Raw genomic sequence first — 144,179 nt, forward strand, 5'->3', positions numbered from 1 at the left:
AGATTCATTAACGACCTGCAATATGCAGATGACACTACCTTGCTTGCCGAAAATGAAGACAACTGAAGCACTTACTGACAAAAATGACAGCCTTCGGTAGGGATTACGCCTGGATACGAAGAAAATGAAAACACTCACAACTGGACTAATAAGCAATGTCATGATAAATGGAGAAAATATCGAAGTCATCAATAATTTCATTCCACTTGAATCAACAATCAATGTCCATGGAAGTACCAGTCAAGAAATCAAATGATGTATTAATTGGACAAATCTGGTGCAAAAAAAAAAAAAAAGATCTCTTTAAAGTTCTGAAAAGCAATGAAGTCACTTTAACAAGTTAGGTGTGCCTGACCCAAACCATGGCCTTTTCAATCACCTCATATGCATGTGAAAGCTGCACAATGAGAAAAGAAGACAGAAGAAGTATTGATGCATTTGCATTGTGGTATTGGAGAAGTGGACGGTGGACTGTCAGAAGAATGAACAAATAAGTCTAAGAAGTACAACCAGAATATTCCTTAGAAGCAAGAATGGCAAGACTCTGTCTTGCTTACTTTGGGCACATCATAAGGAAAGACCAATCTGTAGAAAAGAACGTCATGTTTGGTAGAGGGTCAGCATACCCTCAAAAATGAGCTCAAACTTATCAAAGATCATGGAAATGGTGCAGGACCTGGCAATGATTCATTCTGTTATCCATAAGGTTGCCATGAGTCAGAGCCGACTGGATAACAACTAACAACAACAAAAAGGTGAAACTAAAACTCTAGGCAACAACAACAAGGTTATTGAAGAAGTAGTGCTCAATGGACTCCAAAGTAGTCGTTCTAGTTATACAGGAAAATAAATAGAAAATTTGTTAGGAAAGTTTTAAGGTGAATATGAATCTAAAAATTACAGGGTAATTGCAAAATAACAGAAACAAAATCATAGAGTGGATCAACAAAAGGAATAAATGCGGTGTAGAAATTTATAAATTTAAGATAATATAAAAAAGAGGGAAAAAAAGAAAGGAAAAGATAGTGAAAACACAAAATTACATGGTAAAAATAAGTCCAGAAATATTAGTAAACACAATAAAAGTAAATAGATATAAATAGATTGAACTCACCTAATACATGACAGGGGTCATCAGATTAGATAATAAAATAAAAGCCAGCTGTATGGATCTTACATGAATCACTTTTAAAAATAAAAGCTACATTGAAAGATCAGAGCAGAAAAACACTAGCTGAAAGAAAGCTGGCGTAGCGATATTAGTATTATTTATTTTAGGTAAAAACTGTTTTAAGGGGAAAAAGTATTAAAAAGAATGAAGGGAATACTATGTAATAACAAAAGGAACATCTCACAACGAACATAAAAATCATGAATATGTATGCATAAAAATTATAGAACAACAAATATCTATTTATGTACACCCCAAACCAAACTAAAGCCACTGCTGTGGAGTCTATTCTTACTCATAAAGACCCTACAGGACAGAGCAGAACTTCCCCACAGGAAGTTCTGGGGAGTGACTGGTGGATTCAAACTGCCAACCTTTTGATTAGCAGCTGAGCTCTTAACCACTCTGCCACCAGGGCTCCGTGTATATATATACATATATACATATATATATATAAAAGGAAATTTAAATACTTATATCAGTAATTGATAGATAAATGAGTAAGATTATAGAAAATATGAGCAACAGAAGAGAACAATTTGATTTCAAATAAATATAAATAATGTATATAAACCAAACCTGTTGATGTTGAGTCCATTTCGACTCAAAAATGACGCTGTAGGACAGAGTAGAACAGCCCCATAGTGTTAAAATTATACATATAAATATTATAAATTTGGAACTGCCGATATTTTGGTTTGGGAGACCCTGGTGGTATAGTGGTTAAGAGCTACCGCTCCTAGCCGAAAGGTCGGCAGTTTGGATGCACCAGGTGCTCCCTGGAAACCCGATGGGGCAGTTCTACTCTGTCCTATGGGGTCGCTATGAGTAGGAATCGACTTGACTGCAATGGGTTTGGTTTTTTTTTGATGTTTTGGTTAGCAGGAAAGCTCTTAATGACTTCACCTAAAGGGGTCCTATATATATATATATAAAACACAGGAAATTTAAATGTTTCTATAAGTAACTTACCGATAGATAAATTAGTAAGATTATAGAAAATGTGAGCAATACAAGAAAACAACTTGATTTTGAATGAATATTGATAAATCATATATATAAATATTTTAATTTGGGGTAAATATTTATATGAATTATGTATGTGTATATCCATCCATATATCCTGCACCTCACAAATAGAGAATATACACACTATCCAAATACCCAGGAACATTTTCAAAACTTGACAGTATTCTAGATCACAAAGGAAGTCTTATCACTTGCAATGAGTCAGAATTACACGGACCGTAATTTCTAATCACAATGCAGTTAAATTAGGAATCGTTAGTAAAAAGATGATGAAAAAATAAATACACAAGCAAACAAAAACTGTACTCCTAACTAATGAATGAATAAAAGCTGAGATTACAATGGATTTATAGCCATAAAATCAGGAGACTGCAAATTCTATGGGAAACAGCTAGAACATTAAAGGTATATTTTTGCTTCAACTTTAATAACAGGAAATTCACATAAATGAATATTGTGGTAAGCAGTGCTGTATACCATATAGTTCCAGTTCTTCTTTTGGCCATAAGTAGGAGATTTGTCTTCTTAATGGTTCCAGAGACTCAATGTCATAAGTATGTCGATTTCCTACAAATTAATACATAAATTAAATTTAATTACTTTTAAAATGCCCACAAGATTTTTCATAGAATCTTACAGTCTGATTCCAAAATTCAGATGGAAGAGTAAAGGACCTCGTGGTTGTAAATATTTTGAAAAAAGAAGACTCAGTAGGGAGGATAGGTGCTACCAGATAGCAATACTTATCATAAGACTCCAGAAATAAAAGATGCAAAATTAATTCAGGGACATAAATAAACAAATGGAAAAAAATACAGCCTAGAAACAGCCTATTGGCAAAACATTAGATGTTTTAGAAGAAAATACAGGAGAATTACATTATGACATCAGATAGGGAAAGATTTCTGAAATAAGACCTCAAAAGACCAAATACAAAACAACATGACAAGCTGAGATAGATAACTGCAAAAGAAAGGAAAAAGCATTATGGGAAACCTTCAGTGGTTCTTTTTTCCTGCTTTTGCATCATTTCAGAATAAGTTGCAGATATGCCCTTTATTGCTAAATATCTCAGCGAATATTTCTCTGAATATAGACATTCACTTAAATAACTGCACTATTAAAATCAAGAAATTTAATATCAATAAAATGCTATTAAGTTGTTGTTAGGTGCCGTCGAGTCGGTTTCGACTCATAGCAACCCTGTGTACAACAGAATGAAACACAGCTTGGTCCCGCATAATTCTCACAATCTAGCCTCCCACCCCCACAGAAACAGCTTTCTGCTGTTTCAGTTACCTTGGTCAACCAGTGGTTCCAAGATGTTAAATCAAATGCTGGCCCTTTCCTTTACTCACATAACTTTTATTACAGTATATTGTTATAATTGTTCTATTTTATTATTAGTTATTGTTGTTAATCTCTTACTGTGTCTAATTTATAAATTAAACTTTATTATAGGTATGTGTGTATAGAGCAAGTCATACTATATACAGGGTTTGGTACTATCTGCAGCTTCGGGTATCCACGGGAGGTCTTGGAACATATTCCCTGAGGCTAAAGGGGGACTACTGTATTTAACCTATGTAGTTTATTCAAATTCATCAATTCTCCCCAAACTAGCCTTTATAGAATTGTTTATTGTTCCAGGATCCAATCCTTCAAATGATCAAACCCTGTATCCACATTGTTGTTTGTCCTTCCCATTTCTTGAAACTTTCCAGCACAGACATCTGAGCGCTGAATCCCTGCCCTTCTCTGAGCCTCTTCCTGTCTGTCCACAATATGCAATAGAACAGTATCAAAGGGACAGATTGCCACCATTCATCCTATTTCCAACTTACGTTTCCACAGTTAGATTTCTACAAACTGTCTTGCTACAAGCTGAATTATTTTAGATTTTCCCTTTTAAAGCTACATTTGGTTTCTGTTGGCCTAATTACCTAATAAGCCAGATCTTTTAAAGTTAGGTCTTCAACCTTGCTACTAAACTTGTTGGTTGGTTGTTCTGTCTCCAGTTTTTTGGTAGCATCTGGGACCTTTCAGACACTGTTTTCCACTTACTAAAAAAATTGCTTACAAATACCATCAAAGTCTGAAAACAGAGGCTTAAGCTGGTTATGAAGCAGGAAAACTGCAACAGTAGTAAACGCTCTCTTATGCCACTATCGACCTCTATTCGGCCATTCTTTAATTACCAAAACCATTGATTAGTCTTCCAGCTTTTGTATTCTTCTTTGGTCAAGGCAACTGAAGCTTTAATAAAGTATTCTCTGCATATCTTCCTTTCTGAAAACAAACAAAAAAGTATTCCTATAACACTTGTTTACGCGCTTACATGTGAACAGAAAAACAAACACATATCTGTAATCTTGAGGACAAGGTCCTTCTGTGGCATGATTGTAATCATTGCCTCTGTGAAGGCTCTAGGACCAGGTGTTGCAGTCGAAGCACAGATCACCCATTTATGATATAATTATTATTATTTTCTAAAAATTACTTACGTGCCCATAATCAGACAATCACTGAAAGTTTGTCTTGAATAAACTTCCAGCAACCTTTTTATAGGCTGACTTATAACTTCTAGGAATTGACAATTTGCCAAAGAGAATGCAGCACTGTTTTCAGTGCCCTGCCCTTTTCACTGTCATTAAATTCCAGTAATCATGTCGTTGCAGCTTCACCAGTCCTCTGAAGAACTAAAGGATCATAAATTCAAAAAATAAAGCCAAACCTGTTGAGTTGAGTTGATTCTGACTCATGGCAATCCCATGTGTTACAGAGTAGATCTGCTCCACAGGGTTTTCTTGGCTGTGACCTTTCAGAAGTAAATCACCAGACTTTTCTCTTATGGAGCTGCTGGGGGAGTTCAAACCACCAACCTTTCAGTCAGCAGTCCAATGCAAACTGTTTGCCTCACTCAAGGACCTTAAAAGATCATAGAGTCTATCATAGAAGTCATCCTGTCATGTCCCACAGACTTCCAAATGATTTCTGGCTTTCATCTGTGTCATGGATTAAATTGTGTCCCCCCAAAATATCTGTCAACTTGGCTAGTCCATGATTCACTGTATTGTGTGATTATCTACCATTTTGTCATCTGATGTGATTTTCCTATGTGTTGTAAATCCTACCTCTATGATATTAATGAGGTGGGATTAGCAGCATTTATGTTAAAGAGGCAGGACTCAATCTATACGATTAGGATGTGTCTTAAGCCAATCTCTTTTGAGATATAAAAGAGCTGAATGAGCAGAGAGACATTGGGACCTTATACCATCAAGAAACAAGAGCCAAGATAATAGCCTGTCCTTTGGCCTGTGGTCCCTGTGCTGAGAAACTCCTAGACTCCAGGGGAAGATTGATGACAAGGACCTTCCCTCAGAGCCAATAGAGAGAGGAAGCTTTCCCCTGGAGCTGGCACCCTGAATTTGGACTTGTAGGCTCCTGAACTGTGAGAGAGTAATTTTCTCTTTATTAAAGCCATCCACTTGCTATGTTTCTGTTATAGCAGCACTAGATGAACAAGATAGTCTGTGACACTTTGGTGTGACACTTTGGTTTGAATGCAATTTTTTCAAGCAAGTTTCACTGAAACTCTGTAAATTATCTAAAGAAAAAACAATTCTTTCAAATTAAGGGGGAAAAAAATCTCTACCAAATTAACTTTTATGAAGAGAGAAACATTTGAAGAAATCGAGAACATAGAACATTTCAAATGCAAATTCTTTCAAACACACTCTAGGGTAGACGCTCCACGTTTTTAAAGGTAGTAAAAATTACCAATTTTTTCAAGCAATATTCAAATCATACTAGATTCATTTTTTCACCTAAAGTTAACACATTTTGAAAAAAATTAAAAATGCTTTTAAATGTGACTTTATTCTTCAAGGCTTAAGTACTTAGACATTTATTTTCAAGGAGAGCAAACCTTGTTCAAAAATGTCAATTTGTTTTGCATTTAAAAAATTCAGATTTTAAGAAAAGTTTCTGAATTTTTAAAAATTTTGTTGTAAAATTTTAGAATACTTCTGAAACCAGTGTGAAATCTGTTCAGGTTAAGTATAGGCTATGACATTGTTTCTTTTGAGTACTCCCAAGAATGGGATTAGCATTTGGAAAATCCAAATGGCTAGAAAGGCAAAACAGAGTAGCAGTGATTTATGCTGTTTTTGTCATCTGCTCAGTAATAAGCATTGAATGAATAGCCATTGTACTGTCATCAATGTTGTACCAGCACTGGCAACTTTGTTGATCTTGGAAATTTACTGTTTTCTAATCTGTGCTTGGTGACCTTTAAATTTCCTGCAATGTTTGTTGATGAATCAGGCTGTGTTCAAAGCATTCCTGGCTATTGAGCTTCCATTAACCAATAATTTTTATTGATAAACCCCTAAGGCCAGAGCAGGGTACTCTACTAGGTGCTGCATAAAGACCTGAAAAGAGATACTACTGTTTAGGAGCTTGAATTCTGAAGCCAGATTACCTACCTTTGAATTCTTGCTCTGCCCTTTATTAGCTGAGTAATTTTGGGCAAATTGTTTCACCTTTCTGTACCTCAGTTTCATCTTTATCAAATGAGAGTCCATAGAATATATAATAGTTCCATGGAGTGTATATAAAAAATCCTACTTCAAAGTGTTATTTGATGATTAAATGAGTTAACATGTGGAAAGGGTTTAGAACAGATCCTGGCATTTAATAAGCAACAGCTACTTTTAAGATAAACTGTAGAAAGTTCCTTTTTTAATGGGAGTGGTAGATATGTGGGGAAAAAAAAAGATATGTGAGCTATGTATAAAAACAAAACAAGCCGACAACTGAGGAAAAAATATTACCTAGAATTAGAGCTGGGTACTACACCCTAGTTCTGTTGTGAATTTTGCTACATCCCATATCCCTTCTGATAAAGAAGTGTCTCAGTACTTGTCCGAATACCTCCTAGCTTGATGAGGTGCACAGAATGAAATAACATATGCTTCCTACAGGAAGCCTTCCCAGAGTCTTCTGTTCAACATTAATTGCTCTTTCTTATGCATTCCTTATGCTGTTGGTTTTGTTTTCTGTTTTTTTTCAGTAACATTTTATTGTATCCATAACTGTGCCCCCATGTACGTTATTATATATATGAATATAGGTGTATACAGTCATATAGACTCATATACATACGCTAGCCCTGGTGGCACAGCAGTTAGAGTACTCAGCTGCTAACCAAAATGTTAGGGGTTCAAACCCACCAGCAGCTCCACAGGAGAGAGATGTGGCAGCCTGCTCCCATAAAGATTTACAGCCTTGGAAACCCTATAGGGCAGTTCTATAGGGTCCTATAGGGTCACGATGGGTCAGAATCAACTCGATGGCAATGGGTTTGGTTTGTTTGATTTAGAGACATCTTCGCTTACATACGTACATACATAGATATCCACACATATATTTTTTAGTTGTTTTTGCTGTTATTTCAAAATTATTTATGCCATAGTAATTACCAACAGGTCATTTTTGCTTTTTTACTTTTTAGTGACATCTTTACTTTCGTCAGACTGTGTACACTTCACCCTCATTCGGTGTTACCTTTTCCATTACCAAAAATAACGAGTGTCTACTATCTAGAGAGTGAGTCTCCCTTTCCCTCCCCCGACAATCCCTAGTAACCACTAATGAACATTAGTTTCTGTATATTTACTTGTTGGTGTCATTTCATAAAAGTGAGGACATATAATATTTTTGAGTGTGTGTGATTGACTTATTTCACTCAACATAATGTCCTCCAGGTTCATCCAGGTTCCAAGATGTTCTGGGAATTCATTTTTCTTTATTGCTGAGTAGTATTCCATTGTATGTATGTATCACATTTTACTTATCCATTCCTCCACTGATGGGCACTTAGGTTGTTTCCATCTTTTTGCTGTTGTGCATAGTGCTGTGATGAATATAGGTGTGCATATGGTTGGTTTGTATCTTTGTTATCATGCTTATCATTATAACTCTTATACTGTAGTTTTGTTTATGTACTTCTTCCTCCAACTAGATAAGGTCTTGGTGGCAGAGACATTGCCTTACTTTTTTAAAAATCATTTTGCACTGTGACTAGAGCATAATAGAGATGTTATGAGTGTTTATTAAAAAGGGCTCTGACAGGTATAGCTTGCCAAATAAACAGAAAATTATTGTCATTACTATTATTGTTATTATAACTACTACTATATATGGCTCTATAGGGTATGATTACTGTAGTTGTTGGCATGATTCCGAGTAGTAGAGTTGAGTGGGGTTAAACTGGGGTAACCACATGGGAATTGTTTGCATAAATTCCGGCTTCATGTATTTTTGTTCCCTCTCATTAAATTCAGCACATCAGATGCTGAAGTATTTTTCTAGTCTTTAATTGGATCAGACATGAGATAATCAATTATTATGGGGTCTGCAAAAAGCCTTCTAATCCTCCCATGTTGTTACTGTATGACAAATGAGGCTTATGGAAGTAACTAATTAGGCTCTTATCTAAGTTCCAGCTAGAACCTGGGAGTTTATTTATTCATTAAAAAAAAATTTTTTTTTTCAGTGTTTGTTTTTCACTGTGTGCTGGACACTGTGGTAGGCATTGTACATAGGCAGTGGAGCCCAACAGAGCTCCAAGGTCTATGTTGCTGTTGCGGGCTGTCGAGCCAATTGGACAGAATAGAAATGACCCATAGGGTGTCATCTTTATGGGAGCAGATCAGCAGGTCTTTTCTCTTGAGGAGCTGCTGGTGGGTTTGAACCACGGACTACTTGGTTAGCAGCCAAGCACTTAACCACTGCACCGCCAGGGAGCCACCAGGGCTCCTTCAAAGGCCTACTTAAAACAAACAAACAAACAAACTGGTTGTTATCAATTCGATTCCAACTCATAGTGACCCTATAGGACAGAGTAGAACTGCCCCATGGAGTTTCCAAGGAGTGCCTGGAGGATTCCAACTGCTGACTTTTAGTTAGCAGCCATAGCTCTTAACCACTATGCCACCAGAGTTTCCTCAAACATCTATAGTATATAGATAAACAGTAGTTTTCATGAAGAGGCAAAATAACTAGTCAAACTCTTTGATCTTAGTTTAACACATTAGGTAATTTTCCTCTTCTTATAACAATTGGATCTATCAACTTGAGTGAATCTATCACTTATGTTGGGGCATAGGTTGCATTTGTTGGAAATTTACATTTAAAACACTTGGGGCTTAGTTGTAAAAGGAATTTTCCTCTAAGACCAAGGAGTAAGAAGAAGAATGCTTGAACCACTAGAAACTATGGTGAGAAATGCAGTCATTTTTATGACTGACCTTGGGCAAGTGACCTAACATTAGTTAGCTCATCTATAAAACTGGGATCCAAAAACTAAACCCACTGCCGTCTATTTGATTCCAACTCACAGCAACCCACTAGGACAGAGTAGAGCTGCCCCATAGGTTACCAAGGCTGTAATCTTTTACAAAAGCAGACTGACACATCTTTCTCCTATGGAGCAGCTGGTTGGTTGGAAGCGCTGACCTTTCTGTTAGCAGCTGAGCACTTAACCATTGCACCACTAGGGTTCCTTAAAACTGGAATAGTAACAGGATATATCACCACCTGTCTGCCAGTTTATTGTACTGTGGCAGCTTTATGTGTTGCAATGATGCCACTGGTGTTTCAAATACCAGCAGGGTCACTCATGGTAGTAGGAGGACTTCAGTGAAACTTCCACAATAGAAAGAAAGGCCTGGTGATATATTTCCAAAAATCAGCCAGTGGATATCCTATGGATCACAACAGAATATTATCTAATGTGATGGAAGATGATGCTCGTACGTTGGAAGGCACCCAAAATACATAGTGGCTGCAATAATGGGCCATACCCACAATAGACAGGACGGTGTAAGACCAGACAACATATCATTGCGTTGTACATGGGGTCACCATGAGTTGCAACCAACTAAATGGAAACTAACAACAACAGTATATACTAGATATTCTTGGGGAATTAGATTTATATGTTCAAGAAACTATGCTGGTTTTGCATACTGTTGCTAAATAAATTTGATGCCTGTAGATTCTATTAGAGATACTTTATGTGAGAAATACAAATTAAAATAAGTTCATATTCCTCCTTAAAATTTACTAAAGAGTCCATAAGTTCTAAAGTGTAAGGAATCGGGAGTACTGGTGAAAGATACATTTCTTTATCTGGTTTTGAATGTGTGATCTATGAATGTTTTTCATCACAGGTCATGGTATTTCAAACGCATCTTTAAAGCATAAAGTTTTTAATGAGACATACACTTTCCTTTTTCATATCTTCATTTTAAACCTCTAAAATCGCCTTATGTATGTCTTTTAAAATGCATTAATATGTACTTTAAAATTGAGCAAATGTGCATGAGGTTTCTCTCAAAACACTAAAGCTTACAAATTTGCATCAAAATAAAAAATCAAGACTGCTTAATTATAACCCTGACACCATCAACCTCTAATTATTTGTGTTAAAGAAACTGACATCCTGGGGATACCAGCCTAAAGTCAGTGTGCTCTCTGAGGGTCTTGGTGTGTATGCACAGGTAACTCAACCGGGAAAAAAGAGGTGGTTTAAGAGAAATGAAAAAAAGATTAAAAAATTCTGTAGCCATAAATCATTTCACACTTTTAAAATAGCTAGGAAGAGGGCAAATATGTCTTATTAGAAGGCAATGCAGAATAGAAATTTAAAACAATGTTTCATCTTTTTGCTATGTCTAAATTTCAATGAATGCGTTCTTTCTAAGCAACCAAGATTTTACAATAATTGTTATTTAGAAGACACAGTGCTAAAGCTTGACTACTGGTTGCTTGGACGTATTCTATAGACCGTATTGGGAAAATGGGGGAGGAGTGGGCTGTTCATTTCTCTCAGAGTCTATAAATTTTACAGTAAAATGACCATTTTTCTGTACATCTTAATTCTTGCTGTCTTCACTACTATGTGCCTATTTCCAATTTCTTTTGCTAATGTGGAACCCAGCAGCTCTTTGTTCTCATTGTGTCTGTCCTCTCCCTTTCTTTGTGTTGCAGAGATACTGCTACCAACATCTGCCACTGAGCATGCGGGAAAAATCCTTCAATAGATTCTTTACTTAGGACCTTCAGTACTAATATTCCACTTCTCCAGGTTTTAGTAATAACCAGAATATCGAGAAGATGGACCAAAACTTGGAAAGGTGATGGGTGATACAGGTGGTTAGGTGGTGGGCTAGCAAGCTGCAATGCCAGGTAGGGAGAGTTCAGGGTAATCATCACAGGTATTTATCTGATTTATGGAAGCTCTTACCAAACAAGTTAAATGCAAAATACACACCCTGCACACAGATACTAGAGATACTGATTGACAACTAAAGAAGGCACTGTATTTTTGAGCAGGAAGACATATAGAGCCCTTTGTAACACCAACAGATACAATGTGCTAGGTGCTCCAGAGCCATGAAATACATAGACAAAAAGATTGGGTATGTAAATTCCCTGAGCAGGGAACTTTCTCATTTGGAGATGAGAACCAGTTGTGTGGACTTTTCTCATAAAATCTCAGGGTCTTTTCTGAGTGTGTTAAGAACTCAAAATGTTAAGTCAATATTAATTGAATGAAGCTTGATTCTTCTCTTTAAAAGACTATTTTTTTTAAAAGCAGTTACCCAAAAGATATAGAAATAGCACGATTGCAGGTGAGATTAGAAAGTACTGGGGCAAAGCCCTGTTTTTTTTTTTTTTTTTTTAGCAAGTCTGACCTTAATAGCTTGTAAATTATTTAACAGGTGGACTATATACAATTTTACTCATGTTGCGTGCCTGTTTTGTGCACTGCTTTTATCACCAGCTCCTAGAATGTGTCTGGCACAGAGTAGGTGCTCAAAGGCTTTTTTTGTCTAATGAATATATAAATGTGCGGTGCACAGTGTGAAAAAACATGCAGTTTTAGTTTTATTGTATGGCAAACACTGGTGATAATGGAATAGTGTCAGTTTGACTATTTTAGGGTAAACTGAAGTGAAATCTTGGTTCTTTAGCAGCTGACTACTCTCCCTCTCATTCTGTCAGACTCTGCTTTCTTCTTCCTTCTCTTCAGTTTCCTTTGTCCCACCATTTTGTTTTCGTATTACCAATTAGTGGATTATTACTACAGTCATACGTCCTTTCTGCTCCTCGCGTCTATTTTTCCGTTTTTAGGATAACGCTCCCTAGCCCTTTCGTTTTCTATAGGGTTCAATGGCTAATGGCTAGTAAATAACGTCGTTAAGAGTAACAATTTATGTGGAAGGCAGCAACCACCCGGCGCGAGGTGAACTCCTCCGGGTCAGGGACCTGTAACGGCTTCTTTCAAACCCCGCCCCCGGCTCCGAAAACCCTGAGATTCGCGCCAGGCGCCCGGCTGGAGGAAATGCCCGTGGCGGGAAAGTTCAGGCCAGATCCAATCAGGCACCTGGGATTAGGTGGCCTAGGTGGACCCCGCGGCGCAGGACCCCCGCCCACGCTGCCGGCCCCTGGCAAGCGCATCTTTCCAGGGGCGAGTCCCCTACCCCCGAACCCCGCCCACCCAACGCCCCGCCCCCGTTCCGCCTCGGGGCTCCTGCTAAAACCCGGAGCCGCCGAGGTGCCCAGGGGACCGGAGGGACGCACTGAGCATGTGCAGAGCAGCTTGGCGGCGGCTGGCTGGGTCGGAGGCTGGGGCCCGGTGCTGATGTGGACAGCCGACGCTGCCTCAGCTTCAGTGAGTCCAGTGCACGGGCCGGCGCGCCAGGGACGGAGCCGTAGCCTCCCCGCGCCCTGAGCAGCCGGCGCAGCGGCGCGCACCCCCGGCGGCGGCGGCGTTCCCGGGGCCCACGATGATGGCGGAGCAGGTGAAATGCGCCTCGGCGGCGGCCGGCACCGGAGCGGGCTCCGGGCCGGTGGTGAACGCCGAGCTGGAGGTGAAGAAGCTGCAGGAGCTGGTGCGCAAGCTGGAGAAGCAGAACGAGCAGCTGCGGAGCCGGGCGGCCACCGCGGCCGCCGCCCCGCACCTGCTGCTGCTTCCGCCGCCGCCGCCCGCCGCGCCGCCCCCCGCCGGGGCCTGCAGCCCGCTGGGTCCGCGGAGCCCCCCGGCTGCCACCGCCGCCTCCGGGGGCCTCGAGCTGGGGCTGGCGGTGGGCGCCGGGGGAGGCGGCGGCGGGAGCTGCGGCAGCGGCGGCTCCAGCCCCTCGTTCCCGGGCACCTACTGCCTGCCCAGCCCGGCGCCCTCCCTGCTCTGCAGCCTGGCGCAGCCCCCCGAGGCGCCCTTCGTCTACTTCAAGCCGGCGGCGAGCTTCTTCGGCGCGGGCGGCAGCGGGCCGGAGCCTGGGGGCGCGGGGACGCCGCCGGGAGGAGCCGCCGTGCCGCCCTCGCCGCCCCCGACGCTGCTGGACGAGGTGGAGCTGCTGGAGCTGGAGAGCTTAGCCGCCTGGCGGGACGAGGACGACTACACCTGGTATTGCCGAGCTCCGCTCCTTCCCCTAAGACCTCGCCTCGGAGGTCCCCGGGGACGGTGGGCCGGGCGACCCGGGTAGTGGGGCGACCACGTCTTTCGCCCGGGGACTCTCTGGTGGCGTAGCAGGTGCCCAGCCTGGGGACGAGCTGAGGCTGTTCACGGGGCGGAAACCTGTTTTCTCATAGCTCAGGCTGACCCGGCCGGGGATGAACTGGTCCCCTCCATCTGCCTTGTGGTCTGCTCTTTGGTGACCTCATTGGACCCCAGACTCCTCCTTAGTATTAACTGCAAAATCCATGCCATGTTGTTTTGTTGCTTATTCAGCTTTTTTCTAGTCCCTTTTTTGGGAGGAGGAGGGGGATGGGTAGGGATTGGCCTCTGTCTGCGACTGGTACTGCTCTTCCCTTCCAAACCAACACCGCGCAGGCTTTGCGTGCTGTTCCTCCTCCCGTGCGCATCCGAAACCGCTTAGTGATAGATCGCTCCTTAGAGATTTGTTCTTGCAGCTTGAGTTTTGCAGTCGTATGTTTTCATTCGCTGCATTTTCATTGATAGTTTCTCATGTCAGAGACTGATGTGCTTTTCCTTTTTTCAATATGCTGACTTCAACTGGCTTTTCTATTTTCCTATCAAGTAATGGTGTAAAAAACCAGGGTCTTTCAGAGAATGGAGTGAGCTATTTGAAGATAACTCTGTTATCTAGGAACCAAGGCGCTTTCTTTAATTTTAAAATTAAACTGGAGATAGAAGAAAGGTGAGACTAGAGAAACTTTTTAGTTGGTTATCAGGAAATTTGAGGTTGGCTGCGTTTATTCAATTGAAATCTGGTTATCTCTTTTCAGGCATGAGTCCTTTCTGGGGGAGTATCTCATTCCTTCCTCCCCCGCCCCTCACCTTGCTCATGGAATAATAGTCACTTAATGACCGACTGCTTTTGGTGGTATGCTCGTTTTCCTCAGTCAGTAGGCATGGTGGGAAACGGTCAGATAAGTAGAAGCTTCAGACAGGTTGAAAGTATTTAGGTTCATGTGGGGAAAATGAAGAATGTTCACATCTACATAGCATTGGCATGAAAAATTGCTGAACTCTCTTATCTGTTTATTTTAGGACCTTTTATTTAGGACCCTTTCTATTTTTCTAAGATGAGTTTTCCTCACCTTTTTTATATCCTTGTTGTTCATAAATGCAACAGAGAACGGGAGATGGAGAACCCTAAGAGTTTCCTGTTGGGAACCAGCGTTCCTTTTCCCTTACATTCTTTTATGGGAGAACTCCAACTGTAGAGTGCATTCACTAATTGGTTTGAGTCCAAGAATCAAAATACGTGGAGCTCCGATAAACTTTTCAGAGGCACATTTACCATCTTCCTTGGTACTTCACGTTTTGACAGCCTGAAGGAAGCTCAAGTTGTGAAACTCTGGAACTTTACGCCGTTCTTCAGAAGCTACACCTTTAGCTTGGTAAAGGCCAGGCTGTGTTGTAATCTGAAGCTCAGGCCTGAATATGTATGGAAAATACTCCCCTGCTGTTTCTTAGATGATCCCTAATAACTGTAAACCCTTATGCCACGTTCAGATTATTTTAGATTGATTTAATTCCTACTTGGACTTCACCTAAGACAACTACTTAAATTGTGGAAAGAAACTTGTTTTGATTTTTGATGAGGCAAATAGAGGACTAATCCCATGCTTTAAAAATACTAGCTTTTTTCCCCTTTATTATGATACTGTTATTACTATTTTATAAGTGTGTTAGATTGGTGATAGTACATAGCTAATATAATTTCAGTACTATTTTGAATAGACTTCTGCCATATTTAATTATCCAACTATCGCTTGTATTTTGATATCTGGGCTTTCTTTTTGTGGTTTATTTTTTGTCAACGTAACACTGAAGTGACTTTAAAGTCATTTACTTATTGGGATTAGCAAACTATTCCTTCAGATGAGTTGAAACTTTCTAAATTGTAGCAGGTTCTATTAATTTCACTCATCAGGTACGCAGGGGAGTAAATCAAATCAGTGCCTTGGTGCTTTACAAATGTTTCTATAGACAAATAACATACTATTTATAGAGTATCTTTCTCTGAGCAAACCTAGGATTAGAATTCCCGGGTGGAAAAACAGGGAGGGATCATTAGTTTTAGTGGGATACACTTAAAACATTTTTTTTAAAAAATCAATTGATTTACCAGAAGCTTTTCATCAGAACATTTTATACATTGAGATATTTCTGTATTGCAGTATTTCCCCCTTTGATGAAAAAATAATCGACAGGGTTTTACTTTTAAAGTTTAACCCACTTTGCTAATGCTTGCAAAGCATTCTGAGGTTTATTCATCCCTGTGAACTGTACATGTCCCAGTCCTGTGGTCTCACAAATAGGTGGGGTGCTTTTCATTTGAATTCCCTGCCGATGTTTGCAGGATGGCAACTTACTTTTATTTTCTGTGTTTATTAAAAAACAACTGGAGTGGATATATAGTACTTGATTATTCTTAAAATATCTAAAAATAAATGTTTTACATTTTCATTGTAAAAAAAAACACAAACATAGAAGTGGGTATAAAAGTCATAAGTGAAATTTCTGCCTTTTGTTCCCCAAATTTTTACCACTCTTTAGAGTCAGCTGTGTTAACACCGTAAATCCTTCAAGGCTGTCCTCTATACATGTAAAAACAGAATTATACTCGTCAGCATATCAAATTTTTCACACTTTTCTTTCATTGACCATATCTCAGCAGTGTCACTAGGGTTGGTGTCACCCAGTGTGGCAACTCATGGTGTCACCTCCCCTGCCTGTGCTAATTACCATATTCTAGCTAAAACAACAGAAAATTTGACCAAATCAGCGACTAAAAAAGCCCCGGCAGCAACGAAAACAACGTGCGTGCTTGTAGCACCTGCAGAGCGTGGACGAAACCTTGTGACTTGAAGCATCGTTGTAATTGGGCAATAATGACAGTTCTGACCTGAGTTCATTAGAAGATTCAGAAAGCAAACTGGCATAGCAATTTACCCTTGCAGGTATATTGAGAAATGTAAGCTGGGCTTGTGGAAAAAATTTTTGTTGTCGTAACTACCTATAGGGATATTTTTATTAAAAAAAAATACATTTCTGCTGAAGCACTGTACAGAAATTTTGTAGACTGTCATTTTGGTCACCTCTTCAGACAGTGTCAGCTGGTGTGGTTCGCACACCCCCAGTCTCCACCTAGTGACACCACTGACATATCTTGGACATCTTTGCTTGTCTGTGTTTGTAGCTCCACCTCTGCCTGTAACAATTACGTCATTGTTAAAGTAGCAATATTTAGGATTAAGTTACTGTTAAGTGTCTCACCTACAGTTTTTCATGCATTTGTACTGTGGTTTCATCCTAATGGGTTTAACAAAATTGATATTTGGTAATTTGTTTAGAATAGTACTTTCTGCTAAAATGTCATATCTTCAGGAAAGAAAGTTCACAAATATGGGTTAATCATTGAACATTTTAGAAGCTCTTTCATGTGAGTCTTTTCTAATAGAAGGTTAGAATAACTGTTTCCTTTTATTAACAACCTTGGCTCAAGAATTTCATGAACAAGGAAAATAAATAGTAGAACCAATATCTGCTTGATGATAAGAAGCAGGTCATTTGTTTATGAAAAATCAATTAATTCTCTTAGGTCTTTTTTGTTTGTTTTTTTCTGAACAATTATTTAACCTATAAACAGTATCTTCTACTTGTTGAAAAGAAAACTTTCACGTAAGCAGAATGATGTGGTCTGCCTTTTATTTTGATGAAAAGCTTTAAAGCAAAACAGTTACCTATTTCTTCAAGTATTGTACTTGAAGTTAAAGTAGAAAATTAAAGTTGATGATGGTTTCAGAACCTTAATTCCTATTAAGTCTAATTATTTTGGTCCCATAATAAAACTTCACCTCCTGCTATATTGACTCCTCAGTTATCTTACTACTAGTCTCAGTTGTCTTACTACTAGTCTGGCAGTTTTAGTTCTCCGGAAGACCACAGGCTGGAAAATAAAGGGGGAAATCTCAGTGTCAGAAGCAAACGAAAAGCTCAGAAGAATGAAATCTTGATGCACACATGGGCATGGTGTGACTGGGTAATTTGCCAGTCTGCCTGGAAGGAATGTCATAAAGATCCGAATCTCTGTCTCCGTGTCACTGGACTGAGAAGCACCAGGATACCATGAAGAAGAAATCAGATTGATATGAAGTGGCAGTGGGAGCAGTAAGGTGTTAACTGCATACTAGACCTGTCTGTCCTATTTCAGCTCCTTTATTTCATAGTTGAAGGACTGAAGCTCAGAGATGAAATGACTTAGTTACTGGCAGAGCTAAGACTAAAACTCAGATTATTTACAGGTTATTATCAGAAATATTTACATCATTGGTCCCTTCCTCCCCCCAAGCTAGATTGTGACCCATTTAAAAAAAAAGCAAAAACCTGTTGGTTGTCCAGTAGATTCTGACTCAGAGCCATCCTATAGGATAGAGTAGAACTGCCCCATAGGGTTTCCAAGGAATGGTTGGTAGATTTGAATTGCCAGCCTTTTGGTTAGCAGCCGAACTCTTAACCATGCGCCACCAGGGCTCCAAAAAAAAAAAGAAATGCCAGCTGTCACAAAAGACAGCCATATAAGGAAGCATTTATTTTGATGAAGTGGCAATTAGCAGAAAATCAAGACCATGGTGGTGTAGTGGTTAAGTGCTACAGCTGCTAACCAAGAGGTCAGCAGTTCGAATCCACCAGGTGCTCCTTGGAAACTCTATGGGGCAGTTCTACTCTGTCCTACAGGGTCGCTATGAGTCGGAATCAACTCGATGGCAGTGGGTTTTTTTTTTTTTATGGCTAGTGCAAACAGTTAAATGCTCAACTACTAGCCAAAAGATTGGTGGTTTGAACCTACTCGGAGGCACCTCAGAAGACAGGCCTGGAGATTTGCTTACAAAAGGTCACAGCCTTGGAAACCCTATGGAGCAGTTCTACTTTGCATACATGGGGTCGCTATGAGTTAGAATCAACTCGATGGCAACTAGTGGCAACAGCGTGTATAGGGGATTTGGCAGGGATTATTTTAAACATGCCCACCTGGAATGGACAGAAGAAACATTGTTAGTCATGCAAGGGAAAAATGGCAATATGTACAAATCAAGGAAAATTTGATGAACGAGGTGTTCATCTTCAGTGTGTAATACCGAGCCCTGGACAGCTGGCTAAAATCCTTGCCAACTCTCCATCAAAGCTGCTGAGCACCTTGTACTGTACATATGGCGCAGCTAAATTAGAGCACCTACACGGTTTTTGCATAATTGATTTTCAGTGAAAAGACCAGGGGGTGCTGCACTTCCTGACAATGCTAATTGAAAATGTGCAATGTGTTCTAGGAGCAAATGGAGCTGACTGAAGTTGTGCCTGTGTATTTTAATGAGTAACTTTGAAGCACTGAAATGATGCACTGAAATAGAAGTTTGGATTTCACTTGGGGGAAGGGGAAGAGAGTTTGACAGGGGCTGGGTCAGTACTAAAATCCGGACGTCACATGTCCCTTTAATAGTTTCTTGGTGGTAAGTTTGTTTTCCAGTGGATGCCTGGTTTGATCTGAACAGGTGCTGGTGAGTCAAACACTTAAACGGTAAAGAATGGTTGATGGTATTAGTTTCCCTTAAAACTTACAACTGAAATCTCTTAAACTTGCCTGAAAATTGCCACATAGATATTTTTGTGTGTACCATTTGCTTTTGTATTATCTGCAATAGAATGACTGTAGAACCAGGCTTTCACCTGAGAATAACTGAGGTTTTTTTCTCCCTAGACAATTGTAATATTTTCACTTGATGTGTTCAGGGTTGTTGATAGTAGCTTTTGTATTACTTTTGATCTCCCAGAGTTACCAGATATGTTAAGCCAGGGGCCCAGAATATGAAATGTGTGAAAAGGAGAGAGTCTATGAGGATTATAGTTTCTAGCCATGTGCTTTCTGAATTATTAAAGAAAATTAGACTGTAATACTTCAGATGATAGTTTTTATAATATTTGAAGAATTTTCAAGTTTTAAAGGCTTTCAGATACTCTTACCAGATTCCGATACACCATTAATAAACCTACGGAAATTGAAAGTGGCTTGTAAGTCCTTATGAGGTATTTGGTATTAATGATGGTAAAATAACTCCCCAAATCCCCCAAAATTCCACTGCCGTCAAGTCTGTTCTTACTCATAGCAACCCTCTAGGACAGAGTAGAACTGCCCCATAGGATTTCCAAGGCTGCAGTCTTTATGGGAGCAGACTGCCACACCTTCCTCCCTTGATGGCAGAATAGGATATTGTAAATGTTACTGATAAGGAGTAAGGTAATTTTTCTGACTTCTTAGAAGGTTATATCCAATTAGGAGAAATACAGGCATCACCTTGCCGACCATTTTTGAAGACATGCTGTTCTCAGGGAATTTGTAGCTACATGATCTTAGTAATTCATTACCCTTCCTTTTCTATTCTTTATTTTTAAATCCATCACTAGTTCCAAATCCAAAAACCAAACCTGTTGCTGTCAAGTCGATGCTAACTCATAGCAACCCTATAGCAGGTTCAAAGCTATTTTGAGCATTTTATTTAGAGACTGACCCTGAAAATCATCACTTCTGTCTTAATGCTGTATAATTGCATAGTGCTTTTAAAGTTTTATGAAAGTAATATACAGAAATAGTATGTGAATGGCTCATAAGCTCATCTGTAACAATGCTTTTTACAGAAAGCAGCAGTCTTCTCTTCCTTCCCACCTCCAAATCCTTCACACGGTCATCACTTTATACTCCTCTGGTTGTTTATTTTCAATAGTTCTAAACAGTCTATACTTTTATAATCTTAGACGTCTGTGGGCTTATTATGACAGGTGAAGATTTGTCTCTTTTCCCTCATCTCCAATCACTTTTTACCCTTTCCTTTATCTCATTATAGTTTTCATAGTTTTTTTTTTTTTTAAACAATCATTTGACATCTGAGTTATGACTATGGAGTCTCTGGTACTAATGTGCAAGGACCTGGAGTTAGAAAATTAAAAGGGAAGAACATGCTCGACATTTCTTAAGTTGAAAGAACTGAATAAAAATTTCAAGACTTGAGTTGCAATATTGAAGGATTCTATGGGCAAAATATTAAATGGCAGGAAGCATCAAATAAGATGGAAGGAATACACAGAATCACTGTAACAGAAAGAATTGCTCGATGTCCATGTATTTCAGGCAGTAGTGTTTGATCAAGAACCGATGATACTGAAGGAGGAAATCCAAGCTGCACTGAAGGCATTGGTGAAAAACAAGGCTCCAGGAACTGACGGAATACCAATTGAGATGCTTCGACAAATGATACAATGCTGGAATCGCTCGCTTATCTGTGCCAAGAAATTTGGAAGACAGCTACCTGGCCAACTGACTGGAAGAGATCCATGTATGTGCCCATTCCAAAGAAAGGTAATCCAATAGAATGTGGAAATTATTGAACAATATCAGTAGTATCACATGCAAGTAAAATTTTGCTGAAGATCATTCAAAAGCGGTTGTACCAGTACATTGACAGGTAACTGCTAGTAATTCAAGCCAGATTCAGAGGAGGATGTGAAACAAGGGATATCATTGCTGATATCAGATGGATCTTGGCTGAAAGCAGAGTACCAGAAAGATGTTTACCTGTGTTTTATTGACTGTGCAAGGCATTCTACTATGTGGATCACAACAAATTACGGATAACATTGCGAAGAATGGGAATTCCAAAACACTTAACTGTGCTTATGTGGAACCTGTGCATAGACTAAGAGGCAGTTGTTCAAACAACAGGGGGACACTGTGTGGTTTTAAAGTCAGGAAAGGTGTATGTGAAGGTTGTATTCTTTCAGTTTACTTACTCAATCTGTACGCTGAGCAAGTAATCCGAGAAGCTGGGGTATATGAAGAAGAACACAGCATCAGGATTGGAGGAGGACTGATAGCTCATTACTCATTAACCTGTGACATGTAGATGACACAACCTTGCTTGCTGAAAGCAAAGAGGACTAGAAGCAATTAGTGATGAAGATCAAAGGCCACAGCCTTCAGTAAGGATTACACCTCAACATAAAGAAAGCAGAAACCCTCCAGCTGGACCAATAAGCAACATCATGTTAAACGGAGAAGATATTGAGTTATCAAGGATTTCATTTTACTTGGACCAACAATCAACACCCATGGAAGGAGCACTCAAGAATCAAATGACATATCGGCATGGGGAAAATCTGCTGCGAAAGACCTCTTTAAAGTGTTAAAAAGCAAAGATGTCACTTTAAGGACTAATGTGTGCCTGACTCAAGCCATGGTATTTTCATTCACCTCATGTGCATGTGAAAGCTGGAAAATGAATAAGGAAGACCGAAGAAGAATTGCTGACTTTGAATTATGTTATTGGCAAAGAATATAGGATGTACCATGGACTGCCAGAAAAATAAACAAATCTGTCTTGGAAGAAGTACATCCAGAATGCTCCTTGGATGGGAGAATGGCGACACTGTCTTCTATACTTTGGATATGTTATCAGGAGGAACTAGTCCCTGGAGAAGGACATCATGCTTGGTGAAGTAGAGGGTCAGTGAAAAAGAGGAAGACCCTCAGTGAGATGGATTGACACAGTGGCTGCAATAATGGGCTCAAACATAGCAACAATTGTGAGGATGGCTTAGGACTGGGCAGGGTTTCATTCTGTTGTATATTGGGTTGCTATGAGCTGTACTGACTGGATGGGACCTAAACTAATAGTGCTATAAATTTCTCTATGATTACTGCTTTAGTGGCGTCTGGAAATTTGGTATGCTGTATTTTTCATTTCCATTCACTTCAGGATACTTACTTCCATTTTGATTTTTGATCCTGGGTTATTTAGAAGCATTAGTTTCCAAGTCTTTGGTTTTTCAGGCATCTGTCTATTGTTGATTTAGTTTAGTTCTGTTCTGCTCAGGGAACAAATGTTGTGTGACTGGAATCCTTCAAAATTTCAGAGTTGTTTGGACCAGAATACGTTCTTTTTTCATAGTTGTTATCTGTGCACTTAAGAAAAATTCTGTTGCTTTAGGTTGGAGGTCGAATTTGTTGATAGTATTCAAATCTATATGCTTCCTGATTTTCTACTTTTATCAATTATTTAGAAAAGATTATTGAAATCTCCCACTATAATTATGAATTGTCAATAATTTCTTACTCTCCTATCAGCTTTTGCTTTATGTATTTTAAAGCTCTGTTATTAGGATAACTACCTCTAATAACTTCGGGATTGTTCTGTCCTGTTGAGGGATTGGCCTCTTCATCATATGGAAATAACCTTGTTTAGTTCTGGTAAATATTTTTTTTTTGTTTAGGAATCTGCTTTGTTTGATATTAATACAGCCACTTCAGGTTTCTTTTGAACAGTTTTAGCATGTGTATCTTTTCTGTCCTTTTACCTATTTGGGTGTTTATATTTAAAGTGTGTTTCTTGTAGGCAGCATAGAATTGAATCTTTCGTGACCTTTTAAAACTCGAGGAAAAACTTGCCCACGCCTATCATAAGATTTCCTATTCCTTTTTATTGGCTAGATTCCTGGATAGCACGTATGGTTTCTCTTGACTGCTAACCAAAAGGTTGGCATTTAGAACCCCCCCACTGGTGCTATGGGAGAAAGGTCTGTCAGTCTGCTTCCATAAAGGTTATAGCCAAGAAAGCCCTGTGGAGCTCAGTTGTATTGTGCATGTAACACATGGGTTGCCATGAATCAGAACTGACTCGACCACAAGGGTTTTTTTAAACTGGGATATCCAAGGAGCCCTGGTTTCACAGCCGTTAAGTGCTTGCCTGCTAATTGAAAGGTCAGCAGTTGGCACCCACCAGCCCCTCTGAAGGAGAAAAATGTGGCAATCCATTTCCGTAAAGATTGCAGCCTTGGAAACCCTGTGAGACAGTTCTACTCTGTCTCTGTCCTATAGGGTCACTATGAGTCAGAATTGAGTCTATGGCAATGGGTTTGGTTTTGGTATAGGATTATATCCAGTGCTTGTGCCTAAAGCAGCCATTGGGCAAAGGGGTGTAATGGAATTACTATGATTGGCTAAGCCCAGTGCATCTCAAGGGATGGTCTCCAGATCAGCAACATCAGCATCACCTGAGAACTTGTTAGAAATTCTTTGGCCCCACCCTAATCCTACTGAATCCGGAACCTAGGGGATCTGGTTTCGCAATTTGTGTTTTAACAGCCTTCCAGGTGATTCTGATTCCCCAAAGCTGGAGAAAGACTGGCTTAGAATAACCTTTACTTGGGGGTCCAAGGAAATATACCTAGTTATGGAAAGTTAAGGAGCCTGTTGCAAGGGAAGGAAGAAGGGATGGATTTAGGTAGATAGGGCCTAGGAATGTGGGTTTTTAATTAATCATTATATGCCCTGTAGAGGCAGGACTGTCGAAAGACTGATATGTTAGAATTAATATGTATGCGTGTGCATATATGTCTGTGTATCTATCTATATTTGTTTATCTGTGTATCTGTCTACTTATCTATAATAACAGGAGTCAGCCATGTCAAAATCAGGCCCAACGCCTGTTTGTATGACTAGTAAGCGAAGAATGTTTTTTACATTTTTAAATGACTGGAAACAAAAGTAATACTTTATGATGTGAAATTATATTAAATTCAACTTTCAGTGTCCATAAGTAAGGTTTATTGGGACATAGCCACGCTCATGCGCTAACGTCTTGTCTGTGGCTTTCTGGCTGGAGTGGCCATGTTGAATAGGTCCGATAGAGACTGTGTGTCCCGCAGCCTGAAATATTTGCCATCTGGCTCTTACCTTACTCTGACAGGTGGAAATCCTGACTACAACAGTTAAAATATGAGTAATGAAGTACAAGTTATTTAAAGAAGATATGCTAATTAGAATTATGGTAACTTTGATTAAAGGAGTGGTACTTTAACAAGATTTGTAATTATAATAGAGCTTAGTATAACAGGGTCAATTACTAGAGCCAGTGATGGGGAAGAGGGAAAGTAGTGATTTTCTTTCTTTTTAGTTTACTGTTGGTTAATCCTCAATATAAATGTTTTTCTATAACCTTGTCACTGAAAATTTACCTTAGTTAAGCATACCAATGAGAGAAAAACCTTCATTATGACTTCAAGTGCCTCAAGGTGGTCATTTTCATACTGCCTGTTACTAATGTAATGCTCTAGAGGCTGAGAGTGAACTGTTCCTAAGATATAACTTCTAAAGTTTATTTGGTATCTTAGTTATCTAGTGCTGCTATAACAGAAATACCACAAGTGGATGGCTTTAACAAAGAGAAATTTATTCTCTCACAGTCTAGTAGGCTACAAGTCCAAATTCAGGGCATCAGCTCCAGGGGAAGGCTTTCTCTGTCAGCTCTGGAGGAAGGTCCTTGTCATCAAAAATCTTCCCTGGTTGAGGAGCTTCTCAGTGCAGGGACCCCAGATTCAAAGGATGCACTCTCCTCCCAGTGCTGCTTTCTTGGTGGTATGAAGTCCCCCCACTCATTGCTCACTTGCTCACTTCTCTTTCCTTTTATCTCTTGTAAGGTAAAAGGTGATGCAGGCCACACCCCAGGGAAACTCCCTTTATATTGGATCAGGGGTGTGACCTGAGCAAGGGTGTTACATGCCACCCTAATCCCCTTTAACATAATCTAATCTTGCCTCATTAACCACAGGCAGAGATTAGGATTTACGACGCACAGGAAAATTACATTAACCATAAAATGGAGGACAACCACACGTTACTGGTAATCATGGCCTAACCAAGTTGACACATATTTTTGGGGGACGCAATTCATGACATTCGGCTTTAATGAGAAAGAAGCACGTACCAAGCTAACTGTAGATTTGAGACAGAGGAAATATCTGATTATTTAAGTGTTCAAGAAACCAAGGTTGTACTGACTTTCACTTGTTTTTACACTTATCTTTATAAATACAGGTAAGATTTGCTTTGTTTTCCATATTATGTTTATATATATTAGCCCAAGTTCATGTAAAATTCTGTTGCTGGAGGACTAGATGAAAATGCTCATTTCTAGAAATGTACAGTGAGGTAGTAAAATCATCATGGTGCATTTCAGCGTTAGCTCCGTAACAAAATCCCTTGATCTCTGACCCCGAGACACAGTTAAGGGGGTGATTGTTAGATCTTTTCTAGAAGTCCTTCCCACCAGGCTGTAGAAGGTTTTATTGTATTTGGGGATTCCAGTTAGTACCAGTTGCCGTTGAGGCAGTCCCAACTCACAGTGACCTCCCTGCCTACCCCGATACCCATGTGTGTCCCACAGGTTTTTAGTGGCTGATTTTTCTGAAATAGATCACCAGGTCTTTCTTCTCTGACACCTCTGGGTGAACTCGAACCTCCACCCTTTTGGTTGGTAGCTGAGCGTGTTAACTGTACGACCCAGGGACTCTATTTGGGGATATTTGGTCATTAAAGATGATTTTTGGTACTTAGAAATAATCAAATGTGAGATCTATTCCTACAGAAATGATTAAGTGCGTGTTGTTTTCTCCAGAAGAGAGTTAACCTCTATACGCTATGCAATACCTATAATGTATTTTTTTTTTTTTTTAAGGTTGTATATTAGCTCCTCCAAGACATTTGCCTCATCAGAGAAATCCATGAGTCCTTTGCAGTGGTGTAGACATGTCCTGGATAATCCAACTCCCGAGATGGAGGCAGCAAGACGTTCCCTGTGCTTTAGGCTGGAGCAAGGTAATTTTGAACCTGTGTATTTACATTTCCAAGCTCTTGCCACCATCACCTGTTTTTGTTGTTGGTTTCAGAATCTACATTTGAGTTGAAGAACCTTAACCGGAGGTGCAACTATGGCATGGAATTCACTTCCCATGTGCTATACAACAGGGTTTCTCAGTATATGGCGTATTTAGCTTTATGTTTGTTTTTAGCGAGTTTTCTTTTTTTTTTTTTTTTTTTTTTGGCCTGTTTGTATTAGAAAGTAGGAGCACATTTTTTTAAATCTCTAGTTTTGCTTTCTATTTGCAAATGTACCAATAAGTAAGATAGGTCAGTCTTAACTTCTCTGGGGTTGGCAACAAGGTTACGTGGCTGAATTCTAAGGTAGAAATATATATTACACACAAACTGGGTTCCACTGGGACCTGGCTACTGACCTGACTGATCATTGAGCTTCTTAAATGTTTAGCTGGATGTGTAACTGGAGTCCTAACCTTTATAAACTGGGAAAAAATCTTCCTAATATATGTGATATTAGTTAAACCCCTGTTGGTCTCTATAACTTGAGTAAAGAAAAATTTAGAACAATTGTAGAAGGAAAAACAAAAAGAAATGAGTAGTACTCAGCTCCTTGATGTTTTGATAAAGTAGGCAATTTACAGCTGTGAGTTATTTACGCTTTTGGCTTGTCTCTTTACCTCCTGGTATCTATTTCATTATCTAGGTTTGCTCTTTCTATTGGACCACTTACATTCAAGTCACACAGTGAACATAACAGTGCATTTTTTTTCTTTTCGTGATAAAAATATATATAACATAAAAATTTTTCATTTAAACATTTTAAGTGTACAATTCAGTGGCATTAACTCTATTCACAATGTTGTACAACCAGTACCACTATTTATTTCCAAAATAAAGTGAAGATTTCTGCCCCTTCCAGATTAAAGAATAATTGGGGGTAAGGCCAAGGGAATCTGCATTAACAGGTTTACCTGGTGATTCTTATGCACACCGAAGTTCAAGAACCCTGCCAGTCGAGCTCTTCAAGGTTAATGAAGAGTTATAAAATATTTGGACATAAGACAAACACACTATGTTGTTGTTGTTAGGTGCTGTTGAGTCAGTGCCAACTCATAGTGACCCTGTGTATAACAGAACGAAATACTACCTGGTCTTGCACCATCCTCACAGTCGTTGCTGTGTTTGAGCACATTGGTGTAGCCACGGGGTCAGTCCATCTCATTGAGGGACTTCCTCTTTTTCACTGACCCTCTACTTTACCAGATGTGATGGACGGTCCCTCCTGATAACCTGTTATAAGTATGTAAGATGAAGTTCGCCATCCTTGCTGCTAAGGAGCATTCTGGCTGTACTTCTTCTGAGGCAAATTTGTTTGTTCTTCTAATAGTTCGTGGTATATTCAATGTTATTTGCTAACACCGTACTTCAGTGGCATCAATTTTCAGGTCTTTCTTATTCATTGTATGCGCATGAGATTGAAAATACCATGGCTTGGATCAGGCACACTTTAGTCCTCAAGGTGACATCTTTGCTTTTTAACACTTCCAGGAGGAGTTTTGCAGCAGATTTGCCCAGTGTAATATGTCCTTTGATTTCTTGACTGCTGCTTCCATGGCTTGATTGTGGATCCAAGTAAAATGAAATTCTTGACAATGCCAGTCTTTTCTTTGTTTAACATGATGTTGCTTATTGGTCCAGTTGTGAGATTTTTGTTTTCTAATCCATACTGAAGGCTGTGGTCTTTGATCTTCATCACTAAGTACTTTGAGTCCTTTCACTTTCAGCAAGCAAAGTTGTGTCATCTGCATAATGCGGGTTGTTAATTAGTCTTCCTCTAATCCTGATGCCCTGTTCTTCATGTAGTCCAGCTTCTTGGATTATTTGCTCAGCATACAGATTGAATAAATATACTGAGAGGATACAACCCTGACACACACCTTTCCTGACTTTAAACCACACAATATTCCCTTGTTTTGTTCAAACAACTGCCTCTTCATCCATGTACAGATTCTGCATACGCACAATTAAGTGTCCCGGAATTCACATTCTTTGCAATGTTATCCATGATTTGTTACAATCCACATAGTCAAATGTATTTGCGTAGTCAATAAAACACAGGTAAACATTTTTCTGGTATTCTCTGCTTTCAGCCAAGGTTCATCTGACATCAGCAGTGATATCCTTTGTTCCGCCTTCTTTTTTGAACCTGGCGTGGATTTCCAGAAGTTCCCTGTTGACATACTGCTGCGTCCAAACTTTTTTGAATTATCTTCAGCAACATTTTACTTGCATGTGATATTAATGATATTGTTCAGTAATTTATGCATACTGTTTTTTAGTTGGATTACTTTTCTTTAGAATGGGCACAAATATGAATCTCTTCCAGTCGGTTGGCCAGATAGCTGTCTTCCAAATTTTTTGGCATAGACGAGTGGGCGCTTCCAGCATTGCATCATTTGTTGAAACGTCTCAATTGGTGTTTAGTCAATAACTGGAGCCTTCAGTGCTCTTGGCCTTCATCCTTCAGTACCATCAGTTCTTGATTATATGCTACCTCCTGAAATGATTGAACGTCAACTAATTATTTTTGGTACAGTGGCTCCGTGTACTCCTTCCATCTTCTTTTAATGCTTCCTGCAGCTCTGTTTTGCCCACAGAATCACTTAATATTGCAACTCAAGGCTTGAATTTTTTCCTCAGTTCTTTCAGCTTGAGAAATGCCAAGCATATTCTTCCCTTTTGATTTTCTAACTCAGTTCTTTACACATTTCATTATAACACTCTGTCTTCTCAGCCACCCTTTGAAATCTTCTATTCATCTCTTTTACTTCATCATTTCTTCTTTTTGCTTTAGCTACTCTGTGTTCAAGAGCAAGTTTCAGAATCTCTTGTGGCATCTATCTTGGTCTTTTTTTTTTTAATGACCTTTTGCATTCTTCATGTATAATGTCCTTGATGTCATCCCACAACTTATCTTCGATCATGCGTGTTCAATGCATCAGATCAACTCTTGAGATGGTCTCTAAATTCAGGTGGGATATACTCAGGGTCATACTCTGGCTCTTGTGGACTTTTTTATTTTCTTTAGCTTCTACTTGAATTTGCATGTGAGTAATTGATTGCCTGTTCTGCAGTTCGTCCCTGGCCTTGTCCTGACTGATATTGAGCTTCTCAGTTGTCGCTTTCCACAGATGGTGATTTCATTCTGGTGTAGTCCATCTGGCAGGGTCCATGTGTGTAGTCACCTTGCCATTGGTGTTGTTGAGAAAAAAAGGTATTTCAAGTAAAGAAGACATTGACCTTGTAAAATTCTATCATTTGACCTCCAGCGTTGTTTCTTTCACCAAGGCCTTCTTTTCCAAGTACTGATCCTTTGTCTTTGTTTCTAACTTTCCCACTCCAATCACCAGTAATTCTCATTGAGTCTTAATTGCATATTTGTTGAATTTCATACTGCAGAAATTGGTAAAAATCTTTAATTTCTTCATCTTTAGCCTTAGTGGTTGGTGCATAAATTTGAATATTTATATTAACTGATATTCCTTGTAGGCATGTTGATACTATTCTGTCACTGACACCATTGTACTTCAGGATGGATCTTGAAATATTCTTTTTGACAGCGAATGAGATGCCATTCATTCCTCTTCAATTTGTCGTTCCTGGCAAAGTAGATCATATAATTGTCTGATTCAAAATGGCCAATACCAGTCCATTTTAGCTCACTAATGCCCAGGATATCTATCTTCAAGCATTCCATTTCATTTTTGTCAACTTCAGTTTTCCTAAATTCATACTTTGTATGTTCCACATTCCAGTTACTAATGATGTTTGTAGTTATTTCTTCTCATTTTGTGTCATGCCACATCAGCAAATGAAGGTTCCCAAAAGCTTTACTCAATCCATATCATTAATGTCAACTATACTTTGAGGAAGCAGCTCTTTCCAGTTGTATTTTGAGTGTCTTCCAACTTGAGAGGCTCATTTTCTGGCAGTATATTGGACAGCATTCCACTGCAGTTCATCAGGTTTTCACTAGCCAAATATTTCAGAAGTAGATTGCTAGGGCCTTCTTCCCAGTCTGTCTTAGTCTAGAAGCTCCACTGGAATCAGTCTACCATGGGTGACCCTGCTGGTATTTGAAATACTGGTGGCAAATCTTCCGGCATCAAAGCAACGTGCACGTCACCACAGTGCAACAAACTGACAAAGGATGGTTGGTACAATTAATGAACCAGTATTATTATAAAGTCCATAGTTTACATTAGGGTTCACTCTTTTGTGTTGTACAGTCCTTATAGGTTTTGGCAAATGCATGATGTCATGTGTCCAGCATTATAGTATCATACAGAATACCACATTTTTTTCCCAAATAATTTGTGTGTTACAGGTTTTTTGCCAATCATGCAACCACCCCATGTGTTAGTTTATAAGCATGCCATGCCAATTAAAAAAAAAAAAAACTTTTTGTTGTGCTTTAGATGAAGGTTTGCAGAACAAACTAGTTTAGCATTAAACAATTAATACACATAGCGTTTTGTGACATTGGTTGCCAACCCCACGACATGTTAACAGTCTCCCGTTTTAACGTTGGGTTCTCCGTTACCAGCTTTCCTGTCCCCCTCCTGGCTTCTCATCCTTGCCCCTGGGCTGGTGTGCCCATTTAGTCTCATTTTGTTTTATGGGCCTGTCTAATCTTTGACTGAAGGGTGAACCTCAGGAGTGACTTCATTACTGAGTTAAAAGGATGTCTGGGGCCCATACTCTCAGGGTTTCTCTAGCCTCTGTCAGGCCAGCAAGTCTGATCTTTCTTTTTGAATTAGAATTTTGTTCTGCATTTTTCCCCCAGCTCTGTCTGGGACCCTCTAGTGTGATTCCTGTCAGAGCAGTTGGTAGTGGTAGCTGAGCACCATCTAGTTGTGCTGGAGGCTGTGGTAGTCGTGGTCCATTAGTCCTTTGGATTAATCTTTCCCTTGTGTCCTTAGTTTTCTTTATTCTCCCTTGCTACAGACTGGGGGAGACCAGTGGAGTATCTTAGATGACTGCTCACAAGCTTTTAAGACCTCAGATGGTACTCACCAAAGTAGAATGTAGAAAATTTTCTTTATAAACTGTGTTATGCAAATTGAGCTAGATGTTCCCCAAGACGTGCCATTTTTTTTTTTTAACATGTTGCTGACTTCAGTTGAAACAAAGAAGACATAATTAAACTGTGAAGTAAGCATACGTAAGGTAACCTAATGGTTTCACTTAAGACGATCTGATAAGGTTTTATGCAGCTGCTGAGCTGATGCGCTGTCAGTTATCAACTTAAATCAATAGAAACAAACCCACAATTTTGATTGTTCATTTTCCAATTACTGGGAGACTACTAAACTCAGCACATGACTTGACTACGGCTTATACGTTCATTATACAATTATGATCAAAAGTAACGTTTATGGACTATTTTTATACACATAAGCAGGAGATTAAAGGAGACCAAACATTATGATTTACCTGTAATATGGGAGGATGGGTGAATGAGGCTGAAATTCATTTCTGGAAATGTCCTGAGACATGCTCAGTATATACATGGCTGCACTATGCCAGAACTATTTCACTTAATTTTGTCATTTCCACGCATGATGAGTGTGGATGTGTTATTTACATGGACATGTTATTTGCGAAAAATTAATGGTAGTTTTACTGCCCTACATATGCCTTGTGTTCCACCTATTGAACCCCCCTCCCCCCTCAACCCCAGGTGGCCACTAATCTTTTAACTGTCTCTCTAATTTTGTCTTTTTTCATAACGTCATGTATTTGGAATCATAGTACGTACCTCTTGCATAGTGGCTTGTTTTATTTAGCAGTATGCATCTAAGGCTCCTCCATGTCTTTGCCCTTTCATAGCTGTTTAGCTTATTTCTTTTTTTGTCACTGAATACTACTCCATTGTATGGATGTGCCACAGTCTGTTTATGTTTTTTCACCTGTAGAAGGACATCTTGATTGCATCCAGTTTTTGGAAATTATGACTAAAACTTCTATAAATATTCATGTTTAGGCTTTTATGTAGACATACATTTTCAACTCCTTTGGGGAATACCTAGGAGTTTGATTGGTGGGTAGTATGATAATCTTACCTTTAACTTTGTAAGAAACAGCCAGACTGGCTTCCACAGTGTCCCTACCATTTTGCATTCCCACCAGCAGTGAATGGGGGTTCCTGTTGCTCCACATCCTCACCAACATTTGGTGGTGTCAGTGTTTGGATTTTAACCATCTTAGTAGGTATTTAGTGGTGGTATTTTAAATATAATTTTATTTATTTGTCATTGTTGGTTTAAGATTTAAAGATTATATCAGGGCAATACTTTCAGGGTTTCATCCAACCTTCATACCCCAGAAAGTGTAGACTCCATGAAACTTTAAAATTTTGTTCCACAGTTTCCCCCTTTTGATCAGGATTCTTGTATAGAATCTTGATCAAAATGTTCGGTATTGGTAGCTGGGCATCATCTGGTTCTTCTGGTCTCATGGCAATGGTCGCAGTTGTTCATGGAGGCAATTATCCAAACATTCCATGTCTTCCTCCTGTTCCTGACTCTCCTTCCTCCATGTTTTAGGTGAATAGAGACCAACTGTTGTCCCTTGGATAGTTGCTTGCAAGCTTTTAAGACCCTAGGCACAACACATCGAATAGGTGATAGAACAGAAGCACTAAGCATTTTATTAAGCCAGTTAACTGAGATGTCCCATGAAACAATGACTCTAAACCTCTAAACCAAGAAACTAGATCCAGTTGGCTTGGTTGTACATAAGCAACCTCAGCAGCTCAGCAGCTCCTTTTTTTTTTTTTGTTTGTTATTGTTGTAAATATATCTGTCACACAAGTTTTGCCAGTTCAGCTTTTTACAAGTGTATGACTTATTGACAGCAATTCAATAATCAGCTTTTACAATAACTGCCCTTAATCAATGTGATATTTCCATCATCATTAACCACTCCTTTCCCTCTTCCTCCCACCCCTGATAACTGTTAATAAACTTTGATCTCTATACATTGACCTTTTCTTGTCTTTTTATATAAATGAGGTCATACAATAGTTGTCCTTTTGTGATTGACTTACTTTACTCAGCGTGTCTTTTAGCTCCATCCACATTGTAAGTTGTATATTGTTTTAATTTACAATTAATTACAAATAATGTTGTGTAACTTTCCATGTGCTTATTTGCTATTTGTATATCTTCTTTGGTGAGGTTTTTGTTCATATGTTTTACCTATTTTGTAATTGAGCTGTTTATTTTCTTATTATTGAATTTTAAGAATTCTTTGTATGCTTTGGATATAAGTCCTTCCTTATATATGTGTTTAGCAAATAGTTACAGTTTCTGACTTGTCTTTTCATTCTTAACAGTGTCCCTTGCAGAGCAGAAGTTTTTAATTTTAATGAAGTCCAACTTAATATTTTTTCTTTATGGATCATGCTTTTGGGGTTGTACCCAAAAAATCCTCACCAAACTCAAAGTCACCCAGATTTTCTGCTGTATTATCTTCTAGAAGTCATATAGTTTTGCATCTTACATTTAAGTCTATGATTCATTTTGAATTTTTGTGAAGGATATAAGTTCCATATGTAGATTCATATTCATTGTTTTTTTTTTTTTACATGTGGATATCCAGTTGCTACAGTATCATTTGTTGAAAAGTCTGTTGTTTCTCCATTGAATTGCCTTTGGTCCTTGTCAAATATCAATTGACTGTATTTGTGTGGGTCTATTTTTGAGCTCCCTATTCTGTTCCACTGAATACCATACTGTACTGATCACTGTAGAGCCTAGTGTTTATGAGAAGAAAATCACCCATAAGTTACAGATTAATTTCCTCATATAACATGAGGAGAGGATCATAATTATGAGAAGCCAGACCTGATGGGGAGAGCTGGTCTTGTATTCTCTTCTTCCTTGTTACCTCTTGTACCCTGAGTACTTAGCCTATGCTGTTTTCTTGTTTGTTAGTTGGCTGTCATTCCTTGCTTAAGTATCTCTAGGAACACATATAACTAAGAGTTTTATATGCTTGGTTTCTGTAGGTACATTGGGTGGCATTTCTCTCAAGCTCATCTCTGATTGTAATATTGCCAGTGACCTCATTTGGATTGTAACTTCTTGAAGGACCTCTGTTTTTTTTTTTTCTTGCTGCCTGTCTTCTCAGTTTGGTTGTTGTTTGAGGAACCCTACATAAAAGAGTAGAATTGCCCCATAGGGTTTTCTTGGCTGTAGTCATTATGGAAGCAGATTGCCAGATCTTCCTCCCGTGGAGCCACTGGATTGGTTTGAACAACCAACCTTTTGGTTAGCAGTTGAGTGCTTACCATTTGCATGACACAGGTCTCAATTTCATAGGGACCTCAAATACCTTTGGTGCTGTATCTGGCAATTTTGTGAATCAGCAACTAGAGAACAAAACTTGGTAAATTAAATGAGAATACATGGAAAGTATTCAAGTTTTGTAATGATGTTGTGAGAGCAGACTTATTAAAATTCTGCCCTTCTGCAGAAAGTTTGTTTTGCTGAAGGAAATGAGGGAAAGAAAGGAATGTTTAATAACAGATTTGATTTCATAGGGAGAACACTTCCACACTATAACTGTTTTAAGAAATGCTTTGTTTTCACAACTGCAATTTTAAAAATGAGTTAAATGCATTTTCGTTAAGACACAGTAAGATAATTGTTTTCGGTTTAAAATATATGTATTCTATGGATGACTGATAGGTATCTAGCAGCTAATCTGTCTGAAGCTGATCCTGAAAGTTTCATGAAAAAAACAAAACCAAACCCAGTACCGTAGGAAATATTGACTTTCTATTTTATTATAGATTCCCAAACTTATTTTCCTTTGTTCCAAACTGGTCTTTAATATCTAAGTTTTATAATTTATGAAATCTTTTCTATCAAGTAGTCAGCACAGGCAAAGTTATTTGCTTACTCAGCCTCTTCTTCATTTGTATTTATTTTGTAGCGTTGTTGTAAGGGATAAAATCAGGCTGTTTATAAAGCAGACCTAGTAAAGGCTTAAATACTCCCTTAATATATTTGAATAGTATGACTGGCTTTTTTGGATAACGTACAGAAGGTAATATTAAAAGTAAAACAGCTAATCGCTGAAAGTTAAGTCTTAGACACGTGTTAATCTACTGTCTGCTGGTACAAAATTAACTAAAAAAGCCTGGAGTAATATTTTCTTTTTTTCCCAAAACTCTGGGCACTGATTTGAATTTGTAATATTAGACAAAGTTCGCTATCTTGGTTGGCTTTTTTTTGAAAACAGTCCTAATAATGTTTGTTATTTTCCATTTGGAAGCATCCTGTTTTATGAACATCTTTTTATTTAATTTTTAGTATATATATTTTCTTTCCAACTGCATTAAGCACTTAAGGATAGGGAGCTATATCTCAATTTATTTTTGAATTACCAGTGTTTAATATGTATACTTTTTAAAACACGCTGAAGCTCTGCATATTTGGTTTCTGTAATTGACTAATTTCTGAGTACATTTAAATTCCTTAAAGGACAAAGAACTTTCATTGAACATTTGATATTATAAATGTCATCCTACTGGCCCAGTCCCCCCATTTAAAACAAATCAGATGGTAGTGCTCACTAAAATGTTAGTTCTGAGGGTATGGATTTGATTCTGTTCACTGCTGTATCCCTCCCAGTACCTAGAATACAGTAGTTCCTATCACATTGTAAGGGTTGAATGAAAATTGTTGACTAACGAATGAAAGAATATGTTGGAAAGAGTTTTGATCTAGTAGTTAAAGTTAGTGTCTCCCAGTGCCTCAGCCTTATTTAACTCAGTGATTGAGAGCTTGGCATTTGTCTCCAATTTCTTGCCTAGTGAGTGGGGACATTTAATAGGTTTTATAGGGCTATTAGAAAGATTTCCAGCAACGTTGAAAGTGACATTTCTTTAAAAATGTGAAATGCTATGTAACAATAAGGGGACATTTTTAACATGTAATTCCCCTTTATTCAGAAACCAAACCTAAAAATACAGGGAACTCTCAGTTCGCTTACTTATAGTTTATAGAAAACAACATTTTTTTCTGGGGTGGGGGGAGTCTGTTTGTTATACTTATTAATAAAGGTACTAATTATTTTAAATTGAAAAGTTTTATAAGTGTAGTTTATTCAACAATAGTAGAAAACTCAAGATAACTTCTTTAGTCTATATCTTTCCTTCTGTTTCTTCTTAGTTTATATGTATTTCAGCTCTGACATCCCTATCGTTATTCTCCCTTCCCTCACCTTCCTACCCATCTCTTTAGAATAAAAATAACAAATTCCCCATGAAACTTTCATGGGTAGAATTAACTCACATGATATCCTAAATTGTAATAAGGCCAATCTAGAGTTTTTATTAAAACTTTATCATGAGGCTGGGATGTTAAATAACCAAATAATGATCAAAAGCTAATCTGAGTAATTTGAAACATCCAATATGTGGCTCAGTTAATTTGGGGCCAGTTAATAAAAGCTTATCTTACCTTAAGATACTTGGACGTCCGTAACTATTCAATCAGGACAGGTCACATTTGAAGAACGTGGGTGTAGTTCTCACAAGTGTAGCTCTGTACAGTTACTATCTTGGGTTATGTTTCCCTGTGACCATCTCTCATCTCCTCTGGGATTCCATGCTAAGGAAATGTGAATAGATACTACCCCTTTACTTGTTGTTTTATCTTCACATGATACCAGTCCCCATTCGTGTCTTAGTTGTTATGATGGAGTGTTTCTCTCTAAATTTAGCCAGTGAAGTTAGCCAACATTCTGAAGTTAGCCTTTTCATTTGTAAAAGCCACAGAGATTGAACTGAGACGTTAAGAAGCTTATCAAGTGTCTGTATCTCTTGGAACCAGCTCAGTGTCTCCTTGGATGACCCAAGCTGCTATCTTTTTCAGCTCATGTTTCCTGTCTTGAGGTGCTCTGTCAAATTTGGAACACAAAATTAAAACTTAGTGTATGTGGTTCATTTTAGGTAAGCTTTGTAAAGGGTTCCCTTTCTCATTGGAAAAGTGATCTGGAATCCTACAGAGATTTTTGTGTAGAGGCAGGGTCTTCTGACATTTGGTGTCATTCCTACAATGAACCAAAGACATATTGTCATGGTTTGGGGGTTCCATCATATCTTTGCTTTGTTCTTATGTTTAGAATAGCCCTGATATATTTGCTTCAGTACTGGCAGTAATTAACAAACAATTACGGATTGTGCTCCTACGATATTTGCAGTTTCCATCTATCATATCCACTAACCTGGGTGTGTGTTTGCCAGGTATCTGTAGACGATGTCCTTTCTTTTGCTAGTTGTCTGTATGTTTCTATGTGGCTTTTCTTTTTCTTTGCATTTGGTATTTCTACCCTGATTAGAAAGGTGTTTATTAAAATAAGCAATTACTTATTATGTAATGGTTGTTGTAATAAATGTATAATTGACATGTTATTTTGTTTCCTTCAAATGTTTATTCTCCCAAAGTCGTTGTGTACTGTTTTCATATCTCTCTGGTGATTGATTAAATGTGGTTTTAAGGCAGTGAAATTAGGGTTTTTTTTTTTTTTTTTTTTGTAGCTGTTCATGCTCATTTCTAGGGAATTCTAAAAAATGTAAGAATCAAATTTATGCAAGAACTTCTGGAATCTCTTTCTAAAATATTCGGCCTTGAACAAAGAGAGAATTAAGTCGCTAAATCATGAAGTAAATTTATCGAGCACTTACTGTGTGGGGGCAGTGCTAGGTGCTAAGGGCATAAAACCAAAACCAAACCTCTTCCCATGACGTAGATTCCAACTCATAGGGACCCTGTAGGATGGAACAGAACTGCCCCCAGGGTTGCTAAGGGCATAGTGGCAAACAAAATAAACTCAGCACTAGGCCTTTTAGAGCCTGCAGCCTAGCGCATCTTCTTATCTTAAAACAAGCTTGGTGCTGCAAATGGGGACCTGTCCTAGTTTGAGGGGTGTGGTCACGGAATGCTTCCCTGAGGAAGTGACATGTCAGCTGAGACCTGAAGCGTCAGCAGGAGTGAAGCCGTTAACTGTAGCAGAGGGAAGACGGGGGAGTGGCTCACGTCACAGGAACAGTGTGTGGAAAGACGATGTGATGGGACAGAACGTGTGACATGTGAGGAACTGGCAGGCCATTGTGGTGGGAATGTAACGGAGGGAGATGAAGAGGGAGAAAATGGGAGCTGAATGACTGTAAGTCACCCTGGGGAGATTTGCGGAGTTTTCAGGGCAGTTCAGAATTCTGGACTTTATCTTCAGGGGGTTGGGAAACCTTTGAATGGTTTTATACAAAGGAGTGGTAAGACCCTGAGCAGGACAGCCACAGGGTATTGTGTCTGAATTGTCTTAGAAGACTGAACCTTTTTTTTTTTTTTTGAAATCTGGCAAGATGTGGAGAGTAAAATAGTTATTTTAGAAATTGTTTTAAAATGTGCTAAAGATAGGTGTTAACTGTTTTTTGAGAGGAATTCTTTAACTTAAATAGACTTGGGAATACTTTCTTCTGCTTCTCGCATTAATATCCTGAATTTCTTGTGTGACTTCATGTAAGAAGTTGTAGTCTGAAATGTGGCCAAACACTTCATGACACTTAATTTACATTGAAAACGTCAAGCTTTGATTTGTTTATATTCTCAATTATTTATAATACTGTGGGCCTTTACTCTTTTATATAATAATAAGCTTCATGCTATTTGAGTTATGGAGCTTTTGTTGATTTTTAATTGTGAGTTTAATTTTTTTCCACACAGCAGTGAGACCATATTTTAAGGGAAAGTATGTGTGTTGTGTATGTGTGTATAAAACTATCAGCCTTTTGAAATTCAGGTTTGTAGTCATCTTGTGTGTGTGTATAATACTTATGCATATGTGTATGTACTCATGCTCAGTCTGATATTTTACATTTTTATAGCATTTTTAGATGAGGAAAGTTGGATCAGTAGAAATTATATTCTGGTGGTAGAAGTTCCTAGGATGTGAGTAGCACTAAACATGATGACTGCAGTTGATGGGGATATTTATTCTTCAAGGTAAAGCCTGATACCTATTCTTAAAGAGGGTAGAGAGATGAGATCCACCTGTGGGACCCCTGCCCTTGGCTGAGAAGCAGAACTTGAGATAACTCAGATGCCCACATTAGCCTGAGCCGAGGGTGGGAGAAGAATTGGATGGAATTCTAAAGCACCATACCCCTACAATAAAGACTTCCTTTCTTTGTATTTTCAGGGTCCTTGGTGCAGAAGCCTCATTGTTGACTAACCCATCCATTTATATAATGTCTGTTGTCAGTTTTCTTATTTAAATTATGGCTTATTGGGGTAATACCTGTACAGGTGCAGAAGAAACTCATGCTAGTTACCTGTACAGATTAACATGGTCTTTATTCATAAGTAGGAACCAGCAATAAAGCCTCATGGGATTTTTGGAAAAACAAATATCATGAACAAAATAAATAAATGAACCAATTTTGTAGGAAACAAGTAATTAAGGAAATAGAGAACTTAGTGCCCTGAGATTTATGAGAGTAGTATAGTTTCAAAACAAGAATAGGCTGTGGGGAAAAGCAGCAGTCAAATCATTGATTTTTTTTTTTTTTAGTCATTTTTAATTTCTTGGAGGTACTAAAGTAGGAATGGAGAGAATTAAGAACCAAATGGCTTATCCAAAAGTTAGGCAAAGCAATCTCCCCAAAAAGATAGAGATGAAAAATATGAGAGCAGTTATGAGTTGGGGAGGATAGATCCAGGAGCTCTACCCTCTAATAGGAGTTCTAAAAGTAGGAACAGATGGTTGAGAGGAACAAAATTGATAAATAATAGAATAAACTTTATTTGTGCTCAAGAAAGACAAGTGTTCAATATGAACTAGTATAGAACTGCTTTGCCACCAGGGCTCCGTATAGAAGTATCCTTGGAAAAAAGATGTACACCCAGACATCGTGGTTAAATTTTTCCAGGATTAAAGAGGAAATCCTAAACATATTCAAAGGAAGAAATAGGCTGTCTACAATGTAATAGACCTCAGACATTTCATAAGTAATATTGCATGCCAGGAGAAAAATGAATATTGCCTTGAAACTTTTGAGGGAAAATTATTTTCAAAATATAATTTTTTACACAGGTAAAAATTAAGTGTGGGTTTCAAATGAAGAAATTTTGGTTATGCAAAGATTTCAAATGTTTTGCCACCTATGTACCCTAAAGAAGGAAGAAGATTGCATGAGTTCTAAAAAACAGTTGCCAAGAAAGAAGAAAATAAGAAATCAAGTTGACTCTCACGGTTTGTACTGTTTTCCACAAAGGACTGTGGGTAAGGATTGTTATGGTTGTCACCAAAAAAAACTAAACCCGTTACTGTCAAGTTGATTCCAATTCATAGGGACCCTATAGGGCAGAGTTGAACTGCCCCATAGGGTTTCCAAGGAGAGGCTGGTGGATTTGAACTGCCGACCTTTTGGTTAACAGCTGTAGTTCTTAACCATTATGCCTCCAGGGTTTCCATTATGCCTCCAGGGTTTCCATTATGCCTCCAGGGTTTCCACTACACCACCAGGGTTTCCTAAAAGCTGTAAAAAAAAAAACTAGAGGTGCCATCAATTGATTTATGCTCATAGAGACCCCGTGTGACAAAGTAGAACTGCCCCACAGGGTGTTGTAGGCTGTAATCTTTACGGGAGCAGATTGCCACAGTTTCTTCTGAAGAGGTGCTGGTTCAAACCGCCATTGTTCCAGTTAGCAGCCCAGCACTTAACCTTTTGGTGCCTGTCTGCTGACTTTTATCATTTAAACTTCATAAAAGATTGAAGAATAAGAAATTTGAATAAACTGGAACTATGGGGCAAGATACAAATTAACCTTCTAGTAGGTTTTTCTAGTTATAATTTGAGGATTGAGAGACTTGGGGTTTATAACTAATTTACCCCGATTAAATAGTTCTTGAGAATACCAAATAAGGAGGGACATTTACTAATTTGTTAGCTTTGCTTCTTACATGAACACACCAGAAGATTCATGGTAGTTGAATCCCCTTGGTTTTGTGTCTGTCAGAGTAAGTGGACTTATGGACATCTGTTTCAAAAGCAGTAGTAGGGCTTCCTAGATCCCATATGCTTATTTATCAGGTCATGGAGAGATGTGGAGAAATGAATGCCACTCAGGTTTACCCAACAAATAAGTAGTGGATCAGATAAGCTGCAAACCGTATGTCACTACTTGGGGTTGGGGAAGGGGGAGAGGTGTTGCTCAAGCTGAAGCAAAGGCTGCAGTGCTTACTGAATATGAACGTATGGCCTCTCCAGAAAACTTTCATCTCCGAGTTTATAAGAGTGAGTCAGTAAAATAATAACTTCAACTAGGTTCTTTAGGTGGCATCAACGGTTAAGTGTGCAACTACTAGCCTAAAAATTAGCAGTTCAGGCCCACTCAGAGATGCCTTGAAAGATAGGCTTGGCGATCTGCTTCCAAAAGGTCACAGTCTTGAAAACCCCATGGAGCAGTTCTACTTTGCACACATGGGTTGCCATGAGTCAGGACCAATGGCAACCAGCAACAACAGCAAGTTTCTTTAATCCTTTTGTTAAAATTTAGTCCAGACATTTGAGTGTATCTGTGTACCAAGCAGGAGTACCTTTGTTGTGCAGATGATTAACACCCTCGGCTGCTAACTGAAAGACTGGAGGTTTGAGTCACCCAGAGGTGCCTTGGAAGAAAGGCCTGGCAGTCTACTTCTGAAAAGTCAGCCACTAAAAACCCTGTGAAGCACAGTTCTACTCTGACACAGGTGGGGTCACCATGAGTCAGAATCAACAGCAACTGGTTTTTGTTTTTTTTATGTGCCAAGAATTTCCGTAGGCTCTAGGTCTGTAGAGAATGTGATCACCTAGTTTGTGCTTGAGAGTATGGCTTGTGGAAATGGAGATCTTTCGGTCTTGGTGGTGTGTATGTGTAGGGTGCGTTGTGGTCTGGATGAAACTTCCAGATCCCATAACAGAGAATAAAATATATTAAAAGGATTGATGTCTTCTTGTATCCCTAGACCACTTGCTCACAGGTGTTAATAAAGGACCATGTAGTTCCATGTAGCTTAGATCTCAGGCCTGTCTGCCTGTTGTATAAAGAAAGAATGAAAGCAGGGTGGAAAGTCTATTAATCTTGTCCTGCTTTCTTTTCCTTACTTTCTAGTACTCTGTGGTAATGAGCATTACTACTTAAGAGTCGAAGACATGACTTTAGGAGACTGTCATTTTGAAGAAACCATATTTCTTTAAAATGTAGCATTTGCTCCCTCTGAGGTAGTCTTTGGATAAACAATTAAGCACTGTTGACCTATCCTGATGGAATGGTTAAAGTTTCAAGGTTTAATACTTTGTCTCTGAGGTGATAACATCTGAGGAAAGCCTACATCTATGACATTGTCTAGATATCTTGTTAAAAGCATGACTATTTTTTTGAGAAGACTAGATGAGACTGACAAGAATTAGAAAAAGTGAAAGAGTGGACTTTTTCTTCAGACTCCTTCCTCCCATCTAGCACCTAGAACATTTTTTCTCAGAATTTGCAGCTGTTTTTGTACAAGTTTTGATCTAACTTTAGAATAGTATCCTTTAAAAAATGCTTTATGGTTTGTGAATGTTGTTGTTTGGGTGCTGTCAAGTCAATTCTAACTCATAGCGACCCTATATAACAGAGTAGAACTGCCCCATAGGGTTTTTTAGGCTGTAATCTTTATGAGAGCAGATTGCCAGGTCTTCTCGCATGGAGCCACTGGGTGGGTTTGAACCGGCAGCCTTTGGGATAGCAGCTGAGTGCTTAACCATGGTGTCATCAAGGCTCCTACAGATTGTGAATGCACTCTGCAAACTTTCATCTTGGACTCATCGTCGTCGTGTTCATACCTTCCCACACACATACCTTTTTTAAATGAGAACACTGAAACACCAAGATACTACATGATTTGATCCAAATCTCAGAGCTAGTATGTAGCACAATGGAGACTGGAACTCAGATGTCTGGATTCTTAGCCCAGTGTCCTTTTAGGCTTTTGCTGATTTGTATTATAATATGTTCTGGAGCATTACAGTAAAGGAGTATGCCATCAGCCATCACTGTCTCAAAACCTGTCTTGCCCTTGCAGCATAGTTCTAGCCTATACCCTTTTCAGAATGAATATTATAAAACTGGCATGTGTGTTAGCCCAGGGGTTGGTGAACTATGGCCATGCCTACCTGCTGCCTGTTTTTGTATGGCCCTGGAGTTCAAAATGATTTTCACGTTTTTCAGCCATAAGTGGTGGAGAAAAAAAAAAAAAAATCAAAATAATAATATTTTGTGGCACATGAAAATTTTATGAAATTTAACTTTCAGCATACATAAATAAAATTTTGGGGGACCCAGCCATACTCATTCACTAATCCATTTACTATATCTCCTTCCTTGCTACAATGGAAGGGTTGAGTAGTTGCAATAGAGACTGTCTGGACAGCAAATCCTAAAATATTTATTAGCTGGCCCTTTACAGAAGAGGTTTGTCGACCCCCTGTGTTGGCCTGTGGCTCTGATCTCTGACTCATTGAGTATAATCATCTAGCCCTTCTAAACCACCATCTAACTCTTCTACCTTACCCAAAAGCTCCAGACTTTCCCAGAGGCAGATCACCTTCAATGACCAGGATTTTTGTTTTTTCCCTTCTCACTTTGACATCTCCGTGAACAATATGACCACCACACTGATCTTCTACTATCTAAACCTGAACCCCTGGGACATAAGTGCTCTTTACCAAATCATAAAACAGATACTTGCTAAAGTTTTCAAACATCTTGTTTAGGTTTACATGTTGAGATTAGTATTGATACTGGATGCCATCCTCCATCCAGACTCATGTAGGCAGTCACTTTCACTTGTTCCTGGTTAGCTGTTTTTCTTGTTACTAGTAGTGGCTGTTTGAGGCCCTTACTACTTTAAGGAGGTGCTTGACCCCAGCCTCTACTTTCTTGGCGTATTTATTACCCTCTAATTTACAGATAAAAGAAGCTATAAAGCCTACCTTCATCTTCCGAATTCTCTGTACTCCATCTTTACCTCAGTGTTTCAGAGGAAGAAATGCCCCTCTTTGCCAAGGTGATTCTCTCTGCCTCACCTGCTCCTGTACCTCATCTGTCTGTTCCATTCCTTCTGGTCTGCAGGATCTACCTTCAGTGCAGGCCCATTTTCTGTAGACTCCTCTTTTCTCTACTGATGCTGTTCTCTTTCTGTAAACATGTAGGTCTCCTTTATCCTAAAAATTATCTTCCCTTGAGTCATACACTCCTCAAGCTACAACTCTTTTTCTCCTTATTTTTATAGGACAAAATAGCTCTTCTTGAAATATCCACATCTCTTCTTGAAAGAGTAATTTCTTCCTTCAAATATATTTGCTTCACCTACTGTCATTATTTTCTGTTTTAACTCCTCTATCAAATTTGATTTCATCAGTGACTTTATTGTCATAGTAAATAGCCTTTTTTTTTTTTTGTCTTCATCTTACATGACCTCTCCCACTATTAACTATACCTCCCGTGTTGAAACTCTCCTTCATTAGTCTTTTTTTTGGCTGCACTAATCCTTGAGCTGCCTGAATTCTCCTCCCTGAATGACCTTTTTCAGTCTCCTCTACTGATCCCCCCTCCACCCCCCTTAAATGTTGCTTCCCTCTTCCCTTTCTCTTTTCCTTCTGTACATCCTCCTTGGGTGATTTCACTTATGCCTACAGCTCCATCTAACACCTATTTGTTGATGTACCTTGAATTTCTTTTTTCTGAAGCCCGTTTCCTGAACTTTAGCTCTTGCCTGCACCCAGGAAAGGCATGTTCTATGACTATCTCAGATTCAACTGATTTTCTTCTTTTTTTAAAAAATGCTTATCCCATGTTCCCTGTCTTGGTGGATGATGTCGTCAGTATCTTTAGAAATGGTGTTAGCTTTGGTTCCTCCATTTTCACTACTCCCTGTATTTGTTGGGTCACCAGATATCCACACTTTAACTCAGGTATGGCTTATTCAACCTGTTCTCACCAAAAATTCTCTTAATGCTCTAGTTCTGGACCTTGTCATGTCTCACTTGGTCAGCCATGAGGGCTTCCTACTGGGTCTCCCAGTTGTCAGCCTCTGTGCCCATTTAGTGCATCTTCTATGTGGCTATTTATATCATCTTCATAAAATATATCTGACCATGTCTTTCTTCTTCTCAAAGTCAAAACACTTCAGTTGTATATTAAAGTGTATACTATATATGAGAGTCCAGAAACTGACCCTGTCACCGTTCCAGCTTTGACTCTTATCCCATATACCCTGTGCTTCATTCCTAACAACACTTGCCATTCTCTGAATATATCTGTTTTCTCATGCCTTTGCACATGTTATTTCTATCTAGAATGACCTTGCATCCCAGAAGATAAGCTCCTAAGCCTTCTAAAAAAAAAAAAACTCACCTAGGCCATATTAAACATTAGGTCTTCTGGTGCAATCTTTGGGCTCTCTCACAAAGTTAATCATTATCTTCACTTTGCTGTGAGTGTGCTTCTTTTACATCACTTACTATATCGTATTATACTCCTGTCTTACTATCTTATCTTTCACAATATCTGGTCTTCGGAATTGGAGTGGGCAGAAGGAAGAGCAATAACCATATTTTATTTATCTCAGTATCTGGTACTTTGTAGCTACTACCATAGTGGTTGCCTACTCAAATGTTTAGAGGTGAATGGAGAAATGATTAAAAAAGTATGTGGGAGCATAGAGCCCAGCAGATTTCCCAGAAAGACTGGAGCCATCTGTGTCTATGAAAGAGATTTGGGTAACAGTTGAAGACTGACCTTAATGTTTTTTGGTATCTGTTGGAAAATGTTGAGTGAAGGAATGACTCAATATAGCCTGTAAATGTCTGGATTGTTCTGGAGCACTTCACATTTTTAAGGTTCAGGGATGCACAGGGTTTTCCCTGTAAGATTTAGAAGATAGTTTCCCAGCTCCTCAAGGCAGTATCTGGACTGGGGGGAGAAGTCAGAGAATATAAATTTGGGTAGCTAAGAAGAGAGCCATGGTGGCACGGTGATTAAGAGCTACGGCTGCTAACCAAAAGGTTGGCAGTTTGTATCCACTAGCCACTCCTTGGAAACCCTATGGGGCAGTTCTGCTTTGTCCTATAGGGTCTCTATGAGTCGGAATTTACTCGATGCAATGGGTAAGAAGAGTCACGAACTAAAAGATAGAAATCCATGACTTATTTATGAAGCAGTTGAATGTGAATTTTAACAAAGCAGATCTATAATTTGTTTCTAATGAGTTCTCACCAGAATTATTAAAAACCGAGGAAAGAAAACATTTTTAGGGCTGCTTTAGGCTGGTTTGTTCACACTGCTTAGGTCATTCCACCCTTCTGGAGTGATGACAGTCTAGGTCACCTGCTTTGCAGGACAGACAGGTAATAGAATGTGGCAAATGAGAATGCCCAATAATCTCTGCAAGCTACAATTTTTTTTTTTTTAAGTCCTGTTCTTAGATGAGAAAGAGAAGGATAGGAGAAGTAGAGAGAAGATCAGGCCTTGTTTTCTCAAATAATTCCCCCCTGATTAAAATTGCACTCTTAATGTTAAAAACCACTAGAAGGAGGGAGGATACTGTCCTCCAGAATTATCTTGCTTGGCTCAAGCCAACTCAGATGCTACACTATTGACAGCGGGATTTGCAGAAAGTCCACTAAACTTAATTCCAGCTGTTAGAGTTTTGTGGACTATCTCTTTGATTCTAAGAAATGGTAGAATTTAAAGAATTTGGGGACTTCACCAGCCTGAGACCAGAAGAACTAGATGGTGCCTGGCTACCACTAAGGACTGCTCTTAGTCACAACAGAGAATCCTGGACAGAGTAGGAGAAACGTGTAGAACAGAATTCAAATTCACACACACACACAAAAAAAGACCAGACTTACTGGTCTGACAGAGACTGGAGTAACCTCCAAAACTATGGTACTACGGCTCCCGGACACCCTGCTAACTCGGAACTGAAGCCACTCCTGAAATCCATCATTCAGCCAAAGATTAGACAGGCCTATAAAACAAACAATAACATACATGAGGAACGTGCTTCTTTTTTTAGTTCAATCAAATATACAAGACCAAACGGGCAATTCCTGTCCAAAAGCAAGATGAGAAGGCAGGAAGGGACAGAAACTGAACGAATGGACTCAGGGAAACTGGGGTAGAAAGGGGAAGTGTTCTGTTACATTGTGTGACTAGCAACCGATGTCACAAAACAATATGTGTATAAATTTTTGAATGAGAAATTAACTGAAGCTGTAAACTTTCAACTAAAGCACAATAGAAAAAAAAAGAATTTGGGGAAGCTTTACTGCCTTCTTGCATGGCTTATTGCCAGTTTGTATGCTTGGCGCAGTCTTTCATTTTAACTGCAATGCAGCATTGTAGGAGCTAGCTCATGCTAGGTTGCATCTCCTGTTTTTATAGTTTAACTAATGTCAGTATGTTAATCATTCCAATCACAGGTCTTCATTAGTATTATAAAATTTGGCTGAAAATCCAAAGATTGACACACATCAGTTCAACAATTCGCAAGTTACTAGGAAGTATTAATGAAATACTCCTACAGCTGTATTTCCTCACTGAGTTTCTAGCGGGAATGAAATGTCTAATTAGACTAACATTTACTTTCAAAGATATGATATTAAATTGTAGTTGTTTGAAGTTTAAGAAATAATAATTTAATGTTAAGTTAGTAGTGGTAGGAGGAGGTAATAAAATGTGAGTCAACTTGGTAAAATTTTGACCACATTCCAGATTTATTGAGTGCATACTGTGTGCTAGAAGATGTTGTATTAGGTATGGAGATGACTAGCTCGATAATGAAAACAAAGTGGAGAAAATAATTATGTTTCCAGAATGTATTATGTTGTTAGGTGCTGTGTCGAGTCAGCTCTGGTTGATAGCAACCCTATAGAAGAGAGTAGAATTGCCCCACAGGGTTTCCAAGGAGCGGCTGGTGGATTTGAACTGCCCACCTTTTAGTTAGCAGCTAAGCTGTTAACCACTATGCCACCAGCACTTCTAAAATATATTATAGAGTTACTTTATTTTTGGGTTCTTTTAGTGCCATGCAGTGCTAACATTCTGAGGATTATCAGTAAGATTTTCATCTGATCAATTCATGTTTTAACTAGATCAGTTATTATTTTCTCTGTTATGTGAATTAAAATAGTGCCACTTTCTAAAATTTGATTTAATTATATGCAAGGATATATATTCAAAAAATTTTTGAATATTGACTATGGGTCTAGGTACTTAGTAGGCAAAGATGATCAAAGCATGGTAGGAGTGTCATTTCTAGAGATACTTTTGAGGTAAATAGAATTTTGAGGGGTGAAGAGGTATCATTTTTAATGTGGGGAATTAAAGAAATTTAAGTTCTTTTTTAAACATACTCTGTCATTTGTCCTTTGTGATTTGCTGTTTGGTATTATCATCACTGCAGCATGTTTTGGGGGTTATGTTTTGCTTAATGTATAAAAATAACTACACAGATAACTTGTAATTTTTTTTTTAAGACAGACAACTTTGAAGATGCACAAAAAATAAAATGATAGATCATTAGCCAATCTCAAATTTTTTTTGCATTAAAAAATGGTGTATCAGTTAATAACTTTATCACATTCATTTCAATAGTATATGTTTATTAGACAATTATTAGTACCTTTAAGGTCTCATATTTGATGAAAACCCACTGCAGTACTTTGATGGAAGTGAATAACACAGTTAAAATAATACACGACTAGTACAACTTTGATGGTGATGTTCAAAACAGACTTGGTGAGGACAGTGTTAGTGACTGGACGCCTGTTGAAGGACAGGTTTCAAAAATCTGGGTGAGAGGTGATGAGTGTCTTCATGAAGGAAGTTGCAGTAGGACTTTATATAGGAACCTTGGTGATGCAGTGATTAAGCGCCTGGCTTCTATTGAAAGATTGGTGGTTCAAACCCACCTAAGCAGCTCCGTGGGAGAAAGACCTGGAAATCTGCTTCTTTAAAGATCACAGCCTAGAAAATTCTATGGGGCAGTTCTGCTCTGTTATGTGGGGTCACTAGGAGATGAAAATCAACTCCATGGCACCTACCAACAATAAAATAACAGTAAGTAGGACTAGAGAGAGCACGAGGAAAGAAATGTTCTTTGAGGCAGTTTGGCTTAAGACGTTTCTGAAAGAAAACTTTTCCAAGGATAATTCATTTAATCTATGTGTTGTTGAACTGGGCCAGCACTATGAGGTTGGAATTTAATGAAAAAACACATAGTAGAGGCCACTTCCGACTTTGAGAAGCATGGCCTGATGATCTACTTCTGAAAAATTGGCCATTGAGAACCCTGTTGAGCACAGTTCTACTGTGACACACATGGGTCTGCCATGAGTGGGAGTTGACTTGATGGCAGCTGGGCTGGCTTTTTGTTTTTTTTCTTACAGAAAGTACTTTGAAGTACAGAAACATTTAATTGTTATTGGTTAGAAGTTCCTCTGTCAGCCATTTTCTCCTTTGGTAAAATTGTGTTTTACCAAAGGCTGATGATCATTGAGCCTTTCGAACAATTTAACATCCCGATTCGGGGCGGAGGGGGCGGGGAATGAAAACTGTAGCTGGTGAGGGTGTTTATGTGCAAACACCTCATAGCATGTAGTTCCTTGGCCTGGAGGTTTAGGGTCATGGTTTCATGGGGCATTCCAGTTAGTTAGCCTTGTATCATGTTTAGTGCTTCTGTTCTACTTCCCAGTTCATTGTGCAGTACCTGGGGTCTTAAAAGCTTTCTGGCAGCTGTCTAAGTGACAGTAATTGACCTCTATTTGCCTACAGCAGTAGAGGAAGGAGAGTCAGGAATAAGTGGAGGAAATAGAATGTGTGGCTAATTGCCTCCATGAACAACTGCCTCCTTTGCCATGAGACCAGAAGTAGATGGTACCTTGCTATCATTACTGAACATTTTGATCAAAGATTCTATAGAAGAATCCTGATCAAAAGGGGGAAATATAGAACAGAATTTCAAATTCTCATGGAACCCAGACTTTATAGAGCCATGGAGGCTGGATGAACCCCTAAAACTATTGCCCTGAGATAATCTTTAAACCTTAAACTAAAAATATCCCCTGAAGTCCTCTTAAAACCAAACAATAATTTAGCTTAGCTGGTAAAGAAGGTCTGCTTTGAGAATTGTGCTCTTTTAAGAACGATCTATATAGGATCAAATCGGCAATAGTAACTCAAAAGATTAGATACTCAGGAGACAGTGAGTTTATGTTAGCAGGGGAGGAACAACTCGGAAGAGGAGGGCGAAAGTGGTGTACAACTTAAGTAAAGTAATCAGTGTCACTGAATTGTTCATGTAGAAATTTTTGTATTAGTAAATGTTCTGCTGTGTATGTTCTCAACAAAAATGAGAAATTATAAAAGAATGATCAGACTGAATAAAGATGATAAAATTGCCTTTTAAGAAGGCTCTTTTCAATTTTCTAATTCTTTGTAAAAATGTCTCCTGTTAAATGTCAAAATTCTTGAAATCCTCCAGCTACCTAGTGAAGAATAGCCAGGATACGATAGCTTCCGCTGCTTTTTCCGTCCTCAGCCCCCAGGCTCCTCTCCTCCACTACAGACTTGGGCACTAATATAGCATCACTGTTTTGTTAGCTTGCCTCTAGAATAATCCTCCTCCTTTTTTTTTTTTTTTTAACTCTCAATACTAAAGGACAATGTAGAGCATTCTTTCTTGCAATAGATGCTAATTGTGTTCTTAGTTGGATCTTGCTGTCATAGCCACAATAACTGTGTCATTGTGCCTGAGTGGCCCATTCACAGTGGTTATTGTGCAGAATAATGAATGCTGTTTACTTGGGATTCGTCGTCGCCTGCATCTGTGGGCGAGAACACGCAGTCACTGTAATTTGCCTGGCGAGTGATCAAACTGCTATAAAATAACATCATCTGTTAGGCAAGTTAATGGTCACAAAAGACTATTGATAGTTCTGTTTTTATTATGGAATTTTTAATGAAACAATTTGAACAATAGAGATTTAAGATGTGAGAGCAGCCACCTAGTGTGTGCTGCATGTTAACCCCTATTTTTCAGTGTATTTTGGGTTTCAGTCTACATATCTAGAAGCGAAGGAACTTCTAGATGTGCCACCTCTAATATCTGTGCTCTGGCTCAGAGTGGGAATTGCCGCTTAACACAGTAAATTGCATACTGGATAAGTGCAGCGACTTGTATCAAGTAAGGAGCTAGGCTTCATGGCAGTGCCCCCCTTCACGAAACTTGGAGATTCCAAAGGCATGATCATTCTTTTACCTATATAAGGGAAAGACTTTTTTTTTTTTTAACATAATTGGCAGAATGTGATGGTATTTCTGCCAAGAATCCTTGCTGAAACAAAAGGAAGCATTTTACCCTTGTAAATAACCTTGGTAGTATTTTGCGAGGATCTTAAGAATCGCAGTTTTGGAGTGGATCATTTTCTTGACTGTCCGTATCTCACAGTTTCTCTTTTTCTCCATCCTACTATTTACTTTTCAGCTGTTTGACTGCTTTTTAGTATTGCTTGCTTGTTAACGGTGACCTGGGGAAAGCATTTCAAAGCGTCCTTTTTTTTATTTAGAAAAAGGTTTTTGATCAACATTTTCTAATATTAAATGGGTGGAAAATAAACTTTAGAAAAAAATAGAGGTGTGCGAAGTTAATATTAAGAACGTTTCCCAGAATTTCTTAAAGTTATGTCAAACTTCCAACAAATGTAAGCTAAGTTATTGGTTAAAATGAAGTTCAGCCTAATTTATATAAATAATTTATATGTGTGTGTGCATGTATGTATATACACACACACATATATATAAATAAGTACGTGTGTATATATTTAATCTATCCCTTAGTACATGGTAAAATGATTGCTTTTGAGAAAAGTGGATTTTGGCTCAGTGATTTCTATACTGTAAAGGAAGAGTAAATGATGTTTGGTTTTACTTAATCAAGTTTTTACTATTTAGGGCCTCTTTCATGATCCTGAGAACTTAGACATTATAAGGGGGTGGTAATTTTGAAGGGGAGAACTGTATTAACTAGGACAGATGAGGTAATGTGAGAATTAGATCATCTGCCCCATTGCATGTATAATCTTGCCTTTAAAATTTACATAAATAATGAATGCTCTATGCAGAAAATTTGGAAAATAAAGAAAAATCCAACAGATCACCCATAATCCCAGCACCCTGCCATGTAAAATAGCTATTATTAAATTTTGGTGTATGTAAAAAAACCAGAAACCCATTGCTGTTGAGTCGATGGTATATAGCCTTCTATTATTTTGTAGTCTATTTTCCCGTAAATTTTGTTGTGGACTCAAGGCCATTCAGAAATGTAGCAGTCATTTTAAGTTTTTTCTCTATTCCAAGAACAAATTTCCATAAAAAAAAATTTCAATCGACATTTTCTGATTTTAAATGGATGGAAAATAAACTTAGAAAAAATAGAGGACTGCGGATAGTTAGTGTTAAGAACATCTCCCACAATTTCTAAAGATTACAAGTTTCTTTGAATTTGTTTTGCAACTAACCTTTTATATTATTGTAGAACACTTATATCTTTGTTCTGAAATGGAAAACAGCAAACATTTCCAATGTAGAAATTCAAAATGAGATTTCATTTTCTTATAGGCGTATTGGTTTCATTAAGGTGAGACTATTTTTTCTTAATGGAATTCTAAATATGATTCTAGTTCACAAATTGTTTTTATATTTTTTCTGAAGATAGATGTTGGTTAACATAGTCTTATGAAAGTTGCTTTGCCTTTTCATTTTTTTTTAATCCTCTCTTTTTCCCTGTGACGAATCAACATCTGCTTCCATACAGCTAACTGCTGCTATTTTCTGCTTCCGTGACAGCTAGCCGATGGCGGAATCTCTTCTCTTCAACTGTCTCGCTGGCTTTCCCTTGTAGTCCTGTTGCAAGACTCAGCCCTTATAACAATGGCATTAATACTCCCAGCTTCTCTAAAACCTCAAATAAAGCAATACTAACACCTGAAAGAACAGGTAATATTTCATCTTCTTAACACTGCTTGCTTTGTAACTGTTGTCACTAAACATAGCCTGAACATTCATCTTTCCTCAAAAAGCTTGAGCGTAATCTTATCATAATGGAGAGCTTGTATGGTACACTTTGAGTACAAAAGGGACGAGCCTTAATTTGTACTCAAACACCGTTGATCTACAGCCTTCAAGAGTGAGTAGTAGGCGGTCTTCCCTCTTTAGCAAACGAATGTGTATGTAATTACTTGTTTCCAAATGCTTAATGTGCCTTTAAAATTAAACATCAAAACACAATTTAATTAGGTTTTATTATGATTCAGGATTATCTGTAAGCCTTTTATATCTATTTTTAAAAATTATTCTTCTTGAAGCTTTTTATAAAGCCAGGCCTATGTAAAAACCAAAGGTCTGTTTGTTTTTTTTTTTTATGTAAAAAAATAAAAAAAATAGTCATACTGGCTTTTTATGAGATGAAGATCTCACCATTGAACTCCATTCCCATAACTTTCTACCATTTGAGCCCTTTCTTCCTTGGTCCTCTTATTTCAAGCCATTGCTTTTTCTTGTTAATGGTTGCTTACAAGTCTCCCATGACTATTCGCTGCTCTAAATTATCAAGGTTTTATTATATGTTTCTGTGTATGAATGTGTGCCTTTTATGTGTGGGATTTTTATCTATTTATAGTGCTACTGTTTGTATCTATTACTAATAATGAATGGACCAGATTAAATTTTAATTTTAAAATATGTGGTCAATTACTGCCAAAGGCGGGTATGTCCAATTATTAATTGAAAGTGCACATGGATGGGTATTCTTATGGCATCCATTTGATAGGATGCATATTTTAGCATTCACAAATTAGTAAATTATGAAAATTGAATTTGAAAAAAAAGAAAGGTTTTGTACCCATGAATTATAAACATGTAAAGATGTGCTTATTGTTTGACCTTTAAATGGTGATGTGGTGGTCAGTTTTCTGATATTATGAAAATAGGAAAAAAGTAGTGAGTGTATGTGAACTATATATACTTATATCAATTCTGTATATGATTGTATCAGTTGTTTAGTACTTTAGCCTAAATACTAAACACATTTCCTTTGTTTTAGGTTCCACCTCCAGGGGGTCCCCTCTCAGTCCTCAGTCCTCTCTAGACAGTGAGCTGAGTGCTTCAGAACTGGAGGATGATTCCATCTCCATGGGCTATAAGCTACAAGACCTCACTGATGTTCAGATCATGGCTCGTCTGCAAGAAGAAAGTATGTTCTTTCTAACCTAGAAAAGTGGGACTCCCACTTGAAATAAAAGGGGGTGGTTCAGGCTTTTCTCCCTAGGTAATGGGCAAAAAATTAGATTCTTGATCTTGCACTGTCCTACTTTATAGGTGGAGCAGTCATCTGGTTCTGTCACACTCATGAGCATCATAAGTATTACGATTTACTCTAAGCAAGGTACATGGATGAATAGACATTGCTGGTACAGTCATTCTGGAAAACAGTTTGGCTGTTTCTGGGAAAAAATAAATAAAAATGCCACTTCTTTGCTACCTAGCAAAGTGCTGTCTTGGGCATTTATCCCAGAACAAGGGAAATTTATGTTCCCACAGAAACCTGTACACAAATGTTTAGAGCAGCTTATTATTTGCAGTAGCCAAAAAATGGAATCAGCCCAGATGCCCTTCGTAGGTGGATGGTTAAACAAAGTGTGGTGCCTCCACACCATGGGATACTACTCAGCAATAAAAAGGAACGGAATATTGATGAAGGAAACATCTTGGATGAATCTCCACGAAATTACACTGCATGAAAAAAGATGACTGAAGAGGTTGAATGCTGTATAATTCTATTTTTATAACATTTTTTAAATGATAAACTTTTAGAGAAAGAAGGGAAGTTAGTGGGGCTAGGAGGGGGGTCAATGATGTTACAAAAGGGCAACAATACAAGGAATTTTTTGGTGTTGCAACTGCTCAATGGTGGGGGAGTACATGAACCTACACATGATAAATTGTGTAGAACTTAGTGCACATATACACGCACACGAGTAGAACTGGGAAGTCTGAATAAGATAAATGGGTTGTATTCATATCAGTATCCTGGTTGTGATTTTCACAAAATGTTTCCATTGGGGGACCTGGGTAAAGTGCACAAGGGATCTCTCTGTATTATTTCTTACAACTGTATGTACAGCTATCTTAATAAAAATGTCACTTAAAAAATACATTGCTATACTTCTCAAGGTAAGTGTGGAAGAGTAGATAATCAGAAATGTCACAGTTAATCACTGGTTCTTCAATAAAGTTAGAACAAATACTCTGGGAGTGAACTACTTCAAGGGCGTCGCTTGTATCAGAAGGCACAATACGACGTAGGACACAGAGCTGGGCCGTGCTTGTTTTGAAGTTATCTTTCCAGACCAGCCTTAGGAGTAACAGCCAAGTATCAGCTAAGCATAACAGTTTCCCTCTCTCAGAATTAGTCAAGGCCACTCTGAGAAACATTGTAAAGTTTATGTAGGATTTTACAGGACACATTTTCAGGGAAAAGTGACTATTTGATGTCATTCCTAACAGTGAATTCACATCCTCTTTCTAAAAATAAATGGATGGAAATATTGGATGTCATTCCCATAAATTAAGTAGTCAGGGATAAAAAGCAAAAAGTCAGGGATAGACTACTTAAAAAAAAAAAAGTTGTGATATTGACAATGAAATGAGTAACCAGAAATTTCCAGTTTTGACTATTTTCAAATAGTGGCCATTTAGGATGACCCAAAGCATTGAAGACTGAAGTATCAGCATGCTTTGAAAGAGATAATGTTGGTAACACAAATGAACAAAAAAGAGGTGACCTCGTTAGAAAATACTTGTATCCCAGATACAACTTTGTAAGTTGGAAAAGGGGGAAGCAGAAAGGATTCCTACTTGGGCAGAGATTTGATTATTTCAGTTGTTCTAACTTATGTTGTTAGGTGCCTTCAAGTCGGTTCTGACTCATAGAGACCCTATGGTACAATAGTACGAGACACTGCTTGGTCCTGCACCATCCTCGTGGTTGTTGCTTATGTTTGAGGCCACTGTTGCAGCCACTGTGTCAATCTGTCTTGTTGAGGATCTTCTTCTACTCATACCTAACATTATAATTAGCAAGCTATTTATGATGAGGATGAATAGTCTTCTAAGCAGTTCTCCAGATTAGAGAGGGAATTATTTGGGAAAATTGATATATTTTGATATATGAGCTATAGCAGGTATATCTAATCTTCAATGGAATTGGGCCAATGTGTTTCCAAAACAGAATTGTCTAATATTAGCCATTTGGTAGCTAGATGTGTTTATTGTTTTGGGATTTAATAAGCTGAGAACTGAAATAATGGCTCTCTATTTGAATCATTTGTTTGCTACAGATTTTCCTCAAATACTTGATTAGTAAGAATTTAATTTTAGCTAGATAGAAATATCTCATACGAGAATACTATTTCTTTTTTATAGGTCTCAGGCAAGATTATGCTTCTACTTCCGCATCTGTGTCAAGACATAGTTCCAGTGTGTCACTGAGTTCTGGAAAAAAGGGGACATGTAGTGATCAAGAATATGATCGATACAGTCTGGAGGATGAGGAAGAATTTGATCACTTACCACCACCTCAACCTCGTCTTCCACGATGCTCACCTTTCCAAAGAGGAATTCCCCACTCACAGACTTTCTCGAGCATTCGGGAGTGTAGGAGGAGCCCCAGTTCTCAGTATTATCCTTCCAGTAATTACCAGCAGCAACAGTATTATTCACCTCAAGCCCAAACTCCAGATCAGCAACCAAATAGGACAAATGGAGGTGGGTTCTATGCCTTTTTAGTATTTGATACGCCTTGATCTTTTATGTGGTCAAGAAATGGTTTTAAGGTCCATATAAATAATTGACAGATGCTTCCCAGATTTGTTAAATTGCTCATCAACACGTTATTAATTTGGCCTAAATTTACACCTATAATTAAGCCTTCTGATTGTGTGTCCTGGATTTATAGATTTATAGCTTCACAGAAACCATCATGATATAATTGGCTGAGAATGAGTCCCAAGCATGGAGCGTCTTTATGTCGTTGCTAGTACAGCTGTAAGTTGTGCAAGATTGTTCACTTTGAGGAGTTGGTGGTGAAGCTCCGTGGAGTCAGAGGTTCTGTATTACATCTTTTCTCACTTTTCCTGAAACCTCCAGTCTGTTACTGAGTGTTCCTGATGGTTAATGTGAAAGATGGTGCTTGGAGTGGGTACTGCTGGTGGACATTCAGATCTACTGAAAGTTTGGGATATGTCTTTCTCTCTGATTTCCTGACATCTAGAATTAAGATCTATATGTTGTTGTTAGCTGCCATGAGTCAGCCCTGACTCTTGGTGATCCTATGCGCAATGAGATCATACTGTTGTGATGAGGGTTTTTATTGAATAATTTTTGGAAGTAGACCTCCAGGGCTTGCTTTCTAGTTAATCTTATCCTGGAAGCTCCACTGAAACCTGTTCAGCATCAAAGCAACATGCAGACCTCCACTAACAGACAAGTAGTGGCTATGCTTGAGGAACATTGCCTGGGAATCAAACCCAGGTCTTGGGTGTGGAAGATGAGAGTTCTACCACTGAACCACCAAGATCCATATAGCAGTATATGCAGCTGTTAGGTGCCATCAAGTTGGTTCTGAGTCATAGCGACCTGTGTACAACAGAACAAAACACTGCCCGATCCTGTGCCATCCTCACAATCATTACACTTGAGCCCATTGCCACAGCCACAGTGTCAGTCCATCTCCTTGAGGGTCTTCTGCTTTTTCGCTGACCCTTACTTTACCAAGGATGGTGTTCCTTTCCAGAGACTGGTCCCTCCTGAAAACATGTCCAGAGTACATGAGATGATGTCTTGCCATCCTTGCTTCTAAGGAGCGTTCTGCCTGTACTCCTTCCAAGACAGATTTATTCATTCTTCTGGCCATGCCCAGTGCCGTTGAGTCGATTCGGACTCATAGCGACCCTACAGGACAGAGTAGAACTGCACCATAGAGTTTCCAAGGAGCGCCTGGTGGATTTGAACTGCAGTCTGTGGTATATTCAGTATTCTTCACCAGCACCATAATTCAAAGGAGTCCATCCTTCTTCATTCTCCTTTACTCATTGTCCAGCTTTCACATGTATATGAGATTGAAAATACCATGGCTTGGATCAGGCACACCTTAGTCCTCAAAGTGACACCTTTGCTTTTCAAACTTTAAAGAGGTCTTTTGCATCAGATTTGCCCAATGCAGTAAGTTGTTTGATTTCTCAACTGCTGCTTCCATGTGCATTGACTGTGGATCCAGGTAAAGTGAAATCCTTGACAACTTCAGTATTTTCTCCATTTATCGTGGCGTTGCTAATTGGTCCAGTTGTGAGGATTTTTTTTTCATAGCTGTATGTAGCCATAGGAATAATGAGACTGATAACTCGCATGGTAATGGGAAGTGGATTTGTCCTAATGTATATAATCAATATATATGGTGTGTTGGAGCGTGTGGCATCCTTTTTTGTATTATTTTCTGTCTCCTTCCTCATCATTTGTCTTTCTTCCTACATCCAGATGTTAAATTCTTTGACTTCCAAGAACTATGGAAAGAACAAAATTAAATTTTGTATTATAGATCATGTCACATTCTAAGCCTGGGTGTATTTTTGGACTAATAATCAGCCAGATCCTCACACATAAATCCCATTTCATATGAAGAAACAAAACACTTAAAGATAATTCATACATACGCAGTTATATTTTTTAATTATTAGATAGTACCATTTCTTGAAACTGGGCTCAGGGTGTTCAAATAGGTAATTTTAAAATATTGCAAGGCCAAATAAAATTATATTAGTGCTTAATTATTACCATGTTTTTAGTATTTACCTTTTCATCATCTGTAGTATCATTCATGGTAATTGAGAGATCATTTGAGAATATTTAAAATTTTATATTCATTATTTCTCTGATTTTTTTAGTTCCTTCGTATTTTAAATTAGAAGAAAATGGTAGCAGCCAAAGAATGGCATAATGATTAATTTATTATCTTACAATATTAGAAGATAGTGTATTCCATGTGTTTAATGAAATTCATAGCATCATATTAAAATTGAAGGAGAGGGCACCTAGAATTAATTCTCTAAAGGCTTTTTTTAGTCAAGTGTTTTAGTATGTCATCCTCTAGTGGTCAGGCAGGTGCTAGTTTTGCATCTTGACTAGAATTGTCAGTGGGATCATTTTCTTCCACTCCATTGTTTGTTCAGGGATGTGCCTTAGAAAAGTGGTATTGACTTTCATTAAGTGCTGTCATGAAAAGGATTGAGTTACCCTGAAGCCTGTGCTATGATGATTCCTATTAGAAAAGTAGACATATACCACAGTTTAGGGTCTGATTGTAGTGGTTTTACTTTTCCTAAAAGGTCTGGCCTCCATGGACAAAGGAAAATGTAATACAAAGACAGTTTTCTGGGTTGGACTTCTGGCTTAATGGTTGAGAGCACAAGCCGTGAAGTCCATACACCCTGAGTTCCTGTCCTGTTCTACCACTTACTTATTGATATCTTACGTAGGCTTCTCAAGTCTCTAAATGTTAGTTTCTTTAGCTATAAGATATGGGTAATACCTACTTCTTAAAAAAGGAGCCCTGGTGACGCAGTGCTTAAATGCTCGGCTGCTAACTGAAAGGTCATACCCGCAGGAGAAAAGACCTGGTAATCTGCAAAGATTGATTTCTACTCATAGCAACACTATAGGATAGAGTAGAACTGCTCCACAGAGTTTCTAAGGCTCTAATCTTTACAGAGGCAAACTGCCACGTCCTTCTCCTGTGGTTCGATTCCTGACCTTTCACTTAGCAGCCAAGCTCTTACCCACTATGTCACAGGGGCTCCTCTGCAAAGATTACAGCCTAGAAAACCCTATGGAGAGTTCTGCTCCATCATACAGGGTTGCCATGAGTAGGAACTGACTCAACGGCACACGACAACAACGACCTCTTGAAAAACTTCAGTATAATTTCACACATTGAACCATCGTACACAGATGTAATGGTTGCACAACTCAGAATGGTATCGGTGTCACTGAATTGTACATGTAGAAATGGTTGAATTGGTCTGTTTTGCTGGGTATATTCTAAATATAAAATTAAAAAATGTCCTTAAGATATTTTCTGGTGTTACACAATTAAAAGGAGCATATTTGGAATAATTTATCAGACATCAAAAATCTTGCAGAATCATTATTGACACATCCTGTAATTTTTAGGGTTGATGTGTTAAATGCCCCGGGGTTATCAGTAGCAGGATGTAGTCAGTGTTAGGAGCCTGAGGCCTCCCCTTGGCCCTGTCTGGACTGGAAAGAGCGATTAACTGTTTGGTGGGTAAACAAGTTATCTCTTCTATTCCTAAAGAGTCCTCAGTCTTTGCTTGATAAAGAATCTTGGATGATGAGAAAATTCCTTTGCATCTTTTCTTTGCCTATTCATCCAGTTTCCTGCTACATCTTGGTCTTTGAAGATAAATTGCTGACTTCTGTAGAGACAGAAGTAGAGCATTTCTCTTGGTTCCTTGAACTTTAGCATATATATGGCTATTAATGTATCCATGTTGTTTGACATGAAAGTGTACTTCATTTCCAGATGGTTTCTGACACAACCTGGGGATCACAGCCTACCGCCCAGAGAAAGTCCTAGATATTTACACCTGGAATACTTTATTTTTAGTAGCATATTTCAAATTTAAAGCTTTGTGAAATTGACTTGGTGCTTGAATATGAATGGCTAAAGATTGGTTTTAAAGATCGATGCAGTACTAACTGGCTGCCTGACTAATTTCATGGCTCTGTGGCTTTGTCACTTAAGCAGCTTATGACCCAACCAAGTTACTTAAAATTTTCTGAGTTTCAGTTTCCTTATATACAAAGTGCAGATCCTGCTGTCAGGTTTAACGATTATTATTTGCTTTAGTGAAATTAATTTTAAGTTGTTTCAGTGTTAATGCTGTATATGAATGTAGGTGTTAGGAAAGTGGCTGTGTGTTGTAACAGTGAAAGCAGTTGTGAAGAGAAATATTGTATGTGTGTGTGTAACTCTGCCTTTCTGGGGAATCTGTTTTATTTCATCTTTCTGGACCCAACTCAAGTGTAGATGCAGACTCCAGATAGAAGCTACCAGTACTCCGGGCCAAAATTGTTGTCTTATGCATATACTTCTTTCATAGTCAGAAACTTTGGATTCAGGTCATTAGTAACTCAGGAGACTTTTGTCTTAGAGCTGTATTTGCATATTAAGCTAATAATGTTTTTACTTAGGTTGCATGTTAGAGATCAATAAATAAGAAAAATTTTGAAAGATGCTCTTACATTTCATATAAGATTTAAGAAAACATCAGTTGTTTATAGCAAAGGGTGTTATTGTTGTTTGGAGTGCCTTTAGACATTGCCAGTAGTACTAGTCTCAGGTTTATTATTTGATAATGAATATAATTTGGACAAGTTACTTAAACTCTCTAAATCCCAGTTCCCTTACCTGTTCAGCTAAGAAAGTAAACATTTATAGGATGTTTTTGAGTATTAAGTAAATTGTGCCTATGTGCTACATGGAAAGATTTTAATTTTTTTTCTTGTACTGATGTCAGAAGAGGAGCCTTTTTTTTTGTTTTCTATCAATAGCCATTAATATAAAGGAAAATACTTATTGGGAGTCTGATGGAATTAGGAAACAGCTTAGTGATTTTAGTCTTGAAGAAGAAATATATAGAGAATAATGGAAAAGTCTCATGGCACCTTGAGAAAACATTCAGACAAAGATAAAATGTGAGACATTGTATAAGAGATCTGTCCTGGAATCTTCAAATAGTCAATGCCATTAGAAAAGGAGAAGGTAAAAAAAAAAAAGGAGGGAAACTTCTAGGTTAAAAGAGACATAACAGTGTGAACCATGATTGGATTGTGGCTTGAGTGAAAAAGCTAATGAAAGACATTCTTGGGGTGTTTGGTAATTTTTGTGTACAGATTGGTTTGTGAAATGCTGCTGTTAATTTGCTTTAGGTGTGATGACAGTATCGTAATTCTGTAGAATTTTATTATTCTCAGGTGATACGTGTGTCTGCTAGGGCTAGAGTGTAAAATGTCTACAGTTTTCAAATGGCTTAATGGCAGTAAACCAATGTGTATATGGATATGAATTAAATATGGCACAGTAAAAACAATCTTTTGATTTAGGTGGAAAACATATAGGTGTTTATAATACTATCTGTCAACATTTCTATATGTATGAAACTTTTTATAATAGCTGGGAAATTAAATCCTTGTTTCTTAAAAATATACATGTGTATATATATATTCAAAATAATTTAGTATCTTATTGATAGAAGCTCAATTTTTCATGCCACTTAGTGTGATGTTCAAGAGGTATAGATGGAGGCTTTAATACTCTCCTTTGTTTTTTACTTTTTCACTCCTAACACACAGCCCTTCCCAAGATAAGGGCACATACTATGTGCTGAAAGTATTAAATGCCTGCTGCTTTGAATCATGAACGTTAATGGGAATTTGGTAATACGAGACCTATGGCTGTTAAAAATAAGCCTAAGAAGATAATGAGGGAAATGGTCAAGAACGTAACAGCCAGTGGCAGTAAAAACGTGTCCAGAGAGTACTTAAACACTGTTTAAATGGTAGATACCCCAGCCAGGAGGTGCATGGGAAAGCTTCTCTAAGGCGGTGATAGTTGAGCTAATTTTTAAAGAACTAGTATGTTAGCTAGGTGAATAAAATATTTTTTTTCTGATCTTTCTTTTGTAACACTGTCTAAAATTCTTATACGTGCTGAATTTTCTTTCTCTTCCTGTAGACCCCATCCTAAGGGGTGAAAATTGTTGGACAGGGCTGCAGTTAATGGACGTATGTGATGTAGAAGGAGCAATGCATGAAAGGGGAGAAAAAAAGAAATGCGTTTTACACTTTTTAAATTATCATTCAGGTATACTAAGTCCCCAGGTGACTTGAGGACAGCTGCTAGCCCGTTAATGTTATGTAAATTTGCCCTCACTTTGAAATGATTGGGTCAACCCCCTCTTCACAACAGATTCATCATAACCGCCTTCGCCGGCTGCACGTGCAGCGCAGCTTTTCAATCATTGAAGAGACTTCAAACCTTGTGTGAAATAAGAACCGTATATGACTGTTCTGACTTAACTACCCGTTCACCTTAAAGACACGCTCAGGAATGGATCTCGTTCATAAACCGGGGACTGCCTACACATCTTTTGCTTTCTGAGTTAATTTCAAGGAAAATGACCACAAGCTTAAGTGACCTGATATGTGTACTATAGTGTTTGAGGATAAAGATAAAAATACCTTGTAGCGTTGGGAGGGCAAAAAAAAAAAAGCTTAGATATTACAATGGTTTGTGATCCTCCAAAGCACAACCCTTCCTTTCAACATCTTGTTCTTTAGGATTTAATTATTCTTACTGGGGAGAAACTAAATTTAAATTCATTTAAAATTTTCTTTTTGGAAGAATGATAATCAAAAAAAATTTTTTGAGAGACACTGCTCTAGTCTATGAACTCAGTGAGCATCAGGGACTGAACCCATCTAATGCACTGTGGTATCCCCAGCATCTTATGTTTTGTCATGGTGGTTCATTGCTGTCAAGTCGATCCTATCTCATGGTGACCCCATATGTGCAGAATAGAGCTGCTCCGTATGGTTTTCAGGTGCTCTGGTGGCGCAGTGATTAAGAGCTTGGCTGCTAACCAAAAGGTCGGCAGTTCGAATCTACCAGCCACTCTTTTTGGAAACCCTATGGGGCAGTTCTCCTCTCTCCTATAGGGTCACTATGAGTTGGAATCAACTCGACAGCAGTGGGTTTGGCTTTTTGTTTTGGTATAGGGTTTTCGAGGCTCCGTGTGACATTGTGGAAACATCGCCAGGCCTGTCTTCCAAGGTCTGGGTGGGTTTGAACCTCCAACCTTTCAGCCAGTAGTTAAGTGCTTAACCACTAGTGCCACCCAGTCACCTAACATCTTACATAGTGTCTGATATTTAGTATACATTCACTGAATTTTCCCTTGTTCATTCATTATTTGCAAAAAGTAGGGAAGAACGTCCAAATGGAGGGCCCAGATGCTCATAGATACAAGAAAGTGTGGCACATTTGGGAGCTTCATTTGTCTATCAAGGTTAGAAAATGGGCTGAGTATATGGGATGGGAGGGAGCAGGAAACAAGAGTAGAGAAGTGTCATACTCAGGAACTTGGACTTTCAAATGAAGATGAAGGGGAATAATTAGAGTTGAAGGGTTTTAAGCAAAGGATGACTAGGTGTATGTTTGTGCTCTAAGAAATGGGGAACTGGCTATATGGAAGATAAATTGGAGGGGTAAGACTGGGTGCCTAGAGATCAATTAAAACGATTTTGTGAAAATGTGGGTGATAAATATTAAGTGTCTGAATGAGGTAGCAGAGGGAGATTATTAAAGAAATAATTATGAGATACAGTTGATAGGACTAAGGTAGAGAGGGGAAGGGTATAGAATTGATAGGGGTCTAAGGAAGAGAAGAGAGGTGAACCTTAGGAGACTCTCCAAGCTTCTGGATTAGGTAACTTGCTCAACAGACCAATGGATGGTGCTAAGTAATGTAGGAGCAGTGCATGGAGGCAAGGACAACTAATGAATTCAGTTTTGTACTTGAACATGTTTTGGCTTAGTATTCAAATATAACCTTTGTTTTCTGATTTAGCTTGAAAGAAAATGACCATAAACTTGAGTGACCTGATATACGTACTTTAGATTTTGGGGTTTAGTTTTTATGTGTTAATATGAGAAAAATACCTTATAGAGTTTTAGTCTTGAGGCTTATTTCAAATCTGAAGAACACTGAGATCTGCAAATGACTCTCTGCTGCCCTTTGGTGGCAGAATACGTACTAACAATATGAAAATAAGGAGAAAGAAATGAAGCATTCTCTTTGTGTTTTCCTCCAAACATCTTAGTGGCATACTCTTGACAGTTAAAACGTCCCAGAAGCTAATGCGGCCATGTTGATGTGATGAGTGAATTATCTAAGAACACTTTATAGCATCTCAAGATGAAATCTTAAGTTAATAATTTGTTCCATTTTTATAGGTTTGCACAGAGAAGGAAACGTGCTGTTGATTTTCAGGCTACTGCTAGTTTTTTTTTTTTTTAATTAGCATGTATCTTAATTTCTAGTTTTTAAAAATTAAATGGTTGTAATATTATTTTCTAACCTTGTTTTAATACAGTTTTATCTACTTATTGAATTCAAATAGCTAGTTGATTAATCCTTACCTCTTTTTATAGAACACTTACTTTCTTTTAGCAAAAGACAGTCCATTCGGTGGGCCTTGTCTGGAGTTATTGAATGTGTAATACAGGTGGTTAATTCTCTGTTAGTTTGTTTTAGTTCATAAAGCACATGATGATTTTTATTTGCTATTGAGCAAAATATGACATATTTCTTATTTATTTTTGAAGGTTAGTGTTTTAGTTGGCAGATAATTTGTGATTGTTTAACTTTGTAAAATGTTTTTCCAGATAAGCTCCGTAGGAGTATGCCTAATCTAGCCCGAATGCCAAGTACAACCGCTGTTAGTAGCAACGTTAGTTCTCCAGTCACCGTGCGAAACAGTCAGAGTTTTGACTCAAGCTTGCATGGAGCTGGAAATGGAATTTCAAGAATACAATCTTGTAGTAAGTACAACTTTTAATATTTTGTAATTTTTAATTAGTTGCAATGCTGTTAAAAAATTTTGTTATTCCATTTCTTCTTTTTACTTGCAAGAACACTAAACTTTTCATCCTGTCTTATAACTTAATTTTTGTATTTCACCATTAAAATTGAGCAGTATTTTCACCTGTGCCAGTGTTAACAATGAATAATAATAATAAATTATATGTAACCCTTTCTATTCAAGGATATAGCGTTAGAGGCAGTAAATGGTGATTTATTTATCCACTCATCATACAAAGATAATCTGCTTTTTCTTTGCAGGGCCTTCTCTTTCTAGCTGTTTCAAACACAGCCTTATCTTGATACTTTTACTCTGAACAAAACACGCTTATTTTAATGAGCTGTTAGTTTGGTCCTGGTTTTCAACAGTCCATACTCTTTTTCTTTCCCCCAAATCACTGTTACATCTTTCTCCTGCAGAGCTGCTAGTGGTTTCGAACTACAGACCTGTTGGCTATCAGTCCTCTGGGTTAGCAGCCAAGCACTTTTAGCCACTGCACCACCAGGACTCCTTCACTTTGCGTACTTGAGTAAAACTAATTTTCTGAGGGAAATATCTTCAAGAGATGTTAAACTAATAAATGCATAGACACATTTTTTGTATGTATTTCTCCCTTCCTATTTTTATTTCAAATATATATGTATATGATTAAGTTCAAAATCAGTTAAATTGATTTAGAAAATAGAATTTGCTCACTTTTAACTAAATTTCAAGTATTAGACAGCAAAACCACCACTTGCCTGGCAGTTTGTCTTATTGTGGTAGCTTGTGTGTTGGTGTAATACTGCAAGCTATGCCACCAGTATTTCAAATACTGTCAGGGCCACCCATGGTGGACAGGTTTCAGCGGAGCTTCCAGACTAAGACAGACAAGGAACAATGCCTTCCAGTGTACTTCTGAAAAAAATTGGCCAGTGAAAACCTTATGGATAGCAATGGAACATTATCTGATGTAGTGATGAAAAAATGTAAGGATGGCACAGGAGCGGGCAGTGTTTCTTTCTGTTGTACGTAGGGTTGCAGTGAGTCAGAACTGACTTGATGGCACCTACCAACAATAATAACAGCAACAAGTCATCAAAGGCTTGGATAGTTGGTAAACAATAGTGCATAAGTTTCTGTTAAATTTGTGATTAATTTTTTTCCTTGTGGAAGAGATTATAAAATTTAAAGTTATCTGCATAATAGATTGTTTTTATTTTAATTTGAAAGAATACAAAATGTTGGACCAGTATATTGATGAAGGTTTTATGGGTTCATACCTACGGAGCGGAGCCCTGGTAGCACAGTGATTCAGAGCTCAACTGCTAACAAAAAGGTCGGCAGTTCAAATCCACCAGCTGCTGTACTCTGTCCTGCAGGGTCGCTATGAGTCAGAATTGACTGGATGGCAACAGGTTTGGTTTTTTGGTTTTACCTACAGTGCTCTTCATTTTACAGGTTTTGCTGTTATAGAGATAATAGCTAACGCCGGTTGAGTGGTTACTCAGGGCCAGGTACTATTCCTAAGTGCTTTGTTTTATTAACTCCTTTAATTTTCCCAGCAAGCCCTGTGAGGGAGATAAATGTCATATGAATATTATTAAAGAAAAATGGAGTTCTGGATGGCGCAAATGGTTAAGCGCTGGACCCAACCTAAAGGTTAGCAGTTCAAATGCACCCAGAAGTGCCTCACAAGAGAGGCCTGGCGATCTGCTTCTGAAATGTCACAGCCTTGAAAACCCCGTGGAGCAGCTCTACTCTGTACAGGTGGGGTTGCCCTGAGTCAGAATCTACTCGCTGGCAACTAACAACAACCTGCAGATGTCACCCCTTTGTCTTCCCGTCTATAATTACAACTATTAAAATTTTACCTCGTTTTATTTTTTATTAAACCATCCCCAGAGCAACAATTGAGAAATCCTCATTTCTTCCAAGCAAGAAGGAAGAATTTGTCTTGTGAGAGCTCAGAGATTATCAAATTTGCTAAAGGAAAGGAAGCTGTGCTTAGAACTGATTTCTAAATATAGTTGCCTATTGCCATCGAGTCGATTCCGACTTACAGTGACCCTATAGGACAGGGTGGAGCCCTGGTGGCCAGTGGTTAAGCATTTGGCTGCTAGCCAAAAGGTTGGCAGTTTGAATCCACGAGCCACTCCTTGGAAACCCTGTGGTGCAGTTCTACTCTGTCTTAGAGGGTTGCTATGAGTCAGAATTGACTCACTGACAATGGGTTTGGTTTTAGTTTTTGATTATAGGACAGAGTAGAACTGCCCCATAGGATTCCCAAGGCTGTAATCTTTATGGAAGCAGACCGCCACATCTTTCTACTTAGAGTGGCTGTTGAGCTCAAACTGTCGACCTTTCAGTTAGTAGCCAAGTGCTTAACCACTGTCCCAACAGGGCTCCTTTCTAAATACAGTTAAGACAAAAACAGAAAAAACCCAAACCTGTTGCCATCCAATCAATTCTGACTCATAGCAACCCTCTAAGACAGAGTGGAACTGCCCCATAGGGTTTCCAAGGAGTGGCTGGTGGATTAGAACTGCCAACCTCTTGATTAGCAGCCGAGCTCTTAAACATTATGCCATCGGGGCTTCCTAAATATAGTTAGGCACTCAAAAATGTTGCTTGGTTGACAGAATAGGAGACTGTCTTGTCAAGGATGGGAATTTTCCAGTACCAGGTGCTGTCTGGAAGCTGCAATTTATCTCTCTACTTCTGTGTATATTATGGAGGGAGGTGGTGGTTCAATAGTAGAATTCTCTTCTTCCATGTGGGAGACCCAAGTTTGATTCCTGGCCAGTGCACCTCATCCTTAGCCACCACCCGACTATCGGTGGAGGTTTGGGATTGATATGATGCTGAACAGGTTTTAGCAGTGCTTCTAGGCTAAGATGGACTAGGAGGAAAGACCTGGCAATCTGCTTCTGAAAATCAGTCAGTGAAAACCCTAGTATCACAACTGTCCGATCTTGTCGTGCCGCATCGGGTCTCCATGAGTCAGGGTCTGACTCGAAGGCAGCTGACAACAACAACGTGTGTATGATTCTCTCCGATGATATAGGCTTTTCTGAGTATAATACACATTTACTAAGTAGGATAGTAGTAGAAGTGTTCCCTCACATGCCTGTCATTTTCTTCCCTAGTTCCATCACCGGGACAGCTTCAACACAGAGTCCACAGCGTGGGACATTTCCCAGTGTCTGTCCGACAGCCTCTTAAAGCCACAGCCTATGTGAGTCCAACCGTTCAAGGCAGCACCAACATGCCTTTATCCAACGGCTTACAGCTGTATTCCAACACGGGAATCCCCACACCCAACAAAACGGCGGCTTCTGGGATCATGGGCCGCAGTGCACTTCCAAGACCTTCACTGGCAATAAATGGGAGTAACCTGCCTCGAAGCAAAATTGCACAGCCTGTTAGAAGGTGAGAGTCTCTGGTTGGTTGTTTGATTACATAACTTCATTTGTAGTTTGGCATAAGAAACTGGACTTTTCTTTTGGCTCAGTTTAACCTTAGTCGCTCAGTCTACTCTTTACGTCTAACTTGTGTCTTCCTTCCTCTGGAAGACGATGGGGCAGGGGTCCGTATGTGGGCGAGTCCCCGTCTTTCTGATCTCCTCTTCTTTCCTTACTCCCTTGTCACTTCACGCCTGCTGCACTGTGTGCTTTTGCTTCAGTTTAACAGGTAAGCTCCACCCCCAGGGCTTTTGTACTTTTCAGCCCCCAAGTCTTGGCATGGCTGGTTCCCTTCCTTTTTCAAGTCTTTGTTTAGATGCCACCACTATCCAGACTTGCAACTTCTGTGAGATTTGCAACTCCTTCTCTTTATTTCCCTTCCCCTGCTTCATATACCTCTCTCTCCCGGCATTTATCACCATCTGGCAGACGATATGCCCTACTTATTTATTTTAGTAATTTATTAGTAATTTGATTATTGTTTATTGTCTGACTCTTCTGACTCGAATGTAAGCTCCACAAGCGTGGACTAGTAATTTTTTTGCTCATTGATAAATCCCCAGTGCCAACAATAGTGTCCAGCACAGGGTGGTGGTGTTAGGTGCCATCCAGTCAGTTCCAACTCATAGTGATGCCAAGTGAAGGAATAGAACTGCCCCACAGGGTTTTCTAGGCTGTAATTTTTATAGGAGCAGATTGTTATGTCTTCCTCCTGCAAAGCCTCTAAGTGGTTGGAACCAGTAACCTTTTGGATAGCAGCTGAGCTCTTAAACATTGCACCATCCAGGCTCCTTGGGTTTCAAATATTTGTTGAATCAGTTGTTTTCGATCCATGTGGAAAAATATGTTAGACACTGTGTGTATGCACACATACATCCACCTCCCACACTCGTGTCTTAAGTAGCATCTTAGTGATGTTTATCTGGGGCTTTACCAGCTTCTGTTGGAAAATTAAGTGTGGCTCAGGTGAAAAAAAAAAAAAATTCTGTATCTTCAAAATTCCAGATTACTACATTTTAGAGCAGCTTACAGTCATGATGCACCGTTCTTGGACTGGACATCCTAGAGTGTCTTAATAGTAAAAAAAAAAAAAAAAAAAAAATCCGTAAAAGTGGATTGGGGAGAGACTGGAAGATGAGAAGATGGAGACAGTAACTACAGATAACTCTTACAGAAAATTAGGATATGAAGGAGGAGAGGGAAGGGACAGTAGTAAATGCCTGAAAGGGATGTGGATATACACTTTGTTTCTCCTTATAGAATTTTTGCTTTTTATCTCCTGATTAGGTGCTCATATTAAAAAAAAAATTCAGAAACTTGAAAAACACTAAAAAGCAAATAAAGGCTAATCGGCATCATCACTACCCAGATAGAAATAATTTTAGTATATGTTTGTTCAATAAATTCTGGCTTATTCTCTCTCCCTCACTAAATGCAGAATAAATAGAATCCCATTGTTTGATGTACAGAGGTTATTGTGGCATGTCTTCAAATAGATTCATATATAACCCAACAAACAACCCAACCCATTGCCATTGAGTTGATGCCGATGCAAAGTGACCCTATAAGACAGAGTAGAACTGCCCTATAGGGTTTCCAAGGAGCAGTTGGTGAATTAGAACTGCTGACTTTTTGGTTAGCAGCCGTAGCTCTTAACTGCTATGCCACCAGGGTGCCACATTTGTATATCTGCACCGTTATTTCCTTATGATGAATTCCAGAAGAACAATTTCTAGATAAAAGAATATGCCCATTTATCCTTGAAAATATGTCTACAAACTCCCGTTTTAGAAAGGTCACTGCCAGGCCATATGAGAAGGTTTATTTTCCCAAACTTAAGCAAACACTGGGTATTATCACTTTTTTTAATTCTTTGCCAATGTGACGGGCAAATCTTTGACTGTTAGTAGTGTTGAGAAATTCATGTTATTTTGCGATGTGTGTTCAAGGAAGTAGCCATTTACGTTTTTAGGTCATTTTTCTGTAGAAGAGTTTATTTTTTTTCTTTCTGACATTAAAATATCCTTTACACATTAAAGATAGTGATCATTTGTCATTTAGGTTGTCAACTCACTTGTGTACATACAAGATGCAAAGCCCTGTGCTGTGCACTGGGGATAGTGCTCACGAGCATGTTGTTCACGCCTAGATGTGTGAGACCCAGGTACTCTTGGCCAAGTCCCGATAGCTTGTCATTACTGGAGTGAAAGGGACTATGTGGGAGAGTAAGTGATGGTTTCATGGGATTATTAATAATCCGTTCCCTTTTTTCACCCCCTTTATAGTTTCCTTCAGCCTCCAAAGCCTCTGTCTTCACTCAGCACTCTGAGGGATGGAAACTGGAGAGATGGTTGCTACTGATGCAGTTTTTATGTACCCTGGAAGAACGGGGGAGAAAGTAAAAAATGAGGGTTGTGTTACCTAGCTGGCTAGGTAACAGTGGATGTTGGGATATTCTTTCCCTTTTGCATTTTAACATATTTACTGCATTGTTTTTCAAAGGACCAATCACCAGAGACTAATTATTGCACTTAAATATTTGCCTGAGATACTGCAACATTCTCAAATCCCTGGTTGCAGTATTGTGATACTTAGATCTAGGAAGTTTTTGTAGAACTGCTGTGTACCCGAATACTTTTTGAGAGAATTAAGATGTATCGATAATGCTTTGCCATATGAGTTTTTTAAAGCAACTTGTTCAATTTACTTACGTGTTCTAAATGTCTTCTTTCCATTACATGTTGTGTATTTTAATACATTGCATATTTGCAACTAGGTTCTATAACTTAAGTTTTGAAATTTAATTTTTTTTATAGTTTACAGGAATTTTATTTTTTGCACCTATTTCTTTTTACACCTATGTGAACCACTATGGAACAACTTAAAATTTTGTGCCATAAAAATATTTTTGTGGTAAGGTACTATTTTTTTAGCTCTAGGGATATATCAGCAAAAATACACCACACAATTTGAGAGACATAATTTTATGTTGAATGAGCACAAAGTATTTGAAGCATTGGAAGGAGACAGCCAGACAGCAGAGTTCAATGGTCTTGTCGTTTTCTTCTTCATTGTTAATTTATTGTCACATGTGAGTTTCCTATTTCTAATGGCATTGCAAGCTCATTGCACTTAAAACCTGCAATGTTTGCTTCTCTGCCACAATTGGTTTTTCAATACTTTATTACAAAGGATGAAACTGTAATGTTTTATTAACATTGCTTCTGGAAATGAATGCATTTTAAAGCAAATAAATCTTTTTGATAGACCTTTTACAAAATCCATTTGCACTAATGAATGCTTTCTTATGGTATATGACTTAATATTTGTTACTGTGTACACTGCTGTTTTGGAATGTTCAGAAATAAAGACTCTATTTCAACAATATCAGGTCATGCATGAATGTACAATATAAACAGCATAAATACTATATAGATGTTTCATTGAAGTTCTGAAAATGTTTATTGTTGCTATATTCTTGGTAGGGCATTACTATCTAAAGAAGATAGACTTATGCATATGACAATATGCATATTTGTGAAAACTACTACTGATTTCTCTAAAGCAGTTCTAGTAAGCAGTTTGAGGTTTTAATTTTACGAAGTTTAGTTCCCATTTAGAAAGGCCACTAACACAAAAATAGCAATACCTAGAACACATTTAGGGATGAACACTGTCAGCTGAAATTTTCCTATTTTATTGGAGTCATTTTTTTTGTTGTTGTTTAAATATACATATATAACAAATCATTTGCCAACTCAACAATTTCAACATCGGGATTTCAGTGACACTGATTAAGTTCATCATGTTGTGTAGCCACTACCACTGTCCTTTTCCGAATTATTACACAATCAACAGAAACTCGGTGCCCCCTAAGCAGTGACTCTGTGGGGTCAAATTTGAAATATTTTCTAAATATCAATTTTTATCAGTAAAATAGAAAAGTACTCTCAGTATTCTGTATTACGTTTGGTATACGTTTATAAACTCTTCACCTGCAGGTACTGTGGAAAGTTTAGGCAAAGGATTTCATGTTGCCTTTTTAAATGGAGTTCTGCCTGAGGTCATTAGAGATCTTTATTTAAAAGAAGTGTGCCTTTGAATATAATTATACCACTGATTTTCAAATAACTTGCAGTTTAAATAAAATGTGGGCTAGAGGAGATATCAAAAGGGAAGGTCATATTTACTGAGCAGTTCTTTAGTGATAAGAATTGTGCTAAAGATTTTATATACATTGTCTAATGTAATTCTAAGAGTCACCTTCTGTCCTTACCACCGTTTTAAAGATAAAGACACTGAGTCTCCAACGGGCAAATATTTAGCTAGGAAATAGTGAAACTGAGCTTTGAATCTGGGTTTATCAAAACTCACAGTCTGTTTTTCCCCACTAGTGTGCTCTCTTCCTGTGAACACAGGTCCAGTTAGTATATTAAAAAAAAAAAAGTTGCTAATTATATTCTGCTGAGGAAATGAAAGGGTACATTTCATTTTCACTCCAAATATTTCATTTATATTCAGAAAAATCTGCTCAGCCCTTGAAGTTCATCAGTGAAAAACACAAGATCCAGGCATATGGGGTTTTACATTCTAGTTAGGAAGAGAGAGAGTAAGCCATAAGCATAATAAGTAAATCACAGTATGCTAAAAAATAAAAAAAAAATTACATATATATATATATATATATTTGCTAGGAGGTTATAAATATTGTGGGAAAAGAAAAAAGAGATCATGGAAGGGGAGTTGAGAAAATGAATGTGGGGAAGAGATCACACTATTAAATGGAGGGGGTGGCATCTGAGGACATCTTATTAAGGAGTTGGCACTTGAGCAAAGACTTGATGAAGAGGGAGCTAGTCCTGAAGATATTTGTCTTTCAGAGTTCCACAGAACACAAAGTGGTATAAGTTGACTATTTTCTCAATTCTCCCAAGAATAATACAACAATTATCATTCTAGATGCATAGGAGAGCATTTAATATGTTATATACAATGTATGGCATAGGGGAGTGGTTCTCAAAGTTTGGTCTCCAGACTTACAGCATCAGCACCTCTTAGAGACTTGTTAGAAATGCATATGCTCAAGCCACATCCCAGATCTCTTGAATGAGCCTTCCAGGTGATTTGCGGGACCCCAATTGAGAACCAAACCAGTTGCCTTTGAGTGTACTCAGTCTCGTGGCAATCCCATGTGTGTCAGAGTAGAACTGTGGCCCATGGGGATTTCAAAGGCCTATTTTTCAGAAGTAGGTCGGGAGGTCTTTTTTCCAAGATGCTTCTGGGTGGACTTGAACCTCCAACCTTTCGGTTATCAGTTGAGCGCATTAACTGTTTGCACTACCCAGAGACTCCACCATTGAGAAAGGATACTGGAAAGAAGGGAACAGCCTGTGCAAATGCTAAAAGGTAGGAGCATACTCGGTGTGTTTGAGGAAAGGCAAGGAGGCCAATGTGGTTACAAGAAGAGCAAGGAGGAAAGTAGTAAAGATGAGGTCAGGAAGTGGCAAGATCATGTAGAACATTGAAGGCCACAATAAAGACTTTGATTTTACTCTGAAATGGGAAGCTGTTTTATGGTTTTGAGCACTTAGGTTTAAAAGTACCACTCTGATATTTGGTGAAAACATAATGTAGGAGGACAGGGTAAATGAAAAGATGAATTAGAATATTTCAATAGTCCAGGCCAGAGATGATAGGAAATTGGACCAGGGTGGTAGCAGTGAGTTTCTATGGATCAGGTATCTGGACACAGCTTCACTGGGTCTTCTGACTTGAGGTCTCTTAAAAGGATGCAGTCATCTCAAGGCTCAACTGGGGAAGAATCTGCTTCAAAGATCACTCAACGGTTGTTGGCAGGATGCTGTTCCTTGTGGGCTATGGACCAGAAGCTGTCCTTCGTTTCTTACCACATGGACCTTTCCATGAGGCAGCTCACAATGTAGGAGCTTGCTTCATCACAGCAAGCAAGAGAGAAGTGCCAGAGAGAGAGAGAGCTAACAAGATGGAAATTACAGCCTTCTATAACCTGATCTTGGAAGTGACATCCCATCATTTTGTCATATTCTATTCATTAGAAGCAAGTCAGTCAAGCTAAGGAGAGAAGATTCACACAAGAGTGTGAATACAAGGAGGCAGTTTTCATTGGGAACCATTTTGGACGCTGCCTATAAAACATTGTAGTCACCTTTACTGGATAATGCCAATTTAAAAATGGCTGTACACTACGTGTTTGCCAGCAGTGCATGAGAATTCTTGTTGCTACTCATACTTGGTATTGTTAACTTTTAACTTTTTAATCTGTGGGTGTGTAGTAGTGTCTCGTTGTGGTTTTAACTTGTATTGCCTTTGTTACCAATGAAATTGAACACCTTTTCATCATACGTTTATTGAATACTCTTTTTTATGGATTTTTATTTGTCTTTGTCCATTTTTCTATTGTGGTTTTCTTACTGATTTTAGTTCTTTATATATACATTATATTCTACAAGCCTGTTGTCAGTCATATATGTTGTAAATATGTTTTCACACTATGTAGCTTGCCTTTTCATTCTGTAATTTTTTTTTTTTGATGGATATAATTTTTTTTTAAAGTTTTTAAGTTTTTCTGTATCTTGATTCAGGAATATTCTCCTACCTTCAGATCATGAATATATTCTATATTTTAGAAATGTTATTACATTGCATTTCATATATAGGTTTATAATTCATTTAGATTTTATTTTTGTGTATGGTGTGAGGATCAGTTACAATTGTATTTTCTTTTTCAGTATGGGCATCTAATTGTCCTGGTAACATTAATTGAAATATCCATCCTTTCCCTACTACTCTGCATTGCTACTTGTGCCATAAATCAAATGTCCATGTGTGTATATGTCTATTTTGAAGCTGTCTATCCTTGCACCGTTTCAAGAGGTAGTATATGATCAGGAACCAATGGTACTAGAGGAAGAAGTCCAAGCTGCACTGAAGGCATTGGTGGAAAACAAGGCTTCAGGAATTGATGGAATATCAATTGAGATGTTTCAACAAATGGGTGCAGCGCTGGAAGTGCTCATTGTTTATGCCCAGAAATTTGAAAGACAGCTACCTGGCCAACCTAGTGGAAGAGATCCATATTTATGTCTCTTTTCAAGAAAGGTGATGTAACCAAATGCGGAAATTATCGAACAATATCATTAATATCACATGTAAGCAAAATTTTGCTGAAGATCCTTCAAAAGCAGTTGCAACAGTGTATCGACAGGGAACTGCCAGAAATTCAGGCCAGATTCAGAAGAGGACATGGAACCAAAGATATCATTGCTGATGCCAGATGAATCCTGGCTGAACAACAGAAGGATGTTGATCTGTGTTTTATTGACTATGAAAAGGCATTCAACTGTGTGCATCATAACAAATTACTGATAACATTTCGGAGAATGAGAATTCCAGGACGCTTAATTGTGCTCATGAGGAACCTGTACGTAGATTAAGAGGCAGTCATTTGAACAGAACAAGGGGATACTGCGTGGCTTAAACTCAGGAAAGATGTGCATCAGAGCTGTATCCTTTCACCATACCTATTCAATCTATATGCTGAGCAAATAATCCGAGAAGCTGGACTATATGAAGAAAAGCAGAGCATCAAGATTGGAAGAAGACTCATTAACAACTTAAAATATGCAGATGATACAACCTTGCTTGCTGGAAGTGAACAGGACTTAAAGTGTTTGTTCATGAAGATCAAAGACCACAGCCTTCAGTATGGATTACACCTCAACATAAAGAAAAAAAAAATCCTCACAACTGGACCAATGAGCAACATCGTGATAAGTGGAGTAAAGATTGAAGTTGTCAAGGATTTCATTTTGCTTGAATTCACAATCAACAGCCATGGAAGCAGCAGTCAAGAAATCAAAAAATGTGTTGTATTGGGCAAATCTGCTGCAAAGGACCTCTTTGAAGTGTTGAAAAGCAAGGATGTCGCCTTAAAAACTAAGGTGCGCCCGACCCGAGCCATGGTATTTTCAATTGCATCATATGCATGCAAAAGCTGGGCAATGAATAGGAAGACCGAAGAAGAATTGACGCCTTTGAATTGTGGTGTTGGCCAAGAATATTGAATATACTCTTGACTGCCAAAAGAAGGAACAAATCTGTGTTGGAAGAAGTAAAATCAGAATGATCCTTAGAAGCAAGGATGGCGAGACTGTGTCTTACATACTTTGGACTTGTTGTTAGGAGGGATCAGTCCCTGGAGAAGGACATCATGCTTGTTAAAGTACAAGGTCAGTGGAAAAGAGGAAGACCCTCAAGGAGATGGATTGACACAGTAGCTGCAACAGTGGGCTCAAGCGTAACAATGATTGTGGGCACGGTGCAGAACCAGGCAGTGTTTCCTTCTATTGTACTTAGGGTTGCTATGAGTCGGAACCGACTCAATGGCACCTAACAACAACAACAGTGCTTTCACCAGAACTGTGCTGTTTTAATCACTGTTGCTTCTGTTTTGCTAAATAGCAAAGCAATTCTTGACACTTTGTTTTTCTTCAAGAATGCCTCGACTATTCTTATACCTTTACGTTTCCAAATACAATTTTTGGCATGAGTTGGTCGAGTTACAGAAAAACATCCTATTGGAATTTTTGTTGGGATTGCATTGACATTGTAATACAATATGGGGAAAATTAATTTTTACAGTATTGAGTCTTCCAGTCTATGAACATGGGCATTTCTTTTATTGAGATATTCTTTATTTCTCTCATTAAAAATTCTTCAGATTCTATATACAGGGCTTTACTCACCCTTTGCTAGATTAATTTTTATGCATTTGATGTATTTTTTTTTCTATTTTAAATGATGTTTTTTAAAAGGTCATTATTCAGTGCTTTTAAGTGTTTTATTCAACAACTTTTAACTTAGTTATAATAACTTATCTTTAGAATCTTTTGGATTTTCTATATACAGAGTCAAATATAAGGATGTTAGCTTTTTTCGTCTTTTCCTTATATTTTTTTCTTTCTTTTTCTTGCCTTGTGGCCTTCAGTGCAATATTAAATATAAATAATGATGGCAGATAACCTTCTCTTTTTGCTAATTTCAAAAAAAGAGCTTCATATATTTTACCATTAAATTTCAAGTTTACAAAGAGCATTTCTTTATCATAAAAGAATGTTTTAACCAACTCTCTACATCTGTTAAACTGATACATTTATTCTGCTATTATGCTGAATTTTGTGATAGATTTTTCTAAATCTGAACCAACCTTGACTTACTGAGATGAACCTAACCTAGTCTGGCAGTGTTCATTCTGTTGTACTTAGGGTTGCTGTGAGTCGGAACCAACTCGATGGCACTTGACAACAACAGTCTGGTATTCTTTTTAAAGATAGATAGACTTGACTTACTAATATTTTATTTAGGATTCTCATCCAATTTTTATGAATAGAATTGGTCATTAATTTTCCTCTCTTAAACTGTCCCTATTAGGTTTTGGAATGAAGATAATGTTAGTTTTATAAAACGAATGAGAGATTATTTTGTCTTTATCTGAAAGAATTTGTGTTGTCAACTGAGCTATTTCCTTTTTGTATACATATTTGATAACTCTCAGTGATGAAGCCATCTGGGCCTGGAGTTGAGGACAAATCATGTTTTAAAAATATTCTGATGTTGTGTCTACTTGTTCTATTTCCAAGAGTGTTATGATAAAGCCTCCCAATATGATGATGGTTGTGTCAGTTTCTCCTTATAGTTCTGTCAGATTTTGCTTTATGTCTTTTGAGGTCAGATGATTGACATATACATATTTAGATATGTTTTATCTTCCTGCCAGATTGAACCTGTTATTATTGGGATCCTTCTTCTTTATCTTTTTTTTTCCAAAGCCTTGAGGTCTGTTTTTCTGATATTAAATAGCTACATCAGATTTGTTTTAGTGTTTATATGCTAGACATATTTTTACATCTTTTATTTTTGAACATTTAGTATTTAGTTAAAAACACGTAGTTCAGTTTTTAAAATCTAGTATGTCATTCTTTGTCCTTCAACTTGCACGTTTAAGCCATTAATATATAAAGTGATAATGGATAAATTTCAATTTAAAGCTACCACCTTCCAAGCTTTCTGTTTGTTACATTTGTCCTTTTGTCCCCTTTTTTGCATTCTTTTTTAATCATTCTATTTTTCCTCTTCTGTTAGTTTGAAACCTATAGCCTAATCCTCTTTTGCTGTTTTTTTTTTTAATGGTTACCCAAGAAATTCCAATTTTCATCCTTAACCTATCAAAGAATAATGTTAATCTTTATCTTTACCATTTTCCTAAGCAGCACAGGTGCTGCTTTGATATCATCTGTGTGTGTGTCATTCAAGTTTCAATCAAGGATTGGAGGGAGAGGATATGTAGTTCTTTGGGTTCTCTGAAATTCAGAGAAAACAGCTAGCCATGTAAACAAGGCAACGACATATAATAAGAGATACTTAGAGAAAGATACACAGAGCAGTGATGGGACAATTGGATGATCACCTTTGGTAGGATCAGCAGGTTTCCCAGATGGTGAAATTGTTTTATCTTAAACCAGACCAATTATTCAACAAATATTTATCAAGAGACTAGGTACTACTTGTCAGGCTTTGTGCTAGATGCTGAAGATATAACAGTGAATAAGTCTGATATGGTCCCTACCCTCATGGGAGTTACATTCTTGATTCTAGTGAGTTAAAATATTTTCTTACTATAAAAGGACAAGCAACAGTAGGGTGTGAGGGGAGGGAGACAAAGAAGACTTACCTAAATAGAGTACTCCAGGAAGGCCTCTCTAAGGAGATGATATTAAAGCTGAGGCTGTTAAGTGAAGGAAAAGGTTATTCCAGGCAGAGATGGGGAAGAATTTGGGGTGCCTGAGGCCCTAAAAGAAAGCTGGTGAGGCTTGACCTGAGTGTGCAAGTGGCGGGACTGGATACATCATTTAGGGGCTTAGTGCGAAATAAAAATGGAAAGCCCCTTATTCAGAACGTAGTTAAGAATTTCGAGAAGACAACAGCAGAGCATTAAACCAAGCCAGGGGCTCTGAGCACGAGGCCCTGAGGATCTCTGGCTAGAGGCAAAGTGGTGAGCGAAGAATTGGAGGACAAGGCCTGCCTGGGTAAGAACTTGTAGAATCTCACAGGAATGGTAAGGAGTTTGAAATTTATTCCAAGTTCAATGGGAAACCATTTATTAATAATAATGCGAACACGTCTCTTCCTATCTGCCAAGCACTCTTCTAAATTCTTTAGAATTTTTTTCTGAATTTAATCCTCATACAATATTATACCCATTTAAAAAATGAGAAAACTGAGGTACAGAGAGGTTAAGTAAGTTTCCCTAAGGTCACAGGTTGGATTTAAACCCATGCTTTAAAACTAAAAACAGTAACTTGAGAAAATGTGTCTTTAAAACTCTATACGGAAAATGGATTAAAGAGAGACAAGGGTAGAGGCAGGCACAAGGTGGATGTAGAGGGAATAGTATATACAAGGCAATAGTATGTACAAAGAACAGAAGTTAAATTCCTCAGTGAGTCAGAGATTGTTTAACTATATTGCAGGGTGCAGGGGAGTGCTAAAAGAAATTAAGCTGAAGAGACAGGCAGGAGCCAAATTCAGGAGGGCCTTGTAGCTGATACAAGTAGAAATAGGGAGTTAGATATCTCTGAGGGAAGATTTGAAGGCAAAAATACAGCTAATACTGTACTGGCCAGAGCTCAATGCAGGTAACAAATCAGCTTTTTAAAGAATGAATTTAATAGAACAATTGGTGCCTACAAGATCGTTGGAAGACTGTTGGGCCAGGCTAAATTGGCTCTGAGATTGGGTCCTTGCACAGCATCGCAGACATGGCCTGACGGGTAATCTACCAACAATGCCAGAGACAGGAAAGTGGGGAATCTGAAGCTCCAGTAACACATCTTCCTAGCTGTGGTCCAGGGATCCGGAAGCGGCATCATGGCTGTTGACTAGATAGGCAGAGAGGCACACTGTGCCTGCCAGCTCTGCCCCCTAAAACGCGGGTGGACATCATGTCCTACCTGTCCCACCCATGAAGGTAGTGAGCAGATGGGGGCCCCTGCTAAAGCTGCCACTGAATAAAACCAATGCCTCATGGCTGTGCTTGCCAACAGAAATGCCAGATACCACAGAAATGGGGCTCTGCCTCACTTCCACTTTACAAGAACAAGGAGTGGATCCTAAATCACATCTGGAATCCTAGTGGCAAGGAAGCCTGATAGGTGCATGTGGTTTTTAGCTTTCTATCCTCTGTGGTGTAGGAAAACACACCCAAAAGGAGTACCCTATCCTCCGCAGAGATGATTGTATTTGACCTGTAGACAGGGAATAGAGTGCGAGGAAAAGATTATAAGGCAAATGTAGAAGGTAAATTAGATAGTGCTTAATGACTTCTTAGAATGTGGTTTAAAGTTAAGTGAATTTGTAATAGTGGTCTGATACAATACTCGTCCTTTTGTGATTAACTTATTTCACTCAGCATAATGCCCTCCAGATTCATCCATGTTGTGAGATGTTTCGAGGATTCATTGTTGTTCGTTAGCATTGTGTAGTATTCCATTGTGTGTATGTACCAAATTTGTTTATCCATTCATCTGTTGATGGGCACTTAGGTTGTTTCCATCTTTTTGCTATTGCGGATAATGCTGCAATGAACGTGAGTGTGCATATGTCTATTTGTGTGACGGCTTTTGGTTGTCTGGGCTTGGCAGATTCTTTTTAGCGAACGTAATGTCTGATGATTTGAGGTAAAGGAGGGTTGTGTTCTGGTCACCTACAACTTTGCGGCCCAGTGAGTTTGATGATGCGACCAAATCTCAGACTAAACTCTGATATCCATGCAGAGCTGATTGGCAAATGCCAGCTGCCCAGCATTTGAAGCCAAAGCCTAGGCTGTCTCCAAGCTTCGGCACTTAGTGGAGTGAGAAATTTACTAGTATCAGTTATTGTTGGATCTGTTTTTCCTGAGCAGAATCTTGTCAGGGAAGTTGCCTTATATGAACTGTGCTCCCTGCCTGAGGCCATATTTTTAAAAAATTAAACAATGCACATAATAAGAAAACCCAGTATTGTCTGTGTTTGTAGCAAAACAGATAAAGTCAGAGCTCCTTCTAGTCTGGCTCTTTTCGTGAAGATAGCCTCAGAGGGTCTGATGCAGCGATCTCTAACTGCAAACCCGTCAGGAGTCCTAGTGCCTCTTGTGAAATACCATTAACCAATAATTTGCTCTATTTCACTTGTTTTTCTTTTTTATTGTAAAAAATATACACATAACATGATATTTGCCAATTCAACATTTTTCAGGTGTACAATTCAGTGATATCAATTACGTTAATCATGTTGTGCAACCATCAACCATAATTGTTGCCAAATTTGCCATCACCATAAGCAGAAACTCATTGCTTCCCAATGACTCTTCCTTCCCCCGTCCCTCTTGCCCATGGTAACCACTAATAAACTTTGTTCTCTATACATTTGCCTATTCTTGTTATTTAATATAAGTGAGACCATACAATATTTGTCCTGTGAATGACTTATTTCAGTCAACATAATGTTTTCAAAGTTCATCCATGTTGTGGCATGTATCAGGACTTCTTTCTGGCTGAGTGATATTCCATTGTACATGTGTACCATGTTTTGTTTATCCATTCATCCTTTGGTGAACATTTAGGTTGTTTCTACCTTTTGGCTATTGTGAATAGTGCTGCAAAGAACGTTGGTGTACATGTGTCTATTTGTGTCACTGCTTTCAAGTCTCTTGAAAAGCAGGAGTGAAATTGCTTGAAATCTCTTGAAAAGCGGGAGTTGAAATTCCATATTTAACTTTCTTAGGAACCATCACGCTGTTTTCCATAGCAGCTCTACCATTCTGTATTCCCACCAGCAGTAGATAAGTTCCAGTTTCTCCATAGTCTCACCATCTGTCATTTTCTTTGTTGTTGTTGTTGTTCTTCGCCATCCCAGTGGAAGTGAAGTGTCATCTCACTGTGGTTTTGATTTGCATCTCTAATGGCTAATGACTTTGAGCATCCTTTCTTGTGCTTGTTGGTCATTTGAATATTCTCTTCAGTAAAATGTCTGTTCAAGACCTTTGTCCATTTTTTGCCTGGATTATTTGCCTTTTTGTCATTAAGTTGTAGAAGTTTTATATATATTTTGCGTGTTAGATCCTCATTGAATATTTGGTTCCTGAAATTTTTTTCCCAATTTGTAGTTTGTCTTCTCACTTTTTTGATAAATTCCTTTAATGAACAAAAGTATTTAATTTCTCTATTTCACTTTTGTTGAAGAGAAATCTGGGAGTTCTGGTGGTACAGTGGTTAAGAGCTCAGCTGCTAACCAAAAGGTTGGCAGTTTGAATCCACCAGCCACTCCTTGAAAACCCAATGGGACAGTTCTACTCTGTCCTACAGGGTCCCTGTGAGTCAGAATCAACTTGACAGCAATGGGCTTGGTTTGAGTATTTCACTTTTGAGGGAATATCTCTGTACAACTTCCTGCCAAATTAAAGAGAAGTTTGTATGTGTATGGATTTCTTCTGGTACATATAAAAATGTTGTTGTTAGATACCATCGAGTTGATTCCGAGTATAGCGACCCCATGTACAACAGAAAGACTTCCCTCACCATCCTCATAATGGAAATATACCAGAAGATTATCTGTAACTCTGTCCTTTGCAAGGGTGATAGCATGAGCTGGTCAATTTCTTTTATTTTGGACTGGGCATATTTGGGTATTTTGCAGGAAAATAAATTAGTGGCCTAAATTGATTAATATTCTGTGTCTCCATAACCAAGTTAATAATATGTCACATATTACTTTAAAAATTTTTAAACATTATTTGTATGTTTTAAGGAAATAATACACGCAGATAGTTTAAAAAGTCAAATAGAGTTAAAAATTTCATTAAAAAATAGTACAAACTCTCTCCTTCTCTCCCTTCTTTACTCGGTCCTCTTCCTCCTCCTAAGAGGCAACGACTTTCCAATTAGTGTTTCTGTGTGTATATGAATATGCATGTGTGTGTGTATATGTATATATATACACACACATATATAGTATATATATTTAATATATATATGATGTTCCTGGATTCCAGAATATTCTCTTTTCTTAGTTTACTCTCCTATTTTAGTGAAACATATTTACTAGTAGTTTCCTGAAACAGTGTACACAGAAGGTAATTTTTTTGACAACTTACATTCAAAATTGCTTTTATTCTAGTTCTACACGTGATTGTGATTGTTGTTGGTAGGTGCACTGGAGTCCATTCCAACACACAGTGACCTTGTGTATAACAGAATGAAACATTGCCTGGTCCTGGGCCATTCTCACAATTGTCACAATGTTTGAACCCCGTGTTGCAGCCGTTGTGTCAATCCATCTTGTTGAGGCCCTTCCTCTTTTTCGCTGACTCTCTACCAAGCATGATGTCCTCCAGGGATTGGATCCCTGTTGATAATACGTCCAAAGTAAGTGAGACAAACTCTCACCACCCTTTCTTCAAGGGAGCATCCTGGCTCTATTTCTTCCAAGACAGATTTGTTTTTTTTTCTGGTAGTCATGGTATATTCCAAGTTCTTCACCAATACCATAATTCAAATGCATCAATTCTTTGATTTTCCAAATTTTTATGATTTATAATATAAAATTCCAACTTGAAAATAATTTTCATTTAGAATTTTGAGGTCATGACTTTATTATCTTCTAGCTTCCTATATTGTTATTCAGAAGTCCTATGCAGTTGTTCTTCTCAGTCCTTTATAGGACCACTATTTTACTTTTTTGTTTTTGGCTTTTTAGTTTTTAAAATTCATTGTGCTTGGCATTCGGAGGGTCTTGAAAATTTGAAAACTCATGTCTAAAATTACATGTTGTTGATTTTAGGAAAATTCATTCTTTTATAATTTTCCCCCATCCCCCAATTTTTCCAGTCCTCCATTTCTGAAACTACTATTAATAATATTACTTCTCATTGTGATCTTCTTCTTTCTCTGAGATACCCTCAGCTACATAGTCTAAACGGTTTTGATTTTTTATTTTGGCTATCATATTTTTGATTCCCAAGCGCTCCTGTTTTGTTCCCTCTTTAGAGTATCCTACCATATTTGGAAGAAATGTGTTCTTTTCTCTCTCTGAGGAAATTAATATGGTTATTTGAAATTTCTTCCATTTCCTTTTCTTTTTTTTTCAGTTTCTTCAGAGATTTTTGTTTGTTTTGATCTTTCTCTGGCATGTTAGAGGCTGACCTTTAATATTTAGGAGTGACGCACTTAAGAAATTGGTGGAAGATTTGTACGTAAGGGTAGGGCTTGTTGATTGGTGGGTTTTGCTGAAAAAACAAGGGATTGGCCTGTGACTTTTCAGTTGGTGACCCCCAAGTGTCAGAACTATAGGAATCTTCCCTGGGGTGTTTTCTTATATCTTCTGACCTCTTGCATTGAGGATAAAAAGTCTTCTATTGAGTGACAGGAAACCATGGTGGCATAGTGGTTAAGAGCTATGGCTGCTATCCAAAAGGTCAGCAGTTCAGATCTACCAGGCACTCCTTGGAAACTGTATGGGGCAGTTTTACTCTGTCCTATGGGGTCACTCACTGTGAGTCGGAATCGATTCAATAGCACTGGGTTTGTTTATTGAGTGAGAGAAAGAGGCAGAATCTTACTTACTTCTCTGGTTTTCAGTATAGCCTCTCACCACCTCCCTCCTTTGGACCTGGTGGTCCTGAAGCTGGATATTTTCTTATTCATCTTCCCCAAAGGTAAACCTCTTACCCTTTTGTAAGGTTAAGTCAGGGTTAGTCACCTAATGCATATGGTGGAGATGAGGACCTGGGGGTCCAATTGTTTCCTTTACCAACTTTTAAGCAATCATCCCATTTTCAGACACTCCTCCCACCTCACCCCTACCGTCTGGTCTCTGGAGCCTCGAATATTAAGTTTTCTGGGATTCTGCACATCTAGTTTTCTTGCTTCATACTGGTGTCTGCTTCTGTGGACACTTCAGATAAACCCTCTTCCAATAAGCTTAGTCTTTTGCCCACTGTCCATTACGTTTCTGTTTTCAAATCTTGTGATTTAGATTTTGTGTCCTAATGTCACTGAAGATGAAATTTTTTTTTTTTTTTCTGTTCTCTCTGCTGGTTTTGGGGAATTTTCGAGAGGAGAAGGAGGTGAAAATATCTTTCTTTATTCCACCTGATAAACTGAACTTTTATTGAATTTTCTTCTGAATAAAAAAAAAAATTTCTGCAATACTAATAACTTATGTTTATACAATACATTATTTAGACCTCTGATTTTTAAGTTTTTGACCTGAAATAAGAAACATAGTTGACATCATCACTCAGTACACCACTGTGCACATACCTTAAATGAAACAAAATTTATAGTCAGTATATACAGTCAAGTAAAAACAGTTAAAAACCCGTTGCTGTTGAGCTGACTCCGACTGATAGCAACCCATGTGCGTGAGAGCAGAACTCTGTCCAGCAGGGTTTTCAGTGGCTGATTTCTCGGAAGTAGATCGCCAGGCCTTCTGAGGCACCACTGAAGGGACTCACACCCCCAAACTTTTGGTTAGCAGACAATCATATTCACCATTTGTACATATCCAGGGACTCCAAAACTTAATAGTTAATATCAAATACAATTTTATTAATATTAAAAATCAATATAGACGAATCTAGAATAAGCAAAAGAATAAAAATGAGGAAATACTTGATGTAATGGTGGAGGAGCTGACAGCCAGAAAATCCATTCGAGTTAGGACACCCATACCGAGTGTGTTTCTTTCATTATTAATCAAGTAATAATAGTACAGTCTTTTCAAATTTGGAAGTAGGAATTCTCCTTTATTTCCAGGTGTCTTTTTCATTTTGAAGTGTATAAGCTTTAAGTTTCGAAATATTCTATGAATGATACATCTACATTTACCATTTTCATTGCATAATTGTTGTTGCTGTCGCGTGCTGTTGAGTCGATTCCAAGTCATCGTGACCCTATAGGACAGGCTAGAACTGTCCCATAGGGTTTCCAAGAAGCGGCTGGTGGATTTGAACTACTGACATTTTATAAAAGCTTGCACTATTTTCTTTTTTAGAATGAGGCTCACACGAAGTCAAAGTTCGCTGATTATAGTCAGCATTTTTCTCAGTATTACAACACGTTATTTACACTTCTAGATCTAGCAGTTAAAGTTGAGCGTGATCATACGTCTGCATTCCCTACTTCACTGTTCTTTGTACCTTCTAATATAATAACAAAGTTATGAATTCAAGGGACACCTGGACTTGTACAATAAAAAAGTTACAACTGTAAAGAGTTTAGGGAAAACACCCTGAAATGAAACTGAAGTTCATAACCCAAACTTGGAGGGTAGTGTTAACATTTTTGCACACACAGGATAAAATCACGCTGCATTTTGCTTACCATTAATTATAAAATACAAAATTGAATTGTGGAACGTTAACTGTATTAGTTTTCTATTGCTGTGTAGCAGATTACCACAAATTTAGAGGCCTAAATCAACTCAGATTTATTATCTCACAGTTTCTATAGGTGAGATGTCTGGGCACAGGTGAGCTGGTTTCTCTGCTCAGTGTCTCACAAGGTTGAAATCAGAGTGTCTCATAGGCTGCTTTCTTTCCGGAGTTCCAGGTCCTCTTCCAAGTTCATTCATTTAGTTGGCAGAATTCAGTTCCTTGGGTCCTCTTCTAAGCTCACCTCTTTGCTGGCAGAATTCAGTTCCTTGAGGGTGTTGGATTGAGGCCCCTGTTCCGCTGGCTGTCAGCTGGGGGCAGCTCTCAGCTCCTAGAGGCCACCTCCAGTTCCTTGTCATGTGTCCCTTTCTGTTTTCCTTCTCATGCTTCACGTTTCTCTTTCAGGAAGGCCCAGGTTCCTTTAAGAACTTTGACCTGAATAATACCGGGCCTAAAGTGGGCTGATTGATTGGTAACCTAATCATGGAGTGATAGCCCATCATATGCTTTGGGAGAAGGAATCTTGGTGGCCATTTTAGGGTTCCGCCTACCATGTTGTTCCATCAGGATGATGGACAAACTAACCGTCACATGCCAAAAAATCAAATGAAATACTAATGAAGAGAAGATAGGCCTTTCCTAGCACATACATGTGTACACCACGTGCTTCCATCAACCTCATCTTCCATTACTTAGATTTCTCAGTGACCATGCTATTTCTTGGTGTGCATGGGTCTCGCTAGGGATCTGTGTAATCCCTTCTAATGTTTTCTACTGATTCGGTTCTGTTCTATTCTATTTTATCTCGTTTAAAAAACAAAACGGATCATGACTCATGAAATAGATTTTACAAAATGGATTTCATAACCCATGGTTTGAACAACATTGTCTTTCCCATTGCTGTCGAGTGACTTCTGACTCATAGCGACCATATAGAACAGAGTAGAACTGCCCCACAGGGTTTCCAAGGCTGTAATTTTTATGGAAGCAGACTGCTCCATCTTCCTCCCACGGAGTGGCTAGTAGATTTAAGCCACGGACCTTCTGGTTGGCAGCCGAGCACTTTAACCACCAGAGCTCCAACATTGTCTTAGTATACATATTTTAATAACCTGGAACACTTTCCCTTATAAAAATAAATATGCGACTATATACAAAATAACTTCTGAATAAATTAACATGGACAAAAATTATAGATACAGAAGAATAAAATACTAAGGAAATTAAAAAAAAATTATTACAAGACAATCAGCAATACCACTACAGTCCTCGGGAGGGCAGCATCTGCTCTAGGTATACTTTAGGCTTAATTTAAATGCGCTTAGAAATTTTCTAGTGAGTGGAAATTCTGAAAAGTGAATTGTTATTTCCCGGAAACCCTGGTGGTGTAGTGTTTAAGGGCTACGGCTGCTAACCAAAAGGTCAGCAGTTTGAATCCACCAGGTGCTCCTTGGAAACCCTACGGGGCAGTTCTATTCTGTCCTTTAGGGTCACTACCAGATGGCAGTGTGTTTGGTTTTGGGGTTTAGTATAAACAGAAAGTGACTTATGCTTGGCAATTGGGAATCCAACCTGTCAAAACCAAAAGAGCTAGGACTTATTCTTTTGTTTGATCTAAGAGAAGGAATTCTTCTTTTATTCCTTCTTTCTTCCTTTCCTATTACTGTGTTTTCTTTTTTGTCCTCCTTGCCTACGACCTATGCCCTTGCATAGGTTGTCTAGGTAAGACACAAAAGCCATGGACCCTGAGAACATGGGATTCATCATACTTAATGCTGACTCACATCCACTGCACAGTCCCTCTCTTAGTTTCCACACTAAATTTGACCTCCACCAGTCTCTTGCCACACCTGCTAACCCTAGGCTCTTGTGGTGCCGCTTTTATGAACTGATAGGATGATCTAGACTAGTGTGCAAGGGATGTCCGGCTCTGGAGATGAGTCGGTAGGTTCTCTTCACGTGCTTGGAGAGGTTTTTCCTAACCCATAAATACAAAAAAATCAAGCCTTATTATCAAACTTGTTGTTGCACGTTAATTCCTACTCATAACAACCCTATAGGACACAGTAGAACTGCCCCGTAGGCAGTGGTGTATCTAGGGCATTGCACCGGCCCTGGGTGCATGGCACCACTGAGCAGTTTCTATTAACCTGGTACGGCCCAACATCCTTCTTCAGGCATGGTAATGTGTTAATTAAAAGATTAATGAGCTTGACTTGTAATTTTAAGTTGATATTACGGTAAAGTTCTCTAAAGGAGAGGTGTCAGATGTTTGGACAAGGGCGGATTTTCAGCGCTTGCCCTAGGCGCTATTTTCTGTGGATATGCTCTGGCCATAGTGGGTTAATGAAAACCGCTCCGTAGCACCGTGTGCTCAGTGCGGGAGCTGTACCTGCCATACTCTAGCTGTGCCTCTGCTAGGGTTTCCAAGGCTGTAATCTTCAGGAACGCAGACTGCCACATCTTTCTCCCACTGAGCAGCTGGCAGGTTCGAACCATCAACCCTTCCATTAGCAGCCTAGTGCTTAACCACTGTGCCACCAGGGCGCCTTCAAACTTTATTATGTAGTCCAAAAATGGTTTTGGTGATGTTAAGCCTTTTCTGGCTTACATCTAATTACGAATATAGAAAGAAATGTATTCTGAACTCCTTCACATGTTTACTCTAGACCCACAAGGATCACATCTTAAACTCATTTTCTGAATTGACACCGATCAATCAATAGAATAAGTAGTCATCAATCAACAGGGAATAGGTAAGAGGGCCCATATATTCTAGTTAGATATGGAGCAGATTCCCTGAACTTTGTGTTGTTTAGCTCCCTATGGTCACAGATGATAGCACTGAATCCTCCCTCGAGAAGTTTGAGGTTGACTAGATCATGTTTCTACATTTTTAAAGGGCCTGTAGGACATTGAATACAGTCGTGTTGGTGGCCATTGAGTTGATTCTGACTCTTGGTGATCCCATGTGTGCCGGGTAGAACTGTTCAACAGGATTTTCAAGGCTGCACCCTTTCGGAAGCAGATCACTAGGCCCGTCTTCCAAAGCACCTCTGGATGGATTTGAACCACCAACCTTTTGGCTAGTAGTTGAATGCTTAGCTGTTTGTGCTACCAGAACTCTGAGTACAGCTACCTATGTGAATTTCATATTTTCTCTTCTCACCAATGTGCCACATGGAGAATCTGTGCAGTTGACCTGGATCCTCTCACCTTTGGTCCTCTGCATTGGTTGTTTGTTCTGCTCCAAATGCTGTTCTTTATCTTTTCACTTGTCTTCATCCCATGTTTCAAGATTCACCTGAGACACCTTCTGGAAACCTTGCCTGTGGCTGATGTGTCTTCTAGCACTGACCATATGGTCTTGTAGGTGACTATTGTCTGCCTCCCTCAGCTTACTGTCTACCCCTTCAATAGCAGGACTGGGTCTTCTTCCTGGAACCTGTCATGACCTGGCACATAGTAGGCACACAACAAAACTTTTTGTATTAGCTAAATAATAACTAATTATTAATACTGTTGTTAGGTCCTGGGTGGCACAAATGCGTAAATGTTGGACTATTAACCGAAAGTTGGTGGTTCAAAGCCACCCAGTAGGCACCTTGGAAGACAGGCTTGATAATCTGCTTCTAAAAGGTCACAGCCTTGAAGATCCTAAGGGACGGTTCTACTCTGCACACATGGAGTGGCCGTGAGTCAGAATCAACTGGACAGCAACTAACAACAACAACAATGCTGTTGTTGACCTTGAGTTTGTAGAGAAATTATAGATAAGACAAAGTTCTATTATTAGAAAGAAGCCAGCATGCAGAGGGGTTTAGATATGCTTGGGTAGAAGAAGTGTCCAACAGAAGGTGGGGTGATGTCAGGAAGCTGTGGGAAATGGAACGTTTAAGCTGGTGGTGAACACATCAAAAGTTTGGTGAAGTTTGGGGGGTGTGAGTTGCAAAGACAGCTGGATGCTTTGGTTCTGGGAGAAAGAAACACAGGAAGAAAGGCTAATATTGAAATGGGACAGACCTCCAGCTTGGTGTCATTGCTTGGGGTTGCCTGGACCACCAGAAAGGCAGAGTAGGACTGTTGGCTGCTTGAAGGAGGATAAGGGTGGAGGTAGGGAGGCTGGGGATAGAGGAGGGGCGTAGACGCAGAAGGGCAGCACTGGGAAAGTAGAGAGGACTCACTCTGCCCCATGGATGCTTGACCAGGGCCCTGAATGGAATTTGGAGAGCAAGAGCCTCTTATTCTGAGAAAATAAACACAGTGCCTGATGGAAAAAACCCAAAACTACAAGTTTGCTACAGCTCTGCCTTCGTGGTTTTCGGTTTTACTTCAAAATGCTGGCACCTTTTTCTTTCTTTTTTTTCTTCCTCCTTCCCTCCCTCCCTTCCTTCCTTCTTCCCCCCCTTTTTTTTTAACCTCATTATACGAACCCCAAATTCCTCATAAAAGAGGTGTAACTATGGAGTTGCTATGAGTCAGAATTGGGTTGATGGCAACGGGTTTGGTTGGTATTTAGCATCAGATCCCTCCCTTCACACATACTCCTAGATCCCTTCACCTTATAAGGCAATCCCAAAGACCCATCCTTCCCAACTGTTCAGAAACTGGCTTCAGGGAACAACACAGCTGGACCCAAGCGCATCTTCATCTCTTTCCCAGTGTGACCCAGGCCACTAGGGCTGCTGTGTCTGGGTGTGTGAGAGCAACCCAGTGGCAAGGCTGTCATTTTAGGACTTGAAATGAAATAGCCGTGTGTTTAGAGGAAAGCAGTTCATGAAACTCCCAGGCTAGGCAACGTAGGACTGGCATATTCAGGGATGCCAGAAACAATCATTTTCTTCTCCACCACAGTTTGAAGGTGACCTGGGAAAAGCTCTCTTGTTACTGAAAACCAGAAATGAGTCACTTTCTAAAACTTGGACAGTTTCTCTCGTGTGAATGCACGTATTCTCCCTTTGTTCATGGAGTATCAAAACCTCAGACAATAACAACCCTGAGAAAGCTAATACATGAGTTCCTTTGCTCCTCTCATAGAGAGGAGTTTGTGAAACAAAATAGTGAAGTTTTTCTTAACTCAGAACACGTGTTTGTGAAGGCACAAAAGTTTGTGCACTATCGGTATATATGCGAACATTAGGATAAGGGGTCAGGGGAACATCACTCCTTTCCAGTTTTTTAAGTTTTGTTTTCCGTAACTACACCTAGGAGCAGGGGACCAATAACACAAATACCTAAAAAGTAAGGCATATGAATGATGTTTGAAAGGATCCAAGTGTAAGAATCCTCACTGAGGTATTTTTTGTAATAGAAATTTTTTTTTTTTTATATAGAGGATAGTAGGAAATAATGTAAATGAACATCAGTAGGAATGTGGGTAAATAAAGAGTGGCACGCAGTGGAAGACTGTGGTAGTTACACTGAATGAACTCAGTTACGGGAAACAAGGTAGAAAAATCTCTAAAACATAATTTTAAACAAAGAAAGCAAGTGACAAGTAATATGTACAAAATGATAGTAGTTATGTTGTGAATGTTAAAATATTTAAGTGATATTGTACATTGTTATGGGCTTAAACATTTATAGTAGAACTATAAAATACAAGAAAGAAAAAATCCGAAGCTCAAGATATTGATTTTTCTAGGGTTAGGGAGGTGAAGGAGGTAGGGGTTTGGGGTGGTAGGTGAAACTATGATGTTATTTCTTTAAATAGTGTTCTGAATCCAATGTGGATAATTTTAACGTTTATTAAATTTTTGTGATAGACACACAATTGTTCTATTGTATTTTGCTCTTTTCTGTCATTTTGAAATATAAAAATAAAATTAAAAAGCCATGCAAATGTAAGCATTTAAAATTTAATCCTCCATAGGTGTGATGGTTAGTTTTATCTGTCCACTAGGCCACAGTACCCGGTTATTTCATCAAATCCTAATCCCGGTGTTGCTATGAAGGTATTTTGCAGATGTGGTTAATATCTACAGGGGCTGACTTTAAAAAATTACCCTTGATGATGTAGGTGGTGCATCACCCAATCAATTGAAGTCTTTATAAGTAAGAACTGAGGGTTTCTGAAAAAGAAATTCTACCTCCATACTCCAGCGTTCATTCCTGCCTGAGTTTCCAGCCTGCTGGCCTGTGCCACTGAATTCACACTTGCCAGCTCCCACGATCACACGAGCCAATAAAAATAAATCTCTTTATATGTAAATATTCACATACACATACATATATACATATGTATATGTACACACGTGTGTATGCACACAGATACGCATATGTATATATACATATTGTATATCCATATGTTATCATTGTTGTTAGTTGCCATTGAGATAATTTCGATATATGTAAAGCCTATTGGTCTGTTTCTCTAGAGAACCCTGACAGTTACAGCAGGTAAGAATGGTTGTCAAAAAACTCAGTTTATCAGTTCTTAACCTTCTTAAGCAGAAACCCCATTTCGTTCATTAAATTGAGCTTAACTACTGTTGTGACTTCGTGAAATCATTGGAAAAAAGGAGAGGTTGTATGTAAGAGGGAGAGGAAATGCAAACAAATACAAAGCTTTGGCTACCGTGAGGTTTATTCTTTCCTCCCATACGAGAGCTCTTTGAAGGAAATGATAGTCTTTGATCTTACTGCACCGATCTAGCATATCCAGCCAAGTACTATGAATACATAGGCAGCTAAAAACACCAATAACAAAACTTTCCATTGTTCTTCTGAATAGCTCAAAGCAGGTTCACACGGACTCCCTCACGTTGCCGCACTGGGGTCCTGGGAATCCGATTCAGATCACATTAAGTCTTGTCCTTTTCAATATGGAATCAGAAGGGCTTTGTTCTAGGGAAGATGACCTGGGAAATCCTGCTGAGATAGGTTACTCTGAATTGCATTTGGATCATTACTGGATTGATAAAAGTTGAGAACATGGACAGTGTGTTCCTCTGTGGGATTTTTATTGAAATGAGCTAGCATTCAATATTTCTGACTGTGACTGAGCCTTAACATAATTTCTCTTAGTACCTGCCGTAAAGATTTCTGACAATTTTCATGGTTTTGTACATAAAGCCTCATTCTGAGGATTCTTTGTGTGAAAGAGGTAGTAATAGTTGAATCAAGGGGATTCAGAAGCTAGATGAGGTTTTTCTCCCATTCTTCTAGGTCTGTGCTCATTGGATCTATATTTTTCATTTTCTCTAGGTGAGAAAAGACACGTATAGGCACACCATATTTAATACTGTTCTGTCGGAGCCGATTATTTCTATTATCCATTAGCCATTAGAGAGACGGAGAGCTCCAGGACACCATATTTGTTTGTTTTTTTACTTTGCAGAGATTTTTCTGCCTTTAATATCCTACGTTCTGATAACTGGTAAACAGATTGACTGTTTCTAAAAGACAACAAAAAAAATCCTGGATATTAGAATACAAGTTTTTCAGCTCCCCCAGGCTGTTGAGTGGTGGTCAGGTGGACGTGGTTTCCACCCTAGGCTCAGCTACTGCACCAAGAAAATGATTCTGCAGAATGCAGAGAAATTAAAGACGTCAATCAATAACACTCTGCATTGATTACAGGTACGCAATTAAGGTGTTGGGATTATCTCCATGGAGATTAGGGTGGTGGCTTTTTGTTGTTAGTTGCCATCTAGTTGGCTCTGACTTGTGGAGACCCCATGTACAGCAGAACAAAACACTGCCTGGTCCTTCTCCATCTTCATGATTATTAGTATGCTCAAGTCCATTGTTGTGGCCACTGTGTATTTTAAGCGCCTTCCAATTTAGGGGGCTCATCTTCCAGCATTATATGGAACAATATTCTGTTGTAATTCACAGGGTTTTCACTGGCTAATTTTTAGAAGTAGATTGCCAGGCTTTTCTTCCTACTTCATCTTAGTTTGGAAACTCTGCTGAATCCTGTCCTTCATGGGTGACCTTGCTAATATTTGAAACACCAGTGACATACCTTCCAGCATCATAGCAACATGTAAGCCACCACAGTATGACAAACTGGCAGATGTGTGGTAGAAGTGGTGGTTAAGGAGGCAGAAATGAAGAATGGTACCCCAGAGCCTTTGTAGGGGAAGCACCCCCCATTGGTTCTACACTAAGGGGTGGTGTCTGGCAACATGGTGGGCAGTGATTGGGAAGGAGGAAGAATGATGACTTGGAGGCAGACAATGGTCCATGGCTACAGATGTGATATTACAATTAGCCTTGACCTTGACTTTGTGGAAGGGAAGAAAGAAGAGCCTTAACAGTTTTGGAGCCATTACTATGTTCTAGGCACTGCATTGAGGATTTCCAAATAATTTTAAAATTCACTTGTCAAAAATGTAAATCATATATGATTGTGCTAATTTTCTTTAGGAGCTTAAAGGGATTCACTTCTTCAAGGTCATACATCTAGTCAATGAAGGAAGTGGAATTTAAATCTAAGTTTGCACTTGACTTCAAAGACATGTTTATTTTCTATTCAACATTTGGACAATGAGTGGATTATAATGAAAACGGTAGCTTCTGTGTGCACAAACACAACACACACATTCAGTCACACACATGCTTTCACTATATTTACTCAAGACATTTCCAGAGTGGAGTGTTTGTCCCCCAGAGGATACATAGGCTGATCACATGGTACTATGAGAAGAAAATATTATAACTTTTATTACTTTAATATAAAAATTTCTACTTTCTGTATGTGTTGCATTATATACATATTATATATGTGCAATCTATTATATATGGTAGTCAGTGATTTCATTCTTCTTGGATCAACAATCATTGCCCATGGAAGAAGCAGTCAAGAAATCAAATGATGTATTGCATTGGGTAAATGTGCTGCAAAAGATCTCTGTAAAGTGTTAAAAAGCATAGATGTCATTTTCGATGACTAAGATGTGCCTGACCCAAGCCATAGTATTTTTAATCACCTCATATACACATGAAAGCTGGACAATAAAAAAGGAAGACCAAGGAAGAATTGATGCATTCGAATTTGGTGTTGTCAAGGAATATTCAGTATACCATGGACTGCCAGAAAAACGAACAAATCTATCTTGGAGGAAGTATAGACAGAACACTCATTAGAAGCGAGAATGGCAAGACTTCATCTTGCTTACTTAGGACATGTCATCAGGGGGGACCTATCGCTGGAGAAGGACATCATGCTTGCTAAAGTAGAGTGTCACTGAAAAAGAGGGAGACACTCAATGAGATAGATTGACACAGTGGCTGCAACAATGGGGTCAAACACAGCAAGGATTGTGAGGATGATGTATGACCAGGCAATGTTTTGTTCTATTACACATGGGGTAGCTATGAGTTTGAAGTGACTTGATGACACCTAACAACAACAATAACAAATATATAATATAATGTAATAATGTATATACATATATGATTAAAAAAAAATTGGAGAGTGCTGATATATAGCAAAATTTGGCAAATTACCACCTGCAGGCCAAATGTAGCCTACCACCAATTTTGTAAATAAAATTTTATTGGAACACAGTCACACTCATTTGTTTACATGTTGTCTGTAGGTCACACATCTAGCCAATGAGAGAAGTGGAATTTAAATCTAAGTTTGTACTTTTAGAGACACCTTAGAGCCCACAAAGCCTAAAATATTTACTATTTATAGAAAACATTTGCACTCCTGATTTAGACCATAAATAGAAGTAGGCAATATAAGTCTTAAAGCAAATGCTTTGATCTTAAACATAAAATGATATTTATGCTCTGTTTTCCCTAGAAGGTAAGTAAAACGTAATAGAAATGGATAGAACAATAGACCAATCTCTCATCCCAATGATCATAAATCAACCTTTTAGTTAATACTTTGTATCTCATTACCCAAACTGCGGGTCATGGATTGAATTATGTCCCCCCCAAAATGTGTGTATCAACTTGATTAGGCCATAATTCCCAGTATTCTGTGGTCGTCCTCCATTTTGTGATTGTAATTTTATGTTAAAAGGATTAGGGTGGAATTGTAACACCATCGTTACCCAGGTCGCCTCTCTGAGCCAAGGTAAAGGGAGTTTCCCTGGGGTGTGGCCTGCACCACCTCTTATCTCTCACGATATTAAAAGGAAAGAGAAGCAAGCAGAGAGTTGGGGACCTCAGACCACCAAGAAAGAAGCACGTGGAGCAGAGCACGTCTTTTAGACCTGGCGTTACTGTGCAGAAAAGCTCCTGGTCCGGGGAAGATTGACGAGGAAAACCTCCCTCCAGAGCCGACAGAGAGAGAAAGCCTTCCCCTGGAGCTGATGCCCTGAATTTGGACTTGTAGACTGTGAGAAAATAAATTTCTCTTTGTTAAAGTGATCCCCTTGTGGTATTTATGCTATGGCAGCACTAGATGACCAAGACACTGCCCCATCTTATCTATCTGTTCTTTGTAAATAGGTCATGTAGTAAATAGGTCATATTGACTCAACAGCACTGGGTACTGGGTTATAGTAACCAACCAAAAGAATAAATACAGAAAAATTAGAGGGAAATATGCAATAATGAACAAAAAAATAGACTTTCTATAAAAGTCAGCATTAATCCAATGCCTGGGATGTGGTTCTTGGCCATATCTCCTATAGCATTACTAAACTGCAGGAACATAAAAATTGTAACTTATTTGGTTCCTAAGTCAATCCTGACTAACCTAGCCTCAACCCAGCAGGTGGTTTGTGCAGTAAGTCTAGAATTTGATCTGCCTAAGGACCAGGTTTGTTCTCTATTGCCCCTCTGGGGATAAACAACCACAATCTACGTGGCTAGGGTTGTGACCACTTTCCAACCCTTGTCATTAGCTGCCAGCTAGTAGACCCCTGAGTCATGGTGACCCCATGCACACAGTGTGAAACATGGAACAAAGTGTTTCCACATCCTGTGCTATCTTCATGATTGGTTGCAGATTGGACCATTGTGACTCATAAGGTTTTCACTGGCTAATTTTTTAAAGTAGGTCACCTGGTTTTTCTTCCTAGTCTGTCTTGGCCTAGAGGTTTTGCTGAAACCTATTCAGCATTGCAGCAACATGCAAGCCTCCACTGGCGTGAGGTGTATTGGATGGGAATTGAACCCGGGTCTCCTGGATGCAAGGTGAGAATTTTACCACTAAACCACCTGCCCTTGTACCCTCCAATATCCTGTTCCAATTTTGTGCACTTTCCTCCCTGCCTCAGCCAAAGCTCTCACTACTTGGGGATCTGAAGCAGTGGTTTACTTATCCTACCAGCTCAGATTTCTTTGCAGCTAAAGCAGCCAGGATCACAACTGCCTTTGCTACTTGCCCTTGACATTGTACTTTGTGCTGCTCGCCATCCTAGCAAGGCCCATCCAATAGCTGGGGGAGTTTCTCCATCACATTTCTCTACAGATCCAAGTTACTTCCTTTCTCTGACAGCCCATTTTTGAGGCCCCAGCTTGCCTTGCAAAGGAAGGCATAAGGGTTTTGTCTATAGTCTCCCTAAGCAGTAAAATACGGGCTTTGAATATTTGAAATAAACAAGTTATCGAAACAAGTCAGTTACTAGATAAATCAGTCACTAGATAAATAAGGGAGGCCTGGTGGTGCAGTGGTTAAGAGCTTGGCTGTTAACCAAAGGGTCGGCAGTTCAAATCCACCAACCGTTCCTTGTAAACCCTGTGGGGGCAGTTCTATTTTGTCCTATAGGGTTTCTGTGAGTCGGAATTGGCTTGACCGCAATGGGTTTTGTTTTGTCTTGTTTTTTTGTTTTCATTTTAGATAAATAAGACAATTTTCAAATGATCAAGTATCTTGACTGTGAGCACTGTTCCTCATGCGAATTCCTGTCCCCTTTAGGACAAAAGAATTTGATTGTAAGAAATCTGAACCCTTCTATCATACAGGAGTCAGAAATTAATAACTTCCTCCAGCAGTGGCTCTGTTGCTCACTGGGGACTGTGGCTTTGCACTGCCCCTCCAGGCCTCACAGGTCCTCACCAGTCCCGCTGGTCCTGCCACGGTGATGCGGAGTGCCTACTTACATCCCAAATCAGCTCAGTGAACATAATATTGAAGCTCTAGTGGCGTAGTGGTTAAGTGCTACGGCTGCTAACCAAAGGGTTGGCAGTTGGAATCCACCAGGCGCTCCTTGGAAACTCTATGGGGCAGTTCTACTCTGTCCTGTAGGGTCGCTACGGGTTGGAATCGACTCGATGGCACTGGGTTTGGTTTTTTTTTGGTTTTATAGTTAACTAACATTGTCTGACTCTAGGGCTGACACAGGGACCACTACTTAGTGGTTAAGAATCACCGCAGATTGTTGCCTTGTGTTTTGTTTGGCTAATACCAAGGGCAAACGAACCATTCCTAAACTCCACTGGGATCTAGACCTGTATAGCTTTTCTGAAGATTCACCACATTACGGGGGTTGCCTTTAAGAAGATGGCTGGTTTTGTGCCTGGTCTTACTCATTCCACTGTTGTTCCTCTATAGTTGGTACATTCTCCAAAGCCAGACCGATCTTTCCAGACATAAATCAGATTATATTTTTTCCTTGATCAAAATATCTCATGGTTTCCTATAGCAATTATGAAGGCTTGTAAGGCCCTGAATGATCTGGTCTTCACCTCCTCTCCAAGCTCTTTGCTCTCTCTAACCCCTAACCATACTGACCTTCCAAGTTTATTTCTACCTCAGGGACTTTGCAGTTGCTGATCCCTGTGCCTGAATTCTCTTCCCCAAGATCTTCGTGTGGCCAACTCAATCTTATCGGCCATGTCTTAGCACAAATGTCATTTCCTCAGAGAAGTCTTCCCTGACCATCCTAGCTAAAATAATCACTCCTAAGGTAGCGGAGTAGTGGTTAAGAGCAACAACTGCTAACTAAAAGGTCAGCAGCTTGAATCCACCAGGCACTCCTTAGAAACCCTACAGGGCAGTTCTACTCTGTCTTATAGGGTCACTATGAGTTGGAATTGACTTGACAGCAATGGGTTTGGTTTTTTTTGGAAGGCCCACTCATTCTTTACTCCATTATCTCGTTTTATTGCTTTCATAGCATTTATCACTCTTTGGATTTATGTTGTTTTTATTATTATTATATTAATTAATTTATGGTTAATGAATATTATTTATTATATGACATATAATTTTACCACTAACTTGCTTGTGAGTCAATTAATTTATTTATTCATCCATGTCCATCTCCCAGCTAGAATAAGTTCCACGGAGGCTGAACTTCATTTCTTTTTTTTCCTTTTTTTTTTTTAATTGTGCTTTAGGTGAAAGTTTACAGTTCAAGTTAATTTCTCATACAAAAATTCATACACATATTGTAATGTAACACTAGCTGCAATTCCTACAATGTGACAGTACACTCCCCCTTTCCACCGCGGGTTTCCTGTGTCTATCCAACTAGCTGCTGTCCCTTTCTGCTTCCTCATCCTGTCTCTAGACAGGAGCCCATAATTTGGTCTCATGTGTCTGCTTGAACTAAGAAGCACACTCTGCATAAATATTATTTTATGTTTCATAGTCCAGCCTACTCTTTGTCTGAAAAGTGGGCTTTGGGAATGGTTTTAGTTCTGGGTTAACAGAGCGTCCTGGGGCCATGGCTTCAGGGGTTCCTCCAGTCTCAGTCAGGCCATTACGTCTGGCCTTTTTCTGTTAATTTGAGTTCTGCACCATATTTTCTCCTGCTCTGTCAGGGACTCTCTGTTGTGTTCCCTGTCAGGGCAGTCACTGGTGGTACCTGGGCACCATCTAGTTCTTCTGATCTCAGGCTGATAGAGTTTCTGGTTTATGTGACCTTTTTGTCTCTTTGGCTAATATTTTCCTAGTGTCTTTGGTGTTCTTCATTATCCTTTGCTCCAAGTGGGTTGGGACCTTATGATGCACCTTAGACGGCTGCTTGCAAGCTTTTAAGACCCCAGATGCCACTCACCAAAGTGGGATGCAGAACATTTTCTTAATAAAGTTTATTATGCCAGTTGACCTAGATGTCCCCTAAAACCATGGTCCCCAGACCCCAGCCCCTGCTACTCTGTCCCTCGAAGTGTTTGGTTGTGTCCAGGAAACATCTTAGCTTTTGGTTTAGTCCAGTTGTGCTGACTTCTCCTGTGCTCTGTGTTGTTATTTGTCTCATTTACTAATTTATATTCAGAGAATACATGCTCTCAAGAAATATTTGTGGACAAATAATTGAATGATGTAATGACTAGTTTTCTCCAGTATTGCTTCCATCATTCATTCATCTTTCAGAAAATATTTCATTTTCCCTGAGCTCCTTAACCACATGCTCTCAACTAGGAACCACCTTTCATATTTGGCCTCCAGAAGACCGTTTAATTGACTTTGAAGTCAAGGATCTGCCATGTCTCTGTGGACAAATAGGAAATTTAACTGAAGAATTTTATTATTATAAAATCCTAACAAAATAGTTTCTTTACTTTCTATACCATGACACTTGTCCATGGTTATTAATGTGAAACCCCCAAACTTTCACTGCTAAATGCTGACATATTCTTAAAAATTTATCAAATTAAAAATGAAGGTGAGCAGGCTATGAAAAGTTAAAAATATTGTACAAATTAATATTGTATGTGCAATTCAGAGACATTCTCTTTTATTGATTTTAAGAAATATACTATCTTAAAAGCCACCTAGATTCTAAATTGTAGCCAATAATAAATTTTCAAATGCATTTAAATCATCTAATGTTTAAATGATTTCAGTATAATTGATTATGCAGATGTGTGAGTAAGGGTTTGCTCAGAGAAGTAGATCACATTGATATAAGGGATTTATTATAGAGATTTGACTTTATTATGGAAGCTTGTTAAGCAATTATGTAAGTATGTGGCCCCCGTGGCTAGTTCTGGGCCTTATGTCAGCTGGGCCAGAAATGGGGAAGGGAAGAAGAATGTGAAATGAAGGAGATCAAGGACAAACTGGATCCCATGAGGACAAACTGGAACCTGTGTGTCTTTCACCGGAATTTGTGTTGGTCTCTGACTGCTTCCCAGCTTCCTACTTTGATGATATGGGTGACTGTAAAAGAGTCGGCACACTTTTCTACAGAGAAGCTGAAGAAGGTGTCAAAGAGAAAAAATAGTAACAGAAATTTACCTTGATTTTAAGGCCTTTCTTATCCATGAAACCAAATATTAACCACAAAAAAATTCCTGACCCAAAATTAATTCTGTCAGCAGCTTTTTTTTTTTCCCACCCCAAATTGCTAACCTTTCCTTTCCTATTTAAAGTCAAACCAAAACCCGTTGCTGTCTAGTTGCGAACGTATAGGACAGAGTAGAACTGTCCCATAGGGTTTCCAAGGAGCCTGGTGGATTCAAACTGTTGACCTTTTGGTTAGCAGCATAGCTCTCAACCACTATGCCACCAGGCTTACTTTTTGGGGGCCTTGGGGGTACAGTGGTTAAGACCTTTCAAAAGCAGATTGCCAGGCCCATTATCCAAGATTCCTCTGGGTGGGTTTGAACTACCAACCTTTCAGCTAGTAGTCAAATGCTTAACCATTTGCGCCACCCAGGGCCTCCTAAAGCTACTATAAACAAAACCCAAAACCAACCTGTTGCTGTTGAGTGGATTCCTACTCATAGTGACCCTATAGGACAATGTAGAACTGCCCCATAGAGTTCCCAACGAGCAGCTAGTAGATTTGAACTGCTGACCTTTTGGTTAGCAGCTGAGCTCTTAACCATTGGCCACCACAAAGGCTCCACAAAGCTACTCTAGTAGGTAGAATATTTTACTAAGGTCTACAATCCATGTGGCCCAAAACGTTTCTACTGAGACTCATTGATTCCAGGAGTCAGTAGACCTGAGTTCTAGCCTAGACTACCTCCAACCAGCGGTTGCCTTTAGGAAGTCCTTTATACATCCAGACCTTCAAACATTTAGGCAATGTCTCTAACTATTCTTCTAAAACCAAGATGTCATGATTCTAAGATTTACCATCTTAAAAAAATTTTTTTTTTTAATTTAAAAGGAATGAGTATAGAAAACGCAACTAATAAACATAATCTTCGGTAAATACAGGTATCTATAAGCTGGTTCTAAATACTTTTTTTTAATTTTTATTGTGCTTTAAGTGGAAGTTTACAAATCAAGTAAGTCTCTCATACAAAAATTTATATACACCTTGCTGTATATATATATATAAAATTTATATACACCTTGCTATATACTCCTATGTGTATATATATATATAAAATTTATATACACCTTGCTATATACTCCTATGTGTATATATATATATAAAATTTATATACACCTTGCTATATACTCCTATGTATATACATATATATATATATATAAAATTTATATACACCTTGCTATATACTCCTATGTATATATATACAGCAAGGTGTATATAAATTTTTGTATGAGAGACTTACTTGTTTTGTAAACTTCCACTTAAAGCACAATAAAAATTAAAAAAAACTTATTTAGAACCAGCTTATAGATACCTGTATTTACCGAAGATTATGTTTATTAGTTGCGTTTTCTATATACTCCTAGTTGCTCTCCCCGTAAGGAGACAGCACACTCCTTCTCTCCACCGTGTATTTCTGTGTCCATTCAGCCAGCTTCTGTCCTCTTCCGCCTTCTCATCTTGCCTCCAGACAGGAGCTTCCCACATAGTCTCATGTGTCTACTTGATCCAAGAAGCTCACTCCTCACCTGTATCATTTACTATCTTATAGTCCAGTCCAATCCCTGTCTGAAGAGTTGGCTTTGGGAATGGTTCCTGTCTTGGGCTAACAGAAGGTCTGGGGACCATGACCTTGGGGTTCTTCTAGTCTCATTCAGACCATGAATTCTGGTCTTTTTATGAGAATTTGAGGTCTGCATCCTACTGCTCTTCTGCTCCCTCAGCGGTTCTCTGTTGTGTTCCTCATCAGGGCAGTCATCGGTTGCAGCCAGACACCATCTAGCTCTTCTGGTCTCAGGCTGATGTAGTCTCTGATTTATGTGGCCCTTTCTGTCTCTTGGGCTGGTAATTCCCTTGTGTCTTTGGTGTTCTTCATTCTCCTTTGTTCCAGGTGGGTTGAGACCAATCGATGCATCTTAGATGGCCGCTTGCTAGCGTTTAAGGCCCCAAACACCATTCTTCAAAGTGGGATGCAAAATGTTTTCGGAATTGATTTTATTATGCCAGTAGATCTGGATGTCCCCTGAAACCATGGTCCCCAAACCCCTGCGCCTGCTATGCTGACCTTCAAAGCATTCATTTTATTTAGGAAACCTCTTTGCTTTTGGTTTAGTCCAGTTGTGCTGACCTCTCCTATATTGTGTGTTGTCTTTCTCTTCCCCTAAAATAGTTCTTGCCTACTATCTAATTAGTGAATACATGTGAATCTATGTTTCAAAGTACTTACTTTTCAGAGATACTTACTGAACTGTTTGTGAGTTAAATGGTATGATATATGGGATTTGCTTCAAAATAATAAGGTGAAACAGGATTGTGAAGGAAGGAAGGAAGGGAGTAAGCAGGAAACATGATTAGCCATAAATTAAAAAGTTGCTGACATTAATAACTGAACATGGGTATTGAGTACAAAAGGAGCCCTGGTGGCACAGTGGTTAAGCACTGGGTTGCTAACTGAAAGGTAGGTGGTTAGAACCCATCAACTGCTCCAAGGGAGTAAGGTGTGATAACACACAATTACAGGGGAAGTCACCACAACTGGACAAAAGCAAAAGTAGGGAAGTTTCCTAGACACATTCACTTTGAGGGACAGGCTGTAAAAAAAAAAGTGCAATAAAGTTTAGTTTGTTACATTTTATTTTTTGTAGTTTTACTGTACTATTGACTAGAAAAATGGGATGTAACTGCTCTGTTGTAAGATACCCAGAAAGACAGAGCCCTCTGCCCACTTAAAAAAAAAATTTTTTTTTTTTTTTTTAAATGTTGGCGGCACAAATTGTTTGCACTTGGCTACCAACTGAAAGATTGATGATTCCAACGTACCTAGTAGTACCGTGGAAGAAAGTCCTGAGATACACTTCTTTAAAGACTACAGGCAAGAAAACCTTATAGAGCTCAGTCCTACTCTGTAACACACGGAGTTGCCATGAGTAAGAATTGACTTGATGGCAATGGTTTTGTTTTGGTTTATATAAATCAATTTCCTCCCACTTCTCAGGTTGCAAGCCCAGGCCTGGGAGCTTTTATTCACTCACACAGCAGTGAATTAAAACATTTAATATGCAAAATGCAATTCAACCCTGCCTGTTTTAGTAAGATGCTTCAACCTTGCTCCCAGCAGTGCGTGTTACCCTGAGTGTCTATTTGGTTCAACTAAACCTCTTGTCTTGTGTGTGTGTGCCAGAGGAAAAAACTACCCAGCTACAAGGGCTGGGGAGTGGATTTGGAAGTCTAAGAATTTCTTATAATAAAGTTTTGAATCAGTTCTTTTTTTTATCAGAAACATGTGATATCCCAGCCTGACTTTCTGTGGGGGAAACTGACTTGCAGGCAGATACAAAAATCCAAACTCACTGCCGTTGAGTCGATTCTAACTCACAGCAACTCTATAGCACAGACTAGAACTCCCCCACAGAGTTTCCAAGGAGTGGCTGGTGGATTTGAACCGTTGAACTTTTGGTTAGCAGCTGAGCTCTTAACCACTGTACCACCAGGTCTCCTGTAGGCAGATAGGATCCTGTTTGTCTCTGCTCCATTATGGCATTTGTAATATCTCCTTTGAATTTCCATTTACTAAAATGCTATTGATGTGTATTATTTCCTGTTACCTTATCTACAATTCTTTTTTTCTTGTTGTTATCCTTTTTATCCTTCATTCCAAATCTAGGAGTTTGTGTGTCGGGGGGTGGGTACTGAAAATAAATGCATTTGTTTAATCCAGTCCCTTTAGCTGGAAATCCCTGCTTGAATATGTTAACCCAGACCATTGTGTCCTTTTGTTTTCATAGAACTCAAGTTCAGGTGTCTTATGTGGATCTATGATCTTCCTGTCTTCTTCATATGTTAACTGGTCTTCTATCTGGAGCCATGCCCGCCTGGACTTGCAGCATCTTGCAGGCCCTCCTGCTGAACCAGATTTCTAGTTTGAGAATCTTTTGATCAGTCTTGTCTCTCCTGACATGTGTAATGCTTCATTGGATAGAATTATTATTCTGGCTTAACCAAATCACTCAAAGTGATCATTACCATCAAAAGCATCCAGACACACTGTGGAAGAGTGCACTTATCTCTGTTTAAAAGCGAAAGCCAGGCTAGTTCTATCTTCTGGAAGGTTACAGTGCCTAATCCTTTTTAAACAATATGGGCAGCTACAGTGATTTCAGTTGTGTTCATTTGCAGGCCCTGAAAGAAGATTGATTTTCTTTTCTTACAGGGGCCAAAAGTTTTTGGTCATTTTCCAAGTAGTATGTAAACCATCTTTGGAGTGAAAGAAAGACTTACAGAGATGATGGTGATAACTTCCTCTCGTCTACCTCCCTGAGCTTTGGTGAAAACGGAAGGCCAGAAATAGGAGGAGCCAGATCAGTAGGTACCTTGGGAAGTTTTACAGGGCCTAGAAAAATGGGCTCTGTTATGGATTGAATTGTGTCCTCCCAAAACATATGTTAGAATCCTAACACCTATACCTGTGGATGTAATCCCTTTTGGGAATAGGGTTTTCTTCATGAGGCCATATCAGGGTAGAAGACCATTGCTGTTGAGTCGACTCCAACTTATAGTGACCCCAGGACAGGGTAGAACTTCCCCATAGAGTTTCCAGGGAACGCCTGGTGGATTTGAACTGCCGACCTTTTGATTAGCAGCCATAGTGCTTAACCACTACGCCACCAGGGTTTCCCATCAGTGTAGAGTGTGCCCTAAATCGAATCACTTCTAAGTTGTAAGGAGCAGCATAGACACATAGACAAGAGAGCAGAAAGGAAAATGGATGCCACATGAAAATCACCAAGGAACCGAAGAACAGAAGCTGAAAGAGATAAGGGCCTTCCCCCAGAGACGATAGAGAGAGAGCCTTTCCTATAGCCGATGCCCTGAATTTGGACTTCTATCCTCCTAAACTCTAGGAAAATAAATTTCTGTTCTTTAAAGCCACCCACATAAGGTGTTTGTGTTATAGATGCACTAGGATGCTAAGATAGGCTCCTTTTCCTACTTCTTACTTGCCTAGGTCTGAAGTTCTGAATTCAACCCAAATTGTGTTGAGATCTGTGAGGCATTGTGATCCTGTGCCAATTTCCTAAGCTCTGCTTGAAATGCATATTTTAAAATCTCTACTTTGATTTAGAGGGCCGTCTTTACTATAGAGTGGTTGTGACTAAGGAATTAATATCGAATACTTAAATAATGAATACTCCCAAATTATCAGAGATAAGGCCTCTGATAATATTTACCATTTTCTTCACTTTCTCTCATTTCTTTCTCCTCTCCTTTTCCTCTTTAATTATTATTATGTAACATTCAATGGATTTTTGGTACTAGAAATTTAAAAAAAAAGAAATGATACTATGTAGACATAGCTCCTGTTCTCAAGTTTACAGTCAATACTATAACTTTCAACACAAGATCATTGCTCAGTTAAGAAGAAATATTTGAAAAAAAAAAGATACTTATTTTCTTCTTTATTTAAAAGTGCATTCTCTACTCTGATCCATTTTGTTTTCAGGAATGTTGTCATCATCAAGTATGAGCCTTCCAAGCTCATCACTTATTGTAACTAGCATGCCACCCACATTTGGTCAACTCCTCTTTCTTTTCCCGCAAGGATGCATCATCTTTTGTTTGAGTTGTTAGCCCTTAATTAAGGAGTCTGCCTCAAACCCACCAATCGTTTCTATGTGGAGGGTACTGCTTCTTCCCTTCCCCAGAAATACAACTGACACCAAATAAACTTCTCATCTGTTTCGTATTTCTATGTGCACAACTCGTGAAGTTTGAATTGGTTTCTTCCATTATCCTGATTGAATCCATCTGCTATGTGTAAACTTTTTTAAAGGAAATGTGAACTGAGCAAGGGTTTGGAAAGGACCTTGGGTTTGAGGCCTCATTCTTTTTTTTTTAAACTGGCAAAGTATCCCATGATACTCTGACATGATTGCCTCGGTTCCCCAATCCAAGGGATTGCCTCTAGAGTAAAAAAAAAAAATTTCTGGCTCTGTTTATTTCATAGAGATGTTCTAGATAAGAGAAGGGCTATATAAATGCACATGAAATATTGCCACTGTTGTTCAAACCACTTTTGAGATTGTAAAATATAAAAAATATGGCTCCCCATTGCCATGATACAGAGCAAGGACATGACATGTTTTATGCTTCGTACAGTCAAGTTCAAAGCCTAGTTTGAATTCATGAATCAGCTACATGCTTTTATTCTTATTCTAGAGAGGGGGAGGTTATGTTGTCCTGATGAGATAATCTTAAAGGAATCCAACTTTTGAAGATAACTTCCTTTGGCTTGTAACACCCTCTCTTGCCCTTTTTAGTTTGTGCCTTTGCTTAAGTACCAATATACTATTTTCCATCTGCTTGGGATGTAAGTACCTTAAAGAAACAAAGACAAAAAAAAAAAAAACCTAGCATAAAAGTAAAAACCAGTGAGGTTAGCTTTTTCTGCTTGTTTGAACAATAACAACAAAAATATCTAGGTCCATAAATATGCAATGAAAGATAACTCTTCTTTTTACTGAGATTTTTTTCTTTTAAATCTACTTACCTATTATCCTATCTTAAGAAGAAAATCTGTTTTGTTTTAAAAAAAAAGAAAAGAAACCCACTGCCATCGAGTGGATTCTGACTCATAATGACCCTATAGGACAGAGTAGAACTGCCCCCTAGAGTTTCCAAGGAGCGCCTGGTGGATTCAAACTGCCAACCTCTTGGTTAGCAGCTGTAGCACTTAACCACTCACTACACCAGCAGGGTTTCCTTTTTTGATAAAGCAGACAGTAATTCTACTGTGAGTGGATTGTTTCTTTTCTAAAATGAAAGCTCACCATAATGCCTTAAGAATGAATGATTTGATTTACCAGAAAATCTGATTTGCACACAGATTTTCAAGAAATTGAATGAAATCGTGCGTATCATTCATGCAAGCAGGCATGACAAAACGTTAATCAAGTGACGTCCTATCTCTCCTTCAGATCCTACCTAGGTTTCCTATTGAGTTTAAAATAGAATCCAAACCACTAAATGTGGCCCACAAAGCACTATGTAAATTGGCTCCAAATAACCATTGCAACCTACTCAATCTCCTTTTGCTCATTGTGTTCACTTACATCATGGATTCAGTTATTCACTTGATAAATATGTTTTCAGGACCAAATGTGTATTAAGCATTGTTCTATACACTGTAAACACACCACTGAGAACAAGAGCAGTGAAGTCCTTGTCCTTAAGGAGCTTACATTCTAACTAGGGACAGATAATAAACAAAAGAAATCAGATATAGCATTAATTCAGGATAAAGATAGAGGGAATTATCTTTGGTTTGTGTGATTATTTAAGGAGGTTTCTTTAAGGAGATAACATTTTAGAAAAGACCTGAGTAGAATGAGAGGATGAATCATGATATTCAGTGGAAGAACATTCCAAGCAAAAGGAATAGCAAGTACAAAGGCCTTGAGGTGGAAATGAGCTTTACACGTTTTTGAGACAGCAAGAAGGGGAGAGTTACTAGAAAGGAAGGAGGACGGGAGGAATGGGGGGGACGCAATCAAAGATCTAGGACTTTATAGACTGTGGCAAGGAGTTGGATTTTACTCTGAGTGGGTTGGGCAAAATCTCTAAAAGTATAAGACAGAGAGCTGGTGGTGGGTATGGGGTTGTTTGCAGTTATACAGGTGAAAGACAAAGGAATGTAGGGTTAGGAAAATGGCCATAGAAATTGGAGAAGTGTTTGGATCCTAGCTATATTGTTAAAGTTAGAGCCAAAAGTACTACTGTTGAATTGGATATGGTATGTATAAGGGAAAAGAAAACTTGAGTTGTCTCCTGAATTTTTAGCTGAAGCAACTGGATAGATAAAAAAAACCTGCCGCCGTTGAGTTGATTCCAACTCATAGCGAGCCTATAGGACAGAGTAGAGCTGCCCCATAGAGTTTCCAAGGAGTGCCTGGTGGATTTGAACTGCCAACCTTTTGGTTAGCAGCCGTAGCACTTAACTACTGCGCCACCAGGGTTTCCACTGGATAGATGGAAGTTCCATTTACTGAAATTGGGAAGATTGAGGGAGATCATGATTTGAGGGACGAGCAGGAGTTTTGGCCATGTGAAGTTTGAGATGCCTGTTAGATGTCCAAGGGAAGATGTCCAACCCAAACCAACCCACTGCCCTTGAGTTGATTTCAACTCATAGCAACCCTATAGGATAGAGTAGAGCTGCCTCATAGGGTTTCCAAGGCTGCAAATCTTTATAGAAGCAGATTGCCACATTTTCTTCCATGGAGCATCTGGTGGATTCGAACCGCCAACTTTTCGGTTAACAGCAGAGTACTTTAATCACTGCACCACCAAGCTTCCCTGGAAGATGTCTAGCCAGTTCAAAATGTAAATCTGGAAATTATAGGAGAGCTTGTTTCTGGGGCATATAGATGGTATTTAGAGCTGAGGGAGCAGATGAAATCAATTAGGGCGCTAGAGCGGATAGAGAAAAAGGCAGTGGCCTGAGCCTCAGGCAATACAACATTTAGAGGTTAGAAAGAGAAGAAATTGACCAACAAGGAGACTGTAGAGGATCATTATTAGCTGAGGCAGAAGGAAAAGTGGATAGTGTAGTGTTCTGGAAACCAAGTGAATAAAGACTTTCAAAATGAAGGAAATAATCAACTGTGTCAAATGCTGTCAACTATGTCAAGTGAGATGAGGACAGAGTCTTGACAACTGGATTTGGCAAGATGTGGCCACTAGTTACCTTGACAAGAGTAATTTCAGTGCAGTGGTGGGGTTGAACTGAGCAAATTGATATTATCAAGCATTTAGCAGCTGGCTAATACATTTGATGCAAAAAAAAAAAAATCTTTTTTTATATTTAGCAGTGTACTAAAGTTAAGATCAAAAGGGTTAAGATTGCCAGAGTTCAAGGTTTTTGTTAGGTTACATTAAGCTTTAGTGCATAAAATGAATGAATGCAGCAGATGGACTCTTTTTTTAAAGTTATTTTAATTTTTTTATTGTGCTTTAAGTGAAAGTTTACAAAACAAATTAGTCTCTCATATAAAAATTTATGTATACCTTGCTATGTACTCCTTGTTGCTCTCCCCCTAATGATAGAGCACACTCCTTCTCTCCACCTTGTATTTTCTGTGTCTATTCAGCCAGCTTTTGTTTCCGTCTGCCTTTTCATCTCCCCTCCAGACAGGAGCTACCCACATAGTCTCATGTGTCTACTTGAGCCAAGAAGCTCACTCCTCACCAATATCATTTACTGTCTTATAGTTCAGTCCAATCCCTGTCTGAAGAGTTGGCTTTGGGAATGGTTCCTATCTTGGGCTAACAGAAGGTCTGGGAAACATGACATCTGGGGGCCTTCTAATCTCAGTCAGACCATTAAGTCTGGTCTTTTTACAAGAATTTGAGGTCTGCATCCCACTGCTCTCCTGCTCCATCAGGGATTCTCTGTTGTGTTCCCTGTCAGGGCACTTATCAGCTGTAGCCAAGTACCATCTAGTTCTTCTGGTCTCAGGCTGATGTAGTCTCTGATTTATATGGCCCTTTCTGTCTCTTGGGCTCATAATTACCTTGTGTCTTTGGTGTTCTGCATTCTCCTTTGTTCCAGGTGGGTTGAGACCAATTGATGCATCTTAGATGGCCACTTGCTAGTGTTTAAGACCCCAGGCGCCACTCTCCAAAGGGGGATCCAGAATGTTTTCTTAATAGATTTTATTATGCCAATTGACCTAGATGTTCCCTGAAACCATGGTCCCCAGACCCCCGCCCCTGCTATTCTGGCCTTTGAAGCTTTTGGTTTATTCAGGAAACTTCTTTGCTTTTGGTTTAGTCTAGTTGTGCTGGCCTCTTCTGTATTGTGTGTTGTCTTTCCCTTCACCTAAAATAGTTCTTGTCTACTATCTAATTAGTGAATACCCCTCTCCCTCCCCACCCTTGTAACCATCGAAGAGTATTTTTTTTCTGAGTTTAAACTATTTCTTGAGTTCTTATAAGAGTGGTCTCATACAACATTTGTCCTTTTGCAACTGACTAATTTCACTCAGCGTAATGCCTTCCAGGTTCTTCCACGTTATGAAAATTTTCACAGATTCATCATTGTTCTTTATCAATGTGTAGTATTCCATTTTGTGAATATACCATAATTTATTTATCCATTCATCCGTTGATGGGCACCTTGGTTGCTTCCACATTTTTGCCATTGTAAACAGTGCTGCAATGAACATGGGTGTGCATATGCCTATTAGTGTAAAGACTCTTATTTCTCTAGGATATATTCCAAGGAGTGGGATTGCTGGATCATATGGTAGTTCTATTTCTAGTTTTTTAAAGAAGCACCAAATCAATTTCCAAAGTGGTTGTACCATTTTACATTCCCACCAGCAGTGTATAAGTTTTCCAGTCTCTCCACAACCTCTCCAACATTTATTATTTTGTGTTTTTTGGATTAATGCCAGCCTTGTTGGAGTGAGATGGAATCTCATTTTAGTTTTGATTTGCATTTCTCTAATGACTAATGATTGTGAGCATTTCCTCATGTATCTGTTAGCTGCCCAAATGTCTTCTTTGGTGAATGTTGTTTATATCCTTTGCCCATTTTTTACTTGGGTTATTTGCAAATGCAGTAAATGGACTCAAGATATGATTGCTCAGACTCACAGGCAGTGTGGGGAAGAGATTGTACCACTTTTTAGAGCCCCATGGTCTGAGTTCAAGTTTTTGCTCCTTCAGCTGTCAACTTTCACTGAATCAACCCCTTGAATTTTTGTGTCTTTGTGTTTAAAGTAGGAATAATAATGACTATATCAATAAATTGTTGCTGGTATTTATGGAAATAGCTTGTGCAAACAGACCAGTAGCAAAGTCTCTTAGCTCATTTCTCTAAACCTGTTGCCATTGAGTCGATTCCGACTCATAGCAACCCTATAGGACAGAGTAGAACTGCCCCATAAGGTTTTCAAGGACTGGCTAGTGGATTCGAACTGCCGACCTTTTGGTTAGTAGCCAAGTTCTTAACCACTGTGCAACCAGGGCTCCTCCTTCTCTAAGGTGTTATCAAAAAGTTGCATGAACACTCCAGCTATGTCACTGAACGCAGAGGAGAGGGTCTTCTATCTTCTTAAGTTTCTCTTATTGTGGAGAAATAAGAACGGTTCAATTAAAACATGTCAGTTTCAGCTTCATCCAACTGTGGGTAAAGTTAACAGTCACTGTGTCAGAACTCTTTCCCTGGAAAGAGCTATTCTATTGTTTTCTTTTATAGGGAACCACTCTAAATCTCTCTCTGTCCTCTTACCTACATACCTCTTTTCTTCTTCCTGATTTTACTTCCTTTTATTTTCTGATCTTACAAGTAATACATGTCTGTTTTAAGGGGAAGGGGGACATGTATATTCTTAAAGAGATGGTTTAAACCAATGATGTCAGGTAATTTTTCCCAGGGAGTTTCCCATCAGGTAACTGTCGACTCACCTCCAGCTGCTCCTGCTTTCACTAATTGAGAGCAGGGAGAACTCATGCTCTTTCTCATTTAGTAGCCAGGGAGCAAAAGTAATAAAAGACCTCTGTGGAAACTATTAGGAGTCCCTGGGTAGTGTAAACTGTTAATGTGTTCGGCTACTAACCAAAAGGTTTGAGTTGACCCAGAGGTGCCAGAAAAGAAAAGCTTGGCTATCTACTTCCAAAAAATCAGCCATTGGAAGCCGTCTGGAGCACAGTTCTACTGTAACACACATAGGATCACCATGAGTCTAAATCAACTCAATGGAAACTGGTTTTTTATTTTGGTGGAAACTTTTATGGATGAATCTTAACTTTTGTGATCTCTTTCAAACTCCTCCCTTTACACCACTGCTTTTTTTCTTTCTGTTTTTAGCTGGGGAATCTGAGCCCTCCACAACCTTTGGAGCTGCTGAGTTCTTACCCTTCTTGCCTGGTTTACCAGGGAAATGCTTTAGCTCTGATAGACCCTCATGTTTGGTTCTGAGGCACTTTCCAGCAGCTGACCCTGCTACATAGCACTGTTACTCCATGGTTGCTCCACACAGTTCAGGAAGTAGAAGACTTCTGTCCCCAGTGACAAACGATGAGTTTGCAGGAAGCTGATTCCTGGAGCAGTTGTGGAAATGATTACTCACCTGAGAGAGTTATGGGTCAGGCTGCACTCTTGTTTATTATTTCATGTAGCAAATGAGTCTGTAGAGACAAGATGTTCCCTGTTCAAGGTTACAACACAGTTTTTGCCTAAGTGATGTTTGTCACACTCAGCTGCCTCTCTGTGAGGAGAAAGAAGGCAGGACTGATGATCTGATTCAGTAGGAGAGGGCACCCACACACTGATGCAGCTGGACTTTTCCTGTCTCCCGAAGCCAGGAAGGTTTTCTGTGTGCATGTGTTCTCAGCAGCCTTCAAGTGCTTACAGGAACTCAACAGGCACCTGTGATTTATATTTTGAATCTTGCCCAAGTTTGTGCAGCAAACTTTTGGTTTAGTCTGTGGTGGAGATTTTGAGCTGACTATAAGAAGGCTGCTTGAATACCGTATGGTAGAAGTTGATGTGAAATTACTCTGAATTGTTTTCAAATGGAAGAAATATGAAATTCTAGAAATGTGAACTTGGAGTCAGTGTTGAAGATCTTGGCTAGGAAACAGACTGGGAAAGGAGAGAACTTGCGAATTTTCCTAAGTTAGTATTAAGTACTTGATATGAAAGGATTATTCAACATTAGAAAATCAATCAACATAATCCTCAACATAAACAAAAGGAAAGAAAAGAACCACATGATCATCTCAATTGAAGAGAACACGCATTTGACAAAGTCCAACACACGTTCCTGAGAAAAATTCTCAATAAAATAGGTATAGAAGGGAAATTCCTCAACATAATAAAGGGCATCTATACAAAACCAACGGCCAACATCATTCTTAATGGAGAGCGGCTGAAAACATTCCCCTTGAGAACAGGAACAAGACAAGAATGTCCTTTATCACCACTCTTATTTAACATTGCGCTATAAGTCCTAGCTAGAGCAATAAGGCAAGAAAAAGAAATAAAGGGCATCCAAATTGGTAATGAAGAAGTAAAACTATCCCTATTTGCAGATGATATAATAATATATATAGAAAACACAAGAGACTCCATGAGAAAACTACTGGAACTAATAGATTCAGCAGTGTAGCAGGATAAATACACAAAAATCAGTTGGATTCCTATACATCAATAAAGAGAATGATGAAAAGGAAATCAGGAAAACAATACCATTTATAATGTTGTTGTTGTTGTTGTTAGGTGCCATCGAGTAGGTTCGGACGCATAGCAACCCTATGCACAACAGAACGAAACGCTGCCCGGTCCTGCGCCATCCTTACAACCATTTACAATAGCCCCTAAAAAACAAAAACAAAAACAAAACAAAATTTAGGAATAAATCTAACAAGGAATGTAAAAGAACTATAAAAAGAAAACTACAAAACATTACTGCAAGATACCAAAAGAGATCTACATAAATGGAAAAACACATCATGTTCATGGATAGGTATACTCAACAATGTGAAAATGACAATTCTACCCAAATCAATCTACAAATACAATGCAAACTCTATCCAAATACCAACAACATTCTTTAAAGAAATGGAGAAAACAATCATCAACTTTATATGGAAAGGGAAGAGTCCCAGAATAAGTAAAGCATTATTGAAGAAGAATAAAGTAGGAGGACTTACACTACCTGACCTCAGAACCTACTCTATAGCTACTGTAGTCAAAACAGGTTGGTACTGGTACAACGACAGATACATTGACCAATGGAACAGAATCGAGAACCAGATGTAAATCCATCCTCCCACGGACACCTGATCTTTGACAAGGGCCCATAGCCCATCAAATGGGGAAAAGACAGTCTTTAACAAATAGTGCTGGCAAATTAGATGTCCATCTGCAAAAAAAGAAACAAGATCCATACATCACATCATATACAAAAACTAATTCATAAATGGATCAAAGACCTAAATATAAAACCAAAAACTATAAAGATCATAGAAGAAAAAATAGGATCAATGCTAGAGACCCTAATGCACGACATTAACAAGATACAAACCATAATTAAGAGTATACAAACACCAGAAGATAAACTAGATACCTGGGATCTTCTAAAAATTAAACACTTATGCTCATCAAAGGCTTCACCAAAAGAGAAAAAAGAGAACCTACAGACTGGGAAAAAAACTTTGGCTATTACAATCTGATGCAGGTCTAATCTCTAAAAGTTACAGAAAAACCTAACACCTATATGACAAAAAGACAAATAATCCAATTAAAAAATCAGTAAAGGAAATGAACAGACACTTCACCAAAGAAGACATTCAACTGGCTAATAGACACATGAGGAAATACTTGTGATCACTAGACATTAGAGACATGCACATCAAAACCACAATGAGATGCCATCTCATCCCAGCATTACTGACAGGAATCAAAAAAAAACTGAAGATAACAAATGTTAGAGAGGCTTCAGGAAGATTGGAACTCTTATGCACTGCTGGTGGGAATGCAAAATGGTACAACCATTTTGGAAAATGATATAGTGCTTCCTATGAAAGCTAGAAATAGAAATACCATATGATCCAGCAACCCCACTCCTACGAATATGTCCTAGATAAATAAGAGCAGTCACACGAATAGACATATGCACACCCATGTTCATTGCAGCATTGTTCACAATAGCAAAAAGATGGAAACAACCTAGATTCCCACCAACAGATGAATGGATAAACTATGGTACATACACATAACGGAATGCTATGCAATGATAAAGAACAATGATGAGTCTGTGAATCATCTCACCACATGGATGAATCTGGAGGGCATTATGCTGAGGGAAATAAGTCAATCACAAAAGGACAAATGTTATATGAGATCACTACTATAAAAACTCATGAAAAGGTTTACACACAAAAAGAAGCAAATCTTTGATGGTTATGAGGGGAGGGGAGGGTGGGGATGGAAAAACACTAAATAAATAATAGGTAAGTGGTAAGTTTGACAAAGGGTAAGACAGTGCACAATACTGGGGGAGCCAGCACAACTTGTTCAGGGTAGGTTATGGAAGCTCCACGGAAAAATCCAAACTCCCTTAGGGGCTGAGTTACTGGGCTGAGGACGCTGTGGGGACCATGGTCTCAGGGAACATCTAGCTCAACTGGTATAACATAGTGTATAAAGAAAATGTTCTGCATTCTATTTCAATGAGTAGCATCTGGGGTCTTAAAAGCCTGTGAGCAGCCATCTAAGATACTCCACTGGTCTCACCCTTTCAGGAGCAAGGGAAAATAAAGAAAACTAAAGACACAAGGGAAAGACTAGACCAAAGGACTAATAGACCACAACTACCACGGCCTCCACCAGACTGAGTCCAGTACAACTAGATGGTGTCTGGCTACCGCCACTGACTGCTCTGACAAGGATCACATTAGAGGGTCCCGGACAGAGCTGGAGAAAAATGTTGTTTAATTTTTATAAGATCCCAGTTATCTAGCTTACGTTCTGGTGTTTTCATGTTTTTAGTTATGGTTTGTATCCTGAACAAAATTCTAACTCTAAAAAAAGACCAGACTTACTGGACTGCCAAACACTGGAGGAACCCTAAGAGTATGACCCCCAGACACCCTTTTAGCTCGGTAATGAAGTCACTCCAGAGGTTCACCTCTTAGCTAAAGATTAGACAGACCCATAAGACAAACCAAGACTAAAGGGCCACACCAGACCAGGGGCAAGGACTAGAAGGTAAAACAGGACAGAAAAGCTGGTAATAGGGAACCCAGGGTTGAGAAGGGAGAGTACTGATATATCGTGGGGTTGTTAACGAATGTCATAAAACGATATGTGTACTGTTTAATGAGAAGCTAGTTCTGTAAACCTTCATCTAAAGTACAATTAAAAAAATGTGTTTTTCAAAACTGGTGATAATCGAATTGTATAATGAGAAATCTTGAAATGACAAAGCTTGCATTATCTATATATTTTAAAACAAAAAAATTTTTTTAATGAATTCAGACAACTATTAAAATCAAAGCACAATTCTATCATGATAAAACATGTTTATTTTAAATTTTAACAAATGGAGAAATTACAAACAACTTCTTAAAATAATTTTGTTTGTAATTTTCCCTAAATGACATAAATAAATTTTACAACCTAGCCATTAATCCAAAAAAAAAGTACCTGAAAAGCAGAGGCTACACGCTGATTCTCTTTTATTATCTTTTTTTGGGTAGAGGGGCTTATTTATTTATTTTTTACTGTATTATTGTGGTAAAAATATATGTAAGGAAACATTTGCCAGCTCAACATTTTTTACATGTGTAATCAGTGACATTGATTACATCCATCATGTTGTGCTACCATTTACCACTATATGTTTCCAAATTATTCTACCACCATTAACAGAAACTCAGCGTCTCCTAAGCAATGACTCTCCCTCTCCCCTACCCCCCACTGCTGGTCTCTATACAGTTGTCTAGTCTAGATATTTCATATAAGTGGGATCCACAGTACTTGTCCTTTTGTGGCTAACTGATTTCACTCAGCATAATGTTTTCAAGGTTCATCCATGTTGTAGCATGCATCAGAACTTCATTTCTCTTTAGGGCTGTTATTTTACTACTTTTTATAGACAAAGAAATGGAGCTTAGTTGACTCCTGATTGCATGCTCCATGCTCCTGAAAGAGTGGGACTGAGAATGAACCCACCTCAGGGCTACTTTTGTACCCTCATGAAGAGACTGGCTCCTCTGAACCTCAGGACGTTGTAGTGGACCCAGGAGGTGTGTCGACGACACCTCTGGGTACCTTTCCCTCAGCTCCTGTTTTGTGCGTGCATCCTCAGAAAATAGACCCTGACTGCCTTTTTAGGGAGCTAACGTGCCCTATTTTATCCATTGCCTTACTTGCTTTCTGCTTTATGTCTTGGCTTACAGCAGAACTAAAAGGGATTGTTTCCCACTCCTCTCCCCAAGAATGGCAGAAACAACTTTAAGAAATCTCTGTTTTCCAGTCTTTGCTTAAAAACAGTACAATACAGTAATTGACATATACCCTATACGATAATTTACCGTCTGTCAGGAGTCCCTGGGTGGTGCAAAAAGTTGACAAGCTTGGCAGTTCAAGTCCAACCAGAGGCATTTCAGAAGAAAGGCCTGGCAATCTACTGAAAAATCAGCCATTGAAAACCCCACCGAGCACAGTTCTACTCTGACACACATGGAGTCACCATGACTTGGGGCCAACTCAACAGCAATTTTTTTTTTCCATATACGTCAAGCACAGAGCAAGCACCATGTATTTCCTTCTCCACGTCTCTGTCCTCACTCACCATGTTCAGCCTTGGGGACCTTCTTTCTGTTTTTTGATGGTAACAAGCATGGTGGTAACAACAAAGTCTTTGAACTTGTTGATGCCTTTGCCTGATTCGCTTTGAAATATTCTTCCCTCTGCTTTGTACAACTGAAGTTACCCATTATTCGGGTCTCAGCTAAATGTCACCTTTTCGAGGAGACTGCTACAACCAACTTTTCCATCACAGAATTCATAACATTTACTACTAAGTGAAATTATCTTATTTATTGTTTATTTAATTTCTTTTCTTTTTTTAGTGTGTTTTTGGTGAGAGCTTATACAGCAAATTAGGTCCTCATTCAGTAATTTCTATACATATTGTTCAATGACATTAGTTACATTTTCTAAATTGTGTCAAAATTCTCATTAGTTCAGTTCTGGTTGTTCTGTTTCCATTAATCTAACTTCCCTACCCTTACCCCCCTGACCTTTTCTTTACTTACTTTAGGTTAAATGTTAACTATATATATATATATATATATTTTTTTTTTTTTTTTTTAAGGAGCATATTGATCACCAAAAAAAAAAAAAAAACCCAAAACCCAAACCCCTTGCTATCAAGTTGATGCCAACTCACAGCAACCCTATAGGACAGAGTAGAACAGCCCTATAGGGTTTCTAAGGAGCAGCTGACCTTTTGGTTAGCAGACATAACACTTAACAACTTAAGCACTATGCCACCAGGGCACCACCCATTACTCATGGGTGATATTATTTATTTTATGAGCCAATCTGTTATTTAGCTGGAAGGTGCCCTCTGGGAGTGGTTTCAGTTCAGTTTAAAGAGTATCTCAGAGGAATAGTCTTGGAGGTTTCTTTAGTCTCTACCGGTCCAGTAAGTCTGGTCTCTTGTTTTGTTTTAAGAATTTGAGTTTGTTCTACATATTCTCCCATTCTATCCGGGAGCATTTATTTTGTCCCTGGGTAGAACGGTCAGTAGTGGCAGCTGGGTATTATCTAGTTATCTAGTTTTCTGGTCTCAGGATAGATGAGGCCTTGGTTGGTGTGTGTAATCAGTTATGTAGACTAGTTTCTTTTTTGAGTCTTTAGTTGCCTTCTTTCCCTTTTGCTCCTGACTTATTATTTTCTGTCACCTTCCAAGAGAAAGTCCACTCTTAAGGAATAAGGTCTTTGCCTTTCTTCTTTTCCACCGTGCTTCCAGCACACAGAACTGTTTCTTGTGCATAGCAGCTACCCTAGCTACTGTGAATGAATTATTTCAACAAATGAATGAATTATTTCATCTAATATTCACAACTGAATGAAGTATTTTCTTTCCCACTTAAAAATAAAAAAGGAATTAAGTAACGTCCTTGCTATTAAAAAGTCAGCAAATGGAGGACTGAAGTCTTCATGATCATCAATAGCTGTATCTTCATTCTCATCCTCATGCTTGTCATGCCATCACAGAAGTCATCTTGAAGTGTGAACAACTGATATGTTTAAACCTACGGCATTTATTCACTTAGTCACTTATATCCTGACATGCTCTAGAGAGATTTCAGGTGGCTCAGTAATGCACATTTGGAAACAAGACACTCTTCATGGTCAAATAATTGTAAAAGGGAAAGGAGTCAAAAAATAGATTGAGATTAAAAATGTAGAATGAAGCCAGGACTGAAGTCAGTACACAAAATATCCATTAGAAAGTCAGTTACATTTTCTGGGAATGAGCTTCAGCTTCAATTCTATGTTGTCTAGAAGAGGAAGAACATTTACAGTCTTCATAGTGTCCATAGAATAAAATCTAAGCAGTGATTTAGTAGCAGAACAATTCTGACACCCCAGAAAATTATCCTTGGTTTTTCCCCAGAAAGAATACACTGCGATGTGATGTGCAATATTCTCTATGTGCATGTAGCCATTATATCCCTGTTTTTCCTTATAATAGACAAGCATATCAAAGCTCCAAAAAGCAATTCTATGAGGACCCCAAAATGATGCTGCCTAGCTCTCGAGCTCGGTGCTGGGCCGGCTTAACTCAAAGAATACATTTCAAACCATTTTGGAAGGATAGCACTTATATCAGGCCACAAATACGGTTCTCTCTAATCAGCATTTGTTGCAAGGAGGAGGTGGGACCCACACTCATACACACACACATACACATACATTTATAACCTCTGGAACTACTGGGAGTAGAGCCTGACACTGGTTAGGTGTGGAATCATAAGCTCTGATAATGAAGCTCAAAATAGACTAATGGACCTGGCACAGATCACTGGGTCTGGAATAGGAAATTTTAGGGGGTTTTACATAAATTTCAAGAATGGAGTATCAATGTTAATGTATTATGACCTTGTGTAAGAGATCCCTGGGTGGTGCAAAAGTTTAAGCACTTGACTACTAATCAAAAGGTTGTGGGTTCAAACCCATCCAGAGTTACCTCAGAAGAAAAATCTAGCAATCCATTTCCAAAAGGTCATAGCTTTGAAAACGCTGTAATGAACAGTTTACTGAGCAACACCTGGCGTCACTGTGAGTCAGGCAAATTTCTGTGTGATATTCTTTTCTACCCCCTCCTGGCAGGCCAGAGGCCATCCACTTGGCACTCCATTTATGAATAGTTGCTTATTCCTGTGGTAGGTCACAGAAAGTGCAACATTTAATTGTGGGCCTAGACTGCCACTTCATCCAATCTTATATGAGTGGTGATTTAATTTTATCTAGATTTATTCAATCACCTGGACCATTCAAAGTATTAAATAGCTCTAATTATATTTCCCAACACAAGGAAGTCATTTTCAATAGTGGATTAACTCTACAAGATGGAAAATCTTTGGCATGTCAGGCGTATGTACAGTTGCTGGGAAATAAGTCAACGAAACACTAATCAGTTCATTTAGGAACCAATAACATCAGCCCCAGGGCTACAGAGCTGTTCAGACCCGGCTTCTTCCGTGAGGAGCACATGGTCTCTCTGTACTGGTAGTAGAGTGGATTTCATCAGATAAGCCATCAAATGCTTCATAGAACATGCCTTGGAGAATTAAGCTTCCACTGTTCATACAATTTTATCAGACAGGAGCAAAGGAGATTTTCCAGTAAAACAGGAAATTGCCCTAAGGCCATGCTTTTGAACATTTATTCAAGATGTACTTTAAATGCTGTTTCAGCTGTCATTCTTTGCTATCGGCAGAAATGTCTTTGCTTTTGTTGCAGATGAACAGTTCTCTTTAATCACCAAAATCAACTCAACTGCGGGAAAAACAGGAGCTGTAAAATTAGAGTGTGCACAAGAGGATGAGGGTAGGTAGATTTTGACGCAAAAGAAATGCGAGTTTGGAACCATGATTCAAGTCCTGAAGTGAAAACAAAGAAATTTATATTTTTTAAGAACTAAGGTAAATAATCAACTCTAAACCGAAAACCTACTGCCATCGAGTGAATTCTGACTCATTGTGACCCTCTATAAAAAAATACTATCTTATATATATGAAGGCAAAATAGCATAGTGGTTAAAAGTGTAGCCTGGAGCCAGACTGTCCAGTTTCAAATCCCAGTTCCAACATTTCCTAGTTTCATGACTTGTGCAAGATACTTCAACGTTTTGTGCCTCAGCTTCCTCATCTGTAAAACAGGAATAATTACCTAATACATAAACCCAGTGCCCAGTGCCATCCAGTCGATTCCGACTCATAGCGACCCTACAAGACAGAGTAGAACTGCCCCTTAGAGTTTCCAAGGAGCGCCTGGCGGACTTGAACTGCCGACTCTTTGGTTAGCAGCCGTAGCACTTAACCACTACGCCATCAGGGTTTCCACCTAATACATAGGGCTATTGAAAAGATTAAGTAAAGCAGTCAGTAAACACAGAGTTATTTACTATTTTTACTATAGGTGAATATAAAATCAGCAAGGGGTCATATGAAAAATAGAATAACAACATATTGACTCCATATAGTTATTTGAAGTATCAAAAATAATAACTTCTAAAGTACAGGCCAGTATAAGATGTTAAGAAAAATATATTATTTCCAGTTTTGTTTTTGTATCTCAGAAATGTGGAATGAATATACAGAAAATGAAACACTTAATTTTCACACCTTTCAGTAGGAAATAAGCTTCTTGTTGTTAGGTGCCATCAAGTCAGTTCCAACTCATAGCAAACTTGTGCACAACAGAATGAAACACTGCCCAGTCCTGCGCCATTCTCACAATCGTTGCTATGTTTGAGCCCATTGTTGCAGCTACTATGTCAATACACCTGGTTGAGGGTCTTCCTCTTTTTTGCTGATCCTCTACCAAGCATGATGTCTTTCTGCAGGAACTGGTCCTTTCAGATAACATGTCCAAAGTACATGAAACAAAGTCTCTCCACCCTCGCTTCAAAGGAGCATTCTGGCTGTACTTCCAAGACAGATTTGTTAGTTCTTCTGGCAGTCCATGATATATTCAATATTCTTTGCTAACACCATAATTCAAACCGTCAATTCTTTTTCAGTCTTCCTTATTTTTTGTCCAGCTTTTACATGCATATGAGGCCATTGAAAATACCATGACTTGGCTCCAGGGCCCCTGAGTCTTCAAAGTGACATCTTTGCTTTTGAATACTTTTAAAGAGGTCTTTTGCAGCAGATTTTCCCAATGCAATGCATTGTTTGATTTCTTGGCTGCTGCTCCCATGGGCATTGAATATGGTTACGAGGAAGGGGAGGGGTGGGAGTGGAAAAACACTAAATACACAACAGATAAGTGGTAACTTTGGTGAAGGGTAAGACAGTGCACGATACTGGGTAAGTCAGCACAACTTGTGCAAGGCAAGGTCATGGAAGCTCCATAGACACATCCAAACTCCCTGAGGGATGTGGGGAGCATGGTCTTGGGAAACATCTAGCTCAATTAGCATAACAGTTTATAAAGAAAATGTTCTACATTTTACTTTGGTGGGTAGTGTCTGGGGTCTTAAAAGCCTGTGAGCAGCCATCTAGGATACTCCACTGGTCTCATTCCGTTGGGAGCAAGGAAGAATGAAGAAAACTAAAGATACAAGGGAAAGATTAGTCCAAAGTACTGATGAACCATGTCTACCATGGCCTCCGCCAGACTGAGTCCAGTACAACTAGATGGTGCCTGGCTACCACCACTTACTACCTTCACAGGAATCACAATAAAGGGCCCTGGACAGCACTGGAGAAAAATGTAGAACAAAATTCTAACTCAAAAGGAAAGGCCAGACTTGCTGGCCTGACCGAGACTGGAGAAACCCTGAGAGTACGGCCCCAGGACACACTTTCAGCTCAGTAATGAAGTCATTCCTGAGGTTCACCCTTCAGCCAAAGATTGGACAGAACCATAAAACAAAACGAGACTAAAGTGGCACACCAGCCGAGGGGCAAGGACCAGAAGGCAGCAGGGGACAGGAAAGTTGGTAATAGGGAACCCAAGGTTGAGAAGGGAGAGTGTTGACATGTTGTGGTGTTGTTAAGCAATTTCATAAAACAATATGTGTACTAACCGTTTAACGAGAAACTAGTTTGTTCTGTGAACCTTCATCTAAAGTATAATAAAAAATTAAAAAAAAAATTTACATTGAAAACAGAGACTCTTTCTAAAGAAATTATTTGAGGTGTCAATATCTCATAAAATTCTTTCTGTTTTCTTTCCAGTTGCCATTTAGTCCATTTCAACTCATAGTGACCCCATGTGTTGTAGAGTAAAACTGTTCCATAGAATTTTCAAGGCTGTGACCTTTCAGAAGCAGATTGCTAGGCCTTTCTTCTTAGCTGCCTCAAAGAAGTTTGAACTGCCAACCTTCCGGTTAGTAAGTCAAGTGCTTAACCATTTGTGCCAACCTGCGACTCCTTCTGTCATTAATACTTATATTGAAGGTAATCATTCATGCAATTAAAACTAAACTTAAAAATAATATTTTCTTACCTTATGAAGGTATTACAATAGTTCCAGTAATTATTACCAAGCACTATAAAATTATATCAGAGGAATAAGGAAGGAACCAATGAATAACTGATTTTTATTAAGCTTGGGTTTTTGGTCATCTTAGTATCAGTAGCCCAGTGATGAACTCCGTAAACTATTCCTTACAAAACAAGGATTCAGGAACTGATTCTGTGAATTCTGCAATGTACAGGGAAAATTAAAGCTCTTCAGAGGCCTGAACTAAAAATATGTGCCATAAATGGGTAGATGTTCACCAATCTCCTTTTCTCTTCCTGGTCCTTCAGGAAGGCCACATTTCTCAGCCTCTGTTGTAATTAGGTTGGGATCATGTGACTGCGTTATGGCCCTCAAAACATGGTGCCCCTGGGCCATTTCATAAATCTCCCTACACAATCCTCCACATTCTCATTTCTTCTTCTTGTGGTGACTGTGGAGATGATGTGTTAAAAATTTAGGATCCTCAAGTCATTGCGAGAGCTGCCCAGGAAAGCTACCTGCATTGGCTCTATATTAAGAAATTTAGATTCCAGAGGTTGTTACTTCAGCATAACTTAGTTTATCCTGAATGACATGCCGGGGTGGCTTGATAGATATCCAAAGCAAATATTTTCATAGAGACAGTGTACAGGACTGGGATCATCCTACAGGCTGTGAAAAAATTCCTAAGGGAGATGAAAAAATGATTCTGGTGCTTGCATAGACTTTTTTTTTTTTTAATTATTTTACAAAGCACTGGGCTGTAACTCCTCAGATAAGTTTGTATGGTAACGAGTTATGATATTCATTTTAGAATCATAGGATATTTTGTTGGCAGAATTTCATAGGTTTTCAGGTCAGTCAATATTTCAACCTAGTAGATGAATCTCACCAGGGGTGTTCATCCTCTGATAAATGTCTCCATAATTTGGATTATTGTTTTTCATAAGCCAGCCCATTCAATTTTCACACTAATTTAAAAAAAGCTCATACATATATTGAGTACCATTCTGCTTCCATGTAACCATTTATCTTAGTTCTGCTTTCTGAAGTTTTACAGGATAAAATGAAACTCTTTTTCTGCTTTCACACATTTGAAAATGATGCCTTTGAATTAGTGTTAGTGAAGAATATTCACTATACTATGGACTGCCAGAAGAACAAACTAACCTGTCTTGGAAGAAGAACAGGCAGAATGTTCCTTAGAATCAAGGATGATGAGACTTCATCTCACACACTTTGGACGTATTATCAGGAGGGACCAGTCCCTGGGGAGGGACCTCATGCTTGGTAGCATAGAGGGTCAGAGAAAAACAGGAAGGCCTTTGACGAGATAGATTGACACAGTGGCTGCAACAATGGGCTCAAGCATAACAAGGATTGTGAGGATGGTGCAGGACTGAGCAGTGTTTTGTTCTGTTGTATATAGGGTATGAGTAGGAACTGACTGACGGCACCTAACAACAACAACATTATATCCACCGTGAGTTGCTCTCAAACTGTATTTGCTTTTTCCAATATTTGTGTTATTAATTTTGAGTTTGGTATTTAAAGATATTTGCATGAGACCAATTCATAAAGTACACAACGGACAAAATCAAGAAAAAAAATGAAGTTAATATATTCTAATTGACTAGACTCACACTGCTTTCTGTAAGGATCTTATCTCTCAACAATGTTTGATATTTCATGTCAATGAAACGTGGAACAGCTACTCTGTGCTAGGCTCAGTGCTAAGTATAACCTAGTTTGGGGAAAATGAAAACATAAATAGACAATTAAAATATAGTTTGATCACTGGATTAGTGGGAAAATCTGAATCCTAAGGGTATGCCTCAACAGAAATGTTACTCCTCTCTTCAGCTGAAGTGAACTCTGATGATGAATATTCACCTAAACCTTAGAAAAGAGAGCAAAGCCTGTATCCTTCACTGGAAGATGCATATAACTATCCCTGAGGTTTCCCCATCTTTTGCATATGCTCTAATGTTTGTTAGGTAAAAGTAGGTAGAACTCAATATTTAAACCCTCAAAATTTTAACTCAGAGAGGCAAATAAGGAAGGCGATCAACTGTCCAAGTTTATTCTGTATTGAGAGGTTCCCTGAAATGTGGAACGTTCAGTTCTAAGATTGGGACAGGCCTTGGCAAACTGGGACAGTTGGCCACCTTACAAATAGGCCCCAGATAGGCCTTAGATAAGAGTAGAAGGGAGTATATTATCTATAGTATATCAAATCTTTCATGTTGAGCATTTTTGTTGTTAGTTGCTGTCAAGGCAGCTCCAACTCATGGTGACCTTATAGATCACAGAATGAAATGTGGCCTGGTCCTGCACCATCTTCATGATCTTTGATATGTTTGAGCCCATTGTTGTGACTATTGTGTCAGGCTATCTCATTGAGGCTTTCCCTTGATTTATTGACCCTCTACCAAACATAATGTCCTTTTCTTAGAATTGGTCTTTTCTGATGACATGTCTAAAGCAAGCAAGATGAAGTTTAGCCATTCTCATTTTTAAGAAGTATTCCAGTTTTATTCCTTCTGAGACTAATTTGGAAACCCTGGTGGTGTAGTGGTTAAGAGCTATGGCTGCTAACCAAAAGGTTGGCAGTTCGAATCCACCAGGTGCTCCTTGGAAACCCTATGGGCACAGTTCTACTCTGTCCTATAGGGTCGCTATGAGTCAGGATTGACTCAGTGGTAACAGATTTGGTAACAGAAGACTAATTTGTTCATTCTTCTGGTAGTCCACTGCATATTTGATATTCTTCACCAACACCACAAACCAAATGCATCAATCCTACTTCTGTCTTCTTTTTTTGTTGTCCAGCTAGCTCATGTACATGAGGTGATCGAAAGGCCATGGCTCGGGTCAGGCATCCCTTAGTCATCAAGTGACATCTTTGCTTTTTAGATATTTAAGGATTTCTTTTACAGTAGATTTACCCAATGCAATACATTGCTTGATTTCTTGACTGCTGTTGCCATGGGCATTGATTGTCGATCCAAGTAGAATGAAATCCTTGACAACTTCAATTTTTTTCTCTATTTATCATGATGTTGCTTATTGATCCAGTTGTAAGAATTTTTGTTTTCTTTATGTTCAAGTGTAATCCATACTGAAGGCTGTAGTCTTTGATCTTCATCAATAAGTACTTCAAGTCCTCTTCGTTTTTGGCATGCAATGTTGTGCCACCTGCATAATCACAGGTTGTCAATGAATCTTCCACCAGTTCTGATCCCAGGTTCATCTTCATGTAGTCTACTTTTCAGATTATTTGTTCAGTGTACAGATTTAATACCTATAGGGAAAAGATACAATCTTGCAATACAGTTTTTACAGTTTGGTGTATCCCCACAAATTAGGCTTTTAAGGATTAATAATAATTTGTGTTTATAAAAAGAGATTCTATTGTAAGTGCTTTATGTGAATTAACTCATTTAATTTTCTTTATAGAAATATTAAAAAACAAATATTTATACCCTCACTTTATAGTTAGGGAAAGAAGGAACTGAGACACAGAGAGATTAAGCAAATTGTCCAAGGTCACAAAGCCAGTGGAGATGAGATTCAGGACCATGTAATATGGCTGGAGAGGACTTACTCTTAACTACTTCAATATGCAAACAGACATTCACCAACATGTAATATCAATAAGACAAATACCTAAGGGTTCTTTTGAAAAACCTATCTGATGAGGAAATCTAGCTGTGAGACGAATCATAGTAAATTTACCCTGGGAGGATAACATTGTAAAAAGAGTACCATTGAGTCCTTTTAAATACAGAATCAACACAACCAGGAATCTGAAGGAACTCTGGTTACAGAAGAGAATATAGATGTTTAAAAACTTAACAATGTACAATTCATTTTACAGTGCAAGTATAACCCTGACATTCAAACCAAAGACACCACAAGAAAAGAAAACTACAGGCTAATATCTCTTATGAATATAGATGCAAAGATTTTCAGCAAAATAATAGGGAACAGAATCCAACAGTATAGTAAAAGAGTCATACACCATGACAAAGTGGGATTTATTCCAGCAATGCAGGGATGGTTCGACATTGGAAAATCAATCAGAGTAATAGACCACATCAATAGAACAAAGGAAAAGAACCACATGATCATCTCTATAGATGCAGAAAAAGCATTGGTTAAAATCTAACATCCTTTCTTGATGAAAAGCATAAAGAAGATTGGAATAGAAAAGAAATTCCTCAGTTATGATTCAGGGTATATATGAAAAGCCAATAGCCGACATTATACTTAATGGAGAAGGACTGAGCTTCCCCTTGAATTCAGGAACAAGATAAGAGTGCCTGCTCTCACCACTTCTATTCAATATTAAATTAAGTTCTAGCCAGAGCAATAAGACAAGAAAAAGAAAGAAAAGGTGTCCAGATAGGAAAGGAAGAAATAAGATTATCTCTATTTGCAAATGATATGATCCTATATATATAAAGTCCCAAAAAGTCCACAAGAAAACTTCTAGAGCTAATAGAGGAATTTAGCAAAGTTGCAGGGCACAAGGTCAACAACAACAACAAAAATCAGTTCAGTTTCTATACACTAGCAAGGAGAAATTTGAAAGGGAAATTAGGGAAACAATTCCATTTACGATAGGATCTAGGAGGATAAAATACCTAGGAATAGATCAAACCAGGGATGTGAAAGACTTATACAATGAAAATTATAAAACGTTGCTGAAAGACATTAAAGAAGACTTAAATAAATGGATTAGAAGACAATATTGTTAAGATGCCAATAATACCCAAAGCAACCTATAGATTCAACACAATCCGGATCAAAATTCCAGCAGCTTTCTTTATAGAAATAGAAAACCCAATCCTCAACTTTATATGGAATGGCAAGAGGTCCTGAATAGGTAAAGTAATGTTGAAAGAGAAGAATAAAGTAGAAAGACTCACACTATCTGATTTAGAGCCACAGTAATCGAAACAGCCTCGTAGGAATACAACAATAGACACATAGACCAATGAAATAGGATTAAGAGTCCAGAAATAAACCCACACAACTATGGTCAATTGATTTTTGATAAGGGTACTGTCTGAGGGTGGGTTTTCTAGAGAAGCAAAAGCAGTAAAACATATAAATACATATATAGAGAGAGATTTATATCAAAAAATGGCTCAGGCAATTGTAAAGGCTGGAATGTCCCAAGTCTGTGGATCAAAATAGAGGCTTATTCTGAATCATGTAGCCAGAGAGACTGGTGAACCCAGATCGGAAAGTTGGAGAATAGGGCTCTTGCTCACAGGCTGTGAAGATGGATGAATCCCAAGACTGGCAGGCAAGACTGCAAGGCTTCTCCTGATTCACATAACTGCAGGAGCTGGTGAACCCAAAATTGGCAGGTTGAAGAGCAGGATCCAGCTGCAGGATCCAGAGAAGGCAAAAGCCAGAATGCCCACTTATATCTGAATGCAGGCCACACATCCAAGGAAACTCCCTTTTGACTGATTGGCTACGCACAGCAGATACCATCATGGGGGTAATCCCATATAAACACTGAGAATTGTGGTCCAACCAAGTTGACACACAATCTTAACCATCACAGGTGCTAAGTCCATTTTACAAGGAAAGAAAAGTCTCTTAAATAAATGGTGCTGGGAAAACTGAATTTCCACATGCAGAAAAATGAAACAGGATCCATGCCTCACACAATACAAAAAAATAAATTAAAAAATGGATTAAGGACCTAAATGTGCAACCTAAAATCATAAAATCTTTAGAAGAAAAAGCAGAGGCAACTCTGTCAGGCCTAGCTTTTAACAATGGATTATCTAATATAATAACAAAAGCACAAACAGAAAAAGACAAAATAAATAAAATGGACCTCACGAAAATTAAAAAATTTTGTTCATAAAAGATTTTACCAAAATGCTGAAAAGATAAGTTACTGACTGAGAGAATATCTTTGGAAACTATATGTCCAACAAGAATCTAATAACCAAAATATATATAAAAATTTGACAACTTATCAAAAAGACAAAGAATCCAATCGTAAAATGAGCAAAGAGCTTGAATAGGTATTTCACCAAAGAGGGCATTTGAATGGCCACCAAACACATGAAAAGATGCTCAGCATCATTAGCCATTAGAGATGTGAATAAAACCACAATAAGATACCATTTCATTCCCACTAGGATGATTAAGTTTAAAAACAAACAAGCAAACAAACAAAGAAAAAACTGAAAATAACAAATGTTGGTGAGGATGTGGGGAAATTAAAACCCTTACCCACTGCTGATAGGAATGCAAAATGTTAAAGAGGTTGTTGAAAACAGTGTGGTGGTTCCTCCAAAAACTAAAAATAGAGCTACAATATGACACAACAATTCCACTCCTGGGTATATATCCAAAAGACTTGACAGCAGAGACTCAAACAGCAACTTGCACAACAATGTCAATTGGAGCACCATTCACAATAGCCGAAAGTGGAAACAGCTTACGTGTCCATCAACAGATAAATGGATAAACAATATGTGGTACATACATAAAATGGAATACTACTCAACCAAGAAAAAATGAAGTCTTAATACATGCTACGATGTGGATAGAGCTGAAAGACATTGTGCTGAATGAAATAAGTCAATTACAAAAACACAAATATTGTATGATCTCATATAAAAAGACAAGAAAAGGCAAATGTATACAAACAAAATTTATTAGTGGTTACCCAGGAGAGGAGGTGGGGTGGAGGGACGGGGGTTAACAGTGAGAAATATTGCACTGATTAAGAGTAAGGTTGCATAGCTGATTATTGTAATTGCTGTCAATAAGTTGTACACCTGTAAAAAGTTGAATTTGCAGAAGTTGTGTGATGGATATATTTACAAAAGTGACCAAAAAAAGAATAGCTGCTGAGGCTGCTTATGTACAACCAAAAATCTCACGGAATTTGGTGTCTTGGTTTGAGGGTTTAGGACCATGGTTACATGGGACATCCCAGTTAATTGACCTAAACATGTTTAGTGCTTCTGTTCTACCTCCTAGTTCATTGTATAGTGCCTGGGGGTCTTAAAACTTTGCACGGTCTGTCCAAGGCACAACATTGGTCTCTATTCACCTGGAGCAACAGAGGAAGAAGGAGCATCAGGAATACAAGGAAGATACGAATATGTTTGTAATTCCTTCCATGAACGACTGCTTTCTTTGCCATGAGACCAGAAGAACTTGATGGTGCCTGGCTACCATTACTGAATTTTTAAATCAAAGATTCTGTAGAAGAATCCTGATGAAAAGGGGGAAAATGCAGAACAGAATTTAAAATTCTTATGGACTCCAGACTTCCTGAAGCCATGAAGGTTGTATGAAGCCCTGAAACTATTGCCCTGACAGAATCTTTAAACCTTAAACCAAAAATATCCCTTAAAGTCTTTTTAAAAACAAAAAATAGTTTAGCTTAACTAGTAAAAAATGTCTGCCTTGAGCATTATGCTCTTTTAAGAACTATCTATACAGGATCAAATTGACAACACCAACTTGAAAGATTAGATAGGAACCTGAGGGGGCAGTGAATTTCTGTTAATGGGGGAGGAACAACTCAGAAAAGGAGGATGAGAGTGGTTGCACAACTTAAAGAATGCAATCCGTCTCACAAAATGGTACATGTAGGAACTGTTGAGTTGGTGTATTATTTGCTGTGTGTATTCTCAACACAACAAAATAAATTTAAAAAACTTACTAATGTAAAAATATACTTAAAATGAGATAGACGTATAAGAATGCTCATTTTCTCTGCTTAATAGCAGTGAAAACTGTCTAAATGTATATGTATTAAAAAGTAATAATTTCTACCCCTTCATGTCTTTGAAAATCTCCTTTTATAATGTTATAGGAACTTTTTAGGAAATAGTATCTCTAGTGGTTAAAACGAAAAATCCACCATCTACGCTTTAGCAATTCCTTCAGGTTTATAGAAAATTTTATTTTCTCCCATTAAATTCAAGTGAAATTAAATTGAATACTTTTTGTTGAATTAGTTTGATGCTATTTTTACAAAATTATTTCTGCATGTCAATGCCTTCTTTTTATGTAGACAGAGAAGAAATTATTAATAACAATGGTGTACACTTAGGTTAACTATAATAATTTCTAAGTGGTAAATTTGGGTGATTTTGTAATTTTTTCTCTGTTACTTTCTATCATCTGAAGAAAAACATGTATCATAGCCCCCAAAATTAAAAAGCAATGCCATAAGAGCCGTGATAAATGTACATACCCCGTAGCTCTGCCTGGGATCCTGAAATGGGTGTGGTGGCATGCATTTTAGGGAAAGTTTTCTGGAGAAGATAAGCCTTATATGAAACTTTGAAAGATCAGAAGGAGAAATCTTGATAAAGGAGGCAGAGAAGAACTTTCCAGGCCAAAAAGTGAGCATGGATGAAAGCATGGCGAATTTAGAGACCTTTAAGATGTTCAGTCTGGTTGAATCATTGGGCATTGGATGCTCTGAGTGGGTGACAGAAAGGGGAACCACAGAGGGACTACACGAAGAAACTTTTTATTTATACTGTACAGGAAGAGAAAGGGATGGATTTAAGCTGTCAGGGTGATACATCTTGAGAGACTGATTAAATATGTAGATCAGTGAGGGGGTCATGTGAAGTGATTTCTAGATTTTGGTTTGGAGATTGGATGAGTGGTTGTAACAGTCATGTAGATAGGAAGTTAAGAAGCAATATCAGATTTGTGTGCATTTGTTGTATGTATTAGTGGGCAAGTACACATGTGCACACACAGGAGGAAGATGGATTGAGTTGGGGACATGAAGACTTTGAGGCTCTTGTGAAAGATCCAGGGGAAGACACGCAGAATGCAGTTACATATAAAGATATGGAATTTAGGAGGGAGATTCAAGGTAAAAATATAGATATGGATATGAGAGTCATCAGATTGGCTTGATGAAATCTCCCGATTAAAGCAAGAGGGCATGAAGGTGAAGATCAAAGTCTAGGGGACGACACACCTATTTAAGGAAGGGGAGATGAAGAGAAGACCATGAAGAATTCTCAAAGTGGCCACAGAGCTAGGAAGAAAAACAGTTAAGAACGATGCCACAAAAAGGAGGCTTTCGAGAAGAGAGTAGTCAATAATTTAACATGCTGTAGATAGGTTGAACTAAAGAACTAAAATTGGCATTAGAAATGGAGAGTTCCTTGGTGAATGTGACAAGGCACTTTCAATGGAGTGGTAGGAATGGATTATAAGGGAATAAGAACCAAACGAGAAATATACAACACTTGTTAAGATGCTAGATTATGATGGGAGAGTAAAGTATAACGATAGCTAGAGGAAGATTTAGGGTCAAAGAGAATATGGAGGGAATCATACCTGTATACAAAAGAAAAAACATGATTGGAAAGAGAGGCTGAAGATAAAAGAATATAGAGGATGATTAATGGGTGGGGATTCCTGACAAATCAGGAAAGAATGAGATCTGAAACATAGAGTGGGAGAAGATGTAATGCATACCCTAAGTTAAAAGAGAAAGAAGAAATTCTGATATAGAGACAGATAGGCTCTTTATTGGGAGAGGGGGAGTTGGTAGGAAATTTGTTAGAAGCTGGCTAATAAGAATAGTGGATAACATTTAGAGTCCAGTTGAGGTTAAGACATTAATTTATTGAGTATGAATCTGCCATGTGGTATGTTTTTTTCTCCAGAAGGTAGAATAAAATTGGCCTTACCTAGGGTTGGAGTTTTGTTGAGCTAATGTAACACATGAAGGAGACAAAGGAATTGAACCAATTAACGATGTCGGATCTGTTTCGAATAAGTTAGGAAGACTCAAGCAAGGGGAATGTTGAAGAACGAGAAAAATAAGGTATTAATGAGGCTGGTGGGAGTCTGAGAGACCTTAAAGAGTGGAAGATGGTCAGAAAGTAGGCTACTAGAGCTTATTATTGCAGAAGTGGTACAGTTCTTGGTTTAGGAACCTAGTGTGGGAATTCAGTTGAATTTCATTGAAATCGAGGCAGTTAGGGCTCTGAGGCTATGGTGCAGAGTGGATGTCCACTTGCTTTTGAAGTTTCCTAGGAGAATGGAAAAATTGAGAGCACAGAGGAATGTTTTAGGCTAAGCACCAAAGCTTTGAATTAAATGTGGAATTCGTGTCAGGAGGGTCAGTGGAAGACAGGAATGAGGAGGGAAAGAGACTGGTATTACCAGGTTTCATTAGCGTCATAGAAGCAAAGGTGTTTACATGACATAGAAGGCATAGAGGTTTAGAACCTAGTGGCAGGTAGAGATGCCTCTGACCTCCAGGTCCTTTTGTATTGGAAACAAAAAAAAGAACCCCCACCCCCCAAAACAAACAAACCCATTACAGCCAAGTTGATTTAGACTCATAGTGACCCCCATTAGGACAGAATAGGACTGTCCCATAGGGTTTCCAAGGAGCAGCTGGTGGATTCCAACTGCCAGCCTTTTGATTAGCAGTCAGAACTCTTAGCTGTGATTGGAAAGAGGGAGAAAAAAAAATCAGTCTCATCACCACACAGTGATGAGTCAGTTTCAGCTTAGAAAAGCAGATGGAGAGTCGAAGTCTTACCTAATGGACAATTCAGTTCATCTGTTTGTTCGTTTCCCAGCTATGGATGTTTTCAATATTAAATTTTATACATTTCATCGAGTCATCTTTTTGTATCTGTGCTTTGGGACAGCTTTTTTTATCTCAGTTTTTCTGTGAAGCCACGTAATTTTTAATGGCCTTTTAAAAGTAGTTTTAAAAGCAGTGGAAACGCAAGATAAAATAAGCTGTTAAAAAAACGCACTGCCAGCAACATGCCATGCCACTTTCTCTTCCTTCTGTTTGTTCTGTTAAGACCATAGGAGTGAGTTGGGGATTATTTTGCATGAAGAGCTGGCTCTTGCTGAACATGAACAAGTTAATTAGAAGTGATTTGCCTTTAACAACACATCACTGGATCTTTACACTTTATATAGAAACTTTGACTTTCACACAACTACTCAGTTTATTACAGACATTTCAAAACATATTTGTTGACAAGGCTCGGTCTTTGATATGCAAAGACTATAACTTTGTTATGAAGTTTGGAAAAGCTCCTTCGCCAGACTTTATCAGAATGACTTTCATCTCCAGCGATCTGGGGAACATTATGCAGCCTTTGCACTGCCTCTGTCTGGTAAGGAGACATCTCACCATTCCCACTTTAGAGAATGCAAAGAGAGAACAGAGGAAACCGAAGCGATTAGCCTGCATCACATCCTAAAAGCAGATCGTAACTCTTATTTTTGGCTGTTAACCTCACTCTGAGATCATTTTATTTTAGCTTTCTTTGGAAGTATTCAAAAATATGTCTTGATATAAAGCTTCCTGCCTGCTTTCAGATCTAAATCAATAATCTTCCACACACTGTATCTAACATTTTAAGCCAGTTCTGCTACAGCGCTTACTTTGAAAATGTGAATTTGTTCCAATGCGATTGATTAGGGAACAATTTGACCAGGACGTGAATTTTGCATTTGTGTTGGTGCAGTTTCATCTTCAGAAGCACCAGGTAAACATCACAAATGACACCCAGCTGGAATTTGCAGCATAGAAATACACAAAACGCACCCCACCACATACACCCTTCAAACATCTACCAGCTACCTCAGTGCACTGTGTATATTCTGAGTCACACCCGCCCACATCTGGTGTTCCAGCTTCACCTCCAAGTTGGATAACTCTCTCTCCTCCACTTCTCGGTGACTCACTTTATAGACACCCACTTCCACAAGCAGATTTCAGGTCTTTTTAAGGTAACATGCTGTAATTATTATAGTATTTATGCATTTCTCAATCATTCAGCATGTGTAAAATTGTGCTTCTAATTTCATTAGGCTCTTGTTTTTGTATGTCACTGTTGAAGTTTTTAAGTGTTGTGACCCAAACCCCATTTTCCCCCTTGGTTTTAATTGCCTGATTTTGCACAGTACAGTGATTTTTAGGAATGCATATGTTTCATTACAAAAGAATTATTTGTATGTGGCATACAGATCATCACACTGTTATACTCCACAGTTATCTAGCCCTTGGTATGTGTCAGGTACTGGTTCAGACTTGCTGGAGGATACAAAGATGAAGTAATTCTGGTCCCTGCTTTCTAGGTGATCGTGCAGTCACACACGCAAGTATCTCTAATGCCACAAATGAAGTATTATGATGGTAAGGTGAAGGAAAAGGATAAGGAAAAGGATCTAGAAGGGTTTCTTGAAAGGCACAGGATTTGACTTGGGCTCTGATGGATGAGAGGGAGTCTTAGCAGTCAGGTGGGAAAGGCATAGAAAGGTTTCCTAATGCTTCTTTTGGCACTTTAAAAATGTTCCATTGATGACCAATTCTGAGTTTATGATAGTAGAACCTTTGAGAAAAAAAACTGACTACCAAGAAAGGATCTCTACACATCTCAATTAGTTTTGGCTCCTTGAAGAAGACTGACATAAGTTAGGCACAGTGATTTGTGGTATCTATTAACTGTTCCCATGAACAACCATCTCCTCATTCCTACTGTCAGTCTTCTAGGTCCTAAAGAACTGTGCTTTGTAGTGACCGATTCTTGGCTGAGTACCATTTGATAATGAAACTGTCACCTAAAAAGAAGATGGCCTCTCCCAGAGATGCTGGAAGGAATTTGGTTGTCAATGTTGGCTGCATAGTAGAATCACCTGGCAATGAAGGTGGGGAGCTTTTTAAAAGCCCTTTTCCTAGGTCCCAATGAATCAGTCTCTAGGGGCGGGATTCAGGCATTGACATTGTTTTGATGCTCCGCAGGTGGTACCAATGTGCACCCCAAGCTGAGAACCATTGACCCAGAGGGAGCTCTCCTGTCCTGCTATGCCTGGCTCGCAGAGGAAAGCTTGAGGGCAATCTAAGGGCAAACTCATTAGTTTGATTTAAACGGTTAACCATGTGTAGACTCTAACCTTCGCATGATAATCTGAGAGACAAGGAACTCATAAAATCACTTTAAGTTAGAAATTTATAGAAGAGTTGTGCCTCACTTATGTGTAGATGAATTCCCGTAACACTAGTTTCCTGTCAAAATGGAAATATATCAATGTCAAGAATGAAGCTGTTATTGGACATTTGGGTTGTTTCCAGTTTGGGGCTATTTTGAATAAAGCTGCTAGGAACATTTGTGTATAAGGCTTCTTCTAGACATGTTTTCATTTCTCTTGGGTAAATACCTAGGAATAGAATTGCTTGGTAATGTGGTAGGAGTATACCCGACTTTCGAAGAAACTCCCAAGCTGTTTTCCAAAGTGACTGTACAATATTACATTCCCACCAACAATGTGTGAGGGTTCCAGTAGTTCCACATCCTTGCAAACAGTTGGTATGGCCGGGCCTTTTAATTTTAGCCATTCCAGTGCCTGTGTGGTGGTATCTCACCGGGGTTTCCATTCACATTTCTCTGATGGCTAATGATGTTGAGCATAGTCTCATATTGGTAGTCCTTTTATGGTAACCTAAAGGTAAATATATTTGAATACAGAATGCACTAACTCATTGGTGCATAAAACTAGTGATCTGGACCCTGATAGATGAGAAGGAGTATGAGCAGACAGGTGGGAAAGATACAGAAAAAAAAAAAGGTTTTTTAGTACTTCCTAACCAATAATTTAAAAATGCTTCCGTTGATGACTAATTCTGAGTTCAGAAAGGCAGAATCTTTGAGAAACAAACTGTCTACCAAGGAAGGGTTCAGAAGATTAGTCATGGGGGTAAAAAAAAAAACAAAAAAACCCAAACTAAACCCATTGCTGTCGAGTTGATTCTGACTCATAGTCACCCTATAGGATAGGGTAGATCTGCCCCATAGGGTTTCCAAGGAGCAGCAGGTGGATTTGAACTGCTGACCTTTTGGTTAGCATCTGAGCTCTTAACCACTGTGCCACCAGGGCTCCCAGTCATGAGGGAGAAAGGCATATATGTTTGCCTTATTTGTAGTGTTTAAAAGAAAAGGCATTTTTAGTTCTTTTTTTTTTTTTTTTGAGATTTAAGCATTCATGCTATCTAAAAGTAATTAATAGAGGATGTTATTGTCACAAAGATTTTAAAAAATTAGAAAAAAAAATGGGCCAGTGGAACTGGATATACAGTTCAGAAACAGATCCATTCATATATGGTCATCTCACTTATGACAAAGGTGGCACTGTCACGTAATAGGTAAAAATGGTCTTTTGAGTAAACAGTACAGGGTCATTTTTAAAACTATGTCTCACATCATATACAAAAATCATTTCCAAATAGATTGCAGGTCAAAATATGAAAAATGAAATAAAGCATTTAGAAGGAAAAATAAGAATGGATCTTCATGACCTTAGATTAGGAGTGTATGTCTTAAAAAGATCCAGAAAAAAAAAAATTTCAAAAAATTTAAAGGAAAAATTTATAAATTGAATATTACAGTAAAAAGTTAATTCACAAAGTGGGAGAAAATATTTGTAAATCATATATAAATAACTCATACAAATCAATAATAGGTAACATAAAAACCAATACAAAAATGGGCAAAATACTTGAATATCACCTCACAAAAGGGAATATCCAGTCAATAAATGTATAAAACAGTGCTTAGTTTTATTACATATCAGAAAAATGCAAATTAAAACAATAATGAGATATAACTATAGATCCACCAGAATGGCTAAAATGAAAAAGACAGAAATACCAAGTACTAGTGAGGATGTGAAGCTAATGAACCTCTCATACACTGTTGATTGGACTGTAGGTAGGAACAACCACTGGGATATTTTGGGAAAATATTTAACATACCACTCACACCCTATGACCCAGCAATTCCACTCCTACTGATATTGTCAAAAGAGATGCAAATATATGTTCATAAAATAATATGTACAGGATCGTTCATAGCAGCGCTATGTATACCATCCCCAAACTAGAACTTTCTCCAGTTGCCTATCAATAGCAGAATGGATGAGAAGTTGAAGTATATTCATATAAGCGAATACAGCAGTGAAAGTGAAGGCACTAGACATATATGCCACAACATGGATAAATTGTAGGCACACAGAGTTAAATCAAAGAAGACAGGCACAGAAGAGCGTATACTCTGTTTTTCCATTTGAATAAAGTTTGAATCAGTTAAGTCTAATGTAGGGTGATGGAAGTCATGACAGTGGCTATCCTTGAGTGTTCTGGAATGACTATAAACAGGCACCAGGGTGGACTCCGAGGTGCTGGTAATATTCTGTTTCATGACCTGGGAGCTGATAAATGAATGGGTTCACTTTGTGAAAATTAATTGAGCTGGACACATGATCTATGCATTTTTCTGTATGTATGTTATACTTGAATGAAAACATTTTTTAAAAAGTGCATCCTTTCCATTGCAGTCTTTTAAGATCTCATTTGGGTTTTGATCTTAAGCAAATCTCTCACTTTGTTTCCCTTAGGATTTTTAAAAATGTCGAATTCTTTGCTGATGAGTTATAACTGAAGATGACAGGTAAAATGAAATGCCTATGAGATCAGAGGGTCTTTGGTTTCCGTGGAACTCATCACAGTGCCACGTGGGGCCTGTTCACAGAGTGCTGCGGAGTTTTGTGGAAAGAACAAGAGCTTTTACACAGTCTGATCTGGATTAGAATCCTGGATCCGATTTAATGACTCATTCTAAAATTAAAGGTTTTTTTTTTTTTTTTTTTTACCTTTAAAATAGAGCTATGGATACTACTTTGCACTTATTAAAATTTTTCTGTCATCTAGATGTACAGTATACAAAATTGAATAACATCTACATTTTGTCCATTATGAATACCATCTAGTGAGGTGCATAATTGTGTCAGTAGCTATAATAAAAGCAAGAAAGTAATGAATCTCACAAGACAGGCATCTACTGTTCTTTAACAGTTCAGGCAAGAGTGGGTGGCGGACGGTAGGGGAGGCATATTTCTGGTCTACTGTATGTCGGGTGATTTATAACTTTATAAAACAGAGAATGTTTTGAAGAGGAAGTGGCATTTGAGCAAGGCCATGAATGATGAAAAAAATTTCTTTGGACAAATAAAGATGGTGGGATTGTCATTACAGGAAAGAAGATTGTGTACAGAAAGTCTTGAAAGCAGAAAACACAACATGGGGTCTTTCAGAAATAAAGGGTAGGTCAGTTTGGCTGGAATGCTGGATGAAAGAAAAATAACAAATAATGATGTAGGAAAGGCAAGTAGAGGCTAGATCTGGACTACCAGATCTGTTAAAGAATTTTGTCCACAGTCTGCAGGAAGTGCAGTCTTAGATGTGATTCAGTGAGGGTGAATTCAGAGAGGGTGGGTACAATGTTCACAGCTGAGCTTCAGTCAAGAAGATTAATATATCAGCAGTATGATATTAGATGGGTTGGATACAGGCAGGAAAAATGGTAGAGAATAGATTATTGCTCAAATCTAGAAATATAGCTATGTAGATGCAAAGAAGAGTAAGAAGTGAGAATACAGGAAAAAATGGATAGCGAAAGTGCTTGCTTATGTAGAATCTATGGAATTTGGAGCCTGTTTGGATGTGGGAAGGAGACCTGGTGACACAGTGATTAAAGCACTCAGCTGCTACTGAAATATCAGCAGATAGAACCCACCAGCCGCTCCATGGGAGAAAGATGTGGCAGTCTACTTCCGTAAAGATTACAGCCTTGGAAACCCTATGAGGCAGTTCAACTTTGTTCTATATGGTTGCTATGAGTTGAAATCGACTCTACAGCTGTGGGTGTTGGTTTTGTTAGGATGTGGGGGGCATTTACTCAGTTTTGGTTACCTGGGCCAGGGACAAATTTGGGGTGGGGATGGTATATACAGGAGAGTCTAGACAGAAGAACGAACGACGAGTTTGTTTTTGGTACATGTTGAGTTTGAAATGCTGGTGGTTCATCCCATGGAGATGCTTGGGAGGCAGAGTGAGATATTGAAGTGTTGTTTTGTGTTTCAGGTATATTGAAACATACCTGAAGAAAGTTGGAAGGTTTCTTTATCTGGGTCCTTGGTTGGTTAGCTTTCTAGAAGAGTCCGAGCTCCATCTTAGCCACCAATGTACTAGATTTGTTGGCTGTTCCTGTAGGTGCTGGTTAACATCTTCAAGTACTCGCCTATCCACAGCTTGTGACTGTTTTCTTCCATCACACATAGGCCAGGGCCATTTGGAAGGACTTAATGACTTTTATAGTGAAAACTGTAGCGATATATAGCTCTTTCAGGAGTTTAGAAGTTTCTTGGAGTCTGGAGAAGACAGCCTGGGAAAGTCTATACAGTGTCTTGCTTTCTCTTGTTTTTTTTTTCTGCTTATTAGTTGTGCTGGTTCTTCTCTGCTTGCTCTCTACCCAATCCATTCTTTTCTCTTCCCTGCCCTACTTTGTGCTTCAGGGAGCTGATTACTGA

The 144,179-nt window shown here is 38.6% G+C and overlaps 1 protein-coding gene across 2 annotated transcripts; it reads left to right on the top strand.

Annotated features, from left to right (window-relative positions):
• The first annotated feature begins 12,885 nt into the window (after positions 1-12,885).
• On the top strand, positions 12,886-73,176 carry SLAIN1 (SLAIN motif family member 1). 2 transcript variants are annotated; one of them, XM_049853094.1, is made up of 8 exons: positions 12,886-13,679; positions 26,306-26,445; positions 53,460-53,609; positions 54,715-54,864; positions 57,096-57,437; positions 66,196-66,351; positions 69,521-69,803; positions 72,121-73,176. In XM_049853094.1, the coding sequence occupies exons 1-8, from the start codon at positions 13,063-13,065 to the stop codon at positions 72,194-72,196; spliced, it is 1,914 nt and encodes a 637-aa protein (XP_049709051.1). In that variant the 5' UTR covers positions 12,886-13,062; the 3' UTR covers positions 72,197-73,176. The 2 variants fall into 2 exon arrangements, with proteins under 2 accessions (XP_049709051.1, XP_049709052.1); XM_049853095.1 differs by lacking the exon at positions 53,460-53,609.
• Positions 73,177-144,179: the final 71,003 nt, after the last annotated feature.

The sequence above is a fragment of the Elephas maximus genome, chromosome 14 (genome assembly GCF_024166365.1).
Source record: "Elephas maximus indicus isolate mEleMax1 chromosome 14, mEleMax1 primary haplotype, whole genome shotgun sequence".
Classification (NCBI taxonomy): domain Eukaryota; kingdom Metazoa; phylum Chordata; class Mammalia; order Proboscidea; family Elephantidae; genus Elephas; species Elephas maximus.

Coding starts and splice junctions, on each gene's coding strand:
- SLAIN1 (XM_049853094.1), top strand. CDS start 13,063: ATGATGGCGGAGCAGGTGAAATGCGCCTCGGCGGCGGCCGGCACCGGA. Junction 66,352..69,520: donor TTCAAGAATACAATCTTGTA/GTAAGTACAACT, acceptor TTTCTTCCCTAG/TTCCATCACCGGGACAGCTT. Junction 69,804..72,120: donor ATTGCACAGCCTGTTAGAAG/GTGAGAGTCTCT, acceptor CCCCCTTTATAG/TTTCCTTCAGCCTCCAAAGC.